The 144,179-nt window shown below is 33.3% G+C and overlaps 15 protein-coding genes, 2 long non-coding RNA genes and 1 pseudogene across 33 annotated transcripts in view; 9 read left to right on the top strand and 9 right to left on the bottom strand.

Annotated features, from left to right (window-relative positions):
• The window catches only part of LOC131604058 (endoglucanase 8-like), a 4,327-nt gene extending 808 nt beyond the window's left edge, over positions 1–3,519 (top strand). The window contains exons 3-7 of the mRNA XM_058876547.1: positions 368–460; positions 594–755; positions 2,135–2,246; positions 2,483–2,646; positions 2,903–3,519. Coding sequence (XP_058732530.1) covers positions 368–460; positions 594–755; positions 2,135–2,246; positions 2,483–2,646; positions 2,903–3,229 — 858 coding nt within the window. The 3' untranslated portion in view covers positions 3,230–3,519. The remainder of the gene's footprint in view (positions 1–367; positions 461–593; positions 756–2,134; positions 2,247–2,482; positions 2,647–2,902) is intronic.
• An 8,752-nt stretch (positions 3,520–12,271) lies between these two features.
• Positions 12,272–15,397, top strand: LOC131608262 (O-fucosyltransferase 30-like). The gene is made up of 2 exons (XM_058880176.1): positions 12,272–12,848; positions 13,005–15,397. The coding sequence occupies exons 1-2, from the start codon at positions 12,445–12,447 to the stop codon at positions 14,056–14,058; spliced, it is 1,458 nt and encodes a 485-aa protein (XP_058736159.1). The 5' UTR covers positions 12,272–12,444; the 3' UTR covers positions 14,059–15,397.
• Positions 15,398–22,917: 7,520 nt separating this feature from the next.
• LOC131604057 (protein PLANT CADMIUM RESISTANCE 3-like) lies at positions 22,918–23,804 on the bottom strand. Its single transcript, XM_058876546.1, has 4 exons — positions 23,686–23,804; positions 23,531–23,602; positions 23,222–23,431; positions 22,918–23,139 (listed from the first exon to the last, which is right to left on the bottom strand). Exons 1-4 carry the CDS (start codon positions 23,735–23,737, stop codon positions 23,063–23,065), a joined length of 411 nt encoding a protein of 136 aa, XP_058732529.1. The 5' UTR covers positions 23,738–23,804; the 3' UTR covers positions 22,918–23,062.
• Positions 23,805–35,489: 11,685 nt separating this feature from the next.
• LOC131604055 (protein PLANT CADMIUM RESISTANCE 3-like) lies at positions 35,490–43,691 on the bottom strand. Its single transcript, XM_058876545.1, has 4 exons — positions 43,534–43,691; positions 43,274–43,342; positions 42,985–43,197; positions 35,490–35,720 (listed from the first exon to the last, which is right to left on the bottom strand). Exons 1-4 carry the CDS (start codon positions 43,616–43,618, stop codon positions 35,644–35,646), a joined length of 444 nt encoding a protein of 147 aa, XP_058732528.1. The 5' UTR covers positions 43,619–43,691; the 3' UTR covers positions 35,490–35,643.
• A 504-nt stretch (positions 43,692–44,195) lies between these two features.
• Positions 44,196–46,273, bottom strand: LOC131604054 (7-deoxyloganetin glucosyltransferase-like). Its single transcript, XM_058876544.1, has 2 exons — positions 45,649–46,273; positions 44,196–45,339 (listed from the first exon to the last, which is right to left on the bottom strand). The coding sequence occupies exons 1-2, from the start codon at positions 46,175–46,177 to the stop codon at positions 44,408–44,410; spliced, it is 1,461 nt and encodes a 486-aa protein (XP_058732527.1). The 5' UTR covers positions 46,178–46,273; the 3' UTR covers positions 44,196–44,407.
• An 8,069-nt stretch (positions 46,274–54,342) lies between these two features.
• Positions 54,343–78,391, top strand: LOC131604052 (exocyst complex component SEC8-like). Its single transcript, XM_058876542.1, has 27 exons — positions 54,343–54,502; positions 56,216–56,329; positions 57,481–57,693; positions 58,894–59,067; positions 60,009–60,110; positions 60,649–60,758; positions 61,115–61,258; positions 61,840–62,011; positions 62,120–62,226; positions 63,100–63,407; positions 65,352–65,512; positions 66,215–66,330; positions 66,725–66,795; positions 67,119–67,249; positions 67,336–67,385; positions 69,276–69,376; positions 70,209–70,321; positions 70,536–70,643; positions 71,678–71,875; positions 72,069–72,154; positions 74,717–74,894; positions 74,996–75,073; positions 76,730–76,831; positions 76,949–77,023; positions 77,611–77,706; positions 77,790–77,839; positions 77,910–78,391. The coding sequence occupies exons 2-27, from the start codon at positions 56,288–56,290 to the stop codon at positions 77,995–77,997; spliced, it is 3,174 nt and encodes a 1,057-aa protein (XP_058732525.1). The 5' UTR covers positions 54,343–54,502; positions 56,216–56,287; the 3' UTR covers positions 77,998–78,391.
• Positions 78,392–78,530: 139 nt separating this feature from the next.
• On the top strand, positions 78,531–79,529 carry LOC131604053 (uncharacterized). The gene is made up of 2 exons (XM_058876543.1): positions 78,531–79,121; positions 79,206–79,529. The coding sequence occupies exons 1-2, from the start codon at positions 78,936–78,938 to the stop codon at positions 79,476–79,478; spliced, it is 459 nt and encodes a 152-aa protein (XP_058732526.1). The 5' UTR covers positions 78,531–78,935; the 3' UTR covers positions 79,479–79,529.
• Positions 79,530–79,824: 295 nt separating this feature from the next.
• On the bottom strand, positions 79,825–81,372 carry LOC131608261 (uncharacterized). The gene is made up of 3 exons (XM_058880175.1): positions 81,177–81,372; positions 80,859–81,094; positions 79,825–80,780 (listed from the first exon to the last, which is right to left on the bottom strand). The coding sequence occupies exons 1-3, from the start codon at positions 81,324–81,326 to the stop codon at positions 79,991–79,993; spliced, it is 1,176 nt and encodes a 391-aa protein (XP_058736158.1). The 5' UTR covers positions 81,327–81,372; the 3' UTR covers positions 79,825–79,990.
• A 117-nt stretch (positions 81,373–81,489) lies between these two features.
• Positions 81,490–83,022, bottom strand: LOC131606064 (uncharacterized). Its single transcript, XM_058878349.1, has one exon. The coding sequence runs from the start codon at positions 83,020–83,022 to the stop codon at positions 81,490–81,492; it is 1,533 nt and encodes a 510-aa protein (XP_058734332.1).
• Positions 83,023–85,521: 2,499 nt separating this feature from the next.
• Positions 85,522–87,057, top strand: LOC131604048 (protein PLANT CADMIUM RESISTANCE 2-like). Its single transcript, XM_058876538.1, has 4 exons — positions 85,522–85,858; positions 86,082–86,153; positions 86,402–86,614; positions 86,744–87,057. The coding sequence occupies exons 1-4, from the start codon at positions 85,654–85,656 to the stop codon at positions 86,842–86,844; spliced, it is 591 nt and encodes a 196-aa protein (XP_058732521.1). The 5' UTR covers positions 85,522–85,653; the 3' UTR covers positions 86,845–87,057.
• Positions 87,058–92,296: 5,239 nt separating this feature from the next.
• On the top strand, positions 92,297–98,445 carry LOC131604049 (protein PLANT CADMIUM RESISTANCE 2-like). Its single transcript, XM_058876539.1, has 4 exons — positions 92,297–92,559; positions 92,783–92,854; positions 97,915–98,127; positions 98,212–98,445. Exons 1-4 carry the CDS (start codon positions 92,409–92,411, stop codon positions 98,298–98,300), a joined length of 525 nt encoding a protein of 174 aa, XP_058732522.1. The 5' UTR covers positions 92,297–92,408; the 3' UTR covers positions 98,301–98,445.
• On the bottom strand, positions 93,232–103,440 carry LOC131604051 (uncharacterized). 5 transcript variants are annotated; one of them, XR_009284610.1, is made up of 5 exons: positions 102,445–103,440; positions 102,204–102,307; positions 94,658–102,007; positions 94,434–94,538; positions 93,232–94,346 (listed from the first exon to the last, which is right to left on the bottom strand). It is a non-coding gene; the product is annotated as an uncharacterized LOC131604051 (long non-coding RNA). The 5 variants fall into 5 exon arrangements; XR_009284611.1 differs by having other exon boundaries at positions 93,232–93,996; positions 94,087–102,007; XR_009284609.1 differs by having other exon boundaries at positions 93,232–94,538.
• A 1,911-nt stretch (positions 103,441–105,351) lies between these two features.
• LOC131604050 (protein PLANT CADMIUM RESISTANCE 3-like) lies at positions 105,352–106,364 on the top strand. The gene is made up of 4 exons (XM_058876541.1): positions 105,352–105,601; positions 105,675–105,746; positions 105,828–106,040; positions 106,136–106,364. Exons 1-4 carry the CDS (start codon positions 105,457–105,459, stop codon positions 106,216–106,218), a joined length of 513 nt encoding a protein of 170 aa, XP_058732524.1. The 5' UTR covers positions 105,352–105,456; the 3' UTR covers positions 106,219–106,364.
• Positions 106,365–110,802: 4,438 nt separating this feature from the next.
• On the top strand, positions 110,803–114,005 carry LOC131604046 (uncharacterized). Of its 13 annotated transcripts, none has more exons than XR_009284608.1 (10): positions 110,803–111,128; positions 111,298–111,432; positions 111,534–111,694; positions 111,829–111,932; positions 112,032–112,225; positions 112,398–112,530; positions 112,621–112,666; positions 112,844–112,993; positions 113,148–113,351; positions 113,468–114,005. It is a non-coding gene; the product is annotated as an uncharacterized LOC131604046 (long non-coding RNA). The 13 variants fall into 13 exon arrangements; XR_009284607.1 differs by having other exon boundaries at positions 111,298–111,449; XR_009284603.1 differs by having other exon boundaries at positions 111,298–111,694; positions 113,495–113,578; positions 113,656–114,005.
• A 5,438-nt stretch (positions 114,006–119,443) lies between these two features.
• On the top strand, positions 119,444–120,677 carry LOC131604045 (F-box protein SKIP28-like). Its single transcript, XM_058876536.1, has 2 exons — positions 119,444–119,882; positions 119,985–120,677. Exons 1-2 carry the CDS (start codon positions 119,556–119,558, stop codon positions 120,570–120,572), a joined length of 915 nt encoding a protein of 304 aa, XP_058732519.1. The 5' UTR covers positions 119,444–119,555; the 3' UTR covers positions 120,573–120,677.
• Positions 120,678–120,765: 88 nt separating this feature from the next.
• LOC131604044 (plant UBX domain-containing protein 2-like) lies at positions 120,766–124,610 on the bottom strand. Its single transcript, XM_058876535.1, has 3 exons — positions 123,521–124,610; positions 121,258–121,536; positions 120,766–121,141 (listed from the first exon to the last, which is right to left on the bottom strand). The coding sequence occupies exons 1-3, from the start codon at positions 124,400–124,402 to the stop codon at positions 120,902–120,904; spliced, it is 1,401 nt and encodes a 466-aa protein (XP_058732518.1). The 5' UTR covers positions 124,403–124,610; the 3' UTR covers positions 120,766–120,901.
• Positions 124,611–129,737: 5,127 nt separating this feature from the next.
• On the bottom strand, positions 129,738–132,086 carry LOC131606063 (DEAD-box ATP-dependent RNA helicase 32-like; annotated as a pseudogene).
• LOC131604043 (KIN17-like protein) lies at positions 132,013–134,778 on the bottom strand. The gene is made up of 2 exons (XM_058876534.1): positions 134,726–134,778; positions 132,013–133,772 (listed from the first exon to the last, which is right to left on the bottom strand). The coding sequence occupies exon 2, from the start codon at positions 133,679–133,681 to the stop codon at positions 132,488–132,490; it is 1,194 nt and encodes a 397-aa protein (XP_058732517.1). The 5' UTR covers positions 133,682–133,772; positions 134,726–134,778; the 3' UTR covers positions 132,013–132,487.
• Positions 134,779–144,179: the final 9,401 nt, after the last annotated feature.

The following is a 144,179-nucleotide window of genomic DNA, read 5'->3' as shown; positions in this document are numbered from 1 at the left end:
CTTAGTTTTTTTATTTGATTATTATTTTTTATTAATAAATGAAAAAATATTTTTGTTTGGCTTTTAGTAATTGATAAGTAGTTAAAATAAGAACGGTGGTAAATACATAAAGAAGAAAAGAAACAACTTTTTTGTGCCCATTCCACCCAACACTTTACCGGGAATTGAATTTACTTTTCACTTTTACTACTACTTTCTTTTCCTTTTTTGTTTCTTTGATTTTCTTTTTCAGTTACGGTTTCGTTACTTTCGTATATCACGGAGTTAGTTAGTTGGTTTCTACAGTTATGCATTTAATAAATTTAAATTTTCCGTTAAAATATCGTGAGAAAACGACCGTTGATTGTGGTGACTGGTGAGGATGCAGGTGTTTGATTTCGCTGACAGACATCGTGGCGCATACAGTAACAGCCTACACCGTGCAGTGTGCCCATTTTACTGTGATGTAAACGGTTATCAGGTACATCACGTGATAGCAATAACACAATGCAGAACCCAGAACTTCTAGTACCATTCCCCTTTCAATACTAACCGTTAGATCTGATTACTTTTTTTCTAGTCTGATTAATTGGAAAATCATTTTTTGTTGTTAGGATGAGTTGCTTTGGGCAGCGGCGTGGTTGCACAAAGCCTCCCGTAGACGGCTTTACAGAGAATACATTATCCGAAACGAGGTCGTTTTGAGAGCTGGTGATACCATTAATGAATTTGGTTGGGATAACAAACATGCAGGAATTAATGTCCTCATTTCAAAGGTAAATAATATCGTTTAATTTTTATTTGGTTGGTATATTACTTTTATTATTCAATTGCAGTATGCTAGTAGTATTTTATTTTATGATTTATAAATTATATTATCGTTTGTAATGTTTTTGTCTTGTTATGTGTTGTTTTTGTTCCTATTGTCTTGCATTCCCCGTTGAGCATGTGGGAGAGTAGTGTGAAAGTACTGTTCAATCATTCAATTTCAATCTAAATGAAATATAGAGATAAAGTTGCATATCACGTGCTCTGTATAACTGTATAACGTGATTCACTTTCTCCACTTAGGACTAGATTATTCCTATTGGTCCATTCTCAATATGTACATACTAGTATATCATATAATTAAACACCAAGGAATGAATGTTGAGTTGTTTGTTTTTACATTGTTTAATTAATTATAGTAGTACTTAGAAGTGTTTAATATGAATTAATTAGGTTAAATTTGATGGATATAAAAGTAATCCACTTGTGGTGGAATGGTTATATGAAGTAAATCAGGATTAAAAATGGACAAGAGAATAAAGTGTAATAAATTTGACTTTATCTAATTTGTGGGTCTTAAAAAGGAATCTATGAAACAATAATGAACTAGGTTGTGTGTATATGAATGGTACAACAAGAAAGGGAATGTGAGTACAGATTGGATTTATTTTTTTATTTTAGAAAGAAAGCTTTATCCATTTATTGATTGATTGGCAAGGAAAGTCAAGATAATAATGAGAAAAGGTGGTGTGAAATGCTGATAATTGAATTTGCACATGATATGAATTATACATTTTTGAGTATCATGTGGGTACCGTTATACAAGCGGGACATTCCGTGATAATTGGAACTTTGAACCAAAATTGGGGGTGTATGCCATTACTATATTTTTATATTTTTATTTATGACATTGGTTTCAAGAGGGCAATTTTGTCTATGGAAGTTGTAGGACTAGAATTAGGGTGAAATGTATTGTCGCTTTAATCTGAACCAATTGAGTTGCCAAACTCTTTGTACTCCATATGGTAAACATTTGGGAACAAAAAGTCTTAGCCTTTAATGATTTTCATCCTTTTAGATCTGGCAAATGGATAGGTCACATCCTTTACTGCACCATACATGTGCCCCTTACCATTATTTTCTGCACAATTACTTCTCTTTCCTTCAGAGATAAGCCTCCATCAACATCACATTTTTTGCATTCTTTTCTTGTTACTGACTATTCTAGTAACTTAATTTTAATCAGTCTATCTATCTAACCTGTGCTGTCACACATCTGTTTGTCATACCTCTGTCATATGCATAATACATTATTGATTGATCTGTAATTTGAAGTTAGGACAATGCAGAAATGAACATTATAGTAACATTATTTTATCATATGCAGGAGGTGTTAATGGGAAGAGCAAACTATTTCTCATCATTCAAACAAAATGCAGATGAATTTATCTGTTCTACATTACCTGGATTTTCACATCCACAAGTTCAATATTCCCCAGGTACTATTATAAACTTTATTTTGAAAAAGGTGATTCTCCGTGATTATAGCATTTTAATTAAATAATGATCATGATTAATTAGAGACCCATGTGTCCGTGACCAAAGCCTTAGATTGAGTGTACTCCATGTGTACAACCACAATCCAATGTAAATTGCACACATTACTATAATGCTTGTTTGTTTGTTTGTTTGTATGCTAACTCAAGTTTCTGTTTTGTTGGTGAATGGAATAAAGGTGGGCTTATCTTCAAGGCTGGTGGAAGTAACATGCAACATGTAACGTCTCTATCCTTCCTCTTGCTAGCATATTCCAACTACCTAAGCCATGCCAACAAGGCCGTGCCATGTGGCGATACAACTGCCACCCCTGCCTTACTCAAACGACTCGCCAAACGCCAGGTCAGCTTCATTTCACCCTTGATTGATTAATAATAATTCATTTGGGACCAGTTTCTAGTTCTCAACTTCAGACAAAACTAACGGCTAGATTCTGTCCTTTATGTAATTGAACTCATTCAAGTAAAAATAAAATGACATCAACACGTGATATACTACTAGTATTTCCAATTTTCCAAAAAGTAGGTAACGTTATTCTAATAACAATAATTCATCCATGTGAATGTGAATGTTAAATGTTGCTTTCATTTATAACTAGGTGGACTACATTCTTGGGGATAACCCTTTGGGAATGTCCTACATGGTTGGATATGGTGCGCACTACCCGCAGAGGGTACACCATAGAGGAAGCTCGATTCCATCTGTTTCGGCCCATCCGGCCCGAATCGGATGCAAAGCTGGATCTCAATATTTCTTCAGCCCAAACCCTAACCCAAATGTCTTGGTTGGAGCTGTGGTTGGTGGGCCTACCAATACTACAGATTCGTTCCCTGATTCAAGGCCTTTCTTTCAGCAGTCTGAGCCCACTACTTATATCAATGCACCACTTGTGGGCCTGCTTGCTTTCTTTTCAGCTCATCCTTGATGTTGCACATGTATAATGTAGTAGTAATAGTATGATATTAATATGTCTATGTGGTGGGCAAAATGGTCACCCTGTAATGTTCTTGAAAAGAAAAAAAATATGGGTAATAGTATGTATCATGATTGGAAGATGTTTCCTAATTTCTATATATTAAGAGAAGCCAAATTGCAATTTGTATACTAAATGGTTATATGGTACGAAGCAAGTCTATAAGAAAGTTTATGAGCTATTGAGCACTACTGTTTCCAATTTTCATCATCTTGGAATGCATGCCATGTTTCATTATCTAATTTATTATTGTGGTATATTCATGTGAGGGCGAGTCGGTGTTAATATATGCCCGTTTTCGTGAATTTTTAGATTTTGTTTTACTTGACTTATTTTGCTATAATATCTGCTTTTTAATTCAAGTAAAAAATAAGTGTAGATTGGGTTGTATAATTGACTTAAAAATTTAGAATTTTTAGTGTAAATCAATTAAATTTTTTTATTTATTTTAAAATAAAAAATAAAATTGAAACATATAATTGTTTTATTGAATGAATTTATTAGTACAAAATTAAATTCAAGAATTTAACAAATATAAGATTTTTAGAGCAAAGATATTGCACACATTAGATGTTAAAAAAAAATCCTAAATGACAAAGTCCTAGCATTTAGGTTTTTTATATGACCCTCTTTTTTTAGGTCCGGTACAAAATAATATTTTTTGGCCCCTTACTTTTAAGTCCCTTCATATATATTTTTTAGGAAGCCTAAGTAAGGGGCTCAAAATCACATTTATTTGAACAGAAATATGTTAGTTATTTTTTAATTACAAATTTAAAAAATATTTAAAAAATTTATCAGCTTCATTTTTCTTAGATCCTTTGATACTTGAAAAAGATAAAATCTACTCAAAGACATCCACGAGAGAGATACTTTTTCAAGTATTTAAGGATCTAGAATTTTGTAGTCGTTAGGTTTTATACAATACCGGGGATCGAAGCATATCAACTTCACTTACAAGTGGGGTTCGACTTCTTACTTAACCTTGGTAAAAGGAGCAAGGAGTTAGGGACTTAAACAGGTTGAATCAACAATCAACTAACCTATTGCCCGAGTGTTGTGTCTCACTTTTGGGACCAACGCCCACAGAGAAGTAATTAAGAGGAAAATAGTATGTGTCTCACTTTTGGGAAAACGTAAGCATTTCTGTATATTGGACAATATATACGAGTCATTATATGTACCTTTGCATTAGGAATCTTAGAATGTACTTAGAACATGTTTGAAAATTGTATCATGCATCAAAAACCAGTTACATAGCATTAGAAATGTACCTTTGCATGGAAATGTACATTATATTGAGTCTGCATTAGAAATATACGAGTCATTATATGTACCTTAGCATTAGAAATGTACCTAAGCTCAAACATGGTGCCATGGAGTCTGCATTTCACGCATGACCTGAAACTTAAAATCACCCAAATCTTTACTTGGGACCACCAGCACATGTGCAAACTAGTTTGTGGATGCAAAATGTGTAGGATAAGGTGCAAAATGACCTTGTTTCATGCTCATTTCACCCTCGCTATCACACGAATTGCAAAATGGAAAAATCCCAACTTGGTTCACACTTTCTAGATTTAATTTCACACGTACCATGACCTCAACTCATTTCCTATAAATATAGGGTCATTTTGCCTTCATTTTTAAGCTTGAATAGCAAAAGAACTTCTGCTATTTTCACTCACGAAAATCTTCAAAAACCAGAAATCAATTTTCGAATTTAAGCTTGTTTTAACTTCATTTCTCTGCCCAGAATCCCTCATTGGCATCATTTGAAGCTAACTGAACCATTACTGAAGTTTGTAACCTTCTTCAACCTTCAACTCGATTCCACCATTGTTTACTTTTGAAGCTCCAACTGAAAAGGTAGTTACGAGTTAAATTTATGAGCAAACAAGTTGCCACACTCTTCATCTTGGTTCATTTATTCAAAGCCCTCTATTAATTGAAATTTATTGTACATATTTTTCATTTAATTATACTTTGAAGAACTATGGTTCCTCATGTTCTTGAGCAAATACTCTCTGCTCAGAAACATGAACGATGACATGAGTATAAGCTCAAACATGTGTTGTTTGAACTTAAAACTCAAAGTTCATGGATTTGCAAAAATTGATTTGAGGTTGAAGATGATGAAGGGAAGCATGCGTTCTGGTGGAAAATTTCAAATTTTAGCCAATGAGAGTGCGCCATGCCTCCTAGCCGTTAGCCTCTTTTATTTCTTTTATTTTAAATTAATTTTACTACATATATTTTCTATCACATATATGTTTTTCAGAATATAAAAATCATTTTTAATATTTTTTGTTATTTTCTTTTTAATTTTCATTTAACAATTAATTTTCACACTTTTTAAAAAAAAGTTCTCTCCAACTTTTGAGATCCAATTACTTGGAATATTTCTGACTTTTTCAAATTTTCTTGGCTATTTATTTGATGTTTTTATGCCTCTTTAAATTTTTGAATTTAATTTATTTTCAAAACCATTTCAAAAATCATTTTAATCTTTTTTATTTAATTTTTTGCCATTTCTGTTTGACTTTTGGTTGACTTGGATCATGACTTGGTTGGTTAAGGCTTCATTAATTTCGATTGGTCTTTGAATGATGCTTTAGTTGTATGAACTTTCACCAATTCAAACTTGTTGATTAAAGGATCATTTAATATTTTTTGGTACTTTGGATTAGCGATAAGTTTATCACATTGCATTGTGAGCTTGAATGATTGAAATTGTGAGTTTATCCCATTGCAACCTTGGAGGTTCCAGACAATAATTTTCACTTCAGGGAGTCAACCGCTTCAAGGATGGCCATCTGTGTGTTAATGGAGACGACATGTTCATAAGGATCACTGCGCCCATCAAACTTGGCTAAAGAGGGAGGTTTGAATCCTCCGGTGACAAATGTTTCCCATATGTCGTCTGAGAGTGGCTAAGGATCTAACACTTCCATCTCTTCTAGGGATTGGATTCTTGTTGGCGTTGTGTGATGTTGTGGAAATTGTCCTCTAGTGTCTGATTTTGACGATGTAATTCGTCCATGGCGACGCGTATCTCGTTTGGACTTTGGCATCTCTGCTACCATTGATATCTTCTAACATAGGGGATGAAGCTCTCTTGTTGACCATGGATGAGAAAGGATAGGTATAGGAGTGGGGGTGATAGTGATTGTGATGATTGTGATAAAGAAGATGTCGTCCAGGTTAGTTTTACCAGGGTCTCGGGGTCCCATGTTGGGCGCCTCTGTACTGGTCAAAAGGTACAAGGGTGCATGGTATCCCCATAAAGGTAAGGATACTTAAAGGCCTTATTATGTATATAAAAACTTAGGATGGTTAAGGCTTTCTAGTGGCGGCGAGAAGCATTGCATGGTAATGCTACGATGGTTTTTAGAGGACTTGCTCACATGAGGTGAGAGACTCTGTATGTTAACATTATGCTTAGGCATCAGTATGCAAGTTATGATTTATCTTTCTCGCGTAAGGAGAGAAATGTATATAGGGGCATTTGGGTCTAGGATTTTGGAAACCCTTAAAGGCAGTAATCGATTCCCCTTGCCTGGGGAGACTGTTGAGTACCTACTTTTTAGGGAGTCGTGGTATGACTCCTTGTTATAAGACTAATGGAAAGATAACGGTACTATACACGTCACCGCTCCCAAGGGTGAGCCCCCACATTTTCTGAGAATGTCATTCGGGCGATATCACACTAGGGGAGGACCTTGGTGGCGCCCCTGTTTGGGGATCTCACAAATATAACACTACAATTTAACTTTTGGAAGAGGAAAAAATAATTCTAGAGGTGTAAAATTTATTCTGGAATGATTTTAAGGTGTTTGGTTATTCTAAAATAGAATTGATTCTACTTGAAGCTAGCATTTGTAGCTTATGAGTTTAAGCGTAATTTTTACATTTAAATTTGTTGCTCACCTCCCTTTTACATGAATGTATCAAAACACAAATCAATTCTATTAAATTCAATTATGTTAAAATCAATTCTACCAAACACAATTCTTTCAAAATTAATTATGTCCACCGCCAATCCAAACACACACTAATCATAACAAACGTAACTAAATAGATGACGATTCTTAAATCTTACTAATAGATTAAGAAGTTTGTTCTTAAATAACTAGTAAGAAACTCGTACCTACGCATAGGACTGGCTGTATGAGGGGATCATGTGATGTAAGATGTATTTTTATTCACATTGAAATAAGTAGAAATTATAGTTCCAATAAAGTTATTTCTATACATAATTATTTTTCTTATTCCATTATTTCTTAAAAAATGATAATTAAAATTTATGACATTATAAAAAAAACATAAAAAATTTTCAAATATGGTTTACAAAGAAAATAAAGTTCATATACATATTTTGAGAAAAAATAAACTATTAAGTTGTATACATATTTATAGTAGTTAACATATATGCAATTTTATATTGCATTGAAATAAATATAAAAGTTAAGAAAATAAGTAATTAGAAATTATAAATATAAAAATTGTTTGAAAAAATAAATTTAATAATGAGAAGGCCAAAAAATTTGGCTCATATTATTGAAGATGATCAAAATTAGGGCACAAAATAGATAAACTAGACAAATATAAAAGTGGTAGGGTTTCACATTACAGGTCATTGAGATCCAACATGAATTCTCAAAATATTATGATAACCTCTCAAAAATCTTGTGCAGCTGGAAAGTTTGAGTTTCTGTCGTATCCTCTGGAATGACTCTATGTGTCTCTGCGCAACCATTGATGGTAGTGGTAGTTCAACAAAGTATATTTTTGTGTTTTCAGTTAAGTTGTGTAATAGGTTAGAGTTTGTGATAGTTTTTTGTACTTATTATTTTGTTCAATTAGCAAGTACTACCCTTTAAGTATGAATAACTTATTTTATATTAAGTATGACATAGTATTTGTATTATGTTTGGAATCACCCTAGTTGAATTTGAAAAAATGTATAGTATAATTTTGGATATATGAGATTTTTGTTTATCAATTTCTTCCATAATAAGAATTTGAGCAGAAAGAACCTTCATCAAATAATTTATTAATTGTGTTTTGATCACGCCTGATAGACATAATACTTGCATTACCCCATCTTGGTTTCCATTTGAATTTGATAGCGTGTTTTTTACCAAGCAATTTATCAAGGACCAATGGGAATTCTAGTGGATCATGAACACCATCCTATATGAAAAGACATGTGTAAATGAAGGCGACGTCTAGGGTGAGGGATGAATTAAGTCCCTCACCGGTGGAACCTAATAAAAGTACCTTTAGATTTAATCAACGGTTAAAAATTATTAATAAAGAAAATGAGTTTATCTATACCTCTCCACACAAAATCTTGGACCATTGTAGTTAAACTCAAATTTTGTTTAAATCAGCTTTCTTCAACCTTTAACTTAAAAATAGTGCTTCAAAAATGCAGCAAGCAATACACATAGAATAGGGAACAAACAACACACTTAACATTGGGGTCCAACAGAAAGAGTTATCCCATAGAGGCGACATTGAACCAGTGCAAGGAACATCAAAACTGGACAGGCAGAGGGGTTGAACGAGCATAGTAGTAGTGGATGCTAACTGACGACAGCCATGGCACGAGCAACGATCTAAAGTAGAAATGTTAGAGTAGCGATCTGAAGTTGGGTTTTAGGATGAATTTATTGAAATGATTAATCGATTATGGCTTTGTTTGGACATACAAAAATGAGTGAGTTTTGGATTCCTTTAAACCAGAAGGAGAAAATGATTTTTTTTAAATTTTCTTTTGAAGTTTGAAAAAAAATATTGTTCCTAAAATTTATGAATTTTGATTAAAATAAATTGTTTAGTATTTTTTTTTTGTAAATGAAACTTATATTTCAACTAATTTTACAGGAGGATAGCAGGAATAGCTAAATATTTCCACATAATTTTGGAATAACTAATTTTGGAAGATACTCAGTTAAGCCTTTAAGATACCGTTTTTCAAATTTTTTGTTGATTCTTTTGATAATAATTATAAATAATCTTAGTGATAAATTTATAAAATCATTTACTTTCCACTATTTCCACTTTTTACCTATACAAGTATGATGATGATTTGAGAGAATTGCAGTTGAGAAGACAAACAAGAGAGAAGAAGAAAGTGAGGAAGAGAGAAGAAAAATTCATACGTATGTAGTATACTGTAAGATATATTACAACTATTTAATCCAACGGTATTTATTAATGTTCCACGGTGAATCACTTACTTGATGGTTCACCCTAGACGCCACCGTAAATGAAAAACAAAAACTCTGATGTTAGGAGAATTTAAATGATAAAAATATATAGGATCAGACCTCAATCATTGTTTGACGGAGTTGAGCAGCAGAAATTTCCAACAGTTCAGAACACTATTTGTCCTAGAACACAAAATGGCCTTATAACCATCATCAACAACTTTAATTTCGAGTTTGTACCTAAACATGTTTCATTAATTTCAGCAGCGCATTACATAACTTAGAGTACAAATGGATGCTTAAATAATACCTATAAATCTCAATTTCAGTTGAATGACCACTTTCGCATACATAAGGTGGACAATTTCCTTTAGCAACCCTCAGACAATTGAAGCATGCAAGATAATACTAATCATTTACAAATGATTTCAATTTATGAGTAGTAGTAACAGTGAAACACCATGTCAACTGCAAAATATACCAGGTTTGATGGTTGAAGACAACCTACGATATATAAACCATTAAAAAAACTTAGAGATACTTACTTCGTGAAGCGTAGTAATATCACTCAGACAAAGAGGTGTAGCACGACACATGAACTTATCATAATTAGTCATTTGAGAACCAAAAGAGTTTTATGACCACATGTTGTAAAATGAATTGATGTGGAAATAACAAATATAACAGGTTTAAAATCAATTATTTTAAAGACCCTGGGCAGCAAATTGTTTAAAATAAATTGTTTAAAATGATTTGTTTTTGAAATAACAAATATAACAGGTTTAAATTATAAACAACATAATTTATACCCAGGAGTGCCTTTTTTAAAATTCAACAATGTCTTTTAGGTCAACATTGATGTACAAATTGGTGATATTGTATGTATTCGACACAAATTGGTTGAATTGTTGTTTCTTGCCTCCAGCATTAAGTTGGGTATAGCCAATATCCTCAACCATTCCAATAACATCTGAAATGAAGAAGGAGTTAGATTTTCTAAATGCAACTTCAAAATAAGTATAAATTATGAATATTAGTGTTGTATTGATAACATATAACCTATTAAGAAGTCTTTCTTCGATTTCCCAGAGATAATGTAAGCAAATAGTTTGAAGTTAAGTTTTTTACAAGGATTTGATGTTTGTTTATATCAATCACAGACGTTTCAATAGTAAACTTGATGATAAACTTATGCTTAGAAGTTTTGAACATGAGATCATTGGGTTGAGGGAGAAAATTAGTAACATTGTATATTTTGTTAATTGCTAAAAGTGAATCAAAAGTTGCCTTTAACACTGGAGCTATTACAATATGAGTATTTGTCCCCTTCAAATAAGTCGCATACATTAGTTAAGGCTGGTTTAGGTAAACAATGAGCATATTCATAAACAATACAACTATTTCAAAGGCATTAGAAACACATAAACCAATACTTACATCATCATCAACAAAAATGAGCTCCAAATGCTCCGTATTGTTGGTTGTCCCAATCCATTTGTGATGAACTCTAACCACAACTTTCCAGAGCTCTTTTCGATCACTAATGTCGACGATTTTTTCAAACGGCCTAGTCATTTACAGTTCCTACGAAAATATATAAATCAAAATCAATATTTCATGACATTCATAGATAACCAAAAAACACAAACTTGATTAGAAACATAAAAAAAAAAACAACAACAAACACAAACTTGATCAGAAAAATCAAAACAAAAATAACAACAAACACAAACTTGATTAGAAAAATCAAAACAAAAACAACCAGAACTAAAACATAAGAACATACTCACACTCATACATAAATATTGAAACTTTGAAGAACAAAGAAGACAATCCAGTTTATTTAAACCCATTTGTGAACTTCTATGTTTTATACCACAAAGTCGAGCTTCATTGAAAAAAAACTTAACAAAAAGAGGATGAAAAGGAAGAACATATAAGACACGAATCAACTTGGTGGGAATGTAGAAAACATCACCTTAAAAAATCGTATGAACAATTGAAGAATATGGAGAAGAATTAGAATGTGAAGATGGAGAAGGAGAGAGAACTAATGTGAGATAAATGACAAATATTGTCTTTTGGATGGATTTTATGAGTACAAATTCAACATTGGTAGAATAGACAGAGTTGAAGAAATTGAAAAACAAAATTTATTTTCCACCAATCAATACAAATCGAGTTACATCATAAGAAAAAGTGAATTAAAATAAAATAAATAGTAACTAAATAAGATAACTATTGTAGTTTGGTTGCAAAAAATAAATTTTTATACAGAATACCCTTAAATCAATAATGTGGCCGAAGAAGAGGTAAGGGCATAGAAGAGTTTCCACACTATCTTATTTTCTTATATAAGAAAGATGATAGATAGATGATAGAATATAGATAAATAACACATTGAAAATTAAACAAGTTGATTCATCACTCTGTAAACTTTTTATTAGATAAACTAGTAAGATACCCGTGCTGATATTGTATAAAATTTAATTAAATACGTATAAATTTAAAATGAATGGTTTAGTTATAAATAAAAAATGATTATATAAATTCAATTATATTAAATAATCATATAAAAAAAGAATCAGTAAGATAAAGAGAAAAAAAATTTAATATTTAAAAATAAAAATTGTCTCTTAATTAATAGAAATTGTTAATTAAAATAAAAAAATATTGTAGTGATAATAACTTATAAAATAAAAAATTTATTTGATGCAATATAAAATATATTTAAATGTAAATGTAAATAAATATATAATATAGCAAGTAATATCGAATCAGCCTGGAACTCCAATATTCTTCTCCGGCATTGCAACCGTCGTTACCAAACCACATCCGCGGTGGCCGGAGGGGGTCAATTAACACAAATCCGTAAAATTCACGACTTTTCACAGATTGAGATTTTCTCAAACCGAATCAACAATTCGAATATCACCAAACGCTAACACAATGTTCCCCAAACGAAAACCTCATTCCCGATTCCCACTCATCCCCGTTTCCCTCCTTATCACGTTCTTTTCCTTTCTCATCCTTTATCACTATTACATGAAACGCAATTCTCGTATCAATGAATTCTCCCAAATTTCACATTCACTTCAATGCTCCTCCCAAGCCTTGACATTAACCGAGAAATTCATGTGGTATGCACCTCACAGTGGATTCAGCAACCAGCTTTTGGAATTTAAACACGCTGTTTTGATTTCAGGGATACTTAATCGAACTTTGGTTGTTCCTCCTGTTTTGGATCACCATGCTGTTGCGCTAGGTAGTTGTCCTAAGTTTCGGGTCGTGGAACCGAATGATATGAGGATTTCTGTTTGGGATCATATCGTTGAACTTATTCGGGATGGAAGGTTAGTTCGTTAGTTAGTTTGTTGAATTCTAGTGAAGTAGGATGCAAAAATTGCTTCAGATGTGTGTTTATTATCATCTTATTATTATAATTTGATTTTGTAACTCGTAAGTGTGCTATTTTCAAATGTAAGTTTTCATCCATTATTTTCTTGCAGGTATATCTCCATTGCTGAGGTTATAGATATCTCATCTTTAGTTTCTTCTAGTCTTGTTCGGGTTATTGATCTTAGGGATTTTGTATCCATATGGTGTGGCATCAGCTTAGATTTGGCTTGTTATAATGATTCAAAGTCGCAGTCCTCCGCTTCTAAAAGCCTTAAGCAATGTGGATCTCTGCTAGCAGGGTTTGGTGGGAATATCGAAAAGTGTATTTATGCGATCAATGAAGATTGCAGAACTACAGTATGGACTTACCATACAGATGGTCGTGAGAACGGCGTGTTAGATTCATTCCAACCTGATGAGCAGCTAAAGAAGAAAAAGAAAATATCATATGTTAGGAGACGGAGGGATGTATTTAGGATGCTTGGACCTGGTTCTGAAGCTGAATCAGCTTCAATGCTAGCTTTTGGAAGCCTTTTCTCTGCTACATACAAAGGTTCCGAGTCATATGTTGATATTCGCGAATCACATCAGGACCAGAGGTTTTTATCTTTGATGGAGAAGGTTAAGTTTCTTCCATTTGTCCCAGAAATTATGAATGCCGGAAAGGAGTTTGCTAAAGCAACCATAAAAGCTCAATTTTTTTGTGCACAACTTAGGTTGCTGGATGGGCAGTTTAAGAATCATCATAAGTCTACGTTTGACGGGTTAAGACAAAAATTAGAGTCTTTGAGGCAGAAAGGCCCTCTGCCCGTACATGTTTTTGTAATGACTGATCTTCCTAGAGATAATTGGACTGGTACCTATTTAGGTGATTTAACCAGTGATGCACATAACTATAAGTTGCATTTCTTAAGAGAAGGTGATCAGGTGGTTATACAAGCAGCTAAAAAACTAACTGCAGCGGGTTACGGAGAGAGATTTATTCCAAATTCAGAGTCTAGAATTGGTAATAAGTATTGTTCGAATCAGAGATTGCCTGATGTACTTCTTTATGTTGAGCAGGCTGTATGCAGTTGTGCATCTCTTGGTTTTATTGGAACTCCTGGATCAACCATTGCTGAAAACATAGAACTGATGAGAAAATTTGGCTCTTGTTCTACGTGAAGTTGACAACTTTGGAAAATAGTTTTTATTGTCAAGTACTAAATCCTATTGGAATGATGGATAGCTAGTCTAATCACGATATACCAGGAAATGAGTGCACAAACCTTGTTTTCCGTCATCTATTCTCTTCCCAAGTTTTGAAAACTAGTCAGCTTTGCCAAGCCATAGTCATTTATTATGAGGCACTGGACGGTCAAGGGATTTAAAAATCTACTATGGCTGTTTTGACCCAGAAAATAAGGCGCTCTTATCTCCTGATTGAAAGACTTTCTTTGTCCAATTGAAAATTATTTTGTTTGCAATAAAGAAGCACTTAGAGAGCGCATAGAAACAAATTCAAGCAAAATGAGAGCAGTTCCTTATTGCTGAAAACATACACGGGCTTTTACACAAAAATAGCTTGTACGGACTGGCACTACCAAAAATAATGAATTAGGGAGGCAAGAGTAGCTCAAACAACATAGACAAACTTTACATTTTGTGTGATGTCTGTTACAAATTCTTCCTGCAAAGTATATGCTAAATCCCTGCTTCTGCAATTCTTTGATTCTACTATTTGTATGTTCTGTGCTAATTTAAATAGTTATTCTTATATGTGCGTCTCCAATTCTCCCTTATATTTTTGTTGGGAACAATATACCTTACATGCATGTTTTAAGTTCTGCGCAGTGTTTGACCAAATGTTGCCTACTACATATTGTTAAGATATTTTAATCCAATTGAAACTATTCTTAGGATTTTTTATGAAACTGTTTTCATTGCATGATTATTGTAGGTATGAAAGGTGGAAACATTTGTTGATTTTTACTTTGGTTTGTTTAGACGTAACCCTTGATAGTTTCAGACGTCCATTCTCGCTAAAAGCCTGCAATGCATTCCTTTCCTTTTATCAGTAGGTTTAATTAGACTTTTACTTTGTCTTTGCATTCCTTTCCTTTTAACTTAGCCTCTACACGAAACTGTTCGTTGTCCTTCCACTACAATGTTTAAAAGTCATTGGTTGATTACTTGGTTAGTTGATGATGCAGAGGGGTGAATGGTCCAAAAATGTACTTTACTTTATCTGATACCCCATAAACTGTTGTTGTCTTAAACACATTACATAATCTGAATTTATAGTTTGTATGTACAATGCTGTGTTATATTAAAAGGAAATTGCTCCATCCATCCTAAGTGGTGGAGAGCCACACTATAGAAACCTAACCTATTTGGAAATATATTTTTGAACGCATTTCATAAATACCATATCCTTTCATATCCTTTCATAAGGTATAGAAATCAGAAAATGTCTCCTAACATTTACAAGAGGGATTATGCACTTTTTGCAAGTCACTTGTGTTTCACCATTTACTCGAGATCTGGTTTAATTAGAAGTTCTCCTCTGTAAATAAATAGAGTAGAAATTTCTTATCAATATTATTTTAAAAGCCACCTCTTTTTTTAACTTTACTGCCGAGTTTCAATAGCGAACGTGTTTCTGAAGCATGGGGAATTTTTTTTCTCTGTTTTAATTTTGTTTTCTTTATTCTATTGTGGCGGACATTGTAAAGATAAAAAGTAAGAGCGAGCATAGTATCATATCATGTTTTGTATTCAAAGTAGAACATTGCATATGGTTTACTAAAATACGTAAATATATTTTTGGATTAATTTAGAAGTATATTTTTTAATTTATTCAGAAATATATTTTTGAACTATTTTTTTTACACATAAATTTGATGCATTTGAAATGTGTTCAAAATTATGGTTCAAAATTATAGTTTTGAATTTTAAGAACATTTTTACTTTTTGATAATGGTAAAAGAGGGCTTCTTTAAGATGTGTTTGGTTCGAGGTAGAGCGAGGGAAAAAAAGGGGATGAGAGGGAATATTTACAATGAAATGTGTTTGATTCAATTTTTAGGAGGGTAGAGAAGGAGAGGGGAGGAATTTTTTGGTTCAAAATCCCTCCAAATAATATTTTTTGCGTTCTCCGAATCGAAGAGATTCGGAGGGGATGAGAGGAAATCTGAGTTTTAATATTAAATAAATTAATATTTTTACTAAATTATCCTAAGTTTTATTTTATTAGTTTAAAATTATTATTTTCTTTCAAGTTCCTGCTTTTCTTTTTGTGATTTTTTCTCTATTGCTTCCATCAACTTATTATAATTGTTCTTCACCTTCAAATTATTTTTTTTATTTTTTATTTAATAAAAATTATAATTACTGTATTTTTTTTTGTTTTTTATTATAATTTTTTTTATCTATTCAAAAATTGGGTGAAGGATAAGATGGTGAACTTAACTTATTTCTTCATTATGGTGAACTACTAAAATTACCAATGATTTAATAATAAATAAATTCAATAGTTATAATTGATTATGGGTGACCTACTCTTCAAGTAATAGATAAAGAAACAAAATTTTGCATTTATACACTAACATATATTTTTAATTAGGCCCCATCGTAAATTATAAATTAAACTCAAATATTTATTACAAATTAAAAACTAGACCCCAAATCTATCACAAATTACAAATTAGATCTAATATTTATCACTAATTATATATATATATATATATATATATATATATATATATATATATATATATATATATATATATGGATTGGCCCAACATGTAGGAACGACCCAATCCACACCCACTCTAGTACCGTCTAGCGATCCAGGCCCAATCACCTACGGGCAGAAAGAGCGCTCTTTCTGTTGCCCGTCTCCGAGCTATTCGCGATCTGAACGATCAGATCAACTTCGACACAACTGGCCGAACGTCAAGCTCCCAGATCTCGTCCCTGTCGACCAGGAACGCTCCTCTGCTCGAATAACAGCTAGAATCGAGTAGTCTCCCTGGATTCCTAGGTTTACTCCTAAAATCCTGGCAGTCACGCGTTTTAGGCATAAATCCGCGATCTAGCCCAAAACACGGACCGTTGGCCACACACTGGGGTATTATATAAACTCTCTCCCTCGAGAGAGTCAGGTAACACATTTTTATAACCCTAAACACTTACTCGTATTTGTGACGGTACTGACTTAATCGTCGGAGTACCTTGGAGGTAAACCCACTCTTCTTCCTCAACACCGTGCAAGACATTCGTGGTCCTTTATGGTTCTGATCGCTAGGTCAGTACAGTGACGTCGTCTATGGGAATTCACTACTACCCCAGTCTTCTTCCTCCTTAAGAACGTAGACCAAAAGCAAATTTCATCAATTACATTATGGCCAATCTCAACGACAAGCACAGTGTCCGCTCCACCATCATTTCTCCCGAGCACCAAACCATTCCTGGTTTCATCAACCCCTTCATTGAGGACATAATCCCTCAAAGAAAGGACGGTGAAACAACACCCCCTTCTCCGAACGACATTCTTGATCTGTCCCTCCAAGATGCAACAATGGACAATTCCAAGAACACTCAAGAAAGCGCTCCGGGAACATCGCAACAACTTTCTGCGCCGAGCAACACATATCCCATCCTGGCAGCCCTCTTCGAGGCCATCAACAAGAACAACGTCCTTATCCTCCAACAGAACAAAAGTATTAGTGATCGAAATTTCTTCACTGAAATTTTTATAAATTAATTTTTTTATATAAATATTTATTTGAAACTGAATAGTCGGTCACATATAGTCGCTAATATGTGAATGATTTAGAGACCATCAATATATTATTCTCATAATATTAAATTTCAGTGGCTATAGTGACCAAAAAAATCCAATCACTAAAAACGAATTTTTTTGTATTGTGTCCCGTTAAAAATATCAACGGCGGTACAAATATATGGAGAAGAAAAGACTTCCACTTGAAAGAGAGCATTGTAGATAGGCTAACACTTGAAAGATAGTGTTAAAAAAAAAAGAATTATAAGTTTGAGTAATGGAGAATAAGTCGCAATTAATTAAAAATATGGAGACTTTAACCCCAAAGTAAAAAAAAGTACTCCACATTTGCCCTCAAATTGGACCAACATTCACTTACTCCTTATTGATAGTATCAAATTGTCACAATATAATGTCATGGTATTTTATATCGCATTATATTTTTTAAAGTATTTGTTTCATTTGTAATGTAACTACTTCAAACATCAATATATTTAGTTTTATATATATATATATATATATATATATATATATATATATATATATATATATATATATATATATATATATATATATATATATATATATATATATATATATATATATATATATATATATATATATATATCGATAAAAGTTGATGTCTTTTGATAGATCAAATATATAATTTTTTTTAGAATTTAATTAGAATGCATTGATAGTGTAAAGAAATTTTACACTGTCAATGAATTATAACCGTTAGATTGAAAATTATGTTTAATTTTTATTTTAATTATTTCTTAAATAACATTTGTAGTAGTTGTGATATACCAATTGTGTAAAAAGTTTTATAGTGAGTATGACAATGCATAGCAATTAATTCTTTTCTTAATCCATGCAACTCTTATAAAAATGATAAAGAGAGTTTTAAACGCTCTAATAGATATAATTGACTCATTTTTATAAATTATAACGTCCGTATTTTTTTTAATAAGTCGTTTTGAAATTTTTACACATATTAAAATATGCAATTAATTTTGTATAAAAATAAAAAAACTAAAAGAGATTTTACAAATATTTATCTTTTATTATTGATGATATTGATAAAATAAACTTAAAAAACTGAAAATAATAATAATAATTATTATTTAAAAACATAATAGAAAAATTTATCTAATGATGTATTATTATTTTAAAATAGCATATATTTAATATAACTTTTAAAAAAAAAATTGACTTATAGTAAAAATAAAAGAAGTTAATATATAGAATGCTTATTGAGGTGGACATCACGAAAGAGCTGAAAGAGAGCATTACAATTCGTGGGCCAACAGGAAACTGCATCACACAAAGGGTGGAGTATGAGTGGAAGCCCCCATTTTGCAAGCAATGCAATACAGTAGGACACCAATGTCTGGAGAAGCAAGCGGTGGTGAAAAAGATTTGGACTGCTAAGGTGAATCCGGTGCCACAGGTTGAAGAACCTACAAAAGAGCCAATAGTGCCGGAAGTACCATGGACTGTAGTAGGGAAAAGTCTGAAAGGCAAGGAGATACTCATTGAAGGTTCCAGCCAGCAACAGGACCTTAATTTTACCTGCCGAAATGAATTTGATGTGTTAGGGATAGAAGGGGAGGGTGGCTACCCTGTTCCATGATCTTAGCCTGGAATGTGCGGGGCTTGAATAAACGAGCGAGGCATATGGAGATTAAAGCCCATCTCCAACAGTTCCAATTGCCTTGCTATGTTCTTCTAGAAACAAGAGTGAAGGAGAATAAGGCTACTAAGATAAGAGATGTGTTTGGGAACAATTGGTCTTGGGTGGACAATTATGCTTCCCACCCGAATGGGAGGATATGGATCATGTGGATGGCTACAAAACTACACCTCTGTGTAGAATTGTGCACAGATCAATTGATTCATTGCAAGATCCAAAGACCTACTGGTGATATCATTTGGCTAACCACTGTTTATGCACAGAATCAACTCAAGCAAAGGTTGACTTTATGGAATGATTTGAGGAAGCTGACCCAAAACATCCAGGATCCGTGGCTTGTGATTGGAGATTTCAACAATGTTCTCACCAACAGTGACAGGGTTGGAGGCAATATTGTCAGAGAGTATGAATTTAAAGACATGGAAGAGATGATGATAGACAGTGGATTACATGCTCATGAGACTGGAGGCAGTCACTTCACATGGTCAAATGGATTGGTGCACTCCAGAATTGATCATGCCTTGTGTAATGTTAATTGGTTCTTGAAGTTCCCCGGAAGTGAAGTGCAGATCCTTAGAGCCCATATTTCAGACCATCATCCTCTGAAAATGGATTTGAAGGATCAGCTAATGACACGGCCTGCAACTCACTTTAAATTCCTGAACCATAGTGCAACTAACCCTTTGTTTTTGCAATGTGTAACAGATGGTTGGAAGACAAGAAGTACAGGTACTCCTATATATAACACATGGTGGAACCTCAAAAGGTTGCAGCCACACATGAGACAGCTTGCTAGACATATGTCTGAAGGAGTGAGGGACTTGCAGAATAAAAGAGAACAATTGAAGCAAGCTGAAGACCTACTAGCTACTAACCTCTCCAATACACAATATGTAGAAGAGGTAAAACGTTGTAAAGAGGAGATTCTGAAAGCTATGGAGGCTGAAGAGCAAATTCTGAGTCAGAGGGCAAAAGTGAACTGGTTGAAACTTGGTGATGGAAATAATTCTTATTTCCATGCCATCATCAAGGGGAAGAACAAAGCTACAGGGATCACTGCTTTGGAAGACCATACAGGGAAGATGCTGACTGAAACCAAAGAACTCGAGGCTGAAGTGTTGAGATTCTATACAGAACTGGTTGGCACTAATAATAATTCCCTTCTCCACATTGACATTGAGGCTATGAGGGAAGGACCACAAATGCAAAACCACCATGCTGAGATGCTGATAGCTCCTGTTGCAGACCTTGAAATACTTCAAGCCTTGAAAAGTATTGGGGAGAACAAAGCTCCAGGTATAGATGGGTACACTTCTAAGTTTTTTAAAACTGCCTGGCCTGTTATTGGTAATGATGTTAGAAGTGTAGTTCATGAATTTTTTGAATGCAATAGAATCTATAGGCCTATGAATTGTGCTTTAGTCACCCTCATCCCCAAATTCCCTGCTGCTAAACATGTGAAAGACTTTAGGCCGATTGCTTGTTGTACTACCTTGTACAAAGTGATCTCCAAGATCCTGACCAATAGGCTTAGTAAGGTGATAGACACTGTGGTAGACTACAGCCAGTCAGCTTTCATACCTGGCAAAGTTATTCAGGATAACATTATCATTGCCCAAGAGCTTATAAGAGGATATACTAGAAAGCACATCTCCCCTAGGTGTACCATTCAACTTGACATTCAGAAAGCCTATGATACATTAGAATGGCAAGCCCTTGAGGATATCATGAGAGAAATGAGTTTTCCCCAACAATTCATTAGATGGATCATGCTCTGTGTCATGACTGTTTCGTACAGATACAATATAAATGGGCACTACAGTGATTACCTCCCAGCAAAGAGGGGCCTTAGACAAGGGGACCCAATTTCTCCCCTTTTATTTGTTCTAGCAATGGAATACCTCCATAGATGCTTAAGGAAAATGCAGAAAAATCCTGCCTTCAAATTTCACCCCAAATGTGGCAAATTGGGTATTGTTAACATTTGTTTTGCAGATGACCTTATGCTATTTACTAGAGGTGATAAGATCTCTGTCACAATACTGATGGAAACAATAAGGAACTTCTCTGAAGCCACTGGTCTGAGAGCTAGTCCCACGAAATGCAAGGTGTATTTTGGAGGGGTGCCTGAGGATGTTCAGAAGCAAATTACTGATGCCACTGGTTTTGCAGTAGGGGCCTTGCCCTTCAAATATCTGGGGATACCTCTAGTGAGTAAAAAACTAACTGTTTCCATGTGCAGACCTGTTATTGATCGTATTGTTTCAAAGATTACTCACTGGACTGCTCGATTATTGAGCTATGCAGGAAAATACCAATTAGTAAGAAGTGTCATCTTTGCCATCACTAACTATTGGCTGCAGGTGTTCCCTATGCCTAAATGTATTCTTAAACACATTGAGGCAATATGCAGAAGCTTTATATGGAGTGGTGGAGCTGAGATCACTAGGAAAGCTCCTGTTGCATGGGACAAAATGTGTGAACCCAAGAACTCAGGAGGCCTGAATATTACTGCATTGAAGGAGTGGAATGTTGCTACACTGGGCAAATTAACATGGAATATTCAGGCAAAAGCAGATAAACTTTGGGTGAAATGGATTAATATTTACTATCTGAAAAACCAGAATTTTATGACTTGGCAGGCAAGAGTAGGAGATTCAAGTTTGATGAAGAGCTTATGCAAATGCAGGGACATGGTATCACATACCAAGCATTGGACTGAGGCAGTGCAGAATGGAAAATACCACACAAATAAGATGTATCAGTGCCTTAGGGGTGAGAGAGGTAGTGTCCCTTGGAGGAAAATTTTGTATAAAAACTTGGCAAGGCCTCGTGCAAAGTTTCATTTGTGGCTAGCAATGATGGGCAGAGTTAGTACCAAGTGCCGTATCCAAAAATTTGGTATTCAGACTGATTTACTTTGTGCTTTCTGTACAGCACATGAAACCATTGATCACCTGTACTTTGGATGCCATTGGACTAGCAAGATCTGGCTGGAGATTCTGTCTTGGCTAGGATATAATCGCAGGCCAGCACCATGGCATCAGGAGAAAAAGTGGCTAGTTTGTGAAGTGTCGAAGAAAGGCTGGCGCAGGAACATATTGAAGGTGGCAGCAGCTGAATGCATATATGCTATTTGGTCTCATAGGAACTCTGTTATTTTCAGCAAAGAGCCTATTGATAATCAACTTATCAGGAGTATTAAATTCATAATCTATACTAGGTGTTCTAGCAATAGAGTACTTAGGTCTCATTTTGATGATAATACTCTTTGCATAGAGTGATTTGGTTTTTTGTTTTCCTGGATCCTAGGATCGGATGTACTTCATTGCTTTTGGGATTAATAAAAGTTAATATTTGTTCCAAAAAAAAAAAAGAAGTTAATACATCATATTAAATTTAATACACATCAAAACATTTAATTTGTTGCATAAAAGTTTACAAAATTATGGTCACTAGAAACAAATACATGTAGGATCTAGTCATAGGCAATAGTATAACAACAAAACATAGCAGATTTTTTAAATTTTTTATGATACCAAATAATGCAACAAACGACACTTTATTTCATTTTCACTCACAAAGGAAAAAAAACAAGTCGAGGCATAAAAAGTTAAACATCCATTATTACAAATTAAGGAAAATCACTCTCTTACGTACATAAACATGTGGTTTTTCATATTGGTCACCACAACAAACCAAGAATACTAACGACTCATGCCACCTTGCACTGCAGGAGCCGCCGTGACACCGCGGGAACCCATTTGCACGTTACCATTCCAACCTATATGTACAAATATTTTCAAATTCACTTAAATTTTTAACAACAATAACAAAGGATGTTATTTGTTTTATTATCAAAGTACCTGCAGACATGTCGAAACCACGAGCTTCAAGCTCGCGATGCTCTTGACAAAGGGAAATTGGGAAGCAGCAACAACTAGCAAGGCAATCGGAAGTTTGACTTCCGTCAATGCCAAAAACGTTCCTTAATTTGGTACGATAAATGCACCCATAGAGTGACCCGAGACCAACACTACCAAGTAGACAGTAAAGCAATCCATGCACACAGCAAGCTGCAATATTATACCAAAACAAAACAAATTATATCGTATTCATCAATTCCTCTAAATAAAAATTAAAGCAAAACAATTGAACCTTAATCACACACTCACAAGTTGTTCCTTTGTCTACAATTTCAGCTACCCTTCCGAATGCAACACATGGACACCATAAAGTGAGGCAACCTACACATGAAAATTACAAAATTATTTCAAGATAGGAACAATTAAACAAGGAAAAAAAATTGCATCAAGGATGTGAGAATTACAAGAGCTCAAGTCAGAAAAGCAGTCACAAAAGCCAGTGGACCACGATGCCATGTAAACCGTTTTAGGAGTATTCACTAATAATATGCGTACTGGAAGTGGCCTTCATGACTCCTATATATAATACATTTAGAAAAACATTTTTTTTAACTATTCAAAGAGTTATTTAAATAATTAAAATTATAGCAGGTAAAAGGACAACATATTGCCCTACTATCCTTTTGTTGAAGGCAAATTATATTTGCATTCAATCAAGAAATAATTTTAAGATACTAATATATATATATATATATATATATATATATATATATATATATATATATATATATATATATATATATATATATATATATATATATATATATATATATATATATATATATATATATATATATATATATATGCTAGTGTTAAGACTTACAGTTCGTATCCGTCTATCCGTTTTTTTATTGCGCTAATGCGTAGATCTATTTTATGAAGTTTTTTTATGTATTTTTTTAAAATAATATTATTTAGACATAATTATTAAAAATAAAATACGATGATAATTATTTAATGAGTTAGCAAATATACCTTGAGAAGATATTTACTTTATTATTTTTAGAAATTTATTTTGTTATATATTTTGAATGTAGACTTATAAATATTTAGATTTTAAGTCAAATTCAAATAGTAAAGAAATGTATTGTTCGCCCACGGACACGTAAACATCTCCCTAATTTTATTTTATTCAACACATACATATATACAGGGTCGGCCCAAACAACGCAGAGGCTCCGTTCTAATTTTAAAAGTTGGCTCAAATATAAAATATAAACACAATTATAATAATTAAAAAACAAACATAAAAATTATTTAATCAATAATATATTCAATTATAATTATTTTGAGTTTTGATCTATATCGATTTTTGTATGTATTGAATTTTTATTATAACATTTTTTTTATTTATTCAATTTTATCATAATATTTTATTTATTTCGATTAATATTTATAAAAAAAATTGGACCTTTTAAAATTTTGGGGCCTCTCAAAATTTGAGGCCCTGTGCTGTAGCACTTCCTGCACATGCATAGGGCCGGCCCTGCATATATACAATTTCAATCTACAATTCAAATGTTTTCTTAATTTTTAAGGTGATATACTAATAAATAAAAAGTATGATAAAAAATAAAAATTTAAACAGAAATAACAAAAATAGTTAAGAACCATACTTTTTAAGTAGAACTAGTAACAAATCCGTGGGTTCGCACGGATTCTGGTACGTGACGCACAGTTATTTCAGATGTATTTTTTTTAATAGAAAAAATGTTTATAAAAAGTAATAAACATTTTAATCAGTAATTTTATGTTACTGTTAACATTCAATATTTTGATAAATATCTTCAGGTTTCCGTTAATATTCAATATTGTAATCAGTAAGTTCAGGTTCCTGTTAATATTCAATATTGTGATAAGTAACTTCATGTTCCCGTTAATATTCAATATTTGAATCACTAACTTCAGGTTCCCCTCAATATTTAATATTGTGTGATTAGTAACTTCATGTTCCTATTACTATTCAATATTTAAATAGTAACTTCAGGATCCCATTAATATTCAATATTGTGATCACTAACTTCATGTTACCGTTAATATTCACTATTTTGATCAGTAACTTCATGTTCCCTTTAATATTCATTATTTTAATCAGTAACTTCAGGTTCCCATTAATATTCAATATTGTGATCAATAACTTTATGTTCCCGTTAATATTCAATACAAATAATCAGTAACTTCATGTTCCCGTTAATATTCACTATTTGATCAATAACTTCATGTTCCCGTTAATATTCAATATTTTAATCAGTAACTTCAAGTTCCCGTTAAAATTCAATATTGTGATCAATAACTTTATGTTCCCGTTAATATTCGATACAAATAATCAGTAACTTTAGGTTCCCGTTAATATGCAATATTGTTATCAGTAATTTCAGGTTCCCGTTAATATGCAATATTGTGATCAGTAACTTCATGTTTCCGTTGATATTCACTATTTTGATCAGTAACTTCATATTTCCGTTAATATTAAATATTTTAATCAGTAATTTCAGGTTCCCTTTAATATTCAATATTGTGATAGTTAATTCATGTTTCCGTTAATATTCAATAACTCCAAATTCCCGCTAATATGCAATATTGTGATCAGTAACTTCAAGTTTCCGTTAATATGCAAAGATAAATGTTTTTAAGTGTGAAAAATTATTTAATATTTGAATCAATAGTAAAGTTGTTACCGCTTATAACAATAATATATTTTTGTATATGAAAATATTTTAATAAACAATATGTTTTTCTCCGTTTATAAATATTATTTTTGTTTTGATAATATTTATAATAATGTTTGAATCAATAATAAAGTTGTTGTCGTATATAAAAATATTTTAAATACAAATGTAATTTTGACCGTATATAAATATTATTTTGTTTTTTTACTACATTATAAATAATGTATCATACATGTTTAATCTTACATTGCCCAATACTTCCTTATCCATCCTCCATTAAAAACATGATAAAATACCTTCTTATCCTAAAATGTTGTAATTAAAAAACTTAATACAAAATATTATGAATAAAAAATAATATTTAAATATTTAATGTTGTAAGAAAAATAATATTTTATATTAATGACTAATCCAGTTCATAATATCTTTCATTATCACAAAAAAATATTATATGATTAATACATAAATTAATTAATTAATTAATATGAATATAATATAATTTTAGAGCCAATAAACAAGATAATAGAAATCTAACTTTATGTTCCAAAATAAAATAAAAGAGGAGATTTACGTAATATACACACTTACAACAAAAAGAAAGAGAAGATTTAACTTTATTTTTAGAAATTTATTTTGTTATATATTTAGAACGTAGACTTATAAATATTTAGATTTTAAGTCAAATTCAAATAGTAAAGAAATGTATCGTTCGCCCACGGACACGTAAACATCTCCCTAATTTTATTTTATTCAACACATACATATATACAATTTTAATCTACAATTCAAATGTTTTCTTAATTTTTAAGGTGATATACTAATAAATAAAAAGTATGATAAAAAAATAATTTTTTTAACAGAAATAACAAAAATAGTTAAGAACCATACTTTTTAAGTAGAATAAAATACATAGTTAAGTAACATCAATAAAATCAAAAGCAACTAATATTAAAAAACACATCATAACATTCTATTCAAGCATTGACTATTGAAATAGACTTAATACACACCACACATGTCATCATCTTCCCCCAATATCCTTCAGTTCTTTTGTTCAAATTCACACCACACATGTCATCATCATCTTCCCTCAATATCCTTCTGTTCTTTTGTTCAAAATCACACCACATATGTCATCATCTTTCCTCAATATCCTTTGATGTGAAGATATATATCTCTTTGAAAAAAAAAAGGCTTTGTTTTTGCTTCATAACGAGGTTTGTGAGTTGTTAAGTTTTGATCAATATTAACACAATTAGAAACACATAATTTATTTCCCTTTCCCATAGTTTTAATCGCGATTGATGTTGAATTATATGGATAAAATTCAGAAAGAAAGTAATTAAAATTAAATTGTCATGGAAAAAAGAGACATGAACTATTGAAAAAATATATGTGAGACAACACGTTAAGTAACGGAATGACATGGCCACTCCAATGCCCGCAAATTTGGATTATCCACCATTTCTCGATATCTACTGCTTGAATAATATTCGCATGAAAACAAATCTAAATTTATATGTTTAGGCATAACCAGTAAGAAGAGAGAAAATTTAAATTTATTTTAAATTTAATTTTATTTTTTATTGGCAACATAGGATGGTTGTGATAATGGAGGAGAGAGACAATTTTATTTTTATTATTTAATTAATAAACAAAATTGTGATTGATTGTACATAAATCCAAGTGTTATAGTTGTGTCTATATATAAGTATTTTTCCTAGTGCTTAATCAAATGAATGAGATAAAATTTAAAAAAAGAACGTTGAAATAAAGTAATATATCTTACCATCACATATACAAATGTAAAATAGAAGTACGTATTAGTTTTAGAAAAACATAAATCTACCTGCATTTTACATCAAATATACTTACTCGTACGATTGTGTTCCCATAACCCCCGGAATTCTCGTCCTCCATTTTCCTTTGTCCGATACACTCTATTAGAGCTGTTAAAATGCTACCCGACTCTAAACGGGCCGGTCTATGCAGGCCTCGGGCTTTTTAGAGTCAGGTCCAAAAAACTCATATTTTAATTGGCTCCATTCTTACTATCCAAGTCCAGTCCTGTCTGGACTGCGGGCTACCCGACCCTAAATGGGCTCCGGTCCTAATCGGACCTATTTCTATAAAAAAATATTCTCCTTATTTTTCTAATAACCATGCAATTGCATGCAATAATACTTTTATATAGCACACAAAATGTAAAACTATATATTAACTTAATTTCAACTATTCAAAATACATCAGAAATCATCTAATATAGCACACAAAATTAAATAATTTGTTCCAACAAATTTTTAGATATAAATATTCATAACAATTATAATTTTATAACAATCATAACAACAAACTGTTATAAAATTTTATAACAATTATAATTAGATTGACGAGATATTATTTTATAGCAAATTTTATATATATATATATATATATATATATATATATATATATATATATATATATATATATATATATATATATATATATATATATATATATATATATATATATATATATATATATATATATATATATATATACACCAGGGCCGTCTCAAATAATTTGGAGGCCCTGTTCCAATTTTAAAAACCGACTTCTAAACAAAAAATTTAAAAATTTAAAAAGAGTAATCTTTTATTAATTTATCATTTACTTATCATTTGTTATTTTAATATAAAATAAAGTTAATGCATTGACATTTTGTAAAATAAAAAAAATGTATTGACTTGAGAATCTATTATAAATTTAAAAGAATGATATAAAACAATCATTTGTTATTAAAAATATAAAATAAAATTGATGCTTTAATGTTTGATATAAAATTAAAATGAAATAAAATAAGTGTTTTAAGATTTTGTTATAAAATCAAAATTTGATGAAAGCTTTAATGTTTGATATAAAATTAAAATGAGAAAGGTTTAAGGTTTTGCTATAAAATTAATATGTGAAAGATTTAAGATTTTGTTAATCAATTTGTGAAAGTTTTAAGGTTTTGTTGTAACATCAAAATAAAAATGCAAAAACATACACCAGCATGTATTAAATAGGTTTTGTACTAAAAGAACGTGAAAAATAATCCTAAGGATCGAACTGGTGGCAATTTCATCAAATGAAAATGCTTTAGCCGCTGGATTATAAGGCTTCAATTGTTAATATAGCTGTTTAATCAGTATTGGATATTAACTATGATGACTTTTAAGGCTTCGATCAATTTCGAGGCCCTCGATTTTTTGAGGCCCTATGCAATGGACCAGGTTGCACAGGCCCATATCCGGCCCTGACACACGTACTAACTCTATCCTACCATAAAAATTACATCATAACTTTTTTAAATCTTATTTCAACTTTATTTTTAATTAGAATACATCATAGAATTTTTTTCTATACTATCTACATAATTATATTATGATGAAACTTTTTAGTTTGAAATTAAGTCAAACCATCAAATTTTGTTTGATATTTATACCTTTATAATACCAAAAAAATTAAAATATATAATACGCAAATTGTTTATAGCATACCTTTATGAATTAGGAAATGATAATTTCTACTTATATTAAAAAAAATTAATTTTTTTCGGGCTGACGGGCGTCCCATGACCCATACGGGCCGGCCCATTTTTTTAGGACTTTTTAGGGCCGGGCTTAAAAAGGCCCTGATGTAAATAGGCTCAAAAAATAAGGCCCATGCCCTAACTATTTTCGGTCCTGATGAGTCGGCCCATGAGTTTCCGCCCATTTTGACAGCTCTACACTCTATCCCTTGTACAAAGTAGTTCTTTTATTCATTTCCATAACAAATTGTTGAAAGAAATGAAACAACTAAAAATATAAGTTAGTGTCATAATAAGCAACTAGTCGAAGACCCGTGCGGACATTCATACCTAAAGTCATTAGTTGAAAATGTATTTTTAAATCAAACTAAAGTTATGTTTATGTTTTATAATATATTTACATGTGTTAACAATAATAGTAATATTACTAAACATAGTGGACCACTCATAGATGTCTAGAGATTAACCTTATTAAAACAATGTTACTTTATCAAAAAATGTTACATTAGACATATATAAACTAATAATTAGTGAACATAAGTCTCAATTTTCAACCTTATTTTCAACCTTATTACATGAACTGATCAAATAAATAGAGCAATCAATGTAACAAATTAAGAATCACGCTACGAATTATTAAGAGGCCGTCCAAATATGCATGTAAAAAACTAAAAGATTAACAAAATTCAAAAAAATTATTTGCAACAATATAAATTGAACAAATATTGTTTATTAAGAAAAAAAAGATATTGTGGTTGGTGGTAGTGACCCGTGAAAATAGTGAGTTTCTGTGATAAAATATTTGATTTCATTGTAGAGTTCTTTATGTATTGAAAATTAATTCATTTACTAATTTCATTTAAATAAAACTATATGTATTGAAATTTGTAATTAAAAATTTATCTGATATCCGTTATAAATATTAATTAATTATAATAAGATATTTTTTTCATCAAAAACAAATAAATAAGTAGTATACTCACTTTCTTTTCTATTAACCTATCTATAGGACATTGAAAACATATGTAATGGCACGGATAAATTTATTTAATATAATATAAATTTTATTTATATATATATATATATATATATATATATATATATATATATATATTTAAATTTGAAATGAATTTTTAATAATAATAATAATAATAATAATAATATAAACTCAATTGTTCTAAATAATCATACCAAAGGAAGAAAGAAAGAGGCTCGTGAGTGGAGAAAGAAAAGAAATAAAACATTTGACATTTGAAAATAACAAATAAAAGTAATTGTTAATTAAAATAAAATATGTATTATACCGATAGTGATCGGTGAAAAAAAAAGAAAATTCAATATTTAAAAATAAGAATTTCGTGTCTCAAATAAAAATAACTTTTAATTAGAAGAAAATAAATATTTTTTTTTTATAGTGATCCGTAAGAAAAAGGAAAATTTTAACATATAAAATAATTGTAATAACTTTAATATTAGATCTGCAATTTAAAATCTATAAAATTATTGTAAGAATTTTAATGTTAGATCTGCAATTTATTTATTTTGAATTCTTATCTAACAGTGACAGTCAAAACAAAAATTTTATGACAATATAAATAAATATAAAAATAAATATTTGTAATTAATTATTGCTTTTATTTTATCTTATTTCTATTATCATATATTCATCTCAATTCTTTTCAATTCCTCTTTCTCATTTACAAAATAGTGTTTTTTTTTATCAATAAAAATATATAACTTAAATAACTATATATTTTTAAATAAAAAACAAATTAAAATTGAAATTAGAAAGTTTATACACTACAACATTTATTACTTTTAGTTTTATTTTATTTTTGCAATTATTCGTAAAGATTGAAAAAAACTTTCTTGCATTCCAGTTTTATTTTATTTTTTTAACTATTCGTGAAGATTTCTTCTATGTTTTTTTCACCGTCACATTTACGATGCTGCAATCTTTATCCCATTTTTTCTTAACCACAATATGTATAATTAATTAAAAAATTAATTTTTGTGAAAACTTAAAAGCCATAATTTAATTCAATTTCTCCTTTTATACTCAAGAGAAAATCATGGGATTAGTGACATAAACTTGTAGGAAGATTTTTTTTACAAAACTACTAATCTTTTATATATTCAAAATTGAAAACAAAAATCTAAAAAAATGAAGCGTCCAGAATTTATTAAGTATTATTATTTTCATATTTTTTAAGTGTATTAATTGTGTATTAATCATATTAGATGTATTTTATTGGTCTAAAAGTCAATAATGATACCACAAATAGCAGATGTACTTTGGAGGCGCGGGTGAATAATGATACCAATAAACAGTCTAAAAGTCAATAATTGTGTATTAATCATATTAGCTGTATTTCACGCTAGAACTCAAGTTTAAGGCCCTCAAAAATAAACGGATTACAATTGAATTTTTTTTTATAGGCCTCCTAACCTGTTTGATTCGGAAAAATGATGATGGGAATGCATTTCTTTAGTCTTTCAACAATTACTTTGCTCACCACTTTATAGATAGTGTTGCACAAAGATATGGGCTGGAACTTTAGCAATTAGGCAAATGTCAGTTTGGTTTACCTCTGCTATACGGCTAGGCTTCTCCCAAACATCCTTAACAAAATCACAGACCCGCGCCTCCACCACCTAAACTGTTTTGGAACTCTAGCGTGAGAACCACCCGTAGGGCAAATAAGCAAAGGATGGTGATCTGAAAAATCTAGTCTAGGCAGAACTTTAACATACCCATCAGGAAAATCAATCCTCCATCTTTCATTACATAGCTATCCAACCTCCCAAGGATTCTCTGTCCACCATGGTAAACCGGCCCTCTCCAAGTATATTTCGCACCAACAAACCCCATGTCTAACAGCTTGCATTCATCCACCCTTTCTTTGAAAAGATTACATCTGTGAGTATTAGCTGGCAACCCTCCTCTCTATTCATTTACGCTCATAATATCGTTGAAATCGCCAACTAACATCCACGCACCCGCCATATGCCGCGCAATATTCCCCAGCTCATTCCACATTCTACGCCTACTCTCCTCATTAGGACTAGCATAAATTGATGTGAAGCACCAATTTAAACCCCTATATATCATATTGCACCAGGAGGTGTAGAAACTGGAAATTTGTGATCTCAACATGTACCTGCATACAGTCCTTCTTCCACCCCCACACAAATTCCTCCCGCAAAGCCTTCATTGTTCGAAGCAAGAAACCCATCATACCCTAACTGAATGAAAGATTTCTTCACTCTATCAGGGTGACATCTTGTTTCCATTATCACAAGCATAGCAGGATTCCAAGTTGTGACATACTGCTTGCAGACTCTAACAAAACCATTACTCGCAGCCCCACGGCAATTCCAAACCATTATTTTATTTTGAATGATCATTAAAATAACAAAATAGAAACATAAGCATTCCTTCCAACAACTCATCATTGGTTTCCCAATAGGGTTTCTTTCACAATCTCCATTTGATCCATAGCTTCTTCAGTGTCCTCAACTTCTACACTTGAAGTTTCCCCACTTTTATTGATACTCACATCCCTGCTAGTCGGTGGAACCTGCAGATCAGGTGGTTTAGTTGTCTTAGTCTCCACATCTAGATTAGCTTCTTTAGTCATGCCACTGTCTTTAATGACACAGTCACCAATCTCATTCATATAGCCTTCATTCCCTCCCATGTTCTTGATATGCTGTTGAAATATGCTTGCTAATTTATTCTCTTCCACTGTATTCTTCCCACTTGTTTTGCTGTTGGACTTCCCTTTAAAATTCCCAGTAATACGTGCCCCCAATTTAATACGTGCCCCCAATTTTTCTCTCTCTTTGTATTTTGTGACACGTCAGCACTTTTTACTCCACTAACTCCAAAATCCTATAACTGCTTGTCATTTCCCCCAACACCTTCTCCAATACCAATGATTACCCCATCATGTTTCTGACAGCCCTGGCCCACACCTTTATGCAATAAATGCTTTTGAACATTTCCATTATTTTTTCCACCCATGTTGTCTCTCCCTTCGTTCATAATACTACCATTTAAAAGCAATTTTACTCCTCCTTCTTTTTCAGAAATAGAAATTATATTTTCCATAATGTCCTCATTAAGTGCAGTAAATTTGGATCCCGATTTACCGCCATCTCCATTAATTCTCACCGGACCTTTGCGCCCTCCTCCCTCCGCCACCATACCATCTCTATCCATCCCTTTCTTAACCATCCTCTGTTTTTGCACTACCATCCAAGGCCCATCGACACCACTTCCCATCAACTCCTTACCTCCTTGATTATCTTTCCCCTTATCACCACCATCCGAACTCCCAATATCGTTAGTTAGGGATTTCTCTGGGCATCCTTCTTTATAATGGCCATATTTTCCACACCTGATACACAACATATGCAGACCTTCATACTCTATATTGTATTTTTTTATCCTTAATCATAAACATTGCAAGCAGCGGTTTAGCTAGGTCCACTTCAACACACATACGTGCATATTTCTCCCTCTCCCGCCGTAATGTATTTTTATCCACCTTCACAGTGCTTCCTATCTTGTTTCCAATGTGTTTCAGGACTTTGGCATCATAATATTCAATTGGCAAACATGAAACTCTTACCTACACAGCAACACGATGGATGATATCACTTTGCGGGTGAAAGTTCGTGCATCACTTCTTCACTGTAAGATAGTGATCGTAAATGAACCATGGTCCATTCGTCAAAGCACTGGCATGATCATCTTCATGGGTGAAAGTGACAAGGAAATAATCGTTACTGAGATCAATGATGTTAATTATTCCTGATCTCACCCACATTTGTTTCAATCTAGTCTCCAAGGCTTTATAACCAATTCTCCTACCCAACAGCTTCACTATAACACCACACTTCCATGGTTTATAGATCCTTCTTTCTTCAGCCTTCAAAAGCACAAAAATAGGGCAATCGTAACTGCCTATTTTGTGATCCTCAACTCGTATTCTTTCCACTCCTTCCATGTCAGCATCACTCTCTCCACTATCTTGGCCTGAGTCCTCCATGTCGTCATCCTCTTCCTCTCTCCCTTCACCCCCTACCACCATCTCCTTATAAGACTTGAATCTTCCGCTCTTCTTTCCCTGAGTATCACTATCTGCCCTAACATCCCCCTTGTTCAAGCTTCCTGCAACATCTATTTCCTGAAATATGTTGTCTTTGAAGTTTTGAGAACTCCTCCCTTTGTTACGGTGGTGATCCGTTGTAAACCCTAGCAGAGGGTTTGCATCCATTTTTTTTCTTTTATATTTGAATTAATATACATATTCTTTTAAAATTGACTTATAGTAAAAAAAAAAAGTTGATACATCATATAAATTTAATACACATCAAAACACTTAATTTTTTCATAAAAGATTATAAAATTTTGGTGGATATAAATACATGTACGATTTACACATAGCCAATAATATAACAACAAGGCATAGCAGAATTTTTTTAATTTTTTATGATAAAATTAAAAGGGTTAATACCTATTTTCACCCCTGTCATATGGGGTTGGTTCGAAAAATCCCCCTGCCAAAACAAAAGTTGCAATAATTCCCCTAACATTTGAAGATTCGTTATAAACCTTATAAAATTTTATTTTTGAAACCAACTTTGCCACTTGAAGGACTCTATCATTTTGAACCCTATAAATTATTATTTTTAGTAAAACCAACTTTGCACGTCCTATTCCAGATGGTTTAAAATGACATAATCTACACGATTATAGGTTCAAAATGACCGAATCTTCAAATGGCAAGGTTGATTTTAAAAACAAATATTTTACAAGGTTTAAAACGAGAGGATCTTCAAATGTTAGGGGAATTTTTGCAATTTTTTTTTGCAGGAGGATTTTTCAAACCAACCCCATATAGCGGGGTGAAAATAGGTATTAACCAATGCTGAGCCCCAAATAAGGCAACAGACGACACTTTATTTCATTTTCACTCACTAAGGAGAAAACAACTCAAGCCATAAAAGGTTAAACATTCATCATTTGAAATTAAGGAAAATCACACTATCTCAAGTACATAAACACCTGGTTTTTCATTATGGTTATCATAACAAACAAAGAAACAACACAAACGTAATATATTGGGCTAACGACTCATGCCACCTTGCACCGCAGGAGCCGCCGTGACACCGTGGGAACCCATTTTCACGTTACCCTTCCAACCTATATGTAGAACCAAAAACACAAACATTTTTAAATTAAAAAAAAAAGACTACTCATAATGTAGGGTTAATTATTCTTAAATTTTTTAAAAATTCATAGATAAACAAATTTGACTTAATACTTTATAAAATATTTATTAATTTATCTAATAGTTAATAACAATTATTTCTATTTTAACTAATTAACATACAAATATCTTTTTGGAACTAATTGGTTAATGTATCCATTCCATCTACAATTTGTAACGGAAAAACTGAAAGAAAAAATATGAGTTACAATCAATCTATTTTTCAATTAAGAGAAACATTTTTTACTCAACACAGATTTTTTCAATTAAATTATTAATGGGACGATGAAGATTGTTGAGTTGATATTGGTTTGATGAATACGAGTTATTGGTCGGACATTTCTTTGTATTTTTTTATAATGCACTAATGTAAATAAATTGTTGATATTTTTAAACCAACAACTTAAAAAAATGATCATATCTTCACATAGGTGTTTAGTCCTATACTATGTATCAACGCTCCCTGGTGAAAAACTCTCCTAACATGCTCAATCTTAGTCTTGTTTAGCTCCACCAAATCCTTCTTCTTAACTCAAATATTCACAACTTATAATATTCAACCTACTAATAATGTGATCAGAAAATCTTCTTTTGCGCAAGCCCTAAAAAATTCGGTATCTGCCATTCCAATGAATCAACTGCCTAAACTTACGATCAAGGAAATTAAATAGTGATTGCTATTCTTGAGGAGGAATATATTGTTGGTTTTGAAGTCTTCACTAAAAGCGGATATAGAGATTGGAAGCATGCATCTAAAAGCTTGAAAGATCACGTTGGTAGTCATAATAGTTTACATAGCTCATGTGTCAAGCATTACGATGATTATAATAATCAAAGACAAAGTGTGGCAAGTAAGTTTGCTAAAGCAACCAAGGAATCAGAAGAATTGTATAAGATTCGTTTGACTTGTTCTGTAGATTGTTCAAGATATTTCATGGCACAAGGTATGGCTTTCCGTGGTCAATCCTCTACTTCTCTAAATAAGGGCAATTTTAGAGAGATGGTAGATTGGTAGATTGGGTAAAATCTCCGAATGAACAAGTGAGGGATGCTTATGATCGTGGTGGAAAAAATTACATAATGACTTCCGGTGACATTCAAAAGGAGCTTGCGACGTGTTGTGCACATGAAGTTACCAAGGTGATTATGGAAGAGCTTGGTGATAGACAATTCTCTGTGCTTACTGATGAGTCACGTGATATATCCGTCAAAGAGCAAATGACGGTGATGTTGAGGTTAGTAGTTGTATTTTCCAATTTCTAATTTTCATTACCGATTATTCTCTATGCCGCTGAGTAAAATTGTTGAATTTGTTTTAGGTTTTTGAACGACAAAGGGAGTGTTGTGGAACGATTTATTGATCTACATCATGTTAAAGGTACTTGTCATACCCCAAATTTGTCCTACCCTATTCATCTGGCTTGCAACTCATAAACATACATCCGTTTAGGTCATATCATTGCATGCATCTGTATCATTGGTCCTTGGTCAGAAGGAGAGACTTGAAGCCTAATGTGGGGTGTCATCAGCTTGCCCAAGACCTCTTGAGATCAGGGTTTTCATCCAGTTCATAGCATTGGCAAGAATGTACAAGTCTAGAAGTCATCTGATCCTCTTAATCAGGGTTTCCTTGACCAAAGTCAACCAGTTGACTTTCTGGTCAACATTTAATCAGGAATGGATTTTATGAGTGAGAAGCTTTCATATTAACTATGTGGATGTATTCATTTGACTGGATTTGACTGGAGGAGATTTAATCAAGAATTCCATCAATAATCAGAAAAATCAGAACAGTTGACTTTTGGGTCAAAATCAGAAGAATTATTCAAATATTGACTTTTGGTGGAAATTCAACCAAGAAAAGTCAAAGAATGGATAAAATCAGGAGTTTGACAAAAAGTTGCCAAAAATAGAAAAATGACAAAAGTGGAAAGTTTTGACACTTAGAAAATTTCTGAAGGCTTTAAATCTTGATGAGCAGTCCACTTCAGCCCTGATTTACACGTGGCAAATGGCATTTTTTGGAGAAATTTCCAACATCAAAGTTGTTCCTCTCATGGAGGAGAACAACTTTGTAGTTGGACACTTTTTCATTTGAAGCTTGGTTAGAGAGTTATTGAGGTTTGAAGTTGCTGAAAACTCATTTCACCTAAGTCACAATCCAAGTCATGGGCCAACTCATGACCAGACATTTCATCAAGCATGTGGCATGCCAAATTGCAAGCTAATTTCAGAGATGTACAAATGTGATAAAGATCCAAACTTGGTCTCATTCTATTCCTCTCCATGTGCTATATCCAACAAAACAAGAATCATGGCAATTGAACAAATATTGAGCCAAATACAAGCCTTCAAAGTCATGCCCTCACACTGACCAAGTCAAGCATCTGGCTGAACCAAGTTCTAGGCCACGCGCGTGTCATTTGCACAAGCACATGGTGGGCCAAATTCAAGTGCAATTTTCTCCTTCCATAGGTCCTCATTTTGAACAAACTTGGTCTTGAATTACTCTTTGCCATGTCCCCTGCCTACTGAATCCAATATCACTAATTTTGGACACATATTGATCTAGTTAGAGACACCCAAAGTCATGCTAATGAGAAGTGCGTACAGGCAGAGGTATCAGGCATAAAACTTCAGGTCACGCGCGCAAGCCTTATATTGAGTGCACACAACCATGTTCCAATTCATTTTGAAGGAAGTATAGGCATCGTTACTTGATCATAGCAACATGAAACATGCTCTATCATGTGGTACCTACACCATGAGTCCAAGAACAAGTCATTTGAGCAATTGGTTAGGGGATTAGAAAGCTGCAAAGAGCGCCACTCGAACTAGAAGGAGATGCATCCATTTTGCAGCATGCACCAAGGTATGTTGCCACCACCACTTGCCATTAAAGCCCATGCACATGCTGATTTCCAAAAGATGACATAAAGCCTACTACAATTGCCAATGCTTGTTCACTAAGTGTTAGCAAAAAAGAGTGAAAAGCTGCTAGTCCCACTCCAGAGATTCCCTCTTGAATCACAAGTACTTCACCCTATATAAACACCTAGCCCCACACTTTCACACCACGATTCACTCTCCTTGTTTTCTCCCCCACTCCATACTCTCTTCTCTCTTCCTCCCTTTTGCATTCACTCCTCTCCACACTCTCCCTCACTCAGTTCACTCTCCTCCTCCATCTGAGTTTGTTACAAACTGTAACAAACTCCGGCCATCGTAACCATAACAACCACCTTCATCCCTCAACCTTCTAACCATCTTCCTCATCTTTCAACCTCCATCATCAAGCACCTCAAGATCCCTAACTACCTTTCATCATCGATTACCTTCATCATCATCATCAGTCTTTCTCTTGGTTCAGCTCCTTGACCACACTTCAATAATCATCATCAAGAATCGTTTAACGAGTTCTCCTCCTCGAAGAAGCAGATGTGTGAATCATGTGCAAGCTTCAGCTTTGGTTTCCTCCATTGGAGCAAGAATTCTACTCTTCATCTTCGTGACCTCATGCTGAATACTGAGTTTATTTCTCAGTCCATTTAAATCGTTTGAAGCGTCCATCGCACATGTCCAGATCCATGGACGAAGAGCAGAAATTTTCCGAAGATCCACGTCCAAGATCGGCCACCAGGTAAGTAACTCAACCTTTCTGAGCATGCTAGGAATATGAATTAGAATACTATATGCATTTGTTTTGAATTCTTGAAGTTTGGTTTCGGTTAGCCTGAAATAACGATTTCTTAGACGCTTAGATCATGTACTTGAGTTCTGTAGAGGCTTATGATCGCATTGATGTGCTCAGAGCAAGTTTTGGAGGAGATTATTCATGTTAGGGTTTGAGGAAGGCGTTCAGTTTGAATGATAGAGTGAAGATTAGAAAAATCTAAGGCCGGATTCATAATCAGCGTGAAAATTCGAGTCGAAAGGCATTGGCTTTTTGAGTTTCTGGGAAAAATGCTCAGTCTCCGCCGTGAGGACCGTCGGGGAAGATGACCGGAGGAGTCTCCGGCGTCTGCGTGTGTTTGTAACGTTTTTCTCCAGGCGAGCCTGCGTGTCGCCACCTAATTGGCCCATGCATTTAACGTTTTTTTTTTGACTCAGTTGGAATATTGTGTGTTGGCTGCTGATTGGCCTATGGCTTGTTTTTTGTCTTTTGTGACTTAAGTCATTGATGATCAATTGATACTAGTTCATATTACGTTACATACATATTTTCACATGCAATAATAAAAAGAAAATAAAATGGAAATAATGAATAATAAAATGGTGAGATTCGGTATTGGGCCCCAATTGATTTGTTGCTGCCTGGGCCTATTTCCTTATACTGATCTCACACCCCTTTTGCTTGTGCTATCACGTGTTCGGTTGTTTGGGCTTTAGCGCCACTGCTACTCGCACTCTCTGATTTTAGGCCCAGTTTTTGTTCTAACTAATTTTAGTTCATATAGAAAACACTTTTGCACCCCCCTGCTGTTAAGAAAACAAATAAAAATAGCTTTCCTTTTTATTCCTTTTTGCTTAAGTGAAATCAATAAAAAATGCAAATTGCTTGTGAATAATTTTCATGATTAGTTTAGATCTTATCTCTTTTACTTTTGTGAATATTTTCTTATATTGTGAAATACCAAAAATACCCCTAGTTATTAAAGTTGATTTTAATCAACTTAAATAACTTCTTCCTCATTTCTATTAGAAGTAATCAACAATTAGGCTTATAGATTAGGCTAGTCCCCCACTTTTTCATTCTTTTTCTTTTACAACATTAAAACACCTAACAAATATTCAAATAAAATCCCCTTTAAAAAAATACCAAGAAAACACAATAAAACATTAATAAAAAAGTGAAAATCATTAAAAAGGGAATGGAAGCTTGAATCTCCCTTGCTTTAGGGAATCATTCGAGTGCTTGGATCTCCCTTGCTTTAGGGAACCATTCGGGCGTAAGTTCCCAAATTCTAAAAGACACAAACCAAAGAGTAACTCGAGTTTCCCTTGCCTTAGGGATTTCCTCGAAACACTCAAACTCTCTCTCTTCTCTCCTTTCTTAAGGGCATTGTTATCTCCGCTCTATTGCATCCTAGGTTGTCCCCTTATGCAAGAGCGCGAGCGTTAACTCCGCCCAACTAAAAAACACAAAAACAAACAAAAACATATGAGCCAAGCTACGGTAACTCTGATTCCTGAAAAGGATACGTAGGCAGCGGGGTAGGGCCCGTGCGAGTACAATTCTTTCTTTTCCCTACATTTTGCATTCATTTTGCATTTAGACATAGACATAGATACACACCCTTTAGATAGAAACAAACATAGGTGGATACCATCGAGTACGATGGGCGCGAGGGGTGCTAATACCTTCCCCTCGCGTAACCGACTCCCGTACCTTGATTCTCTGGTCGCGAGACCCTGTTCCTTCCTTTGCTAGGTTTTCTGATATTCCTTTCCCTTATGGGATAAATATATTGGTGGCGACTCTGTTCCTTTTTTCGCGAGCGTGCGACAGTACTACATCTGAGTCATTAAAGGATGCTCTTTATGGTATTCTTGATAAGTATACGTTATCTATTTCAAGGATACGAGGGCAAGGATATGATGGAGCTTCAAATATGAGAGGTGAATTTAATTGTTTGCGAAGAAAGATTCTAGATGAAAACCCTAATGCTTTCTATGTCCATTGTTATGCTCACCATTTGCAATTGGTTGTTGTGTCTGTTGCTAGTAGTTACTCATTTATTCATGATTTATTTGAGTACATCTCTTTGATTGTGACCACAAAAAATGCATCTTGTAAGAGTAGGGATGCTTTGACGGAGGCACAACACCGAGATATTTTAAATAAACTTGAGAGCGGTGAGATATCTAGAGGAAGGGGATTGCACCAATCATATAGTCTCACTGTACCCGGGGATACTAGATGGGGTTCACATCATACTACATTGATTCGTTTAGATCAAATGTGGTCCTCCGTGTTAAAGGTGCTTAGTATGGTTGATGAAGATGGATGTGGACCATCTCAAGCAACGAGTTTGATAGAAAAAACAAAGAGCTTTAAATTTGCTTTTATTTTGAAGTTAATGTTAAAGTTGTTTGGTATCACAAACGAGCTTTCAAATGTCTTGTAAAGAAAAGATCTTAATATTGTGATTGTCATGGAATTAGTAGATGATGTCAAAGCTTGGTTGGCCATAATGAGAGAGAGTGGTTGGGATAATTTATTTTCCGATGTCCAAGAATTTTGTGTTGCTAGAGGTCTTCCGATACTAAATATGGATGACGAAATACCGGTTCGGGATCGTTCAAGGGTAGAAGGGAGGACTATCACGAATCTTCATCATTACCGTGCAGAGATTTTTTATGTTGCTATTGACAAAATATGTGTGGAGATGGATCACCGCTTTAGTGAAGGAAGTAACATTATCCTTGATTGTTTCTCATGTCTTGACCCCAAGAACTCTTTCTCCAAGTTTAATGTTGATAAGCTTGCTCGTCTTACTGATATTTATCATGAAAACTTTTCTAATGATGATCGCGAAACAATAAGGGATCAACTTGACACTTATGTTCTTCAAAATTTGGCTATGAAGATGGTTCAAACTTCAAACTGAGAAACATTTGGTATTTCCATTGGTTTACAAATTTATTGAGTTAGCTTTGATATTGCCGGTGTCTACAACATTGGTTGAAAGAGCTTTTTCAGCAATGAAGATTATCAAATCTAAATTGCGCAATAAGATCAATGATGTGTGATTCAATGACTTGATGGTATGTTACACCGAGCGGGAGATATTCAAGTCACTTGATGATATTGATATTATTCGAACTTTCACCGCAAAATAGTCTCGGAAAGAACATTTGTCTCATGATTTTATTTAACCCGCTATTGTAAGGTTATGTTTCATCTCTTTTATTTTAAACTATATTTTTGTTGACAAAATGACGAGTCTCTTTTATTTTGATTCATGACTATTTATATATTATATACAATGTGAATTTGCAATCTTAAAATTTTGCCCAGATTTTATAATTTTTTTAACTCCGGCACTGATTTAATGAAGACAGAAAAATTGGTCTGATTTAGACTCAGCTCAAATTGTAACAAAATATTAATATTTTTTCTTGTTCTTAATCATAAAATCCATTTAAAATATTAACTCATTGCAAACTATAAAACTCTATAAATTGGTGAATTACCTGCAGAGACATCGAATCCACGTGCTTGGAGTTCACGATACTCTTGACAAATGGAAAAGCGAGGGCATAGACAACTAGCAATACAATCTTTACATCTATTTCCTTCAATCCCATATTGCTCTCTCAATTTAGTACGATAAATGCAGGAATAGAGTGACACAAATGGACTAAAACCACCAAGTAGACAGAATATTGTTCCTTGGACACAACAAGCTGCATGCATGTACAAATGTTACCATACTAGTTTTTCATAAAACATTATTTGAAGGTATATCACATACACACTCACAATTTGTTCTGTCGACTATGTCAGCTACTCTTCCAAAACTAACACAAGGGCACCACATTGTGAGACAACCTGCAAGTCATAACTATTAAACAGGGACACCAGAAACATGACACCGAAAACACTGAAACTGACATATTAATATCAGTGATAATTTGAAAAAATATAAAAATTAAGTGTAATCATAATTGTCGGTGTTACATAACTCTGAAAAGTGTCGGTGCTACAGAGGTACGGCCTACAAAGAGGTTGTATGAACTTACAGGAGCTGCAATCAGAGAAGCAGTCACAGAAACCGGTGGACCATGATCCAAGACCACCTTTCTCTCCCATTTTTTCAAGGTTCATCTTCTTGTGTTTATGTGATGTGTGTGAAGTAAAGATGAGGGCTCAATATATTAGTGCAAGAAGTGCCAAATCAGAAAAAGTTACACTATGCATGGTTCAGAATTTAATTGAGGGGGTCCACGAATAATATCATACACCATATTTAATATGAAATGATTCATGTACTAAGATGCAATTGATAGCACCAATTCTAGCTGTCATGATTTCATGTAATCTTCAACATGGGTTTTGTTTCTGCTTGCTTCGGTTCCTTTTGTGTCATTATATTCCTGCAAACACATTGAACCTCTAGAAAATACAAAATAAAATCAGACTCGTCTCTTTTTGATCTCCTTGAAAATACGAAAAAATAAAACGGAAGAAAAACAAGTTCAAATACGTCAAAGATCTACCGCTCATTTGTTTTGTAACCGATTTCATTTCAACACAATTGTAATTTTCATATTTGGAATATTCTACCGCTCATTTGTTTTGAGTAGTAGGAGTTTTCCGGTTGTTTTCGGGTGGAGTATCCCTTATACTCCCTTGTTAGTATCATTGTGTATTAAATAAAAAATATATATAATTATAGTTTATTGGCTACACTTGTTTTTGGGCTTCTGCGAGTTCACCTTTACTGTACAACTCTAGTGATGGATGTGTTATCAGTATCATCAACATTGCATTGAATATAACTAGTACTTGTAAAAGATGCATAATTTTTCTTGAAAATGAAATACATACTAAATAGAAGAAAATCAATGAATTAGTACAATGCTGCATAGCAGAATATAATTTCATTCTATATATCTAATTCTGTTTAAGCAACACTTCCTTAATCACTTTGTCTAAGTTCATGTATGAACAACCTCCTGGATTTGTGTTCTCATTTGCCTTCTTCTTCAATTCCATGACCTTATGTCTCATCTTCTTTCCTTTCTCTCCCACCATCAATTCATTGACAAGCTCCTCCACTTCCTCTCTCTTCACATTTGTATCGATTTCGATTGCAACCTCCAACTCATTGCAAATTAATCTACTGTTTGTTAGTTGGTCACCAATAAAAGGCCAACACAACATTGGCACTCCTGCACAAACACTTTCGGTGATTGAGTTCCATCCGCAATGAGTCAAGAATCCACCAATTGAACGGTGGTTCAACACTTTCTCTTGTGGACACCAGCTTGCTATTAGGCCTCTATCAGAAATTTCACTCACATATTCAGTTGACAAAACCTCTAAGCCACCAATGACTAGATCAGGCCTAATGATCCATAAAAATGGTCTCTTACTATTGGCCAAACCCCAAGCAAACTCTAACAGCTGTTCTATAGTCAGAACTGTAACGCTACCGAAATTCACATAAACAACAGATCCTAGTTCCTTGCATTCAAGCCATTGGAGACACTTGGTATCTTCTTTCAAAAGATTGGAATCTATAGATGCTAGTTGATGATTATGTGGAGTTTGATTTAACAATAAAGGTAACAGACCAATGGGGTAAAGAGAAGGAAACATAGAGAATAGAGCATTAATTGCATCACTCTCAAGTTCATCAAACGTATTCAAAATAATAATAGAGTCTTTATGAACTTTATCTGCCATATCAATGAAGAATTCAAACATGATATTAGTTGGATCCATTTTTCTGATATCATCGATGTCCTTTAACCGAAAGTGTTTTAAACCTGGTATCCGGTCTACTTCTGTTTCCAAATATCCATTTGCAAGGTAACTCTCATCTGCATATCATAAATATCAAAGTTAACAGCTTGACACACATACCGACTACGGCATATATATACATAGCAGTCTCTAGTTTTTTGAGGTCTTATGTAAGTTAGTCATAATTTAACTCGAGAAAAATAAATAGGGACCCTTTTAGCCACAATTTAACCATGACAAATCAGTTATGAAGCCATATTTATTACGGTTCAACTGTGACAAATATTGGATCTTGTGTTAACTCATTTTGTGCGCCATAAAAAACGGCTCTTATTGTATATACACGCATACGATAAATTGAAGAGAAAATTATAATTGAGTAGTACCTTTGAGTGGCACGAGACCTTTTTCTACAAAGGAAGGAGAGTGCAAAATACTCAATAAGGAACATGCACTTGCCGGATAAAAGAGAACATTTGGTAGTGCAAATTCTTTAGCAGCTTGATTAGTAAAGCTCATAAACAAGTCAGAAACTAAGCAAGTAACATGTGGAATACGACCGACATTTGCAGATTCATCAAGTCTAGCAAGAAGCTCACAAAAGGGCTTGAGGAAATTCTTTCTTATGGATTCAAAAAGAGAAGGCAGATGTTGATTAACATCACCATCACCATCACCTTCCATTGGAGTTAAACTGTCAGGAATTGATTCAAAGCAGAAATGAGTGAAACCATCAAGAGCATTAGAACCTCTTGATTTGAGCAAGCGTTTGTGGTTGTACTCAGTGTTGACAAAGGTTATGTGAAATCCTCTTAGGTGAAGAAGTTTTGCTAGTTTCAAAAATGGATTGATATGGCCTTGACCTGGACCTGGAACCAAGACAGCATGTGGTTTTCTCTCTGCAAAACTCTCCATCTTTGATAATGTTCTATGTTAGTATGTTATGTGCTCAAGATATGAGGTTGAGAAACAGTTGATAAACATGTGTTTTAATAGAGAGAAAAAAGATTAAACTCTTTAGTCTTTTGTTGAACCAACCAATATGGCATTATCAAGTGTAGGGACATAGACATTTCTGCATGCTTTATGGTGGAGGTGGACCACAGCCATAATTCCCATTTTTCGTACGTCCACATGCAACTGTCACACGAGACTTTATTCCACTTTTTGGAGGTGAAAATATATTAGTAAAAAATATAATGATAAGAGTAAAACTTCACATTGGTACATGATGAGTTTGTAAAAGTGTGTTAACTTACATTATAGAAATGTCAATCTTGTATTTTATTTCATATATAACAAGTTTGTGTTCGGGAAAAATGTGTGAGAACACACTCCCTGTTTCCTCCTGGCACTAGACTGAATGAGCAAACATGGTCCAATACCACGATCTCTATAGATGGATTTGGCAAAGCATTGTTCGGTTGCAATGTTAGGAGATTGGTGGTGATTTTTTTAGTTCTCTTTTGATGGGATCTTATATGTTGAATTGTTGATGGTAGTTTTGATTGGTTTGAGATCTAACATGTGAGTATTGAGGTGAAGTTTTTAGTAGCTACTATCTCTTTCGAGTGACTATTTATATTAGTAATTCTTTGTTGTTTTTCTGTTTTTTTTTTTATAAGCAAAGTATATTAAATCAAAGCACCAATAGTGCTATCACAACATTACAAAGTTCCTATATACATTACACAGCCTTCCAAACTAAACATAACATCATTACATAACATTACCATTATAGATTCATAGATAATATGGGAGAATTATACCATTCATAGAAAGAACACCCTACTCTCTTTTTACTCCCTATAGCCATCCACCACCAAGAGTACATCTTTACTTTATGCACAATTTCTTCTAAAACAAATTATTGTGTTATGCGTATATTTTTATTGTACTTTAAAACAAATTTTCTCCATTATTAATATGTTTTATTTGTCATTAAAAATATACTTATATATGGATAGGATCAAATAACACCAATGTGTCAAAGTTTAATTTAACATCAAATCTTAACCGTTAAAAGAATTGATCAAGCGATCATATTAAATAAAATAAAATATATATATATATATATATATATATATATATATATATATATATATATATATATATATATATATATATATATACAATCTATTTTTTCCTAAAAAATAGACTATTTATTTGACTACTTTATCGAGTACTATTAACCGTTGAAATTTGGTGTCAACTTAAACGTAATAAGGAAGTGAAAAGGCTATTAATTGTTTGTTTTAATAGCACTATTTTGTTATATAAAAATCATTATTAATCAGATTTTGGTTATAGTGAAAAAGCTCTTCCGTGACAAGGGGACTGAACTACTCTCGTTATAAAGGAACCAGGATAATTGTTGTGTGTGATTTATTTATTTTTATGCACTTTAAATTATTTCACTGTTGCGTACTCAAGCTTAGAATCTAAACTTGGTCAGATTCAGAAGCTGCTGTTTAAAAAGACAATATTTATCAAACACACAATTCAACCTCCTTCTTGTGTATTTTTCTCACCTTAAGTTGGCATCAGAGTCTAGTTTGTGCTTAATACTTAACAGTGGTACAAATAAAGATTTTGAAAAGAAAAAGTATACTAGATAAGAGATACTAGTGATAGTCATGTTACTAGCACTAGTATTTCACATGTTTATAGTGCTAAAATAAGTGTCACTATTCTGCTAAACTATTTGTATTTAATGGTGATTCTAATCACTTTGAATGGTGAAAGAGTAAAATGTACACTTATATCATTGGTCTTGATGATGAATTATGGGACATCTTTGAGGAAGACATTGAAATTGAAGTGAATGGTGAGGGAATGGTTGCTGATAGAAAAATTCCCACACCAGCTCAAAAGAAAGTGTATAGGAAACACCACAGAGTAAAAGGTATTATTGTTAATGCTTTACCTCACTTTGAGTACATGAAAATCATAGATAAGTCAACTACAAAGACTATCTTCGATTCTTTATGAGTTACCTATGAAGGTAACCAACAAGTGAAAGAGACTAAGGTCAACCTTCTGGATCACCAGTACGAACTCTTCAAAATGAAGGATGATGAAGACATTGAAACCATGTTCTATAGATTTTAAGTTATTGTATCAGGCCTTTAAGTTTTGAACATGAGTTATACCTCAGCAGATCATGTCAAGAAGATTCTAAGGAGTCTTCCTGCAAGATTCAAACCTAAAGTAATATCTATTCAAGAGGTTAAAGATTTAAATACTTTAAGTCTTGAAAGTATGATAAGCAACCTTCAGAGCCATGAAATGGAACTGAATGGAGATGAGCCTGTGAAGATGCACAATTCACTGGCTCTTAAATCTACTGTTGAGAAGTGTGGCGATAAAACTCACATATCTTTAAAAGTTAGTAAATTAGAAGAAGCTTCTAATGAAGGAACTTCTGATGATAACTCTCATAATGAAGAAATATCCTTTATCATTAAAAAATTCAACAACTGGTCAGAAGGAATAAGAGATTCTTTAGTAGAACTAGTGGCTCCAGAGGCTCGAGTTCTAGAGATAAAGAAGATGGCCAAAGAAATTGCAACAACTTCAATAAGTCTGGTCACTTCATATCTGATTGTCCTGATCTGCTAAAGGACAAGTCAAAGAAAATAAGCTTTCAGAATGACAACTTCATAAACAAATTCAAGAAGAGTCTCATGGCAACATGGAATGAACTAGATAATGAAGAAAGTTCTGACAAAGAAGAAGGAGAAGCAAATCAGGCGTTTATGGCTCTCACATCATCTGATGCAGAATCTGAATCTTGCTCTGGTTAAGAATCAGACTAAGAAAATGAGGTATTTTCTAACTTATCTCATTCTGATCTTATTTCCTTCAGTCAATACCTCATGTGACGTTGCAAAGACAAATCAAGGCACATGAAAATCTTAAAGAGAGATCATGATCTTTTAAAAGAAGAATTGAAAATGTCTCAAGACAAATTTGAATCCCTTGAAAAAGATCATACGACTCTCTTAGGCAAGTTTATGATAAAACTCTATATGAGCATGAGGTAGATCTTCAAAGCTTTATCACAACGGGTCTTGAGATAACTAAGCTTGCTTCCATGATTTGTGGAGTAAGTAAGAGAAAAAGAGAAGGTTTGGGTTATAATGGAGATTGCTCCAATAAACAACTTCTAAAGAAACACTCACATCCTTCTTTTTCAAGCAATGCTTAAACAGTGCTAAAATCTTATTTCGTGCCTGCTTCTGATAAGGGTAAGAATCTAACCCTGTCAGAAACTAAGATTACTGATTTAAAATATCTGAATAAGTCTGCACCTAAGACCTCACGGTCAAAGGCTCTAGAGAAGTCAATTCTCACAAATCAGCAATCAAAGGTTCATAACATATTAGAACTTAAAGTTCAAAAGTCAAGAGTTCTGAGGAATTCAATACCTATGATATTAAGTCAAAAATTCTGAAGAAACCCGAACAAAGGATCTTTAAACCAAAAAATCTGAAAGGTTCAAATGTCAATGTCAAAACTCATCCAAGACAAAATATGTATAAACCAATAATCTAGATTGAGCCTAAAGATTACTATAAGGTAAAAGCACAAAACAAGAAAAGCATGTTATAACTAACAAATGACCCATAAGAGTATGGGTATCAAGATCTCAAATTGTATTTGATGCAGATATGCCAAAAGGAAGGGACAAAGCTACAATTCTAATTCCAGGATAATGGCTCGCTATTAGATATAAGAAAAAGAATGCATACATTCCAAATCCCAACACTGAAAGAGGAAGCAAATCTGGATTTTGGAAAAAGCCATAATGGACAAATTATGGCTATGGATTTTATTGATTCTTTGGTATCTTTAGTTTATCCATAAAACATTGTTGGAACAAAGAGATATTTGTAAATTAAGTTGGATAAGCATAAAAGACAATCAATGAAAATAAAATTTATGTGTGTCAGTCCGAGCAGTCAATGGAAACTTCTGAAGAAGTTCATTTCTAAAGATTGATTATCTTTGAAGCAACTCATGCTAACTTCATACTATTAGAACATTCAAGGAGATTTGAATAAAGAAGGATAAAATGCTCCTTCAAGGGGTATGTTCTATTTTAGCCTATCAATTGTTAAAATTTGCTATATTATGTCGTATATGTTCTCTCTGCAAATTTTCCATCTTTGATAATATTCTCTTGGTATGTTATGTGTTCAAGATGTGAGGTTGAAAAACAAGTGATAAACATTTGTTTTAATAGAGAGAAAAAAATAAACTCTAGGTCTTTGGTTGAGCCAAAGGTTTTAAAAACCGGTCCACAACCGTGACAAACGATATTGATAAAAGTCGTATTATTATTTACCGTTTTTAAACTAAAGAACAAAATTTGAAATGGTCTTTAATTCATATTGTGACGGCCACAAATCGGTTTGAACCTACTAATATGGCATTATATGTTATGTTATCCAAGAGAAAAATTGAAAAATAAAAACTAGTAAATTGATGGGTCACAACAATAAGAATTGTGTAAGAGTATATTGACACATGATAGTTTATGGTGGTGGATCACAAGTCACAACAATAATTGCCGATTTTCATAAGTCCACATGCAACTGACACATGAGAGTATATTGCCCCTTTTAGTATAAAATATATTATCAAATTGGTAAATGATGGATGTGTAAAAGTGTCAACTTACATTATAGAAATGTCAAGCTAGTCTCCCAAAGTTGACAATGTTTTTCCTTTCAATTCAGTATGCCTTGTTTTCTTCAAGAGAATCAATCAATTAGATATTTTATTTCATGTATAGAAATTCATTTGAAACATTCTAGCAAATTTATTTTTGATAAGAGTGTGTAAAAATATACTGAGTTTCCTCATGGCACCAGAAAGAATCAACAACCATCATTTGTTACCATACTATTTTACAGATGGATTTGGCAAAGAATTGTTAGGAGAGATTAATAGACAGTACATCTCTTTTAAGGTTGTACAATTATAAATCAAACTAGTTTTTGTAAAATAAAAAAATATTATTACAATGTTAATTTTGACATTATGATCTAGTTTGCACTAGTTTTAACAACTCTAGTTATTTCATTTTTAGTAATTTTTTCGATGAGAATATTTTTTACCTTCTTAATAAGCTATAATTTAGTTTTTTTTTCTTTTATTTTTCATATTCATTTTTTTTTACAAGAACTTGGTGAAACGAGAATTTCATTTTGGACAACATGTTTTGGTGTTCAATTCAAGGTTGAAGGTTTTTTTTTTTTTTTGGAAAATTGAAGTCTAAATGGCCAGGTTCATTTTTATTCAAAGAAGTCTCACGGTAAGGAGAAGTGGGAATTCAAGAGCCTGGATCTTTAACTACTTCAAAGTGAATTGACAAAGGCTCAAATCATATGTAGGAGGAGAGATTCTGTCGAAAAGGGTCTTTCTAGTATTAACAAAGCTTTAACCCGCCAATAATCAAGCAAGCGACGTTAAGAAATGTGCTTTATTTTAAGTTACTAATTTATTTTTAGTTTGTTTTTATGATCCATGAGGAGTAGGAAAGTAAAGTTCAACACAAAATCAACAAGATGTTGAGGTTGACTTTAGTATAGGAATGCAGCGTGCAAAGAAGACAACATGCAATAAACTGCCTTGTTGATAAAGAATGGGAGCCGATATTGCAAGATTTTGGTCGCCCTGGAGCAGCATGGTACCAAAAGTCAGACAAAACCCCACCCGACTAACAATTGAAAATCTGAAACCTTAACTAAAGGCGTGGACATATTTTTGTTTGTCTACCTTAGAGAGTGCTACAAATTCTTTAAAGTTCATCATGCGGAGAGTGTCTGGGTTGTTAGAAATCATAAGAGGTCTTCAACTACAAGTAGGGTGTGAAAATCTAGTTTAATAAAGAGAGCATGGTTATACAAAAGGCCAGACAAAAGTGACTAGTTAAAGAGGATTCCTATTATAATTTTTCCACAAAGCTAAGAAATAGAGGTTTAGCCGAAATAGCTTATTGATGTTTACTTCAGTTATTGGTTGGGTGGAAAAGGTGGATAATATAAAGAAGGAGGTTAAGAGTCACTTTGAAGCGAGATTCCAATAGTCAATTTTTAGAAGGCCTTCCTTGTCTGGTCTTCCTTTCCAAATGTTAGAAGAGGTTGATAGGGTTTTGTTTGAGGGGTCGTTTCTTTTAGAGGATATGAGGCAGTTGTTTTGGAGAGTTCTAGGGATAAAATTTCAGGGCCAGATGACGTTAAATTGGATTTTTTTAAAGCTTGTTGGGACGTTGTGAAGGTTGATCTGTTGAGAGCGGTAGATGAGCCTTATCGATCTTTTAGTGTTCATAAAGCAATTACTGTGTCTTTTATTGCCTTGATCCATAAAGTTGATAATCATCTACCTCTTGATGAGTTTATGCCTATTTGCTTAGTGGGAAATGCGTATAAGATTTTTGCTAAGCTTCTTGTGGATAGATTGACATTAGATTCATAAGCTTATTTCTAAGTGTCAAACAAATTTTATTGCGAATAGGCAATTGTTGAATGGTGTCCTGGTTTTGAAATGAAGTGGCAGATTTTTCTAAGAGGGCTAGAAGAAAGTGTATGTTGGTAAAAGTGGACTTTTAAAAAACTTATGATTGCATCTCTTGGGATTTTCTTAGTAGTATGTTGAGAATAACGAGATTTGGTGAAAAGTGGTGTGGGTGGATGAAAGTGTTGGTGTTTAATAGCTCAATGTCCGTTCTTGTGAATGAAAGTCCCATGATGGATTTCATTGTTACTAGAGGTTTAAGTCAAGGAAATCTTCTTTCTCCCATTCTTTTCTTTTGGCGGTGGAAGGTTTTGCTGGTTTATTGTTCCAAGCGGTATCTTTAGGGGAATTTAAGGCTTTTCACTTGAATGATTCTAAACATGTTGAAATGTTACAATTCACGGATGATACTATCCTAATCGGAGAGGGTTCTTGGAAGAATTTATGGTATATCAAAGCTTTGCTTAGAGGCTTTGAGTTGGCGTCGGGTCTTCATACAAATTTATCCAACAGTAAATTATTTGGTTGGAACACTCTATCATGCCTTAATCATTTTTGGTTTTTAGCCATGTTGCATATAATTAAACCAGACAAAGTAGAAAAAAAAATCAAACACATATAAGAGGCATTCAAAATCAAACCAAACAAAGAAGACAGACAAAATACAGAAGTGCACTTCTGTATTCTTGAAAAATTAAATTTTGATACAATACGAAAGTGCACTTCCGTAGTTTCCTACAACTCAAAAAAAAAATACAATGGCAAAAACGTTATGAAACAAAAATGGGAAAAACACATTGACAGTAAACTACCTAAAACTGAGTGTAACTATCTACATATGGATGTATATTACAGAAATTAATTCCTATTTCATAATGCATGTAGAGAAAATCAAATGTATTAACAATTGGATTGGAAAACTTACCAAATGTATAGTTGATGTTGAAACATTTGGATTAATTGAATGTTGAGAAGTAATTGGCAAACCTTAAAGAAGAGACTTAAGAAGAATTTTGGTGTGTTTTATTAAAAATGAGGAAGGGAGAATGTTTGAGGCGTATTCGATTAATAATTTGTTCGGAGATATACTTTCAAATCTTTTCCGTACATGCATTTTCATTTTAGTTTTTAACAGAAATTATGGTGTAACTATTTATAAAGAAGAATAAATTACAGTTTTGGTCTCCCTATTTTGGTGTTTTCACGATTTTAATTCTCCTATTTAATTTTTAAACACTTTTGGTCCCTCATCTCCATTTTGGCTACAAAAAACACTTATGTGTCACTTTTTAAAGTACGTGGCTCATCCTCAAGTGAGGATGGAAAACCCAAAAAACATATTTTAAAATGTAACACATAAGGGTTTTTTTGTAGATAGTGGGAATGAGAGACCAAAAATATTTAAAAACAAAATAGAAAGACCAAAATCGTGAAAACACAACAATAGAAGGACAATAACGTAATTTAGTGTTTATAAAGAATGTGGTGTGTCTGAAAATACATTTTCTAATTCTAAAAATATTTTTGGTTTTTCAATTTTTTTCTCTGAAAAAATAAGACTCCATTATTATTTTTTGTCTGAAAAGAAAAGTCCATTATTTTTAGTCTTCTCTCTAACATTGCCAATTGGTACTTTCCCGCAGCACAAAAAAAAAAAAAAAAAAACAACAACGAGAGTGAACGCTGCAAGGGAATAACGACAAGGTCAAGCAAGAGGTATGATTATTCATCTCCGATTCACTTTCTATGATTCTCTGATCTAAGTTTAATTTCTTCATTAGGCTTTTTTCTATTTCACTTTTGGAGTTAGAGTTGATTTTGGAGGTGCAAATCTGAGAACTTAGTATGCGTCACTCTGATCTTTCGTTTACGAATAGCTTTTTTGTATAATCGATTTTGACCATACACGAAGAAGAACTTGCTTTCGTTGGAATCGATTTGAAGAGGAACAATCAGTTGTAGCGGAGATCCAAACACAGTTCTGATTATTCTGAATTGCGCTAACCTAGCAGAATTTGACTTCTTCCATTTCGATTAAAATCCGTTTTGTGATTTTTCATTTCTTCTTCGCCATTCCTCATCCTTCTACTGCGGTTCTTTGTCAAAAAAATCTCCACTGAGCGGGGTGAAACTCTGCTGCGGGAGCTACTTGCGCAATTACGCCGCTATTGGCCGCAATTAACTACCTAGGTTTCAACTTGTTATATTTGTTAAACAGTTTATAAATTGGTAGTGCTATTCTTGTTTTTCTTCTTCTTTCATATGTATAATAGTGCTAGCTGTGCAGACCTATTAGACTAGATAGATATGATTTGGAGTTTCATGAGATAGATTTTTCTTTCATTTGTATAATTGTGTTAGTTGTGTGCACCGACACCTCTGAAAAAAAGTGTGTCCGTGATAGTGTCTGAAATTGACACCGATACTTGTGATTACGTTTAATTTAATTTTTTTAGTTATTACATGTATTGACGTGTCAGTGTCGACGATGTGATTAGAAATTATATGAGAGAGAGAGAGAGAGAGTTGGGTAGCACATATTGAAGAAAAGATGATTGAATCTCACTTAGGTGGTTTGGGCATGTATGGAGTAGACTTGTAGATTATGCGGTAAGAGAATAGTAGATCAGATGGAGGATGGCCTAATTACTAAGGCAATAGAAGACCAAGAAAAATTATAGAAGAAACTATCATGAAAAACTAAGAGGTCAATGATTTGGATGAAGATATATTCTATGATAGAGTATTATGGTGTTACTTGATTCATGTAGCGGGCTCCACCTAGTGAGATAAGACTTGGATGTTGTTGTGTGTACAATCTGTTGGTTGGGGGAATGGTAGTGTTCTGTTTGAGTTATTATTTTGGTTTCAGTCTCAACTGTATGAGTTGAGTAGAATGGTGATTATTATATTTAGAGATGGATAGGTGGATATATTTCATATCGATGTCATCTTCTCCTGAATTTAACTAACTAAAACCATTTGAATTAAATTTATTTTAGCTATTTAAAAAAAAATTAAAATGGGTTTTTTTGGTTAGTTTAATTTATGAGAAGCTGACATAGATATCCATCCATATATCTTATTCATATACCACATAAGCATCCCACTTTCCACAACGTCAAAATTCTTTCCAAATTTTACAGGTGAGCAAAATGCCACATTTAAAAAAAGTTAGGGACCAAAATCACGGATGAGGCAGAATATGAGGAACAAAAGTGTGATTAAGCTTATTAATATTTTGTTTTAAACTCTATTATTGCCTATCGCTTAATGCATATAATGACACCTTATTATTTTTCTATGTCTTGCAATTTTTCTTAAAGAACTTGGATGATTCATTTCCAGTTACATTCAAGCGAGTCCTTTACATTCATTTATATGCAATTGGGTTTTAATCTATCTTTTATCTGTATTTATGCATTGCAGTTATAGTCGCCGGTTTGCTAATACAAGTTAATCTTATATCTTCATGGTGTGTGGATAAATTGAAGGCTCAATATGGGAGTTTTTGACGAGTTACCTTTGCCCCCTGAAAAAGCGGTAAGTTATGTTAGATTAGTAATTTTGTTTTTTGAGGATAGATTAATAAACTTGTTGGATGTAGGGTTCTTTACAATTGTTTCATGCTCTTTTTATTGTCTTTTGGGCTTTACTTCTGTAGTGGTGCTCGTAAAAGGTTGAAATATGTGTACAACTCGTGGGAAATTTTTACATGAGTGTTAACTACTAACCTAGCCTGAACATAATCTGGTAGTTATCGGGTCAGTGCTGACACAGCTGAAGCTCCATAACCAAACAAGTGAAACAAAACAAGAAAATAGGGAATGGACCCAAGAGGCAAGAGATATGGTAGTTGAATATTTTAGAGTGAATGACTTTCATTGCATAGCAAAATTATACAAACTTATATACAAATGAAATTCTGTCAAAATAATTAAAAAATAGAAAACTAGAAAAACTATAGCAACAATAATAATTAGAGAGAATGATCCTATTTGTGATTACAAGTTTATGTTAATTGTGTGTCGTATTTTAAGTTTTTTTGGATGAGGTATAGATGATTAATTGTTATTTTTACTCAAAATATTTTACCACACATTTAAAGATCAAAAGTTAATATCTTTAACCCAATTTCTGAGAGGCTAGAGATGGATGCATCACCTGCATTTTGAAAGTGTAATCATTACATTGGAAGGAGTCTAATTGTGCAGTTGTGCGTGTATTAATTGTGTGTCTTATTTAAGCATTCCTTGGATTGCTTCTTATAAAGCACATATGATTTTTTGTGTCAGTTAGAAAGATTTCTTTATAAGACATGGATGATTTATTGTTTTAGTTATAAAGATGTCTTTGCCACAGGCTTAAAGATTAGAAGCTAATTATTTTGCAAAGAGCTTGAGTTAGGCTTGTTCCAGGTCCAAAAGGTTAATCAGGATACATAACTTGCAAATTGAGAGTGGAATCATTATGTTGACAGTGGTTTGGTTATATATATCTGTACATGTGCTAATTGTGTTTCTTATTTTAAGCATTCTAGGTATGATTCTTTTTTGGTAAGGCATATATGTTTCTTATTGTGTTTCTTATACATTTTTTTGCTCTGGAACTTCCACTATAACTGCATTTCTACATGTGTTGCACTGACTACTCATTCATGACAATTTGAGTCTTTATTCTCCATTTGAATGCAGTATCTGAGAGAAGAAATATCTAGGATAGATGAGACTTGGACTGCTGCTCGTTTTGATTCTTTACCTCATGTTGTTCATATTTTGACCTCAAAAGACCGGGAAGCTGCTGCCCAATTTTTGAAGGAGCAGAGTGATGTTATTGAGGAGGTTGTTGATGAAGTTGTACAATCTTATCATAGTGGCTTCAACAGAGCTATCCAAAACTATTCCCAGGTTGCTTAAAATTTCATTTTATGTGATTAATTAATCAGTATGCATTGGACCAGGGGCAATTGGGTCATTTTCTATTGTAAATTTGTAACACGGGGTCTTTGATTTCGTGTTCACGTGTATATTTACCGTTACATTTTAGATATTTTTTTCTCTCCTTTGCATTATTGTGCTATCGAGATTAGATCTTTGTCATAGAAGCTGCCTACTTTGTCCCATATTTTTACACTTTTTCAGCATCTCTTTTTTTCTTCGATTATATTGCTATAATAAAAGGAAAAAAAAAGTTCTTTTCTTGTTCATAATAGTAAATTACTAGGCTAGCATATAGGAAACACCGGGCCTTGGTTCTGTTTCAGGCCTTTGTGGTTATGCTTATGCAATCTTAGTTCTGCTGCTCATGTCTGTTCCCCCAATTGGAGAGATCCCAAATCCCACATTGGTTAGAGATAAAGCTTGAAAATACTTATATATAGTGACACCCCTCACCTTACAAGCCGGTTTTGTAAGGATGAGTTAGGTCAAACTCTAATATGGTATCAAAGCCTAGATTGGACCATGGGCCACCCACGGTTTATATCCACGCACCAAGCCCAATAGGGTGCTGAGCGCGAGAGGGGTGCATTGGGAAGATCCCAAGTCCCCTATTGGTTAGAAATAGAGCTTGAAAAGACTTTATATAGAGTAACACCCCTCACCTTACAAGCCAGATTTGTAAGGATGAATTGGACCAAACTCTATTATCCTCCCAAATCTATTATATCCTGTAATACCATTACATTTTTCTTTTACTGCCTTTTTTTTGACTATTTGATCTATTTTTTTTTTTTTTTGATTTTGTGTAATCTTTCATTATTACAATATAAAGGTGCTTTCTGTTATGATGTCTTATGTGATGAAATACATGGCTAGCATATAGGAAACAAACAAACATTGTTAGTTTGGTGTCCTTGCCTTTTATAAAATTAAAGTTGTGATGGATATTTTATGTCGATATTTAATTTAACAGAATCTAATTAAACTATAATCAAAGCTGTTTTTGGTTTCTGTTATAACTTTAGTTGGTTCAAATTACAATGATAAGCTGGATTTCAGAAGCCACTTTCCCCTTTCATCTTGTTTAATTCTTGGGCGTTGCTGAACTAGAACTGTCCCTACTTTATAAGTTGCAGTTTTCTAAATATCTTGTTTAATTATCTCCAGATCTTGAGGCTTTTTAGTGAATCCACTGAAAGTATAGGCGTCTTAAAGGTAGATTTAGCAGAGGCCAAGAAGCATCTTAGTGCCCGCAATAAGCAGTTGCATCAATTATGGTATCGATCAGTCACATTGCGACACATAATCTCCTTATTGGATCAAATCGAAGACATTGCTAAGGTCTGTTTTTTTAGTTTAGACATTGCTTTATCTAATTGTATGCGACTTCAGTCAGTTGATTGGAGTAAAGGAGTCTCTCAACCAGCATTTAAAATCATGCTAGTTGGTCTGGCTTTATATGCCCCTAAGTTGGATTTTGTTTAGGCTACTTAGGCATTTTGTATTCTAGATTAAACAGTTATATGGATTTACACGATTGCATTTGCAGTTTCATCATGCAGAATGTTCCTTCAATTACAAAAGCAGATGTAGTCATGTAGACTTTGCCATCTATGTGATTTTTGTGGTTTTCTACTGTCACAGAATCACTTGATCTTAAATCTTACTCCCTCCGTCTCATAATAAGTGTCCTATTTGAGTTTTGCGCGGTTGTTAAGAAAATGATTGGATGTGTTGGTTTTAATGATAAAGTTAATATCATTTACTAAAGTGCCCTTATTTCTTATAGGTAGTAGAATAGTTGAAAAACGTGAAAGTTAATAAATAGGGGTATAGTAGTGGAAAAAATTAATAAATGTTGCATTGATTTTCTAAAGAGACATTTATTTTGAGACATGAAAAAAGTGCAAATGAGACACTTATTATGAGACGGAGGGAGTAATTTGTTCTGTCAAAGAACAAAAGTTGTTTGCTATAAACATGACAACTTGTGTAAAAGCACATTGGGATTGGAGTGTAGGTAAAATAAAGGCCAATTGTTATCTGCTTCTGAATCCAAGTATAATTTGAAATTCTAATTTTAAGACTGGTGAATGATGACCTGAATACTCGAGCACTGTAATAAGACCCTACAATACGGGTAAAAAAATACTTTTGAGAACATATTATCTGCATAAATGCATACATTTGTGTGTACCGTTGTTTATGTTGGAACATTTTTACTCTGTTTAAAACTATTACTATTTTATAGAGGGTTTTGATTCTGATCATCTAAGTTACAGGTTCCAGCTCGTATTGAGAAACTCATTGCAGAGAAGCAATATTATGCTGCAGTTCAATTGCATGTGCAATCCATCATGATGCTTGAGCGAGGTCTCCAAACTGTAGGTTTTCAACTACTATATATATATTCAGCGTGTTTTGCATGGAAGTTTTTTTTGGTTATATTTTGTATTTTTGTGTTTATTCTTTGGTATGCACAGTTTTTTGTACAAAGAAAATGGGAATGTGCATGTAAGGGGTGGATAAGAATGCTGTATCTTGAATCCAAAGAAAAGAGTCCAAAAGGCTAATATTCACAAGTGTAGAACAAAACTTTTGCATCTGTCTGCATATTAGAAATGTGTTTTCCCTTAAAATTACCATGAATTTGAGAGCAATGAAACGCTATGAGAGTCAGTAATCTTAACCATACTCTAGCATATGGAAGTGGAAATAGACTTATAAAATTTCCGCTTGTTTAGTTTGTATTTAACTTGTATAGTATGTGACTAATCTACATCCCTTCTCTAGGTTATTATTGCTTGAAAACAGACTCTCTCTCCATCTTTTTTCATATTTTTCCATTTATTTAATCATCTCTATGAACATTTCTGTGTTTGGTTTTTTGTATGTTATAATTATGTTTGATGTGTGGCCCAGGTTGGGGCACTTCAAGATGTTCGTTCTGAGTTAACGAAGTTGCGTGGAGTCCTCTTTTATAAGATTTTGGAGGATTTACATGCACATTTATACAACAAAGGTGAATATAGGTATTTGTTTTTACATTCCTATCTCTTACTTAGAGCATCATACTGTAATATATTGGGGTATGTTCTGTTTTTGCAAAGGCATTTAGAGTATATGCTTCTGAAATGCAATTTTAACTGTGGCTTATCTGTGCTTCATATATTTCCCTTGACATCCTATTCTCATGCAAACTTTGAAGCTCTGCTTTGCTTTTTTGTTAATTTTTCTTCTATTCTGTTTGCATTTGTTTCTACGTGATTTAATATCACGGCACTTAAATGTACAGCAAACTTTTGATCTGTCTGCCAGTTTCATGAAGTTGCGAAGTTTATTTATTTTGTGAACTGATGAATATGTATTTGAGCTGTCATGTGTGCAGCATTGCAGGCTCAACGATGCTGGAGAATGATGACGATGTTCTCACCACCACTTATGTTGCACTTACTGCACATAGTTCTCAATCTCGGTCTCGAAGAACAAAGTCACTCAAAGGTGACAATCAAACTAGCCTCCAGATTGATGGGTAATACTGGTCAAATGAACTTTTGACTGTTTCTGCTATTTTCCTCCTAGTTCTAAACTGCATAAATCATTTCTTATCTCCTATTGAAGTTTCATACAGTTATACTGTTACACATTGTTTCATTGATGGCTGAGGGAGGATTATTTTCATAGAAGATAACTAGATATTCTTAATTAGCAAATTCCTCTCATTGTTTTCTTTGTAAAGAATGGACCATGGACTGTGTTGTTGGTAGTGTGATGATGAGAATATTTGATAGTATGATTTTATCAATTGTTATTTTCCGTGCTAGCTTTGTTATGTTTTTTTCCTAGATCGTTGCTTTCTTAGGTTGGTGTGATGTAGCTTTCCATTTTCCTAATGTGTATTTTGGGTTGTGCCTCTTCACTGGTATTGATTAATCTTAAAATATAACAGATTTAAAAAAGCAATCTCCAATTTTTTCCAACAGTCATATTAGTGTGTCGTTTGATCCACCCCTACGTGTGATAAAGCTTGATTGTTTCTGTACACATTTGCGTGTAGTTTGGATTGTGCTTGCGGAATATAGTATATTAAATACCATCAAATGTGTGTTTCAGTTCTTTTGATGGCCATGATGAGGAAGGCACTCTGGATTCAAGTGAAGAAGCCACTTTAGATGGGAATATGGCAAACACGAGAGTCAATGGCAGTGATGTCACAAAGGATGCAAGTGGTGCTCTTCGTCAAATGCCAACATGGCTTTCGAATTCGACACCTGATGAATTTCTTGTATGAGCCACTTAGTTGTATAGTTTATCTTAAATTTATATTCATAATCCTTCTCGTACTTTTGTCGACTTTCAGTCTTCCAACTGAAGTTCCGAGTTTCTTGTGCAGGAAATAATTAGAAAGAGTGATGCTCCACTTCATGTGAAGTATCTTCAGACCATGGTTGAGTGTCTTTGTATGCTCGGAAAAGTGTCGGCTGCTGGTGCTATGATTTGGTCAGTTATCTTAAAATTTTTTTATTCTTTTTGATAAAACTCTATGCTTCTTTATCTCTTTGAAGGTTTTGATATTCTTTTTCTCATTAAGCTTTTTTCTCTTTACACTAATTTTCACACCAGGGTTACTAGCTTGATCTTGACTCTTGATAATATAATTGAGAATTTTTTCTAATTATGATGTTGATAATTTTGTATAAAATAAATACAGTTTAAAATTATACTAATTGGGATCAATTTGACACACAAGAAATGATTTTAAAGTATTTAGATGAAAAATTGAATGAAAATATTGGCAATTGAAGCTCAAAAAATGAAATTATGGGATAAAATAGTGTAAAACTTCGGTGATTAAAATTGAATATATATTTTAAATGATCAAATAATTTATTATGGACAGTTTTATAAAAACAAATGGTAAGTTTTGACCAGAAACATTGCTTCAGCATGTAATGGTACTCCAGCTTGGAATACTCCAATAGTAAACTGACCAGAATTTCAGTCTGCCGCCTGAAAATCTGCCCATGAGCCTCCTGTTGGAGGTGGCCTTATTTTTCTGCAGTGCAGTGAACTCTGAATGCCTGGAAGCAAGTGAATCCTCCTGAACAAGAAAACCATGTTGTAGTGACAACATGAACTAACTATTAGTGATATATTCTAAATATTGTTGTGATTATCATGTTGCCGAAATGAATCATGATATTTGAGATCATGTGATATTTTTTTCTTCTATAATTTCTTTCTCGTTATTATCATTTGTGGTTTCTAGGCATGGTTGTTGTGTAGGTCTTGCCACATTTCATTATTATTGATTTTTCATATATTTGACTGTGATGATAATTTTTAAGTTATATTGGCTTTATTGTTTACCAGCCAAAGATTACGGCCAACAATTCATGAAACCATTACTTCCAAGATTAAAGCCCATGCAGACCTTTTGAATTCATCAAGGTCAAGCATTGGTCTGGGTTCCCGAACTGGAACAGGTGATCTACACTTCATTAAAGGTCAACTGGAAAGCTACCAGTTGCCAAAACAGAAACGTAAGAATGGAATATCTATTGCTGGGACTCTGTTGGCTGTGAGCCCTGTTTCCCCTCTCATGGCTCCTGGTGGGAAAGCACAAGTTGCTGCAAAGGAGCTTCTTGATTCAATTTTGGATGCTGTTGTTCGAATATTTGGTGAGTCACAATAATTTTATTACGTATTCTTCTTTCTAGGTTAATGGGACGCTTAACGTTACAGTGAAGAGAATGTTCATATAAATAAATGGTCGCACAAAAGTAAGATTGGATTATGAATAAAAGATTTAGGGAGAAAGTTGGGTAAGCACCTATTGTAGACAAGAGAGTTGAGTTAGAGTCTTGTGTTGGTGGTTTGACAATGTGTGATAGAGAAGAGCCGTAGTATTAGAGATATAGGGTTACATCTTCAGTATTTAGTGTGGGCTGCTTTCCCAATCGTACTTGGGCTTCAAGCCCATTAGTTTCTGTTGTAACATAATTGCTACAAGTTAAAACTAACTCTATTCCTGTGGATCAGTGCACAAGTTAAAACTAACAGATTCTAGAACAATCTACAATCCTCAACTGACACTAATCCTGTGCTCAGGTGCACCGGATAGGCCTAATTGAAAACTAGCTGTTATGGACAGCTGGCAGCGCAAGAACTAATCAGTTACTATTTGATATACTCTTTTTTTGTGCTTTCTATTTGATATACTCTAATACACCTCAATCAGATTAACTCTTTCTTTCCCTCATGCACTTTCTATATTTTTGAACGCATAAAAGCAAGGGTGAGGAGGTTAATACTAATAAACCAGATAGAGGACAGTCAAATAATTGAAGGTAAAGAGAGACTGTTGTGCAAAATGGGGTGCAGGTTTACACAGTCAAAAACAAGTTATAGAGTGGTAAATAGAGAATGTTCTCATGAGGATTGGCTTAGCAATTTCTATAAATGTTACAATCAATCATTTTAGTTAGTGAGAAGAAACAAGTAACAAATATATCGTGTAACAAAGAAAAATAAGATTTAACAAGTTTAAGTAAAAAAGTTGAGTTCTGATTTGAGAAGAGGTTGAACTATGCTTCCTTTAAAACTTCTTAGTTATTTAGTGATGCTTATTGGTGCTGCAATACTAAAGTGCAAAAACAACCCATTATGCTTTTCAGCAACATTAGTAAATAGACTGGTATTAAATCTCTGTTATTCGTATAATCCATTTACTATTGCTAAAATAAGTTCATTCACTTTATGGTTCCAAATCTTAAGTCTGAGCATTTAAGTTTGTTCAATGTGTCAATTAACTAAACTATCATATTAGCAGCATGAGTTCCATCCATTAAATATAAACGGTTCCACTACTTCATGAATTGGGAATTGGGATATATTCTAAGTTTATCAAACTCAATAAATATATAGCAATAAACATGCAAGTGCTAAAAATGCATAAACACCACTAGACAATCACATTCACATCGGCACATAACTAGGTCATATTAAAACTCCACATAATCCGACACATGATTTAGCTCATAGCGAGCAGGATATGATACACAAGCAATGAACTTAGCTACACACGCACTACAATAATGAGTGAAAGATAAACAACCTAAGTGAAAATAACCAATAGAAAAAGTGATCTCTCAACCACCCGTGTTTCAAGGCGATGCACCACTTTGCTTAGTCTTCATGGGGATAGAAATGAAAAAATCTAACAAATGAGAGCACATAGTGTGCTTGACCCGAACTAGCCTTAAGACCACTATTACTTCTTCAAACTAAGACTAATCACCCAATTATCACCCAACAATTGAAGCTAGGGAGACTAGATAACTCTCACTTCTAACTTCTAAGTTATGTTATAAGAGGCCAAGGAAAATTGTAGACCAAACCTTACCAGAGATTTGATTTAAACTGTGTATCATCAGGCATGGTTCATTATAAGATAATATTGCGTTGTTTAATCCATGTAGTCAACCCCACCTAGTGACAAGATGTTTTTTGTTGTTGTTGTTGTTGTTGTTGTTGTTGTTGTTGTTGTTGTTGTTGTTGTTGTCTGCTTTCGATGTTGGTCATTCTTCTTCCTAGTAAATTTGTCATCTTATGTGTCACTATAGAGAACCATGTTGTTGTTGGGGAGCTGTTGGAAGCAAAAGCCAGTCAGCATGTTGACATGAACACACCAAAATCAGTTCCAGTAGATGTGAGTTATCCTGATTCAGAAACATCTCAAGTCACAGGAGGTTACAGCATAGGTTTCTCCTTGACAGTGTTACAGGTAATCTATATCCAAGGGTCATTCCGTTGCAAGATATTTAATAATAGAATTTGAGGGCATATCTTTGGTCTAGGATACGAACCTAATGTTGACATGCATAAAGTTTTCGTTATTGAATAATAAATCGACGTTGTATTGTAGTACACTTATATTTTCTCTATTCTTCAAATAAATCAAATGCTGTCAATTGCCAACTTTTCTCAAATAAATTTGTTAATAGAATTTAAAGACATACCTTACTTATTTTAATATGTTAAGACATGGTAAGTGTATCGGTCTAGGATACACACCCTGTGTTGATGTGCCTGAATTTTTGGTTATTGGATATAGATAGAAGTGCACTTATATTTTCTCTTTACTTTAAATAAATCAAATACGTTCAATCTTTCAGTTATGTTTAATTTGATTATATTAAAGGATGATTTTGTTATTGACTGGAATATAATGTTTGTAGCATCCTGTATTGTCGTGTTTCACTTGCCCATTTTTGATACGCAGTTTATTTTAAGTTAATGGCAAAGAATCTAGTTTATATGAAACTGATTGGGCCTGGTTTATATTGTTTAATCTGTGTAAACATGGAGAAACTGTGTTATGGAGGAAAGTTATCCTAAATTATGTACTCAGAATGTGCTTGTTGGTTGTAATCCCTTTTGTTTTTTCTTTCAGCTTATAATTTCTTTTCACCCTTTATTTTTATAGAGTGAATGCCAACAACTTATATGTGAAATTCTGCGGGCTACTCCAGAAGCTGCATCTGCTGATGCTGCTGTGCAAACTGCTAGACTTGCAAACAAAACCCCTTCGAAAGAGAAAAGGCAAGTGAGTTGTATTTGTTTTGCTCTTTAATACAACATTCTAAGTTGCATGGATATGGGTGCGGGATACGTAACTTTAAGAAAAAACAAAGGTACAAGTACATTAAAAATGTATAATGAAATGTCTTTCTTAACTATAATATTTAACAAACAAAAATACATGAAAGCGTCTTTCATAATTTACTGTATGACAAATCAAAACAGAATTTAATATTAAAAATTAGGGTAAAAAGATGATATTTACATGATAGATACAGATAAAAAGATGAGTCAGGTTCACAACTGTCGGTTGAAAATAATTTAGAAATTTTATTTTCTATGCCAATACAATATTTATCTCTTAAGTCAAAATTGTATCATTTAATTGATGATAAATGTTTCTTATTGATTGCAGGGATGGATCAGAAAATGGTCTCACCTTTGCATTTCGCTTTACTGATGCTACAATATCTCTTCCTAATCAAGGTATGATAAATTCTATTAAGGCATGGGTCAGAAAATGGTCTCACCTTTGCATTTCTGCTTATACATTTTAAAATCATGTTGCTGTTGGAATACGTGGGACGCTGTTAAGATATGCTTATGAAATTTTGATGAACCTTGCATAACTCGTGAAAATTGCGCTCATAAGAATTTCTAATAAAGGAGTAAAGGTAAACTTACATGCGTTTGAATTTCAACCAATAGGAGAGCGTGTAATGGGAAGAGCGTTTAAATTTCAACCAATATCAAGCTTCTAATTTCTTTTCCCAATTACAACATTTATTGCTGGTTGTGTTAATATTCAGGAGTTGATATTGTTCGCCAAGGATGGAATAGGAAGGGTCCCAATGTGCTGCAGGAAGGTTATGGTTCTGCGGCGGTTTTACCTGAGGAGGGCATATATTTAGCAGCATCAATATATCGACCTGTGCTACAGGTGTTGCTTCTCGGACTACTATATACCTCCTGTAAAGTTTTGATCATGTTCATTGTGTTTTGTTCCTGAGCTGATTCTTTGTGCAGTTCACAGATAAAGTTGCTTCAATGCTACCAACAAAGTATTCTCAACTTAGGTAAACATTGCACAGTTTTTCTTTGTTCAATATTTTTTAAAATGATTCTTTGATTTCTTACATGTAAAATAAAACTCTACATTATTGTTCACTTTTTTTATGGAAAAAATGTGAATAAAAACGTGGCTTTCAGTATTTAGTGCTGAGTTAGCACATATGATCCTTTTACTTAAACTTACATATTGATATCAGGACACATTGTCATTCTGCATTGAATATTAAGTGCTAATATGTTAAGTATTTACTACTAAATATGCTTGAAAAACCAGATTCTAGGAGTAGTATGAATCGAGTATTTGTTGAGGTAAAGTTTTGGAAGAAACTTATTTTTTTAGAATAGCTTTTAATGATGAAGTGTGTAGGTAGATGTGGGGCAGAGATGTTAATGTTAACCAAACTGTCAATTTATTAAATGGTCTGGTTCCCAGCTAATCGGTTTAATTGGCTACTCTATTTTTCTGAACATTACTTTTTTGCAAGTGACGTAGAACAAGAACCGATAATGTGTTAAAATGTAACAAGTTGTTTTTCTTGTCACCGTCAGAGTAAGACAAATTATTCAAGTATGTTGATTATTGAACTCAGCATAAATAGGGCTATTAGGTTAGGTTCTATTGATTATATACTGAATGCATTGTTAGTTGTGTTTGTTCAATCTCATTTCTTACTCTAAACATTATATTTCCAACAAAAATCTTTAGAGGGACTAGGACATGAAATGTCCTTTAAATCTCAAACGTAATTTCCATCCTATTGTTTGTGTTTGTGAAGCTTTAGAGGGACTAGGGCATGAAATGTCCTCTAAATCTCAAACGTAATTTCCATCCTATTGTTTGTGTTTGTGAAGTGTACGAAAGGGAATGGGTTATTCATTTTTTATTCCCCTTTTACTTAGTTTAAAAAATATTTTATTTTTATACAATCTAGAAATTAAATACTGTTTAAAATTGTAACTATCGGATGCTAGATTTACATTTTGTGAAACACATGAAATGTAAAAATAATAATATTAACAAAAATACAGTAAGTCACAAGATAAAAGTACAAAAAGTATGTATGTTAATAAAATCCCAATATCGATGTAAAGTAAAATACAAAATAAGTTAAAAACATTACTAGTTTGGTAGTCGGTTTTTCTGTAATCTCATGATTTCAATAACAAAATAAAAATGAAAGAGAAGCGTGCTCAATCCCCAATCTCCAATTTAATAGCATTAATCCTATACCCAGTGATCAGCCACTGACAAGGATAAAATTATGCATCTTTCAGCTCTGTAGTTGTTTGCCAGCACTGGCCAAAGAAAGTCATCGGTCCCAGCTGTACAACAAGCACAACTTTCTTGTGCTACATGACACTCCATTTCATTTTACTTTGATGAAACAGTGTTTTAAATTATAAAAGTATGTCCAGATGTGATTATATCCCAAATAGTGGTAAGTAATGAAATTGAATGGAATAGATATCCTTAGATTTCATTCAACCCATCCTTATTTTAAAAACCAAAACAATGGACATAACTAATATCCAATCCTTTCGACTCTAGTCTATCCCATATCATTAATTGAAACATACTCTTTAGATCGGAGCTGTGAATAATGTGACATGGGACTTATCTAATGTGTGTAAAATACAAAGCACTTACGTCTATGCTAATACAAGGAAACATAATGAAAATGTAAGCTATAAGTTAGATTGCTTGTCACTTTTGTCAGCAAGTTTCTGTTCAATTTTATATGGTTTTGACTAATCATAATTGTATAATATATATTTTTGATACAATCTCTTATTGATTCCTAAAAGATAGCAGAGCTTCTTCTCACGCTCAATTTCTGTGGCTTTTCTAACTCATTAATATTAGTTTATGGTGTTGTCAACTTTGTTATTTGCAGCAATGACGGGTTGCTAGCTTTTGTGGAGAATTTTGTAAAGGATCATTTTTTACCAACTATGTTTGTGGACTACCGAAAAGGCGTACAACAAGCCATATCAAGCAAGTCTCTTAAACTGTTATGGCTATTTCTTTTATTATCTCTTATTTTAAAATCCCTGCTTGGCGCTCAGTCTGATCTTTTGTGAACCTTAATTTGTTTTGAAACATCTGAGTAACGAATTTTGAAGTTAGCTTTGTCTGAAATGTTCGATGCAAAGTCCCATTCTTAATCGTTGGTTTTACTGACAAGTTCTTGAGTGATAATTACCGCTCACCCCAAAAGACAATGGTCGGAAGTAAATTTGATTTCCATGAAAATTGATATATCATAGTTTAGAGTAGTTGGTACTATGGTAACTTTGAAGTTGTACTGGCCGTAGTTCTGGGAGTCAGTAACCCAAGACTCATTCCCTCACTAAGGTATCTTTTCCTTAGTGAGGGAATTCAAAAGCCATAGAAAACAGAGTATGCATTTCTGTGTTTTTGGAGTGTTTCAATTGTTGGAGTTGTTCATAGTGTTCATATTCTTGAAAGTGTACCTGCTCATACATGTTTACGCATTGGGATTTTAAATAAAGGATGTATTTGTAAATTTCTTTACAAAATAGGAATGGATAAACCTGTTGCAGCGTAAGTAATCAAGTGTACTTAGATCCCTTCTTTTGCAAAGTAAAATGAAAGAAGTTGCACCAATTGTGCATGACATTTACAGAACATTTCAATCTGCAATGTATAAGCTAAAGAAGTTGCACCAACATGACGCTAAAGCATAGCTTATTAGGCTTATGCGCATATAATGCACGGGAAAAATATTATAATTTTGATTCAATAATTATCCTATTGTATTGAAAATGGAAGTGAATGTTGTTGTTCTCTTCATACAAATTTTTAGGTCCAGCTGCATTTCGTCCAAGAGCACATGTGGTCACTACTTATACCCCGTCAATTGAGAAGGGTCGACCTGTATTACAAGGATTGTTGGCTATTGATTACTTGACTAAGGAGGTAAATTTTAGCTTCAATAATAATCTCAATACAATACATAAGGTTCTATTTTATTTTTTACTTTTCTATATTGAACACAAGATGATAAAGTACCTGGACTAGTAATTATTGGAGTTTAGACATTATTCCATTCACTATACTTGACATTTAGTTTTGTTTGATAGTTAAGAACATAGTTGTTTTCCCTGAGACTTTTGCAACAAATTTACTGCAGGTTCTTGGCTGGGCACAAGCAATGCCAAAATTCGCTAATGATCTTGTGAAGTATGTGCAAACTTTTCTGGAGAGGACATATGAAAGATGCCGGACTTCGTACATGGAGGTAGTTTTTTTTTTTTTGGATAAATAAGTTCCAATAAATAAAAACACAGGAAATATAGACTGCCAAATCCATAAGGTGCCTGAAAAAGTCATTTATTTGAAACAACCCCTGGTTAAGCACCATCACTACTATGCATGGACGCAATATGAGTATCGGATACAATACGGTGATACAACATTTAAAAAAAATAGGATATGATATCTTTAATATACATGTATATAAAAAGATGTATACAAAAAATAGAAATATATTATTTTAATTCAAAATTTCCAAGGTAAAAATGGGTAAAGACAGAAAATTGAATTGGTGAAGGATATTGTGCACAGGAAGGGTTCAATTTAATAGGTGGGTGAGAAATTATTAGAAGATTTACTGAGTGGGTAAGTTTGAAGGATTCTATCAATTAGAGAGTGTGGGCATGATACATGTATCTGAGATGAATGGGTTATGCCAGAACTGTTGTGGTGGTTATTGAGACTCAATTAAGAAAGGTCGAGCCATATATGCATCTCAACTGGGGACATGTAAATTCATGATGAAGCATAGGTGTATCGCAGTCATGTTGCTTCCATACCGGTGGCCATTTATGCAAATCGGTGCATCATAGACCATAAAGAAAAACATAATGCACAAGAATTGGATTCTTACTGCTTCTTCAGTCCTTTTATTTATTAATTCAATCAAGTTTCAGCAAAAAGTATATAGACCACATGTGCTATTGCTGCTTATGGACCTGTTGTTTACTCCATGGGCCGTTTAGATGGGTAAGGATCCTCTCCATTTCCTAAAAGAAATTGAAAACTCCATTACTATAGTTTAATGTGTATAAAGTCAAATAAATATTAATTATGTGTCACATGTCTTAAATATGCGCGTTTTTTACACACAACTTTAGTAATGGAGAAAATGGAGAGACCAAGAAATGGAGAGGATCTTAACTCCGTTTAGATGCGTTGGTGGTTGACCTTTTGCTTCCTTGAATAGTATCCTTCCAGTGTTACTGTTTTTTGATATTTTTGTTAATTATATTTCAGGCTGTTCTTGAAAAGCAGAGTTACATGCTTATTGGGAGGCATGATATTGAGAAATTGATGAGACTTGACCCCTCAAGTGCATATTTACCAAATCTGCAAGATCCTTTTAATTTAGAAAGCAATTCCTATGACGCTGAAACAGTTGAGGCTGAACTAGAACTAAGCGAATTATTGCTAAACTTGCGACCTATTAAACAGGTTTTCATATCTCTTTATGCCTATGAGTTACTATGCTTCATTATTGATATATTTTTCTTATTTTTGAGGGTTAAATAGTGTACTGACCTATAATATTTAAGTTTTCGATTTTATGCATTTTTGCTAAAATCCCCGTCTCTCAACTTATTTATTATGCTTCTCCTGTGACTTTATTGTACTCTTTTCTTTTCAGGAAAACCTAATCCACGATGAAAATAAACTTATTTTGTTGGCATCCCTTAGTGACTCATTGGAGTATGTTGCAGACTCTATTGAAAGGTGTGTTTCCTATATGCCCATGCTTTGCAGTCTAGTTATGTTGCATTACATACGTACTGTATATAAAGCAAGTAAAAACGTGAGACTGCCAGAATTGCAATTCAGATTGTAGAGTTCATGACTCTTTTAAGTTGCAGATTGTGGAACAACTGCATCCCCATTCCCCTGAAAGAAACTTGTTTTGATGGGATCTCGTAAGATCGGTAGACTGTGTGCAAGACTACCAATCGTTCACAAACCATGATTTCTGGGTATTGAGAATCTGATGGTGTGAGGGAAAAAAAGTGTGAATCTATTTGCACGAGATTCCCTTGGGTGAAACTTGTTTTGTGCTCGTCTTCTTAGGTCTATGTTTCCCTTGGGTAAGATTGGTCCATGCATTTCTGCGTGCTGCGAGTCTAAAACCCATGTCAGTGGCCTCTGTGTCGACTGGTTTAGTTTGACAGTGACTGAGTTGTTTGTGAGGGTTGGGTGATAGACTTGGATTAGAGCTAGGACGCTGAGCTGTTTCTTTTATTCGGTTACCCTGCTTTGAATTTATTGGGACCTTTTAAGGTTTTATCACACCCTTATGATGTGAGCTCTGATACCAAATTGACATTGAGATCAAGATTGATTTGAATTGCTTAATAGATTAACCCTTTATAGATTACCAAAGTAAGTATCTATCTATCTATCTAAATAGATTACTATAGGGTTACAAACAACATCCCTTGATTATAGCTATAAGAACAAAATCCCGTATCTATCTAATTATGATTATAATCGGGAAGATATATAAATCAGGGAAGAGAACTCCACATTATTAATATTATTACGTTAATTTGTTTTATTTAATGTTTGTGTGTATTATGCGTGTATTCTTCAGTACAGTTTATATTATAGGCAAAATCTCGTGTTACAATCTCTCCCTCAGATTTTACATATGTGTATCTCCCTTATTGGGTGGCAGAATCAATAACTTTAACAACAAACCTTGTATGGTTTTTGAGGGATATAGCAGAGCAGAGTGCTTATGATGTAGGGCAAATATCCAAGAGTGCTCCTCTTTGTAGGGTACTCTCCTGATAAACCTCGAGTACTCTTACGACCCTATAAATGAGGTTATTGTATATCTTAAAATCATCTGAAAGTTTTTGGTGAAGGCCTATAAATGAGGTTATTGTATATCTTAAAATCATCTGAAAGTTTTTGGTGAAGGCCTATAAATGAGGTTATTGTATATCTTAAAATCATCTGAAAGTTTTTGGTGAAGGTCTTCTAGTTAAAGGTCTATTGTCCGGAAAACAAATGCTCAATAAAATTTTATTGATATATTTATTTGAATAATATGCTGGCTGATATGATGTTACAAAAATCACAATATCAACAAAGACATGAATTAGAATTGGTATTTGTTAAATATGTTTGAATCTCAACCCCAAAAGCTAGCTCAAGAGGTGAGGTTGCCCTCACATATTTATACACCCAACAGTCCGGAAACCTAAGCAATGTGGGACTTCAAACAAACTTTAACAATCACAAATACCAGCTTCAACACCCACCCTCACGCCTAGCGTGTGCCTGGGTCAAATGCCCACATTGCAGTCCTTAATCCGGCTCTGATACCATTTGTTGGGGGGAGTTTTATAGTAGGGAGCATTGATACAAAGTTGATGATTATACACCTTTGTGAGAGACACCACTTGACCATCGAAAAACTTAAAGTGATTGAGTTCTCCCACTTATAATGTGGGACTCTAACTCACTTGAATTATTCTCAACACTCCCCCTCAACTTCAACAGTATTTATGGTGTAAGTCAAGTAAAATGAGTAGTGTTCTGTTACAATGTGAAAATGAAGGAAACTATTATATGAGCTAGAAAAATGGCTGGAGCAAGGCTCTTACAATCTGTGATGGTAGTATATTTGAAAGAAACAAAAAAGAAAGTTCTCCTTTCTGAGTTAGGACCAGCTCCTATTCCCAGCACCCCATAATTCTCATTTCACACGCCTGATGCCTTTCCTAATCCTCATGCCCCCCCCACTAGATACCTCTTCCCCCCCCCCCCCCCACACACACACACACACCGTGATTACCTCATCCGCTATCTCTTTCCTTCCCTCCTGGCCCCACTTGCTTCCTTCTCCTGCCTTGCACTTGAGGCTTATTACTCCCTTTTCCTTATTGTTAAGAGTCCCACATCGGATAATATATGGCCTGAACATGTCCTTATAAGTGGGGGCAATCCTCACCCTTCAAGCCGGTTTTGTAGGGTTGAGTTAGGCCCAACCACATTTCTTAACACTTACTCTCCATCTCTCCATCTCCCTTTCCTTTCTTCCCTCTCCTTTTATACACCTTCATGATGAGCCTATCATAAGTTTAATTAAAGTGGAAACAAACTTTGATACATAAGGAAATATTGAAACCATCCCTAATAGATGATCGAAATTACCCTAAGATTTAATGAGATATTTTCATATCTTCTAACATGGTACTGGAGTCTCAATGATGTTGGTGAGCAGTAGTGTTGGGTTTGGGTTTTTGGTTCATAAAAAATTCTTGTGAAAATTGGCAGGCTTGGACAGACTACTCAAAGAGCATCAAATCATATTGGAGGAAAGCATCATAGTCATTCAGACAGTGCACCTACAAGGAGTCTAGCATCATTTTCTCAAGATTATAGAAAATTAGCAATCGATTGCCTGAAGGTTTTACGCATAGAAATGCAGTTGGAGACAATATTTCACATGCAGGTTTGTCTAGTGTGGTATTATTTTTATCAGGTTGTTGAAGGAATAAGAATCTGATAATTTAATTATCGCCAAACTTATCTGAGCAACTCTATTTTGTGCAGGAAATGACAAATACAGAATACATAGATGACCAAGATGCTGAAGAACCAGATGACTTCGTCATTTCTCTCACCGCACAGGTGTGTCTTTCATTCTTTGTATGTTATCTTTGTAAAGATTCCTAGTTGGAACCTTCGTAAAGATTATACTCTGCACGTACGCAGAACTTGTGATATCCCTTTCTATATTAGAGAGCTTAGGATGGGTTATATTATTAATGGATGCTTAAAATACACACTTTGGTTAGAGGCATAGATCACCTAATTTGGCTGCAAAAACTTCCATAATTTAACCTAGTTCATTAACTGGTGCTTTCAATTTCAGCCTCTATCCAGGTCCAATTCGTAGATTTGGGTTTCATAATCGGCAGTTTTACTTACATGACCAGCTTGTCTGAAAATCGACTTATAAGTAGTTTGCATGTGAATGAGGATCAGCTAACATCCTCTCCAAGACAGAACAATGACACAACACTAGACCGTTGGCCTTGCAGGTGGTTGTTCATACTCTAGATGTCTAGCTGATTTTGTGAGATTGAGTTAGGACAAAACCATAGGTTGTATTAGAGCTTGGCTTTAGGTGTGTTCAGAACTCTGTTATTCCATCCACACAAGTCCTGCTTCAGATGTCCAGTTTTGAGCATGAAGCAAAGTGTCAAGAACTCCACATTGACTAAAAATTTGGTCTAACTAATGCACACATGACTGTGGCAGTCATCAACTTACAAGCTAAGTGTAAGTATTTGCATTCGCATCGAGACCTGTTCAGCCCCTCTTTCAATCTATGAATTGGTAACCAAATATTATACTATTTGATTTAGAAGAAGCTAAGTCTATTTGGATTATTGATTAATTTATATCGGTGTATGATGATCAAAAGATAATTAGATCAACATAATTTTTAAAATAACTTTCTGAATTTATTGACGATTTGATGTTTTATTGATATTGATGTGGTGGTTGAAATAGCTTTTTTAAGATCCATATTTGGAATTAGATTGTGGTCGGGTGGAGCTATTAATTAAAACTTAAAAGGCAATACTATTTTGGGGGCATTTATAAGATCTTATTTGTATGTGTATTTAGAAGCTATTTTAGAATTTCCCTAGAATAGTACTTATAGCGCCTATGCACAGTTCCGTAATTTTTTTTTTATGGCAGACATAGCTTATTCTTAAATATGTACTATATGACCATTGTTTAATTATGCTATTTATTCGAATGCTCTCTTATAAATTTTGGATTATGGAGATAAAACTAGCCAAAGGAATCATGCTCAGGAGGATTTGATTGTACATGTGATAAAGACAATTGTATTTTTGGTGAATGAATTTATAAATGTATTATTGAAAAAGCTTTACAATATGCAGACTTTACGAAATTGTCCTGTGAAGTTTTCATTATGAGATTCTATTGGATTAGACTTCTAATACTAAACTAAAAAGCACCATACACTCGTCAAGATAAGACCATAATACTAATATGAATGTTAAAGTCAAACTAAATTAAATTGTAAATTGTAATGGCATCTTAGTAAACTTACCCGTCAAACGATTCCAAGTTATCTGATTTGATAAAAACAATGTAATGCTTCTATCAACCCCGATATTGAAAGTAAACAGCCAATGGCCAAAATGATGAATTTCAAAAAGGTGGACCTTCCTGTTTAGTGACTCATGTATGATAAGCTTATGTAAATCAGACTATTTATGTTTACTATTTTAATGAAATCTCCAGATAACTCGAAGAGATGAGGAAATGGCCCCTTTTATTTCAAATGCAAAGCGGAATTACATATTTGGTGGAATTTGTGGGGTTGCAGCAATTGTGTCTGTGAAGGTGCGAATGTATACTCTTTACAGTTTTGTTTTTATAGAAAGACTTTTAATTGTTTATGTTTGAAGGTGTACTTTCCTTTTCTTCACTGCTAACGAGAAGGGGTCCTTTTGCTTACAGGCTTTGGCGGATATGAAGTCTATCAATCTTTTTGGTGTTCAGCAAATATGTCGAAACTCTATTGCATTGGAACAGGTAATTAATATTGTGTATGTGTGTAGGAGATGTATCGAGTGAAAGGGCCATTTATATGTTCCACATCGAATGAGATATGACCTGGACATATGTTTATAAGTGGGACAACCCTCACTTAACAAGCCGGTTTTGTAAGTTTGAGTTAGATTCAACCTAAATTCTAAGATGGTATCAGAGCCTTTCCATAATCCACCTGACCACCCATTATTAAGTTTCCACTATCAGACCACCCACCACTTATATCCATGAATCAGTCCAATAGTGTTGGGCGTGAGAGTGTGTGCTAAGATTCCCACATCGAATGATATAATGTCCTGAACATATGTTTATAAGTGGAGGAAATCCTTACCTTACTAGCTTACAAGTTGGTTTCGTAAGATTGAGTTATGTCCGATCCAAATTGTAATAGTATGTTTATTATTTGTTCTTTTGTATTTTCATTGAAAAGCTAATCTAACTAGACACATCCCATGTGTGTGCGGATATTGCCTGTTGCATATAATTTTGAAAATTAGACGGTATTATGAATAAAGTGGAGAGTGCTTGCTAAAATTTTAGAGGCATAACAATTTTGGATTGTGTTACAGGCATTGGCTGCTATTCCATCCATAAACAGCGAAATAGTGCAACAAAGATTGGATCGAGTCCGCACCTACTATGAACTCTTAAACATGCCATTTGAGGTAAGTCAACTGACCTAACTACTTTGTGTTTTATGTAATGTTTCTCAAGTCATCTTATCTTGGTATTCCTATTCTTGTCACAGGCCTTGCTTGCCTTCATTACAGAACATGTACACTTGTTTACTGCTGCAGAGTGAGTTAATACACAAATTTTAGTTATTAATACCCTTTTATGGAATGATATTGACATTATATTCCCACAGGTACACCAACCTTCTGAATGTTCTCGTCCCTGGTAGGGATATTCCTCCCGATGCACATGAACGAGTGTCTGAAATACTATCCTTGTAGTGTGTTTCCATGTTAACATGCCAGAGTTTGTTTTGGACAATTGGGGTGCTCGCGATAATTAGATTTCTGATTCTTGTTTCTGAAAAGCGATGATGCAACAAGCCGGTGCAGATGCTCAATTTTACCACAACTTTCAACTGATTAGACTGCTACCAGTTGAAGTATGGCTAGATTCTGCCCATGATGACGGCAATAACATTCACACTCCCACCCCTCCATTTGTTTGTAAAGTAATTATAATGTGATGACAATTTTGGTTGTTGCTGTTTTTGTTTTGTGATCTGTGGTTTTGATCACTGGTGTGTTGAAAAAGTTCATTCAAGTATATATCATGAAAAATCTGAAGATCAACTGTATGTTTTTCGTGCTAGATATAATTTCCTTTCTACAAAAATGTGGCCCACTACTATCATTGAAAGTGAAATTTGGTGTGCACTCGTCATTGTTGATCTGATTTGGAAATTCTTTGCTAATTTTTTTTTTTTTAAATCTTAACTTTTTAATCTTCTTTCACCTCAGGCATTTATACCAATTAGTGTTTTCATATTACAATCGTCACCTTAATCCCCAGTGCGGCTTGAAATGGAGATGATTTTGAATGCAAACTTTTATCTAGTCCTGACAAATAAAGGCAAAATACCCTTTTTCGTCCCTTAACTTTCACTCGGGGTCCATTTTGGTCCCACAATTTTTAAAAAGTTCACATAACTCCCTTATCTTTTAAAATTGTGTCAGGTTTATCCTTTCCGTCTATTTAATTGAAACGTCCGTTTAGAGTTGCCAGCGTGGCGTATGACCTGGATCTTCTTCTCCTTCATTAAAAGGAATGTTACTTCTGGAAAACGAATTCTTATCAATTTGGGGGCTAGGGTTTGTTGAATAAACACCATCGTGAGAATAATTTACGGGCTGCTAGGGTTTTCCAGAAATCCAGAACAATGAAATCGTCCACTTCTTCGTCAACTATGTTACAAGGAAGCCATGAAAGTTTCATCTCTCAGCTTGGTACGAAGTCGAAACTGCCCTGGAAACAAGTTTGCTACTGTGGAGATAAGGCCATTCTAAGAAGGGCGAAGACCACTAAGAGTTTTGGAAGACAATTTTGGGGGTGTCCTCATTTTAAGGTACGTTATTTTTCACAGAGTGTTAGTTTATAGTGTTGGTTTATTAGATTTATGAAATTGAACATGAGGGTGTGTGACATGTAGGGGCCTGATCATCCCGGGTGTGGGTTTTTCGAGTGGTTCTGCGAAGAATCTGAAAAAAACAATGGGCAAATCATGATGGTTAGGTTGGAGAAGCTTGGAAAGAATATTGAACACATACAAGAGGAGTTTGCCAAAATTAGATTGTCAACTGAAGAAATAAAGAAAGAGACTGATCACATACAGAGTCAATTGAAGAAGATGATGAAATATGGAAAATGTTGTAGCTTGATGATTATCATAATTTTGTTTGTAACCTGTTTTATTAAGGATTAGGTTTTATGTTAGTGAAATAGTATTGTGTACCAGTTTTATGAACCAGTTATGTACCAGGTTTAATCTTCAAATTGAAAGCATTATGTTGTGTTCAATTATGTATCAATTGTGTATCAATTATGCACCAGTCTTATGAACCAATTATAACCAGTTATGTACCAGTTTTATGAACAAATTGAAAGCATTATGTTGTGTTCAGTTATGTATCAATTATGTACAATTATGTACCAGTTCAGAATTATGTACCAATTCAGTTTAATGTTGTAATTTTGAAAACAGAGTATCACAACAAAATGCTTACAATGCAACCAGAACAGAGCATCACATTAAACAAAAGTGCCATAGAGGTTCAAAAGATACATTAGACTTGCAGAGTACTTATAATACACCAGTTAGGATTCCAAACATTACAAAAGTGCATAAAACCAGACAAATTACCAGACAAATTACATAAAACCATAATTGTTAATAAGTTCCAAAAGTGCTAAATAACTAATATAAAATCTAAAGTGCTAGACATTCTTCTTGAATGAGGCTCTCTTTGTTGGTGTTGTCCTCCTAGTTGTTGGCCCAATTTTTGATGCACCTAGTCTTGTGGTTGGTCCTGGTGGTACCCAAGGAGTCTGTGGCCTTCTCACACCCAGCTTTTTTGCCTTGCTTGTTGTTGCCTTTTTTGCAGGACTTTGTCTTGTTCTGGATGTCTGAGAAGCTGGTTGACTTTGTTGAGTAGCTGGCTGTGCACTAACTTGTTGAGTAGCTGGCTGTGAAGTTGTTACTTGTGATGTTTGTTGAGTAGTTGGCTGTGCAGGCCCTTGAGGAATTTGTTGTGATGTTTGTTGAGTAGTTGGCTGTGCAGGCCCTGTCACCTTACATGTAGCTTTGTTGTGCCCTGACTTTTTGCATCTACTGCATTTCACAATCAGTCCTGTCCTCCTAAGTTTTCTGTCAGTACCATCAAGCTCTCCTTGTTCAAGATTCCTCTTCTTCTTTGGTCTGCCAGGCATTTTTCTGAACTTAGGAGGATGCACATCTGGGTATTGTGTCCTTGCCCATAGGTTAGAACCATTCACAGGATATATAACTGGTTTGTAGACAGCAATGTACCTACTCTTCCTATAGTACTCTGGAATGAAATCTTCAAATCTAAAGTTCCTACTCTTCATACATGACAATGCATGAACACATGGCAAACCAGACAACTCCCACCTCCTACATGAACATATGTGGTCCTTCAAGTTCACAGTGAACATGTCAGCTGGATCTTGCACATGCTTAACCTCAAAAATATGTTCATCAGACATCCTACACAATAGAATAACCAAGAATCACATTACAGCTCATGCATAATTAATTAAATACAAGAGATCACACTTTTTATACCTTACAATCCATGAGTTGGTGTAGGTACTTGTTTTCTCCACTTGTTTTCTAATGTTTGGCAGCACTGCATCATCAGGTAAATTCTCAAACCGCATCCTATTCTTAGCCCATCTCTCCATAAAATAGGTCCTGATCTCTTCCAGCATTGTTACTAAAGGCTTGGTCCTTGACTCAAGGATCACACTATTGAATGCCTCAGACATGTTATTGAGTAGAGTATCACATTTGTTAGTTACCTAAACACAGCACATGAACAGGTTCTTATTATCAAACATATACATCTTATCAAACAAGTAATAGCAAGTAACAACAAGTTACCTTAAAGTGTGATTTACTCCAGAATCTTGGAGATGTCTTCATCATATGTAAATATGCCTCATCACTAATAAGTCTCATAGACCTCATTTCTCTCTCCCAAGCTTGTACATAGGTTGACCTTGCAGCTTTCCAGATAGCATCTTTCAACATTTTACCAGGATACTTCTTCCTGAAGTTATTATAAAGGTGCCTCACACAAAATCTTTGTTCAACACCTGGCAAAAGTTCATCCATTGCTGGTAGTAGACCCTGAAAATTCACATAAGAATATAATGCATCAATGAAAAAGTGTAATGTGATACTAAAGACATAATTATGCACAAACAAAATAAACTATGACCTTTTGCTGGTCTGAGATGAATGTGTATGTCAAACACTCTTCTTGACCACCTAGGTCATCAATCAGCAACTGCAAAAACCAGGTCCAGCTATCCCTGTTTTCTCCTTCCACAACTGCAAATGCAACTGGAAGCATCTGGTCATTTGGATCTCTCCCTATTGCAGCCAGAATTTGTCCACCACACAACCCCTTTAAGAAGCAACCATCTAGACCAATGATGTGCCTAGATAACTTAAAGCTTTCCTTACATGCTGCAAAGCAAACATACAACCTTTTGAAATATGGTCTTTGGTCCTCACTACCATCTGGGACTGGATCAACATTAATCTTGATAGTAGACCCTGGGTTAGCTCTTAGCAACTCATGGCAATAATCATAAATCCTTGTATAATCCCCTAAGAAATATCCATCCACCATGTCTCTAGCCTTAAATCTTGCCCTTATAGCCTTAGTCTTGTTAACACCCACATTCCACTTCCTTTGAGTCTTTGCCTTTATGTCCTTAATCTTCATCCTTGGATTGGTTTTCAGAGAGTTTTGAATTCTCTTGCTCAGCCATTTAGTGGTCAACATTTTCACATTATACTCTCTACTGCACTCATGCTTTTCAACCAATTTCCTTAGTTGCCATGTTTCTTCATTTGGCAATTTAGCACAATATGCTTCCCATTGACACCCATCCTTGCATTTAACCCTCACCCTCACTTTGTCATTCTTTGTAAACCTCATATTTCTTCCACTTTGCACAGCATATGATGTTATAGCTTCCTTGAAGTCATCCTTTGACCTAAAGTACACTCCTACTTCCCACTTATAATCTGCCATGTCCTTCTTCACATTAAACATTGGGTAACTCTTATGTTTAACATCACCTTCTTCACTATCACAGCCACTTTCAAGTTCCTCACTATCATTTGCTATTTCCTCTTCCAAACCATCTTTATCCAACTGTTGTTTGCTTTGTCCCCCCTCTAGATCTTCAAGAAGATCATCCAAATCTTCTTCCTCTAATTCTTCAAAGCCATCAGATGAATCATCAAATCCCACTTCCATAGCACTCTCATAATTTTCATCAGCACTATCATCTCCACTATCAGTAGTAGACCCATCATTCACCTCACCCACATTGTCCTCATCCCTCACAGTATGTACCTCTTCCCTCACAATAGTCTCTTCATCCCTCACAGTAGTGCAATCTTCCCTCACAGTAGTGCAATCTTCCCTCACAGTATGTACCTCTTCCCTCACAATAGTCTCTTCATCCCTCACAGTAGTGCAATCTTCCCTCACAGTAGTGCAATCTTCCCTCACAATATTCTCTCCATCCCTCACAGCAGTGCAGTCTTCACTCACAATAGTCTCTTCATCCCTCACAACATTGTCATCATCCATCAAAACATTATCTTCTGCCCTCACAACATTATCTTCTGCCATCACAACATTATCTTCTGCCCTCACAACATTATCTTCTTCCAGACCAGCAAATTCCTCATTAATTTTTGACATTAACTCTTCTGCATCAATAGGAATATCAGAAAATTCTGGCTGAGCTACTGTGTGTTGAATATATATGTCAACCTTTAAGTGCACCCTATAAAGATCAGCTATATCTAAGGCTCCTTTATCATCAACTAATTCAAGCATGCCTTCAGTAGGATCTCTGTACCAAATTCTCTCAAACTCTCTATAACCTAATTCCTTAAGAACACCAACAAATTCAAAATAACCCCACGTATCTGCATCTATTCTCAACTTTGCAACGTCTCCTCCTTCATACAGACCATTGTTAATATCAACGAATCCACCACTATGGTGAATGGTTAAATTCAGAAACTCGTCCATTACACCTGAAGCAAAGCAAACCCTAAATAAAATTCGTGCTTTAATAACCCTAAATCAGAACAAACAAACCCTAAATTAACAATCCCTGATTTACGAACCCTAAAAGCGGACCCTAAACACGAACCCTAAAAGAGAACCCTAAAAACGAAACCTAGATACGAAACATAAATACGAACCCTAAATGACATACCTGTTGTGATTCAGTGGTGTCAATCCTCGCTATTCCTTCAGATTGCAATGCACAGACGAGAAGGGTACTCAGAGTTTCTTCGAGCTTTTCGTCTTCTATGGACAAGAGAAATGAAGTATTCTGGAAAATGGTACTTAGTGGAAATGAGAAAATAACCCTATAATACTGTATTTGACACATCAGCACTCTTAAAATGCCACGTAATGCCACGTTTATGATAAAATAATGAGACAACTAACGGAACCAAACGGAAGGATAAACGTGGCACCATTTTAAAAGATAAGGGAGTTATGTGAACTTTTTAAAAATTGTGGGACCAAAATGGACCCCGAGTGAAAGTTAAGGGACGAAAAAGGGTATTTTGCCTGCCACAAATAAATGGTTATGCTAGTTATTTTGCAGATGCATCATACATAGCAACAGAACTCTATCTTGTAAGTCCTGTCAAAATGACTCAATTTTGATGGGGAAGATCTGCTTTAAATGAGTGGTGGTGCAAGCTAGAGTGTTTCCATTATTCAGAGTTATTCATAGTTTACGATTGTGGTTAATTGATAGTGTATAAACTCCCTTATGCAAATAGTGTAAATCTAGATTTTCATTTAAATAAATATTAGTTTTGATTATTTTAAAAGTCTTTTGTTTGTTTTATATGTCCTGCCAAGTCCCTACTACCAAAAGTCAAGCAAGAATGCAAGATAAAGTAAACCTTTAATTTTGTTAATTCCACACGCGCGCGTATGTAAGTTATTGTTCTCATCACGCAAGAGTCGTGCGGTCAATACAACTATCCTTATCAACACTTGTATTCAAATCAAATCATAGTGGAATGTGTAGAAAGTAAAGCAGTCTGTATATATTTTCTAATTATAATAATAATGTGTCAACTTGTATTAAATAAAAATATACAAAATGTTAATACTCCAAAAAACTATGCAGCATTAAAGCTATAAGTGAAAAACTAAATCTCTTTCTATGAAAAAAGTTTTTTATTTTCACATTTTCTATGTTTTACTGTCTTACTAATTTTATGAAACTTTTGCAATGAATAATTGTATTCATTTTTTTCCAGAACAATAAAAATAGCAAAATATAATTATTATTTTTTTAATTTTTAAAAAATACATTGTTTCTAACTAACATTACATCATCTTATCATTTTAAAGGTTCATTTTAAAAGTTCCTATGTTTTATTAAAAAGTTGAAATAAATACATATATTGAAAAATGAAAATAAAAAATGTTTTTACAAAAATAGTGTAATCGGCTAACAAGTTAAGGTATTTTTTTAAAAAGTTCGATAAAGAAAAATAAACTAAATAGCTAATGTCTACATTTTAGCAACTTAATCAAATAGCTATGGAACATGATTTATAATTATATTATTGAAGTCATAACCTACGACTACTATATAAGAGAAATAAGTTCTTCAAATATGAAATAATATATATAATTAAATATATTTTTTAATTTGTGAAGTATTCACCGAATTTATCAATAACTAATTTACATCAAAAGACTTAGCTACCTTTGTCTTTAATGAGATACCACACCAATGTGAGGTTGGTTCAGAGAATGTATATGCAATTATGATATTTTATTTCAATCCAGAGTGTCATGGTACAATATAAATACCCTACTCACTTTATTGAAAAGAAACAATTTTATTTTGGATACTTTTTTTTTGACAAGCTTTATTTTGGATACTAATATTGTATTCAACTTAGTTGTACATATACATGAATACATGCTTAATCATGTGTAATAATGTAATTAAGTTAAATGATTAAACAATTAACTCAATTTACACTTAAATTCTAGTAAATAATTTATTTGTAAATTAGTAACTAAATTAATTATTATTGTATGTGATTAATCAAATATCATGAAGGTGTATAAGAAACATTTTCTGTTTATTTTGTTTAATAATAATTATAGTGGAAGTAACGAACAAGTTGCATAAGAAGAAGACGCGCTTATACAATCCCCCAACGTTGAACCATTCCACACTCACACAAATTTTCCACAGTTATAAACGCGAGGAAAATTCATTCATTCACATCTTGACAATACATCAACTCAAAACAACAACCTCACTTTCCAAAAATGTATCAACCACAGGAAGGAAAGCCATCTTACAATCAGCCACAACCAGGCGCTGCCACAGGTTTTCCGGTCAGCTACAACAGTAATACATCCACATATTCCGGCACCACGTCCTCTGACTACCAGCCAGTTCCTCCTCCTCCGCCTAAACCTATAGTTGAATGGTCCTCCGGTCTTTGTGATTGCTGCTCTGATCCTACAAAAAGTATGTCTCCCATCTTATTATCTCTGAAACACGGACACTTCTGAAAGAAAAAAGTGTCCATATCCTAGCGTGATTTGTAGTTGTGATTAAGTTTAATTTATTTATTTTAATAAATTATTATCGATGTCAACATATTCGTGTCTGTATTTTGTCTGTGATTCATAGTTTACCGGTGTTGACTTGTTGATTGCCTATTTCATATATTATGTTTAATTTGTTTCAGGTTGCATAACATTTTGGTGTCCTTGTATTACTTTTGGTCAAGTTGCAGAAATCATTGACAAGGGATCAACTTGTAAGCCAACCTTTAATTTCTTATAACAAATTCAATTATATACATTTATTTTACTAAGAAAATATATGATAATTTATTAAGTTGACTAAATTGAGAATCTAAAATAAATTATTCATTTTAGAGAAGTTGGATCTAGTAAAGGATTAATTTGACTTCTTTAAACTATATAGTGACGGTTACATTAAAAATTAAATAAAATTGGGGTTGTGATTCAACTTGATGATTTTTACTTCTTTTTGGTTTTGCAGCATGTGGTGCTAGTGGGGCATTGTACACGTTGATTTGTTGTGTGATTGGGTGTGGTTGTTTGTATTCTTGCTTCTACCGTTCAAAGATGAGACAACAGTATGGTTTGAAAGGAAATGATTGCACAGATTGTCTGATTCATTGCTGCTGCGAGGCTTGCGCCTTGTGTCAAGAATATCGTGAGCTCGAACACCGTGGATTTAACATGGTCATTGGTATGTCACGAAATATCAAATGAAAAAAATGTTACATTCGAAACATGAATCTTTGTGGTTATATAGAACCTTTTTTATGTGTTTTCGATTTCTTATGTTTATATGTTTGATTGATGTTGGAATGGTTAGGGTGGCATGGAAATGTGGAGCAACGGACTCGAGGAATTGTGATGGCTTCGGCTGCTGCTACAACTACTGCTCCAACTGTCGAATTAGGCATGAGTCGTTGAAGTGAGTGAAGATCCATATGATATGTAGTTGTGATTTAGACAAGCATGTTGATAAACTTCGTGTTCATCTCAAATATAAGTAGTATCCAAAATAAGTGTGTGATATGTTACTGTATTTTCAAAAAGATATTGTGTGAAAATTTGTAGCGTGTTCAGTATCAACACAAATAAAAATATGGCTAATGTTTATTATGTACTAACATAGTTTATTTTTTTGTTATTTATCTTTGATTTATTTATTTTTTTATCTTTAGTTCAATTCTGTACTCCTCTTGGATGTTTTTTCAATTCCTATTCTCTTCATATTTCTCGTTGGTTTTAGAACAGTTTTTCTGATTCTAACGATTTGGTGTCCTAATCAAAATTACCAACAGAACGTGTTTGATCGATATTTTATGCATTCTAGTGAATATTCTAGAATTGTTTTTTATTAATCCTCCAATTTTATAACATGACAATGTTCTGACTAAATAATTCATCTAACAAGTTACTCTTAATGTCCTTTTATTTAGAATCCTTAACTGAGATTTAGCCTAAGTTGCAAGACCATTAAGGAGATATTTTGAGTGTATCATATCTTGAAGAAGAATTTTTTGTAATCAATGTGATTCTACTCAGAAGTGGTAAATGAGTTTGCCAGTCAAAAAATAGGACGAGTCGATCAAAGTAGAGGGCAGACGTTTGAAATCTAGGTCATTCCAACAGTGCATTGTGAAGTTTAGGGGTATGGTCGCCCCATTTAGGCTCAACCCCACGAAATCCTGGCAAAAACAGAGCATGATGGTCAAAGTAAAGATACGATAATATAAGCTTAGTCCGCCAAACATACTGTGTTAAAAGGACGGGTCTTACCCATTTAGCCAATCCTAATTCTATTATCACAAGTTATTTGGGGATTACTAATCCCACCATAAGAGATGAAAAATTAGCTTAAGAAAATCCAAAATTATCCCTCAGATTCTGGAGATGCATATTCGGATGCACACTGCGCTTCATTCAAAACGTCAAAATTGAGACACACTTAAAGATCAGGTGTGTTCGGAGATGTATCTCCGAAATCAGAGAATATTTTAAGTTTTTCACAAGGGCGTGATAGTAATCATTAGGGTGCCTTAAGTAATCCCCAATTATTTTACTAACTTGAAAAAACCTATGGCAAGAGTTTAATAGTTTTTACCCGTTACCTTGGTGAACATGCTAGGATAAATGTTTTTGCAAGTTTATCCCCAAGATTAAGAAGTATATGAAAATGACTGTATCATTTATTTTCTCAAGGGGCTTAATGAGATACACTCTCTTCTTAAATCTCAAATCATGCTTATGAGCAGGGGTGTTTATGGGTACAGGTCAACCCGCAAACCCACTCACCCGACCAACCTAACTCATATTTTTATCCAACCCAATCATATACAGGTCCAATCCAAACCAATCCATTCAAACCCATTAGTATTTAGTCGGGTAACGGGTTTGAAGTTTTAAACTCACGAACCCGCGAACCCAGCCCATTAACATGTCACTCTATTTTTATTTATAAATTATCTAACAGAAATCTTAGTATGCATATATATTTTAAAATATAATTATAGTTTTTGTTAATCGTAAAAGTCTAAGTTTAAATCAAATTTGAGAGATCAAATTTATTTATTCGAAGAGAGATATATCTTATCTTTTAAATTATACATTACACAATTTGTATATTTTTTTTGACTTGATCTGAATCGTAAAAGAATTTTTAGGTATTAAATGATAAATTTTATTCAAATTAAATATAAAATTTTATGATTTTTTAAAATGTTTTTTAAAATAAATGTGTTAATTAAATTAATATTTTATTTAGAATTTAAAAATTATATTTAGTGGGTAATCCACGAACACAACCCAACCAATTGATGAGCGAGTTGCTTTGGTTCGAATTTAATCTTAGAAGTAAGAGTTTAACACTCAACCCAAACTAAAAACTAATGATTGGGTCGGGTATTAAATTTAATTAAATAAAACCCAACACAACCCGCGGACACCCCTATTTATGGGTCCTCTTCCAAATATGAGTAAAGTGTTTTCAATATTGATTCAATAAAAAACTCAATTTTTAAATAAATGTAAAGAATCCAAAATTGTGATTTTTTTTTAAAAATAACCATGTATTAAAAAAAAATTACGCAAATAAGCACATTTCGAAAAAAATTACGCAAATAACGAGGTTTCTTAAACCCTTAACACCAAGGCGCCATCTCACATGGCTTATTCTCTTTTTTTTAGTCCTAGGCGCCATCTGACATGGCACACTCAGTCCCAATAAGCCATGTCAAATGGCGCCTCCCTTCAACTTTTAGGAGGAGGAGCCATCTCATATGGCGCCTCCTTGTATATTTTTGTTCAATTTTCCATTTGAAAATGCACCAAGGCGCCATCTGAGATGGCTTATTGCAGAAAAGTTGTACATAGGAATCATCCCAAATGGCGCCTCCCTTCATCTGATACAATGGTGGCGCCATCTCACATGGCGCCTTGGTGTCAATGTTTTCTGAAACTTGGTTATTTGCGTAATTTTTTCCGAAGTATGATTATTTGCGTAATTTTTTTCTAATACATGGTTATTTAAAAAAAAAATTCCAAAATTGTTGCTTCCATATTCAATATTGGTTTTGGATCAGATAATGGAAGAGGTGAAAGTTGTGGTCTTTGTTCTGCGGGAAAAGGTAGAAAAAAAATTGAAATTTGTACCAACTGAAAAACATCCGGGTCACACAATTGACATGTGCTTCAAAGAGTCCATTTATCCATCAAATTATTTCAATAATTATAATGTGCTACAATACAGTTATGCTATTGCACAATCTGAAAATGATGATAACAACAAATCAGGTTCATGAGCACAAAGAAATAGATGGTACACCTTAGTGATTTTACAACAAATCAACAAAAGAGTTTGCTTTTTCTATTGCAAAGTTCACAAGCTTCACCTTCACACACAATGTCAATAATCTTCATCCAAAATGGGCAACAATTTAATTCCTTCTATTTGTAAGGCTTTTAATTATAAATTTGGGCTCTTAGATACAAGATCAACTGATCATGTTTTTTAATTTCATCTATATTTCAATTTAAAAAGTTTCAGAAGTTAACTAATCGGTCTACCTTTGTTGCTAAGTATGTTTTTTAAATTTTCTTAGATAGTTCTGAGCAATGTATCAGACGTAATACACATACATACACTAATGGTAGTTGTAGCCATCCCTTTTGTGGTTGCTTCTAGGAACTTTTTATTGATTGATGCCTATTATAAATCAATCATTTTTATCATCATCAACATCACCATTTTTGTTGGCAGAGTCCACAAATTTATTATTTGGGGTGATAAACATGTAAAATTTTAGATAATTGATAACCTTGAAAAGGATTATACATTTCAAATGGTTTAAAGTCTCGAGAAGGATAATATAGCTTATTTTGGGAAAGATAATATGTTTCAAATGGTTGGAAGTCTTGAGAAAGATATTATAGTTTGTTTGGGGTTGAAGTTTTGGGAAAGATTGGATAGTTCACTTTCTTGTTTTTCTTTTTTTTGGTTAAGTAGTTTAGTGACTTAAAATCACTTTTTAAAGGTGAACAAGTGGATGTTGCGGATTTGAACCCGCGCTCCTGCATCTTATGTTTCTGCACAACTATCAACTGAACTAATTTAACGAGATTAATTTTCTGTTTACTCTTGTAAAAGAAAAATGGTAAATTGGTTAAACTCTTGTGTGCGGTTTAGGTCAAAAGAGAGGAAGTCGAATGTTTGATTTAAATCAGTTGTATATTAAGGTTGGTGTTGAAGTGGTTGCTTTGTGAATGTTGAGGCATGATAAAGATTTAATATCACTGACATAAAACTAGAACGATTAAATGTGTTTGGGTGCAAGAGAAAAAAAAAAGAGATGAGTGAATAACATTTTGTTGGAGTGGCATGTGTTCATATTTTACAAGGTTGTACAGTGTTGGACAAAGAGGGGAGTTAAATAAGTTAAATATTTTCCTCACATTCTTGTATAGAAAAAGAAGTGAATTAAAGTATATCTAATGTTATTCACATGTCATTGTGCAACAAAAAAGAGTCGAGTAAAATAAAGTTAACATTGATCATCCGTTTTTATGAAGAAAAAAAATAGTAAAATTGATCTTTTCACTCGTCCTTGTAAAAAAAAAACAAATAATGTATATTCATCCTTGTGTAGAAAATCCAATGAATTAAAATGAATCTAACAATTAAATAATATTGTAATTAACTTAATTAATATTAAAATAGTAAAATGTATTCTTAAAAATAAAAATTAGTTTAAAATATATATTAAAAGGAAGGTATTCGTGTATAAATATGTATATAATTATTCTTAGAAGCATATGTGAAATAAAATTTCTTATTTTTTTTCTTTCTTTCTTTCATTTTCTTTATTATATATTTCTTTCATCAATCAAACAAAATAATTTAAATAGAGACAAAGATTTCCAAATTTTTATTTTAAAAACTAAAAATTATTATTATTTAAGATGATTTAAATAATATATATAAAATAAAGATTATATAGAAAAAGGTTGTCAAAGCTACACGACTGCTTCTTTTTTGGATGTCAAAACCAATCCTTTTAAAAATATATTATTGTCCTATGAGACACGACATTTCTATGCATGGACCTTTGCACTTCTGTAAAATATGCCTTGCTCCAAGGGTTAGAAAACCAAAAGTCTCAAAGGCGAATAGTATGAAAACATATTGATTGTCGGAACAAGCTTTCTCATGCTTGTCAACTTTACTTGAAGCGACTTTGAGAGCTACATGTCTCATAGGAAATTAAACCTCTAGTTTTCATTCCCACTAACGGAGATATCTCAGTCAAGTTTACACATGCATGTTTCCATCCTATCCAATCATACACCAAAACATCTATTCGCCTAAGTGTCGATCTCCCTTCATGTGAGTCTGCCAAGAAATTCACATGTGTCTCTTTTTTACAGTTACCTGACACTCCTAAATATATCTAATAAGACGTCCTAATCAAAGTCATGTCAGTATTTGAAACTTGAAAGCTCCTTACAATAAACGACGTATTTTTCAAATGTATCAAAGCATGTCTTATGACAAGTAAGATAAACTTCATAAAAAAAAAAAAATCATAAACGAATATTTAAGGATAACAAAATACACTACTGTATGTTGACCACAATAAAGTTTAATTATTTTTCTCCGAAACTACAATGAAATTTCACAATTATTAAAAAATATTTATCACTAGTAACTAATATGTTAGTTAGTTGAATTGAATTAATAAATAAATTTTATTAATAAAAAGTGAACAAACAATATATTAAAATTATAAAAACTAATTAAAATATAAAAATATTAGAAAAGAGATAAAGTGACTAGTTGTGGACAAGTTGAAGAAGCATACACGCTTATAAAACTTTTCCAAAAATTGACTTGTAGTTTGAACCATTCCACACTCACAATTGATTCACATGATGACAATATATCAACAAAGTATAACACACCTTGGTTTGACTCATTCTTTTTCTTTCTTCCACAAATGTCTCTACCAGAGGAAGAAAAACTAACAAACACCTCTGAAGGTTCTCCGTCACGGAGGAACATTAACAGTACACATCCTCCTCCTCCGCGTAAACCTCTAGTTGAATGGTCTACCGGTCTTTTCGACTGCTGCTCCGATCCCGAAAAATGTAAGTAGTATTATCTCAACCTTTTCTCAACTAACTATATATTTTCTCTATAAAATTTTATATTTTAGTTTTATTGAATAATTAATGTATCTGATTTATATATAAATTATATACATTAATTATTTAATAAATTTAAAAATTTAAATTTATTTGTGATGGAGAACTTATGTATAAGTGTTAAATAAATATCTATTATTTGATTCTTATGTTTAATTTGTTTCAGGTTGCAAAACGTTTTGGTGTCCATGTATTACCTTTGGCCAACTTGCTGAAATCAGTGACCAGGGATCCACTTGTACGACACTTATCTCATCAATTATACTATTGTCTAATTTTCATTCACTTCATTGCAAAAATATATATTTTTTCTTAAATAAATGAGAGTTTCAATATTTACGGGCATACTAGGTATATTTCTTTGAAGGGTCGTGCTAAGATATGTCCTTATGACACATGTTAAAAATATTATAATTAAAAAAATAAGTGCAATAAATGACTACAAGGATTCTCAATCCATTAATATTGTTCTCTCTTTAGGTTTTTTTAAGATTGACTAATAAAAATATATTAAAAAGAGACATTTATAATGTAAATTTTTTAAAAAGCACGGGTGAAAAAACACCCTATAAAAATTCTAAAATGTCTTTGATTTTAGAAATGTATTTTCAACGTATTCTGAGTCTCACTAAATTAAGTCCCACTTGAGTCTTACTCCTTTTTTTTTTAAAATTTATTTTAGAGATGCATCTTCGGAACTACTCCATGTACACCTCATGCATTCTTCACTGAAACTTTTTTTTTACATATGTTGATAAGGAGATGCATCTCCGTATTCACACCAGACAAAATACAAATTTTCATTTCCGGATTCACACTAGACAGTACGGATATTTATTTTCGTATTCACACCATATATTTCTTGATGAGCTGACCTAGGTTGATCTCCTGAAGCATCCAATGTCATATAAGAATGTGACACTCTAAAATACCACTGGATGTAATTGTGTGCAACACTCCAATCGCTAGGAGCTATGATACTTTGTGCCTCATCTGATACCAGATGATTAAGGTAATCATCTTACATGGCACACATATCTCTACGTGTCATAACGGGAGCAGGAGCAGTCTCAGAAGGATATCTAGAAACAAACTGCTTGTAGCCCAATTGTCGTATGACGCACTCAGGCTGATGAGAGTACATCAGACGTGAACCACAAGCCAACCATCAAGAGTAGAATGCAATGTCGTCTCACAATGATCGACGTATGTATGAAAGTGTATATCCTCTGCTATTATGCGGTCAAGATATTTTATGTATGGATCCATCACCCGATTCCCTTTGAGCAGGATGAATGCAGAAGTATGTGGCATATCCTTAGTGTAGATCAGAGCACATGACAAGCTGGATATGCGTGGGAAGTGCTGGAGGATCCAAGCCTAAAAATGGTACATATGAATAATTAATAATGGTGTTCCATAAGTGTGATGAAAATGACACACAAACACTCAAAGATGCAGAAATATAACCGTCAACGGTGTGATGTTGTTTGTCATCTATTTGGTCTTCCACATACAACTTTCAGTTAACTTGGAGTACATGTAGACCAAACAAGCGACCCCTAGTTGTACTCATGGACCCGCTACAAGTCAGCGAAGTATCTCAAGTAGATTACATCCATATAAGTGACACTCTTGTCCACAAAAATGGACGTGGCAAACAAGTACAACATGTATACTCTTAATGCATATGCACTATGTTGCGTAACCTGCTCATAATCACCAACGACCTGCTCGACAACATGCAGTTTCTGTGTAAACAACTTCTCCAAGAATAGAAACCTAGCATGAGCTTCTCAAGTGACTTTTACACATACCATGGTTAATCGTAACATAACCGATCCTACAAAAATTTCTCAGTCCAGATAGATGATCGCATCATGAAACCACTACTCATTAGGCCGCGACAGACCAATAATCTTCTGGTCATGGTTGATACATTTTAAAGCATCATGGTCATGCATAAATATAAACCATCGTCAGAAACTTCGAATATTATAACAAACATGTTTTTTCAAAGAATTATACAATTGAATTTTACCCCTCCGTCCAAGACATGTCGATCAACATGGTGCGGGTGTAAAGGCGACAACGATAAGTCAGACGAGCCTCCTCCAAATCCCCCGGGTACCTGCTGTAACACCTAAAATCCCAACATTTAATAATACTAAATCATTCAAATATATACAAATATTCACATTTAAGGTGTAACACATCACATCATAAACCTGTTCTGTAACACTTTTTAAACAAAACTTATAATTCAAAACACATGTCATCACATGCTCGACTTTACATAGGCTCATCGCAGCAGAATTAATCAACAACTCACAGATCATCAATTAAATAAGTCTCATGATAATCTTTATTTGAAATTTAACGCAGTTATGACAAATTCCTTCAACATCAACACAACTCAAAAATATCAAGAGTTATAACATCTACTATCTCAACAACAACTCATAGTAAAATAAATCATACACGCTCGCTCGCCCGGTGTTACAGATCAGAGGAAGGAATCTAAAATGCATAAAACAAATAAAAGAAGAATAGCCTCAACGATATTCTTCAGCTCTAAAATAGCTACTCATCTACCTGCTTGTCTATACCCCATGAAGGTGCACAGAACACCACAAACAATAGAGGGGTGAGAATACACTCAAAATATATAATGGTGCAAAAGAAATGCAAGGATAGCCTCAAACAAATATATCATATCTCATAAATTTCAAATTACATCAATTAGCATAACTCATATGTGTAAGCCAAAACAACTCAATTGCACAATACCATTAAAACATTCATTTTCACAACCTTTATGTAATGCAATGCAGTCAACGAATCACGTATGATTTGTACCTGTGATTTTATATCACGTACATCTTATTGTAATCCTAAACATTTTGTTTAGAATTGGTAAAAGTCTTAGACTGAGTGTTTGAGCAATGAAGTCCTAAACTGTGAGTTTAGGCAAGGAAGAGTCTTTCAGGTGTGATTGAGAAAGGAAGTCCTGAAGTGTGAGTTTAGGCAAGGAAGTCTCTTTCAAGTGTGATTGAACAAGGAAGTCTTGAACTCTGAGTTTAGGAAATACAGTATCTTTCAGGTGTGATTGAGCAAGGAAGTCCTAAATTGTGAGTTTAGGCAAGGAAGTCTCTTTTAGAGTGATTGAGCAGGAAGTCTTTGACTGGTGTATCTAAGAAAGTTATAATCAGGTTTTGATAATAGTGAAAAGCTCTTGTGTGATAAGGGGACTGGACTACTCTCATTATAGAGGAACTAGGATAATTGTTGTGTGTGATTTACTTATTGCTTCTGCATTTTAAATTATGTTGCTACTGCTTACTCTAGCTTAGAATCTGGAATTGATTAGATTCAGAAGCCGTTGTTTCTAGAAAAGCAAAAGTTATCAGATATGTTATTCAACCCCCCATTGTTGTGTATTTTTCTCACCTTCAAAGGCAACCTATAAAATTATTGCCATGGATGAGTTATAGAGTTTACTAAAGATAAAATATTTCTTGGTAATCCAACATTCATAGGCAAGGTGGGAAGGAGACACAAATAAAAGTTATTATTTATATCTGTGTGAAAGCTAAGGAGTAAGAGGAAATATATGTGGTTTTGAGAGCATGTGATTGATGGGTGAAAATGGCTTATGTGGCTATGTATAATGTCAATCGATACTTTTCCATTCATTTATTTAGACTATGGTAGATTTGGCTAAGCTAAATGGTATCTCATCTAACTTCTTCTTTGAAGTTTAAAGAGATACACAATCAATCTCATTCTCATCATTAAAGGTTGATGATGTTGTGGCTCCCTGTAATTGTAATAAAATTCCAAGTTAATATGGTTTTTGTTTCTTTATTAAGTCTTTGTGTATCTTAATTTGTATATTTTCTTCCTACTTTATCTCGTTTGTTCCTAAGATACATTCTCTTCTCTAGTGCCTTTTTCATATTTTGGTTTATTGAATATGGAAAGTGTGCTAAACTCATGTACATGAGATCCTTTACTTAGGACTCTGAAGGTGACACTTGGTTTTTGTTTTAATAGATATTACAATCTAGTTGTAAGGTGGCTATTTTAAATCGGTCCTTAACCATATCTTTATCTTTTATTTCTCTTTTGCGACGTTTCCAATTAAATTTGTAAGAACTTTAAATATACTCAAAGAGGAATTATTTGGGGGGGGGGGGGGGGGTCAAGGGTAAAAGGTTGGAGGAAGATTTCCTGGGTCAGATGTCTATATTTATGCAGCTGAAAGAAAGTTTATGTCTTAGGTGTTGAGAATTTGCATGTTTATAACATGATATTTATTGGGAAATGCATATGGACGATTCTTACCGTGCACCTTTTTTGTGGAGAGATTTCCTTGTTGTAAGATATGGTAGCCAAATATTTTATTCCCCAATTGGTTACCGCCACAAAAGTTATTCCTTGTTCCCGTCATAATGAAAAAGGTCTCTTTGTTTGTTGAACCACTAGAATATAAATATGAGTGATTCTCATGGACCATGGTGAGGTATGAAGTTTTTTTTACGATAAGGTTGTGGAAGTATATTTCATGTCACAATTTTATAGGAGTAGGTGTTTTTCAGTGTCAAACTAGTAGGATAATCTTATGTGTAATATTGGGAACTTGGGAAAGGAATTTATGAGTTTGAGACCTTATTTAAAGGAGTATTTGTTTTGTGAACAACGCCTAGTTGATGATCTAGTTTTCATTTTAAGGACTAGGAATATGTCCCAGTTGGAGGATATTTTATCTTGGTTGCACAATACTAGTGTCTAGTTCATTGTTAGCTGTGCGTATTTTTCTTTGGTGACGAGTTCCTTGGAGTGGGAAGAAGCAATATCAAGGATACCTAAATCCTAGCAGATGTTTAGAGAAATACAAATACTTTTAAGATCATTGTTTTCTCATTGAAAATTTTTTTAAGTAGGTTTCTCAGTCACTTAAATCTCCTTCGAAAAAAGATTTTTGAGTTTCTCAAGGTGGGACGAATTATTTTGTTTTTTTATTGTTGGTGTTTGTTACACTTTTTTTTATTTTCTTTTTTTAAAACGTTGCCATTTTGTTTGCCTTTTGTCTTTGTTGTATTGAGTAAAATTATCATTAATGTTTTCTATGTTATTTCTCTCTTATATATAACACATAATATGGTATTTATAAGAATTAGTTTTTACTTTTATAAACTTTAAATTGACGAATACATTTTAAGATTAAATTAAACATATTTATTAATGGAAAAGCTAATTATTGTGAGTAATTTAATATTTTTTATGGTTTTCCAGCTTGCTGTGGGAATGGTTCTGTGTATATGTTATTTTGTTGTATGTGTGGGCATGGTGGCTTGTATTCTTGCTTTTACCGCTCAGAGATAAGACAACAATACAATTTGAAAGGAAGTGATTGTTTAGATTTCTTGATTCATTGCTGCTGCGAGGCTTGCGCTTTGTCTCAAGAATACCGTGAGCTTGAAAATCATGGATTTAACTTAGTCACTGGTATGTATATATTAATCAGTTAACCATATTATATGATTTAAACCATTAGTATAATATTATTTTGATTGAACTTGGCATGGTTAGGGTGGCATGGAAATGTTGAGCAACAGACTAAAGGAATAACCATGGCTACAACAACAGCGCCAACAGTCGAATCGAGTATGGATCGTTGAAGTGTGTGAAAATCTATATGTATTTCCATATGATGTAGTTATGTGGTTGACTAAGACTTATGTGTTTAAAATATTTGGATTAATATCAAGTCTAATATTGTCAGAAATAAGTGTGATTATTGTTTTTTTTTTGGTTCATTAATTAGAATCCATTTTATGTTATGATATTTTCTAGAAGATATGTATTGCAAATTATACCTTCATTTTGTGGTGAAAATATCCAATACGTATACTTAGTATGTACTAGTTTTAAATGTATTAAGTGTCACCAATCACTTTTATAAAATATTGCTAATGTTTAGTATGTAACACTTTTTATAGCTTTTTATTTAATGTTAACAAATATCTAACAAATGTTAAACACTGAAACCAATTTTCATGTGCAATCTTTTGGTTTCTCCTTTGTGTTTTCATATCATAGAATCTTCACCCCCTCAACATAATATTGTTGCAAAATCAATGAGAGGAAATATCCATACAATATGGAAAAAGAAACAGTTAGAATTAGATCGAACTCTATTAGGTTGAAGAGTAGTTTCTGGTTTGTTAGAGAATATGCATGAGGTTGAAACTTGTTCGCATGCTGTTGTCGAAGACTTATATACTGTAGTCGAAGTGTGTTCAAGTATGTGCGTGTCGAAATGTTAGGGTTGTTAGTAGGGCTGGAAATAAGTCGAGTCGAACTCGCCTCAGCTCGGCTCGACTCGTTAAGAATTAGTTCAGTTCAAATATCGGTTCGAGTTCGTCATAAACTTTTTTTCCAACTCAAACTTGACTCGTTAGAAGTTCACGAACAACTCAGTTCAACTTGTTAGGTTCAACTCGTTTGTTTCACGGGCTTAAAAGTCATTTTTTTAAAGTCTATTCTTTTTATATATTTGACATTTTAAATTAATATTTTTTTAAAATATAAAATATAAAAATAAAATATAAGTTATAAGATTGAAATTTATACGACGTTTATTTTATTTGTATAATTATTTTTAGAAATATTTTGCTCAATTGAGAATATAAATTATCAATTAAAATTTTTTGATTAAAAGAAAATATAGGACTAAGATTTGGAGCAAATCTTTAAACTTACTCTTAAAAACAATATAATCCATCTCATAAACAATATATTTGACTCATAAGCCTAACGAGTCGAACTATGTATAGTTCAAATTCAGCTCATTTAGTTAACGAACTTAGTTTTTAGCTCATATTCAACTCATTTGATTTATGAACCTAGTTCAACGATTTAATTGTTGAACCGAATTTCGAACTATTTTCGAGTTGGTTCGGTTCAATGACAGCCCTAGTTTTAGTATTTCGAACTAAGCCTATTTGTAACATCCAATTGTTTAAGTTAGCTTGTAATGAGTATTTGTGAAAAAGCCCATTAGATTAGTATGTTAGATTTATTATAAATAGCATACTAGTCTCTCATTATTGCACACTGCAAATCCTAATTTTGAGTGAGAAGGTTATTTATTACTCTTGTAACACTTGTAGTCTTCATTGATAGAGAAAGTAAAGAATACCAATCCTTTAGTTTCTCTTTGAAACAAGATTACAAGTGTTACAAGAATAACAAATAACTAGAGGTGGCAAACAGGTATGCCCGTCCCGCAAAAGCCCGCAAAAAATGGAGTGGGACGAGGCGGGCATAGTGGTGGATGCGAGCCTAAAATCTAGGCCCACCGTACAAAAAAGTAAGGGCGAGGCAAGAAAAGCCCGCGGGCACTGCACCTTTTAAGCCTAAAAACATAAAAGTTTATATAAATGACCATGTCCGCGAAGAAAATTGGATAGGGTGATGCAGACACACTAGAGGATGAGGGCCTAAATCCTTGGCCCGCCTCACACTAAAGTGCAGGCAAAACGGGCATGCCCAACGGGCCAGGCCTGTTTTGCCACCCCTACAAATAACCCTCTCACCCTAAATTAGGATTTGTAGTGTACAATGATGAGAGACTAGTATGCTATTTGTAATAAACCTAACATACTGAACTAATGGGCTTTTTCACAAATACTCATTACAAGCTAACTTAGGGTACAATCTAACTTAAACAATTGGATATAACAAACAATCTCAATTCAAAATACTAACAACCCTAGCATTTCAACACCCACATACTAGAACACATTTTGACTACAGTATGTAAGTCTTCGACACCAGCATGCGAACAAGCTTCGACCTCATTCATATTCTCTGTCAAATCAGAAACTACCCTTCGACATAATAGAGTTCGATCCAATTCTGACAAGTATTAATTAAAAAAAATGACAATGACTACACTCAAATATAAAATGTAAAATAAACGTACACGTTTCCCTCAAGGGTAATGATTCATCTTCTATTTGCACTCCTCAAATATTCATCTTCCAGCGTAGCCACACTCTCCCGCTTCTTATGATTTATTAGGGAAGTATGACATCAAATGTGCAGAATGATGAGATAGACAATGCAATGAATAATGGTTAAAGCTTCAAGCAAAGTTGTTTGATGCACTTAATAATTAATCAATTAAAGAAATTATAATTACAATTCTTGTAGAATATTCAATAACGAGATTTTTAGAAAGCCAATTCTAATCAAACTTAAGATTATGGAAATTAATCTTCACAATAATTCCATAAATTTAAAAAAATCTTATGCTATTCAATCATTTTGAATAAACATGGATCCTAACTTACACGAGTCATGTATTCAACTCCTAAAAACATTGGTGTCATGGCTAGTCCTCTGCTTCCTTGTGCAACATTTTCATGCCACCCTAATTACCAATTTCAAATGAATTATAATGTCCATGCAGGGTCGGCCATTAACAAGTGTTGCACTGACCCCGTAATTTGGGGTCCCACTTGTTTTTTTAATCAATAAAGTAATACATTTTACACCTATTTCTTAAACAGGTGTAAAATCAATATGTTTTCAAAATCTATTTCACACTTATTTATTAAAAATAGATGTAAATTTAGTTTGTTTTCAAGATCTATTTTACACCAATTTTTTAAAAATAAGTGTAAAATCATGATTTGTTTTCAAAATCTGTAATTTTATACCGACTTTTTTAAAAATTCAGTATAAATTCATATTCTTTAAGCCTATTTTAAAATTAGAACAAGACTCCCTGATTGATTAGGTGGATCTTGTGTCCATGTCAATCTAATTACCAATTTCAAATTAATTTTAATTAGATACATCCAAGAAGAAGAAAAATAGACAGGAGTAGACCAAGTGGTTAGGCTGAACCTTTAGAAATATGGTGCATCTTTTCTATCTCTTATCTCTATTGTTTATGTTATTTCTGTTGTCTATCTCTTCATCTTAATATTCTTTCTTTATTTCTACTGTCTTATTTATGTGTGATTACCAAAATCAAAATAGTTATTTTAAATAATAAATTTTTACAAATTGGTTTCGATTTTTAATCAACATAATTCACTCCTCCTCTAGTGTGTTTGCAGATTAAATGGTTAGTAAAATAAGCGAGAAACTATATAAGTGGTCCTGCACAATCACACAATAATGTGAAGAAAAGTGATGAATTTTGGTAAATAATGTGAATATAGAATGTTATCAACTTACCATACACTAAGCCTGATGTTTGCATCGATGAGAAAGTCCAATATTTTTGCTGTAATTTTTTAGAATCAAGAGATTAAATCCATTTTCATCGCCAATTTAGCCCCATTCCTCCATTCTCAAACGTCCATGACAACTGCAATAACATTCACACAAACATTAATAGCCAAAACTGAAAGGAACAACTTTATGACTAACAAATATTTCAAAATCAAATGTGAACAAAAAAACAAACACTTGGTAGGCTATATTCTCCCTTTTATGTCCACATCTTAAAATAAGATAGAAACTTAGACATTAACCTGGCATCTTAAAATAAGATAGAAACTCACAGATTCATTTACAAGACCAATATTTCGTCAATTTTCCCAATCTGAGTCATGTTTTGGCGGAAGACATTTGTTTCGTGCTCGGAACCATCTGTATTCTTCTCATTCTCCCAATGTCAACCACAACACAAAAATGAAACATCTCAATAGTGAAGCAAAAAAAAACCTAAATTTCAAAATTCAAGATGAAAAAGCAAAAAACTCAAAAATAGGGTTTGATTCGAAAGTATCAAACACAATGTACCTTTGATTCTGAAGATCTTTGCAAGGATTTAAAATCAGACCAAATTGGATGATAATGGAACGATATCGATTGATGAAGAATAAAAGAGGAATAGAAAAATAAGAAGATGTTTATATAATCAGTTATGCAATTTAAATTGATTTAGCTATCCAAAGATTGGCAAAAAAAGTAATGAAATTGAAAATTGAAAGCACATTTCCTGTGAAATATCGATTTGTGTAGTCATAATAAATAACATTGAGCCATGGAATATTGATGAGGAAGGGCGATGAAATGTGGAAGGGCGATGAAATGGGTTGTTAATATAGAGGTTGCCATAAATTCAATACATTGAATGAGTTTTGCACGCCTCATGAACTTGAATGATTACATAGCCGCCCTTCTGCTTTGGAGTTGGGAGATTTGAAATATATATTTTTGTGAGTGTTTCAAACTTCCTAATTATTGACTATTATTGTTGTTATTGGCCTCATTAAATGTGATGTTTCAAACTTCCTAATTATTGACTATTATTGTATTTTATTATTTTGATTAATTTAGTTTAAATATTTAAAACACCTAATGACCATTATGTCCTTAAAATCTGGTTAATCTATTGATTTGATTAAGATTAGAATGTAATTATATGAGGTATTACTTTTCTTATATTTTTAGTAGATGAATGGTGAAGAGTTAAGAGAGAAATGCAACTAACGCTAACATGTTTAATGTCAGATCCAATCAAATTAAATTTCAAAACAAATAAATTATGTGAGGGAGGTAACACCTTGCAACACACAGTGATTCCAAACTTTTGAGGAAACCCCTCGAAAGTTTGACAAAAGGAATATTTGTTTTTCCAATGCAAATTTTTATTCGCGCCATTAAATGATGCAAGGGAAAACTCCTTGTCTACTCCAATTTCAAATTTTAAGTTCAATTGTATGAGAATTTATCTTTTGCAAAGGATATTTTTAAATTTTTAAATTTCTACTTTCAGCGTTTTGAGTGGTTACCTCTAATATAGTTGATATTGACTATTATAATTTTTAGTTTTTAAAATTGACGATGAATCAATATAAATATATTGTGTTAATTTTTTCATTTGGTTTACCCTTTCAATTAAACCTTGCATTTTTGTTTTTTAGAAGAGTTTTCTAATTTTATATTATTTTCACACAAAGGATTTTGTAACTCTTTGATTACAAAAAGATCATAAAAATTCATTTAAAATCCATATTTCTTGTAGTTATCATTTCATTCCTCATAGTGAAAGTGATATTTATTTTGATGGGAGACTGCCGAATTTGGGCTGTTTCATGCAATTCAGCTGCCGAATTACACGTATGCAAGCAGCCTCTCAAGACGATGAAAGTTCAAACCAACCTACCTTGTTACTTCCGTAACTATTATTTTATTACATCATTCTTCATTAATTCATAAGTTACTAGTCTCAATTCTCAACAACTTGCACACGTAAATTGACCAATTAACCAATCAATCTCAGACATTGACATGTTCTTATTCAAGAACTATTCTATATTTATTCCAAGCCTCCTCAAACATTTTGCTTATAAATATACCTAGTAAATTATTATGCCATAGCATAACACAAACTCAACCATATCATATCATCTATCTCTCATTGCCAGTGCTTATTGCATAAAATTGTTCACTTTTGATATCACAAGATTATGTTTGTAAATTTAGTTAGTATCAACTTACTTGCATTTCTAATATCCAATTGATTAAAATTTAATAATTATTAAAAGATATTAACCTATAATAAAATACAAAATTTGATAATTAATTAAATTGATTGTTACAGTCAAGATTGTATGTTCAAAATCATCACAAAAAGACAAAATTAAAATTTATTAATGTAATGTAAATTTATTTAAAACATTATTATTTGCTAAATAATTTTATTTGTGAAAAAAATTCTTATTTGTGTTTATTTAAAAAATTTCTTTTATTTTTACTTAAAGGAACGTCAATTCGAAATTTTTTATAAAATTTTTTCAAACAAAAAGCAATATTTTAATTAAAAAATAAAACTACTGAATATTAACGGGAACATGAAGTTATTGATCAAACTATTAAATATTAACGGGAACACGAAGTTATTGATCAAACTATATTAAATATTAATGAGAACATGAAGTTATTAATCAAAATATTGAATATTAACGAGAACGTAACGTTCATAATCAAAATATTGAATATTAACGTGAACAAATTTGGAATATTAACGGGAATATGAAATTACTGATCAAAATAATGAATATTAACGGGAACATGAAGTTATTGATCAAAATATTGAATATTAACGGGAATATGAAGTTACTGAATAAAATATTGGATTAACGGAACAAATTTTGAATATTAACTGGAACACGAAGTTACTGATCAAAATAAATATTAACAGGAATACGAAGTTATTGACAAAATATTAAATATTAACAGGAACACGAAGTTACTTTTTTTTAATATTTACTTTTTTTAATATTAGTATTTTTATAACTTTTTCCATTTAAATTCAAATTTAATCTTTTAGTAATACCTTTTATTTTCTTCAATCCAAATCCGCGAAAACGACGGGTACCCGTGCGAATGCACGGGTATCACACTAGTTTATTTTGATGGGAGACTGCCGAATTTGGGCTGTTTCATGCAATTCAGCTGCCGAATTACACGTATGCAAGCAGCCTCTCAAGACGATGAAAGTTCAAACCAACCTACCTTGTTACTTCCGTAACTATTATTTTATTACATCATTCTTCATTAATTCATAAGTTACTAGTCTCAATTCTCAACAACTTGCACACGTAAATTGACCAATTAACCAATCAATCTCAGACATTGACATGTTCTTATTCAAGAACTATTCTATATTTATTCCAAGCCTCCTCAAACATTTTGCTTATAAATATACCTAGTAAATTATTATGCCATAGCATAACACAAACTCAACCATATCATATCATCTATCTCTCTATTTTCCCAACTCTTAAACTCAACCAATAAATAGTTATGAATCCTCCAACTTCACAATTACATTATGCACAGCCACCTTATCCACCACCAGCCACCGGTATCCCCGTGGGCCACCACCATAAAATCGACCCCCAAGAATGGTCTACTGGTCTATGTGACTGCTTCTCCGACCTCCAAACATGTATGTAATTAAATTTTTCTGATTACAACTTCATTATTTAATTATTATTCTAATAATTGTTACTAATTTTTAGGTTGCATAACGTATTGGTGTCCGTGCATCACCTTTGGTCGAATTGCTGAGATTGTTGACAAAGGAACAACTTGTAAGATATACATTAATTAATTAATAATATTATACATATATTAATTAATAACATTGTTTTTAAATGATTGTATTAATGCAGCATGTCTTGTGAGTGGATCACTGTACACACTGATATGTTGTTTAACTGGTTGTGGATGTTTATACTCATGTATCTATCGTAACAAGATGAGACAACAATACATGCTCAAAGACAAACCTTGTTGTGATTGCTTACTTCATTGGTGTTGTGAATCATGTGCATTGTGTCAAGAATATCGTGAGCTTCAAAACCGTGGATTTGACATGCAACTTGGTATAAATATATACAAAATTATTTTTAATTATCTTAATTTTTTTTCTTTTTACTTGAATTTATCTAATTATAATTAATTTGAAATTGGTAATTAGGGTGGGATGGAAATGTTGCGCAAGGAAGTAGAGGAGTGGTCATGGCACCAACAGCTCCAAGAGTTGAATTCATGACTCGTTGAAGTTATACGATGCATGTTTATTCACATACTTGAGTACCATAAGATTTTTTAATTTCTGGAATTATTGTGATGGTTAATTTGAATAATTGTCTTTTAGCTTTGTGTAATTGGCTATTAAATTAATAAAGAAATTATTGTTTGGTTTATTCGTCTAGAAGTAGTCAAATATTTAGTTAATTCTTCTTACACGTCTATTTTCCCCCTTATTTTATATCCATAATTTAGCATAGTTTTTAATAGGTGCATGCTTGAAAATGTAAAGCCTTCTGCAAACATAAAAGGTCAATATTTGATGATACATAATATATTGAGTTAAATGTGTGAAAACTAGTGCGTTAGGATTCAAACCTTTGTCAATAATTTATTTATATTTATATGTTAATATAAAAGGAGTTGTTAATATTTATATAAATTAATAATTCTTTTAAAAAGAATTTTAAAAACTTCAGTTAAATATTTATTTTTTAAAATATTTTATTGAAAGAAACTTTTTCTTCTTTATATTCTCTTTTTCATGAAGTTTCTCTATTGAATGTTGAATCTTTCGAAGATCGTTCGTTCATCGAAATTGTTCTTTTAAAGAAAATTAATGGAATTGATTCTTCTTCTCCTTCTTTAAAAGAGTTCTTTAATTTGATGAAGTTGCTAGAGATTCTTCTAGGTTTAAGCTCATCCTTTCATCTTTTAACAGTTAAGTCAACTCATTAATTTTCTCAATGATTTCTTTTTTCTTGGATTTTTTATGAAAATTACATATACTTCCATCTTTTGATATAAGAACGGAATCTTGTTTTTTATTTTAATTATTAGCTCTTAGATATTTGTTTGCGACAAAGGTTTTAACATGGCTTTTAAGATTTCTAAAGCTTGAACATTATATTTGAACATTATATGTGAAAGTAACATTCACATTCGTTCATGTGGTGTTTCAACTTCTTTGCATCATATGCTAATTCCCTCTTATTTGATGCTTGGAAATACTCCAAAAGTCATTTCATGGTACCCTATATTTCTTTGGCGGAGTTAAAATACATAAAGAAATTTATTTTCACTTAAATATATATCTAAAAGTTTTTTTTATTTTAAAACTAATTTCAAACTTTCTCTTGTTTGTTACTGTCCAAAGAAAATTAGGTTTATCTACTATTTCACCATTAACATAGTGAGTAGCGATAAACATACAATTTATTATCGTTTTCCACAATTCAAGATTAATACTTTGAATAAAAATTTTAATTCTAGCTTTCCACAATTAAACCTATTACCATTAAATAGTGGAGGTGTATTTAAGAAAGTCCTCTTGTTAAAAAAAGTGCTAGAAGTCATCTTCCTCATGAGACGAATAGTCATTAAACAAGATTTAGTCTATAATGCCACTTGTTGGACATATGAGTCAATATACAAGAAAGGGGGGGGGGGGGGGGGGGGGGGGGGGGGGGGGGGGGGGGGGGTTGAAATGTGGAGGCTTGAAAAACTTTGGATGAAACCAAAATCATTTACAAAATCAGAGTTTGAAAATATTTTGTAAAATAAATGAATAAATAGATAGTAGAAAACCAAAGAAAAGAAATTACTGAAAAGTAAAAGAGTTAAGGGAAATACAAGAACACCAGAGAATTATACAGGTTTGTCCTTGAATGACCTACTAATATCCTCAAGAATTATTCTTTAGAGTAAAAGGATGTGCCCACGAACCTTCTAAAACAAGGAAATGAAGTTTTCAGACTAACTTGTAACAAAATAGAGAACAAGGCTTTGAGGGGTTATTCTTCATACCTAAATAAATTTTTCATGGGATAATCTTGAACTAAAGTGGAGTTTTTAGTTGGCTATCCTCTGAACCGAGTCAGAGTTTTATATAGATTGACCACCAACCAAGTTGAGATTTTCACCGAACTAATCGCAAACCTACTAAGCTTTTATATCAGTCTGAACTCTGAAACCAAGTGGATTTTTTACCTGGATGATCTCAAACCAATAGGGCTTTTTACAGGGTTGAGCTTAAGAGTCAAGTGAGATTTTAATCGAATTGATCTCAAACCATTGTGGAGATTTTATTGGGTAACGTTCATGAACCAAAAGAGGGATTTTTTTCTTCAAGGTGAAACTCACGAGCCAAACTGAGATTTCCAACGACAATCTCCTAATACAAACAAGAGCATTTATTGGTTTAACAACCAAACAATAACTTCCCACGGAAAAAATGTTTACAAGTTCGGCCTTGAATGACCTACTGATGTTTCCAAGAATTATTCTTGATAATATCTACTAAACTTGAGCGTTTTTAAAAGGATGTGCCCACGAACCTCCTTGTACAAGAAAATGAAAATTTAAGGCTAACTTGTAACAAAACAGTGACCAAGGTTAGAGAGGTTAATCTCCATATCAAAAGAGATTTTCCATGGGATGATCTCGAACTAAAATGGAGTCACTACTACTAATAATACATTTCATGACAAAATTTTCATCTCGGCCAAAATAAATCCTAGGTATAATGTCAAGATGCGCTATGTTTTATTTTATTTATAAAAGAACCTTATATTCTCACAGTTTTTAAATATAACCGAGGGGGAACAATTCTTGACATGCTTCAAATCTCAGCTATTGCAATTTATGTTTTTATTTGTTCATAAGTGGATACTAAATGTTTTATTCTTTCAGTTTATGTAATAATCGAGGATAAAATAATCAAATTTTACTATAAAAATACTCGTTAAACATATTTTACCCTAATTCTAACTTATATGTAGCCCCCTCAAACTCGTGCGCATTATTCTTTGGGATGAATTACAAGACAGAAAAAATATTCAATGTTCTTCTATCCTCGAACAAAATATTTTTTCTGCCCTTGCAATCTATCTCACATAATGGTGTTGATATTGTTATTTTTGTATTTTTGAAACAACGCTCAGTTAAAGAAGGTTGAAAAAGTTCGTTATGATATATTGCAAGTGCATAAAATCATTATTGCTTCAAATTAAATAAATAAGGGAGCTCAACCTTTGAAAAGATTAGAAGTTGGATGAATACAAGATATGCAACAAAATATTGAATTGCAGCGACGATGACGAATTTGGATTTGTTTAATATTATGTGTAAATAATGTTATGTTTAAAAAAATATTATTTACCTTTTTTTAAATCGAGGGGTATACATATTTTACCTCGGTTTTTAACAAAACCAATGGAATCATTTTGACGTGATTATTGAGGATATTCATCATCGTCCTTAAATAAATCTTTGTCGTCCATTTCATGAGTATCAGTGCTCAAGACACTACAATTAGTGATTCACGTGAAACATAAAAATCCATTATAAAAGCATCCTGAATATAAATAAAATATAAAAAAACATCATGAAGCGCTTGGAACTTTCTACATTCAACACTTTAAAGTTTGTAGGAGCATTTGCCATAAAAAAATCTCTAGGATGAATTGCAAAAGTAGAAAATTATTTGAGTTTAGGGTTTGTGTTCTTGTATATTTATTTGAGCAGAAAATCATTTATTTATCTAACCATTTTTTGTTTTATTTTAGAAACAAATGTATACAAAAGCAATTGAAAATATCCCACGTCCAATATTTTCTCTTCACCAAAATTCTATGATTTAAAGATCTAAAATTTAGATTTTTTTTTTTTGACAAGAAAATCTAGATCTTTAGGAAAAATTAATTTTTACTTTAATATTATGTGTAAACAATAAAATAATCTAGGTAAAGAATATAGTTTGTAAACAAATTAATTTATTAATATTTTGTGGAAACAATGTAAAGAGTTAAAAAAAAGCAATTTATCTTACCTCTCGGTTTTATTGATAAATCGAGAGGAATGATGCACTAATTTTGAAAATAATTAAAATGTAGATGTTGGGGTTCAAACCCCATGAGCTTTTGTTTCAAGCTGAACTAAAAAACCAAGTGAATTTTTAACCCGGCTGATCTCAATCCAATAAGATTTTTTACCAAGCTGAGTTCAAGAATCAAGTGAGATTTTAATCGGAATGATCTTGAACCATTATGGAGATTTTATTGGCTAACCTTCATAAACCAAAAGATAATTTTTTTTCTTCAAGGTGAAACTCATGAACCAAACAGAGATTTCCAAAGACAAACCCCAATACAAACAAGAGTTTTTACCGATTTAGTTCACAACCAACAATAACTTTCCACCGAAGAAATGTTTACTCATAAGATAATTACACTCTTGGTAAATTACAATTTATCCTTTACTTAAAATTATAAACTTCCCTTAGACTCAAGAATACACTCAAAGCACTATGGATAAATATATGTGAGAAAGAATGAGAGATTTACAGAAGTGATGAGGGAAATGATAATGAGATTCAAACTTGTTTTTTTTATGTGAAAAAGTAATAAAGAAGATATCAATCAACTATCAACTATCTAGCTATTAATGGAAGATGCCACCATTCTACCCAAAATGCCCTTCACTCTTTTAAAATTTACAAAGCAAAAAGGGTATAAGAGTATCTATCATATAAGAAAAGTCTACCATTTGGGACTTTCTTAGGCTATCCACATCAGCATCTGTTCCATGGTTAATCCACATCAGCTTTGGCGGTTACACTTCTCAAAATTCTCACGCTCTCCTCTTTCTCTTCCAAAACGGTTTCTCCTCTTCTTTCAAAACCGACACATTCTCTTCACTCACCATTCTCTTCAATGCACGGTTACATTACATTGACTGTTTGTCTTCCCATTTTCAAAACGATTCAATCTATCTTCAATTACCATTCTCTTCATCTCCATTCAACTTTCACAACCGCCCACATCCACCTCTGCCTACTCCGCTCTAGATCGAAACCAGCGTCGCCTGCAACTGCTGATTTTGCCGTCGTATCCCCAACACCGACGACTACACCACCGCCGCGCATCTACGGTTGAAACATGGTATGTCGATATTGGCTTTTGGTTCCTGATGGAAATAGATAGAAAGATGTGATAAAGGTTTGAAATTTAAACATTATAAGGTCTTGATATTTCGTCTTGATGGATGAATCTAAATCAAGGTATGGAAATCATAAATTCGAATCCCTAAATTTTTTCAGGGCTTTTTCAGGGCTTAATTAGAGGCTAAAATCAGAAACAAATGGAGGATAGCAACAAACCGAATTCCCATCACAAGGGTCTCCGACCAAAATCACCTAAGGGTCTTCGAACCGGTTAAATCGGCACTGCTGATAAAAAGATAAGTGTATTTACTTACAACTGGTACCATTACATCAATTCTATTATGTAATTGTTAAAACTGTTCTTTCATAAACTTAATGAATCTCTGTCTTGATGTAAATTCAGTGGTAAATCAAAGAATGTTAATCTGATTGCCCCACTCCGAAGCCAACGTTCAATTCATCCAATAGAAGAATCAACATAATTCAGCAGTGAAGTCACAATTGATGTTGCAATTGAATACAAATTTTGATTTGGCAATGTTTAATGGAGAAATCCTATGTCAGGTATATCGAATTCCTTTTCAACCGGTGTTCAGATTGATTTCAAATTTTAATACTTGATTTCTATGGATTTGTTGGTTGGTTATCATTTGTGTGGTTAGCATCAAATTCAATCTTCCTTCTTCTATAACAAAAAGAACATGTATTGCTCAATCAGCGGGAACTGACGCTGGTGTTTCAGAGGATGATTCTTCTTTTGATGACTTTTTTTAATGTTGGCAAATAGTTTATGTTACTTCAGGTGATGACATTGCTTCCGCAAGGAAATCATATTAGAACTACGAAACCAATTCTCTCTTCAAATTCAGTTTTATACTTGACATGATTTGATTTGTTGTAGGCTCACAGTCTCCAACTTGAGGCCTTTTCAGTTTCCAATAAGAGATTAGATCCCGGCTTGCCGAAACCTAAGCTCCAATTTGTCAGCAGCTGTAGAAATAAATCAGATGAAGATAGACTACAAATCTTAAAAGAGAAATCAATTGAGCTGAATGTGAATGAACAAGTGGAATTCCACAAGAATGTAACATACAGGTTAGTCCAATTGGCTTTTTTTCTTCCATATTTTAATCACTTCCAAATAGTAAATGATTCAAATATACAGAGGATTGTTGGAAATTGGATTATAATATAAGAAGAAAATATTTAATCATCAAATCTGAATTATGTTTTCATGTAAACATATATTGTTGTCATCATGTGGCAGGAATGAGGAGTTCTTTTATTCCTGACTGTCGTGTTAATCTATTTCTGAATGTGAAAGCAGTTTATTTTATGATCCCTTTGCCAATAAAATTTATGATTATGCCAATGGAATTGCTGCTTTGAGGTCCTTAAAGGTAATTCTTTTTGGATTTGTCAAAGTATTTTTGGCCTTCATGATTGAAAGTATGCTGATATATGTGTTCTGCTTGGTCATATGTATTCAGCTAGAAACCATGATCCCAGCTCAGCTGTCATTTAAAGATTATCCTGGTAGGTAGGATCATACTTTAATCAGAAGTTTGAATGTTTAATCTCTTTTTAGGTGGTTTAAGACAAACTAAGGTTACATTTCTATATATCTCTTTTGATATCTTTAAATTTAAAGAATTTTGTTTAACCATGTGTGATAATGATGAAAATATTAAACCATGTGTGATAATGATGCAGGGCGGAACTGAGTCATACAACTGTTGTACCGAATGATCTCGGGGCTGAACATAGTCATACAAATGTTGTACCGAATGATGCAGGGGCAAAACTGAATCCTACAGCTGATATACCGAATATTGTAGGTGCTGGCTGAAAGCATATTAAGGGGTGAGAACTCTAATGTCGATAATTTCTTATGATTTTCAAGAAATTCTAAGTTGAATGAAATTTGTTTATGGATATTGTTTTATGATTTCACAGTTTTTGTTGATTTGATGTTTTGAAAATATTGATGTTGGTTTTGAATGGTTTACCATTGCAGCGTGTGTGGATCAACCGTAAGATCGTAAACACCATCGTGGATTGATGAAATGATGCAAGCTTGGCTTAGACTGCATCTCTGCTGTTTTGATGCTGCATGTTTTGATGCAAGCTTGGAAAAGGTTGTTGATTTCGGTCTTTCGAGGTCAGGTCCATGTTTCATGGAAATCAAACAACAATGCCCACACAAATCAGTACCTCTAAGGTAGCGAATTTACGTTAACGTTACAAATTATAATTAGCTTTACTATTTGAGTTAGGATTCTCTATCGTCGCAGTTTTGCATTTACAAATTACAATTAACCTACTCTGACATTGTAGCAAGTGCTAACATGTTCTGGTGGCCAGTTTCGGTTATAACGGTTCGAACTTTCTTGTGCGTGCAAATCCGAGGAAGGTTCCATGCAGTCGTCGCGAAATATAGCCCGGGAGGTAAAATTCTACAGATATTAGAGGATAGCAAATCCGAGGAAGGTTCCATGCAGTCGTCGCGAAATATAGCCCGGGAGGTAAAATTCTACAGATATTAGAGGATAACGAGGGAAAGGTTGTTAAAGAAGTGAGTTAAGTGGAGGAGAAGGATGGTAAACTCTGGATGGGGAGTGTTTTGATGCCTGTCATTGCAGTTTACCATTTGACACGAAGCATGTTGAAGAAATTACAAGTTGGTTTTCCTCTATTTGATTATGATGTCATGAAAAACAGACTACAAAAGTAGCACTATCATGAAAAATAACAGCAAAAAAAGATTGTAAACTTCGGTCTATCATTACTGGAAAACTCTTTTTAGAATAGATTAATGAAAGATAGATATATAGACTCTCCTTAAAAATATAAGCTGGTGCGATTTGTTGTTGTTGCTCTCTGCGAGATTTGCCCTTTGTGGGTTTGGGGGTTATTTGGTTTGAACGTGCTATCTATATTAGAGGATTTTTCAGTACTATTATTGAATTGGGTGTGAATGTGATTGGGCGATATTTATAGATGAAAATTATCCAATTGCCGTCAATAATGGCCTTTTGAGAAGAAGACGATTAGTGGGTTTCGACCTTATATACACATATCCATTATTATTATTATTATAAATTTTAGGATTCAAAATATTAACGGTCCCAAAATAATTCTATAGTATTTTTTTAGTTATTTCAATGCAAAAAAAAATCCAAAATTGATTTATTAGTTTTTTTATCTATAAATCAACTGGAATTTATTCGTTATTATTAGCTATAAATGATGCAATAAATTTTAGGATTAGTCATGTTAAACAACATAAAAGAAATGATTTCCAAGCTAGAGATGTTGTATTACAACAAAGAATCATTTCGTTATTGTATTTCCACTTCTTTGGGAAAATCACTTCTTACATGTGGACATTTATATACACCTCTTATTTTAATTAACCTCTTTCATAAAAAAGATGTAGGTTTTTTTAATTAACCTCTTTGAGATTTTTCTATTATTTGTTGTAGAATTGAATTCTTAAATTTTCAAATTATTATTAATTTTAAATTTTCCAAATTGCAAGAATTAAATTATTTTTAATTTTATTGAGGTTAATGTTGTTAGATAAATATATTTATAATTGATTATTAATTGACTAAATATATTTAGAAATAAGATATTTTTTAATGTAGAGATATCCCAATTAATAATCAACATTAAAAAATCGCTCATTTATAAAAATAATCAATATTATTATTATTATTATTATTATCATAAAACTATTATTATTATTATTAGCTAGATATTATATTATTATTAATTATTAATAGTGATGGTTTAATAATAATATTATTATTATTATATTATTATTTATTTTAATATAGTGTTTATAATTAAAATTGTTAGAATTTTTGAACGTTAAAAAATGATTGGCCTATATTACATTAGAACGTTAAAACATAATTGACTTCAGAATGTTAAAACATTATTCCAAATTTTGGTTACAATTAGAACCTTAATTGGCATCAAAACATTCCAAATATATACATATATTATGTTTGATTTACTTTGAATGAAAGTAAATTAATATTAAAAGAAATTAAAATCATTTATTCCTTTGATTGTAAAGATTCCAAAATATTATAAATGATTGATCAAATCAAATATCCCACATTAAATTTGAAAAGATTTATTATCTTCATTTATCATTAACATTAATATTATTCATCACAATTATCAGTGTACAATAATGTATCTATTCTCCCTTTATGTGATTACAAAAATTGCACTTTATTACAAAAATTGTACCTAATTTGCTCCACATGTCTAACCATATTTGAGTATTTTGTAAAACACATATGAAGGATTAAATGGAGAAGGAATGTTTGGGGAATAAAGGAAAGAGGTGTTGTAAAACATTAATTAAGTAAATTATTTTTATTTTTATATTTTATAAAAATTGTAGTGCAATAGTTAAGTTATTTTTTTATAAATATAAGTCATTTTTTATTTTTTTTATTTTTATATATTATCAAAATTGTAGTGTATTAGTTACACTTTTAGTGACAATTAAATTAAAATTCTTTATTAATTTTTTAATAGGAATACATTTTTTGGATTTTAAAATAAATAGAATATAAAAATGTTATATATTAAATTTTCAAGAAGTCATGTATTTAATTATTGAGTTCTAATACTATAAAATCAAAAAATAATTTAACTATTTATTTCAAAATATCTAACATATAAGAAAGGAAATGTTTTTTCCTAACCCACATGCTGCCACATCAGCAGGTCTCCCCACTATATTCCACATCAGCATCCGACAATTACAGTTTTTACTTCTTCCATCTTCCAATGAGAGTTACTTCTATTTTTTACTTTAAAAATTGTTGCAAACATTAAAAAGTAAAAAATTGTAGGAGTATATTTAGTTTAAGAAATCGAGTCTTTTCATAAATTTTAAAAATAATAAAATTGTTTGTTTTTTTAAAATGAATTCTAATTTTGTATCTATTTTTTTTCATATTTGTCATTGCATAAATATTGTATGAATTTTTTTTATTAATCATATAATTTGTTCTTATTTATAAAATTTAAACTTTTAATTGGACAAATTCATTAATGATCAATATATATTTATCTCTCTATATATATATATATATAAAAGATAATTGAAATATTAAAATTAAAAGTTTTCGTCCAAATACAAAATAATATAGTACGGATACACACGGGTACTTATATGGTACGCGTCATTTAATTAAATATTGAATAATAACAACAATAAATTTACTATTGATTTGACAGTTTTTATAGATAATTCCAAAATAAAATTATTTATATATAGGAATAATTATAGAATTGATTCAAATAGTTATATATATGAAATAATATATTTAATTTGAAGATTGATTTTAATCAATTAATATTAAACGGGAATTTGAAATTAGTGATCAAAAAATTGAATATTAGCGGGAACATGAAATTACTCATCAAAACATTGAATAACAACGGGAACATGAAGTTACAAATCAAAATATCGAATATTAACGAAAACATGAAGTTACTGATCAAAATATTGAATATTAACGAAAACATTAAGTTACTGATCAAACAATTGAATATTAACGGGAACATGGAGTTATTAATTAAAATATTCAATATTAATGGGAAGCGATGTTAGTATGTTGAAAGTAAATGTGACTAAGTTTATTGCATTGGACAATAAACTTTGTGGACAATAGACAATATTGTCCAATGTCTATTGTCCAATACCCGTCGTTTTCTTAATTACTTTTTATTTTTAATATTCAATTTTTTAATATCAGTATTTTTATAACTTTTCCAATTTTAACCCAAATTTAATCTTTTACTAATACCTTTTATTTTCCTCAATCCAAATGCGCGAAAACGACGGGTATTATTTTAAAACTTTTTCTTCATTATAATTTGTCAAATAAAATATTACTATTTTTATAACCTTTTCAATTTTACCCAAAACTTAATTTTTTACTAATATCTTTTATTTTTCTCAATCACAATGCGCGAAAACGACGGGTACCCGTGCGAACGCACGGGTAAGACACTAGTTTATATAAAGATCAATATAATCACACTCTCTATTCATTAAAGTGTTGACACTTGGCATTACAAAATCACTTTCTCATTTCAAATTATATTTTCCCACCTTTTTCAAATTAAATTAATTATATCTTCCACTCTCTCTATTAAACACTCTACACACTTCATAATTTTCATTTTAATTTTTTTCTCCCTCAATTTTCTTTTTTCTTTTTTCTTTTTCTAACCATAAATAAATTAATAAATTAAATCTTTTTTAATAGAACGAAGAGGAACACGCAAAAATTTACTCAACCGAAAACATAATTATTTTATGATTATTAAAAAAAATATTTATAATTATTTAAAAAGTTATTTTCAAATGTCTATTTACTGACGGACCACTATCAACAAAATACTTTTTTTATTTTAATTAACAATTGTCTTTATTTGAGACACAAAATTCTTATTTTCAAATGTCAAAATTTTATTTTTTTACGGAACATTATCAACAAAATACCTATCAAATCTACTATCAAGCCATTAAAAAAGAAGTCTACCATTCTACCCAAACTATTCTTTTTGTTTCAACAATTTACAAAGCAAAAAGGACTAAATTGTCTTTTCTTTTCTTTTTTATTTTTTAAACATAAATTAATTAATAAATTGAATTAACATAATTATTAAAAATATTATTTTCAAATGTCAAAATTATTCATAATTATTAAAAAAATATTTTCAAATGTCAATATTTTTATTTTCTCACTGAAAACTAACACCAAAATATATTTTTTATTTAGCAATTGTTTTTACTTGAGACACAAATTTCTTATTTTCAAATGTCAAAAAATTTTATTTTTCTCACGGGACACTATCAATAAAATATCTACATATTTATTTAAATAAAATATATATCATAATATATAAATTTATAACGGGACACGATTAGTTAAATTCATGCAACTTTTTTTTTATAAATATTGCTTTTAATATACATTTGAGTATAAAACCATCATACAAAATTATTCTAACCTATGCAAATACATGAATATCATCCTTCTTTATACAATTATATTTATCATTTAATACTATAAATATATAAACAAATTATATATATAATATCAAATAAATATACTCGTGCGGCAGCACGGGTGATTTACTAGTTTATTTATAGGATGATAAATGGTACAAATTTGAAAATAATATAAGGGTCAAATCAATGTTTATAATCGATTAGATTAATCAATTATATGCCTTTAATAATTAATTGTTAAGACCACAAATGGGAGATTTTGATATACAGCCATTATCGATCATTAAAAGACTATCCCAGTCATTTTAGACTCAACTAATAAACATATAATCAATTAGATTAATAGTCTAACCGATTATTTAGTTAAAAAAGTCTCCCAATCAATCAAATTGGAGGCAAACCGCACAACTCGGAAAATATCCCTATTTATCTCAAGGGCAAACACTAAATAAAAGTAAAGAGCAAACACTTTCTCAATAATTATAGCCAAAGGTCATGGTAAGTAGAAGTCATGAAAAAAACATAAGTTTCTTGGGATACAAAAAATTTCTCCCCATCCTCATTAAATAAATTAAATTTCCGTGAAGCATCACCAACTATAATGTCAATCTTGATAAACACCTTAGCAAAAACAACTTAGAAAGATAAGACACCAACAAAATGTCTTTGGATAATACTATAAGAGTCCATGTATGCATAAAACCATAGCCAAGCAAAGAAATGAGTTCACTTTTCACCCTAGAATTTTCTATGATTAATGAGTTCACTTTTCACCCTAGAATTTTCTATGTTTTTACAATATTAAAAAAATTATGCAATATTATTATTGAGTTCAAAAACAAATAAACATTTTTATTCAAATGTATAGTAGTTTATAACAATATATTTTTTTAAATTAATAAATATGTAATTTTTATATAATAATGTAAATGATATTATATAAATATGTAGTGCGGGTATAGGGTGAAGTGGGTAGTAAGACATCTGTATCCGCACTCCTACTCTTTTATTTTAATAGATAATTATCCGTGCACATATCCGTATTTCTTTTGCAGATTTTTACCCACCCGTTATGACTATTTTTTTTTACCCACCCATTATGGCTATTTTTTGCGGGTACCCAAAAGATTGGGTACCCAAAAGATTATGATTCAAATTGTAATCCCTAAACTTGGGCTTACATCATTACACATGAGATCTACACCCATTGTTATTACATATGTCATACATACGTGCATTATTCTCAACCATATGTTTACTATCTAAATGTCTAACGTGTGACTCATGTGTCCATCCTTTTCTCAACTCACATCCCTTACATTGTTATCTTCAAAACAATCATGATATGATCAAATAACTTCCTTCTCTAACATGGCCACCATAGCTCAGGCAGTAGAACAAGACCATGCTCCTCCTCACCATGCCATGTTTCTGGTCATACCATACCTTCGAGTGTACGAGGTTTTAACCATGTCTCTTGTTTGCACATCACTAAGGGATGCAGTCAACAATGATGTATTGCCATGGCTTTGTATTATTATAGAAACGCCTCTCAATTTTCGACTCACCGATGAGACTCTGTTGAAAATCACATCCAAAGCCAATGGTAGGCTTCAAAAACTTGCTCTCATGAACTGTATCAACATCACTGATCAAGGACTACAAAGGGTCATAAAACAAAACCCTTTCATTAAAGAGGTAACAATAACCAAAACCCATGTTTTATTATGTAGGATTGCTATATAGGATGTTAGAATATTCAAGTGTTGTCTCATATTTGTGGTTTAATTTTATGTGTAGCTTCATATACCAGCATGCACTAGCATAACCCCAGAAGGCGTTCTAAAAGCTGTGGAAACATTGTGCCAAAGAAACAATTGCTTAACCACCTTGAGTATAAACGGCATCTACAATCTACAGAAGGAGCATCTTGACATCCTTACTTCAAAACTTAGAAAAAATTCATTAGAAAACATGCCAATGCAGCAGCCTATCTATTATCATAAACGCGACAGTGTTTCCGCATTCGAGTGTCAAGAAAATCATCGGATTGTCGATTTGGAGATATGTCCCAAGTGCTCTGAAGTGAAGATGGTATATGACTGCCCAAAAGTGGACTGCAAGATGAAGGAATGTAGGGGGTGCATATTTTGTATTCCAAGGTGTGAAAACTGCGGTGAATGTGTTGGATCAGAAGAACCTGAAGAGTGTGCTTGTGGAGATATCATGTGCCTTGAATGTTGGTTAAAGGTTCCTAAATGCAGTTGCTGTAACAAACCATATTGTAAGCAGCACACAAACTGGTGGTGTACTTCTTCAGACTCTTCATTAATGTGTAGAGTTTGTGATGAAAATTCTCATGGATATACATACACTGATGAGCTATAATGAAAAACTGATTCATGATGATGAACCTTACAATATCTTTATGCCTAGTTATTTTCAGTTAATGTAATTTGTTTCAAGTTTATAGCTAAAGAAAATTATTGATCATTGTGTTAGCATTCATGAATTTACTTAATCATTGACTGAGGTATATATGAAAGCTTTCCTGTAAATTTTTAATGGCTAAAGATGTCTCTGGCTATAATATTGTTTGTCACAAAATTATGAATGAAAGTGAGTACAACAGAATTGTATCTATATGTCCCCACCATTAAAGGAGAAAAAAGATGATAACTAAAGAAATCAATATGGTTTATACAGAAGAGAATTGCTTAACCATTTACAAGTGGTTCACTGATTTCAAGCAATTCATTTTTGAGACTAGTGAAAACAACAGAATCTGTTTCTAGGGGCTTGAACTTAATTAGAGCAGAAGGCACCAAGTCTTCTTCCTCTATTGTTTTGGCTTTTTGTCCTGCTTTTGGAAAACATGGGATAACTCGCCGTTGAACAACTACTGGATGCATTAGCTCGAATTCCAAACCTTGTTCTTTTAATGCAGAGCTGACAAACTGCATTACCAGCATGGAAAACAAGAACTTTTATCAAAGATCTATTACATGATTTGAAAAACTCATCTCAACTTTTTTTCGAAAAGTTTCTTAAAACCAAATAGCAAAGGCCATACCTCATACAAAGCAGTAGTTGGTTCCCATGGAGCAAATACACCTTGAAGTACAATTCCATCTGGGAACTGAATCCTAATAATAGTTCTTGTGTATCGCCTCTTCGCAGCTTTAGCTTGTTTTTCTTTAAGGGACTTGGGGATTAAAAGCTGAGACTCTTCAAACTTTTTTCTCCTCAATTCAGCATCTCTTCTCACCTCATCAACTGATCGTTTGTAGAAGGAATCTGGTAGCTCAATTTTAGCAGCAACGCTTTCGGAAACAGCAAAGAAGACCTTAACCTGTAAGTGGTATTTTTAAATCAGAAGATATACATATTCAATCTAAAGAATGAATTAACTTCTCATTTGAAATGTCAGTTTTTCTCAATTGCAGATCGTAGAAATAGCAACTGGATCAAATAGCACTACACAATAGTGTTATACCGCTACTATTTGACAACATTCTGTCCTAAATAGCGCATCAAATATAGTGACAATTTGTTCATATTCTGCTATGCTATAGCATCTATTAACAACAATGCAAAAAGTACCTAAAGTAATCAAACTAATGAGAAAGCCAATGACATGCATGCTCTGCTCTGCAATATATTAACTAGAGTCTAGAGCTTCTTTCATAAAGTCATATGATCACAAACTGCTCCGGCAGCGGATTGTCAGAAAGCCAAAACTGACTTTGGTCAGTTTTGTGGCAGTTATGTTTTTATGTGGAAGTTGTGTTTTTTATTAATTAATTACTTTTGTGATAGAAACTGGCATCAAGAATGTATTTACTAAATAATAATAGAAGATTTTTTTGAATACTCTCTTGAGAAAAGATTTCAACCAGAGACAGAGTAAGACTTAGACACTGATTACAGAATTGAAATGCGGTTCCTACCAAGGATTTCGAGAGCCTTGAGCTCTCTCCAGACATAAATAATTACGTAAGTAATTGATGTTCACAGCAGCAACACCCCATAACTAGCAGTCACTATCCCATAAAGTAATAATCAGTTTTGCCCTTTCATCTTATACACATTTAAATAAGAGATCTAACAGTTTGTCAACTGTGTGTGTTGATAGTAAGAGTAAATAGGCAAAGGGCAGAGCATAGTTGGTTTTAAAGAAGTTAGTGTAGTTATTTGGGTGGGAAAGAACCAAGCTCTCGAGGCTTGGTAGGAAGTGTCCTATGCAACTTTCCTGTGTAACATTTCAATTTTGTCCCGTGAATAATTGTATGATTGAGAACCTTCTGAGATTATTCAGCAATTTATTTTATTGATACCAGTTTCAAACACTGGTATCAAAGCACTAGGATCCCAAGAAGTTGATGGTTTTAACAAGGAGAATGCAATCACGAATTGATGTTTTAGAGTGCGGTTCTGAAGGGTTGCTTCCTATGCAGCAAATTATGTAAAAGAATATTGAATAAGGGCGAAGGGAACGCTTCTAAACACGAAGACAGTTACAAGCCATGGTTGAAACGGCGCACAAATCTGAAGAACAACATAAAGCAAGTGTATCACGAAGGGCATGCAGCAGTTATTATGTTATTAGGCAGTAGCCAGCAGCTATTATGTTTTAAGCAGCAGCTATGTTATTAGCATAGCATTGATTGGGAGAGATCAAACTCTCATATTCTTGGAAGCGAGAGACTCAAGGCTCTCGAATATCTAGGGAACCATTCTAATATTACTATTAATTTGTGTTTTGATACCAGTTTCTATCACGGACTTATATGTCATCTATTAACAAAGTATACCCTAGTTTGAATATAGGTTTTACTGTCTTTCTTTTCTACTTTTATGCGATATTTTATTGTTGTATTAGGATGAGTTTCTCTTAGGATGTAAGTATAAATACTTGGGTACCACCGCCATAACTTCTTCAACTTGGTATATATTTTAAGGTCTCACTCAAAATAACGACAAAATTACAATTACACGCTAAACCAAATAGGATTAGATTAACTAATTATGTTGCAATCTCAATCATTTTCATAGCTCCACTGTTCAGGTAGTACACGGAGTTCAGGTAGTACACATAGTGCATCATTTTGTTATCCATTGCATCCTACTGAAATTAAGACTAGACAATGTCATTCTAGATATTCAACAATTTAGTCACATCTATACAAGTAGGGTTTTTCGAGCTAGAATATCAATTCCAAAGACACATAAGTTTCCTACAAGACCAAACAAAACACAGTAGAATACTCGAATACATACAAAACACACACATTGCTACAAGCAAATACCAGAAGTATTATGAATATGACTTTTACCTGTCTGTCGATCTTCTTCGGTTCGGCATCGGCTACTTTCTCAACCGAAGCTACAGAGACCAGACTCTCTTTCTTTAGAGGATCCTTTACCAATTGTGGTTCCAACAACACAACTGCTTTCTTAATCACCCCTATCTTCTCCTCGTTCGGAACCTCCATCACCGCCCACGTCTCTCCATTCTCCTCCTTGAGCTCAAACCCCAAAAACCCCAACAACTCAACCCCGCCATTAACCTCAGCAACAGCTTCCTTAATCTTGGGATTACTCAACCTAATCTTCCTAAACTTAACATTCTCCGGCTCCCTAACAATATTCCTCAACAACTTCAAAACAATATCAACCGATCCTTCACTCGGATTCCCCGAAACATAACTCCCAACACAAATCTCCAATTCAGTATTAGTCTCAACAACACCTTCAGTCTCAGTCTCCACCAATTTTCCATCATCAATATTTTCAACTCTATTACTCAAACAACTTTCAACATGCTCAGAAACCTCATCTTCCGATCTAAACGGTGTTTTGCAAATCGGACATTCATATACATTTACCGAATAACCATTTCGAGATCTCTGAGATGAAGTAACCAAAGAATCAAACGGATCAAATCCATCTCCAGGTTTACGAGCTTTTTCGATTCTGCTATCATCCGAAGCTGAAACAATCGGTGGAGTAGGTTCGGGTTTGGGTTTGGGTTTAGGGTTAGAAATGGGATTGGAATTGTGAGGAGAAGGGCGAGGGGTAGAAATGGAATTTGGCGTTGTAGTTGATGAAGAGCCTAGGACTCTACCTTGGCCTTTGAATTTGCCAGAGGATGAAGAAGAGAAAGGGTTATTGACTTTCTTCATGAAGCCTTTCATTTTGTCTTTTACGTCGTCCATTTTTGTTGTATGATGTAAAAACCCTAATTCTCTGGAGAAAGAGAAATGGATCTGAAATGATCAATAGGTGAAACGAATGTAGTGATTATGTTTGTGATTGGTGTAAGCAACTTAGTGGGTAAGGAAGATGAAAGAGAGGAAAATGGAGAATGTTCAGAAGCTGAGAAAAGATGAGATTGACTTTGTAAAATTTAGCTTTTTGTGAAGAAAATGGTGTCATCCAATAAGATTTTGCCACGCTGTCCGAAAACTGGAAAATGGGATCTGAATTTCCTACTAAGTCTTTATGAAATTCTGATTGTTTGATTAAAATTGAAGAGTTATGCTTTCAAAATCAATTTTGATTTTTTTTTTTTAAAAAAAATTAATTTTGATTTAATCTATAACTATATATCTATAACAATACAATGAGTTGTTTCAAAAGGCCATAACGAATGGCTTAATTTGGCATTACCGTTGGGTAATGTCCAATACACGTGCATTCTTCAAGACCATGTGGTCGACTGTCTTCCATTTCCTTCGAAGACGTTCTGTCTTCCATAAGGAGCGAGTCTTCTGCCATTTGAAGATCACGGGACAGTTGGATCAGAATTAGACCACGTGCTGGTCTTCCCAACCCACGTAGGATCGTGGATGTTTCCATTATTGGGTTAGATTTTGAGGCCCAATATGTAGACATTGGCTTAATGTTGGGGCTCTATAAATACTCTCTTTTACTAGAGGGTCGTGTATTTTATTCATTCTTACTTTCATATTTGCACATTTTTTGCTCTGAACCTCATTTTGGCATCAAAGTGTCTTGCAGGGACCCCCCCACATCTTCTCCATAAATCGTCGAAGCTCAACTGTTACAGACCACTAAAGATCCTTCTGATCCAGGTACGATAAGTGGCGCCGTCTGTAGGAATCCATTACTTCCTCGTCTTTTCATAAACTCAAAAACCAAAGCAAATCCATTTTCTTAACCTACCAATTATCATGGCCAGCCAACAGAACAACGGTAACATCAATGAAAACTCTTCCACGCCATCAACAAAGGAAACAACAACGACATGATTGCTCCCCGGCATGGAGATCAGAGAGATGGGCAGACCGCCTCCTCCTCGACAAATGAGGCGGCCTTCACCCCAATCAACAACTCGAGGCTCTTGGAGTGTATCAGGAGGTCCTTATGCCACCCAACGATGCCCCAACCATGGTGGCTTTATTCTCCGTCATCAACTAGGTCAACCTCGTGATTTTCCAAGAGCCTGACACCTGGACAACGTGACAACCGCTCGCGCTCTCCCCTGCGGAAAACCCGACGCGATGACTCGCGGAGTCCCACTCCCCGACGACGTAGACGTCACCCAGAGTTGGAGAGGCCCCACCAGGATGCCCTCAAAAAGTGTGACTATTCTCCTCCCCGCAAGGAGCGAAGATCCCCCGACCCAAAGAGAAACAAAACTGGTGGCAGCCTACCAAGTTGAAGAGTCGGCCAAAGAGTCCACCTCACAGCCGCAGAGGCCCTCGGGTCGATTCCTCCCCGTCGCGTTCACCTGTCAGAAGCGATGAGGAAAGCCTTTGATGGACTTTGTCTCGGGAAATACATGATAACCCTCTCCCCGTAAGGATGGGAAAACCACCACCTTTGGCAACTTATGATGGCACGACGGATCCTGATGACCACATAGAGAGCATCGATGCGATGCTCGACTACTATAACGTTAACGGCGCCATCAAGTGCATGATGTTCCCCACCACCCTGAGGAAAGGGCCATGGCATGGTACAAAGCTTACCCCCGCGATTCGTCTCCTCCCAGAGGGATATGCATACCCAGTTCACCTGGAACTTCACCGCTTCGCGACGAAATCGCAAGACTGAAGTCTCGATCGAAGAGGTCATCCAAGGGAATGATGAACTCCTCTGGGCATATATTGAGTGGTTAAACCGGGAGGTCATCCAAGTCCACACGATCGACTGCGTGAAGCGGTACTTGCTCGAGAAGGGATTGCGCTCGAGCAGCGACTTCAGAACTTGTTACAAGAGATTATAAAAGAGTTACCGAAGTTTCCAAGAATAAATTATATTGTCTACCAAGTGTTTCTCTATATATCTAATTTTCTATATATGAATCAAAGTTTCCCAAGTTTTTTAGAAGTTTTGCTTAATCCTTTTAGTTATCTTTTGAGGTTTCTCGAATTTCAAGAACTATAAGAAGTTTCTACCATTGATTCTCTATGTTTTTCTACTAGGATTTTCACATATTTCCTCTGCCTTTTAGACTAAATTTTGAAGGTTGTAAAGACAAGAATGATAGAGATATATATTTATAAATGTTGAAATCCAACAGGTCCTTAATGGGCCAGAAACATAACTCGTTAACGAACCCGAAGTTTTATGAACCCAAAGTGATTGAATCATACCTAATGTTCAATTGACCATAATTTCTCGACAAACTCAACCCCTCAATGCCACCTAGACCACATAGAGTTGATGCTCATACCATTGTCACAGCGGTGGACAAGAATTTGGAACTCTGTAGGACCTATGTCGCTGTCAGCCACCACCTGCCCGACAACCTCGTAGCTCTAGTGTTTTTTGTTGACATTCTTGCTGCTTTTTGAATTTCTAATTTTTTGACAATCTTGAAACATGTTTTCTTTTTCTTCATCTCTCAAGGAATTAAGGCATAATTTTACTTTCGTCCACCTTGACTTTAAACCATGGCGATGTCAATTTTCTCATCAACCATTGTGTCGCCCTCTTCACGTTGAAATCACTCTTAAACAACTTTGATCAAGTTCAAGCCATGCTTAAATTTTGATCTTGCCACTTGCTTCCAATCACCTTTGATCATATCTGACTCCATCTATTTTCAAATGTTTCCCTAAAGGTCTTTGTTTATGAGTTTTGGCAACCCTTTAGCCGCATTTAAAGCATTACACCCAAGGTCAACATAACTGTGTCTTTGAGATGGTACAACCTCACTTCTTACATTATCACGAATTAAATGATAATCATAGAAATTTTTAATTATTCCCTCACTACTGCTAGTACCCATGGCAGAAACCTCCACCTCAAACTGAGTCTTCTCTGTCATAGCTTCTAAAGCCTTCATCTCCAGATATTTATTCTTCCTTCTTTGACGAGGCTCACTGAAAGTAATACATTTACGAATGATGAAACTTAATTCTCCAGATTCCATTTTCCACGGCTCATAACATTTCATACCTTCTAGATAACAATTGAAGACACAATTCACAATTTCACCATCGAGCTTGATAAGCTTGATTTGCGCAATAGGAAAAGCTTTAATGATCTTCAAAATGGAGTATTTTACCATTTTCTTATTGAATCATCATTTTTATCTTCTCGAGACAACCCCTAATGAAGTGATTGGTTTTTTGACAAGTGAATCATTTTAACCTTGACTTGTAGAACCTATTTGACTTAAACATCCCTCCACGCTCACTCTCTCCTCTTGAGACACTTAAGCTTTCACCGCTATTGTCAATCGTTAAATATTTCACCTTTGAAAATTCCTTGGATCTTACAATGTTTGGACTTCATCCAAAGTAATAGTACATTCCTTTCCAGAAAGAAGAACATTCTTGAAGTGCTTTAAGGATCTTATTAATGGGCTTAACAAGAGCAAAGCATTATCCTCATCATCATCTTCACCTCAATATTCTCCAGATCATCAATGGTCTTGTGAAATTTCGTCAACTGCTCTACTATGAATTTGTTCTCTACCAGTCAGAATGAATAAAGTTGTTGTTTTAGGCATGCAAGCATCAATGTCTCACCTTTTATGATTCAATATATTTTTCTTGAGTTAAGATTTCTTGCATTTTCACTTTCCACATCCCAAAATCGTTGTCTTCAAAAAATATCTTGATTAGCCATGTAAAACTCATGGTGCTCACTTGTAAACAAAATAAGTTGCCCCTCAATCGACGCCACTTGTTAAGAAAACTCTAACAAATATAGTGAATTTATTGATTGCTTCAAACATACTAATAAATTTGATGTGTGAGAGAAAGAACAATGGCAACTAAAATAAATTTCCGCAAGCAACGCAATAACCATGTAACTTTTCAAGAGTGGAGGAAAATTCTCAACAAGCGAGAAAAAAATAAAATACAAGAAAACAAAGAAACTTATTTCCCAGTTTCGATCAAACGGATTTTCTCTAAGGGAGAGAGCGGTTCTTCAATTCATTATAGTTCTAAAAATTGTTGCAAGAGATTACGAAATAGTTACAAGAAAATAGTCACCCAAATTTCCAACAACAAACTATATTTTCTATCTCGAGTGTTTCTCAGCCTCTTTTACTCTCTACATAAGAATCACACAAATCCAACGATTTTCAATCCTCTTAAATTCCTCCAAAGGTTTTTCAAATTTCAAATATTTCAAGAAATTTCTACCATTCTCTCTAAATTTTTCTGCTATATTTCTCAACTATGATTGTCACATCTTCCCTATATATTTAAGACTACATTCTGAAATTTGTAAAAACAACGATGATAGTGATACATATTTATAATTGTTGAAATTCAACGAATCTTTAACGGACCCAAAACACAATACATTAACGAACAAATTTACAAATCAAAACGACTAGGCATAATACACACAAACCGACTAAATTGGACATGATGCTCGATGGATCCGAATTATCCACCAGCGCCATCTAACAGCCGCTTCCAACCACCACCCACGCGACTTGCTGCTTTTAGAGATTTCTATTTCTAACCATCTCAAAACATATTCTTTCTCTTCGTCGCTAAAAAATTTTAAAGCATACTTACACACATCTCTTTGTAAATGTCATTAGATGGAACTTTTTGTATGGATTAACATTTTCATAAGTAATGTCGTTTTTAATCTTTGTAAATGTTATTAAATGGACTTTTTGTATGTTTAACATATTTCATAAGTAATGTCATTTTTAATCTTCATCCACCTCGTGCCCTGGGACACGTGTGATATCAACTATCCATCAACTTGTTTGCTTAGCGATTTCATCTCACTTTCTGCATGGTTAGGGGGCGTATTCATTATGTTAAATAACCATTCCCTTAATTTTTCCGTTCTTTAGTGCAGCAGTTGCATGAGATAAAATTAAGGCTAATTTAACATCTTGAATTGTGTGCAATTGGAAAACTCTCAAGTGGGTGTATCTGCTATTTTATAAGTTCTAACTTTAATCAAGGTTGTGGAGTATAAGTCTGGGTTAGATTAAAATCTACAACCTATTAAGTTGGAAGAAAAGAAGCTAGTATAACTCATCCATAAAAAATCAAAACTGTAACCAGACAAAAGTAGCTGGTAGTAACTCATCTAGGCCATTGGCTTTGCTAATAGTAAATTTAATGATTAACAATTTGTTGTCCATGCTATAATTTGTTTACCATTGAATGCAGCAGCAAAATTCATTGTTCTTTAAACTTCTCTAATGCGTACAAAATTTCCTCCCTTTTTCACATTTTTATCAGCCTTCCATTTCATTTTCTGCTTGATTCTTTTTTCTCTAAGTCGCTGACGCTCTACAAGTTTGTCTTCCTTGTCTGCCTTCTTCAAATCCTCTCGCATCCTTTTATAGTATTCAGCTTTTTGTTCTGCGTGAAGATGAGATACTGAGATGCCAGAATAAATAATATATTGCATGCTTTAGTAATGATCACATTGTGAAAAGATGGGGTCTAGCCATGATTAGGTTGAACTCAACAATGATCACATACAATGTAACAGAAAATACCAAGGGGATAAGGGGTACCACACTACCACACACAGAAATTGTACTAGGTCACAGAATCTATTGGGAATTAACGGGCATTTAATAGTTTTAAAACAATGAATCCTTGCCACTTTGTGTGCCAGCAATCCTGGCTAGTGGAGGAAGTGTGTTGCCTTCATCATCGAATACAACCCGACTCCCCAATGGATATGCACGTTAATCTTGAGATTTTTTTTCTTTAATAAACGAGTTGCTGGTCTGCATACGAAAGATCTAAATCAGTAAAAGAAAAAGTAAAAGCTCATAAGCAATGTGAAACCAGAAGACTTTTATGCCCCAATTGAAAATATAAAAATAACAAAGCAACATTGTCAGAAAAGTAGTCTAAACCACTTTCACTATACTACTGAACACATATATAGGGACATACATTAATTCTCCAATATCAGCTGACTTTGTGTCGTCTTCATTTGAGGTATCAACTGGTTGAAGAATATCGTTGTGTCTGGTATCAACTGGTTTTCAATTTCCCCGTCTCCGAAAACACCTGTGTCTAGCTTTTCTCTAGAATCTTCTATGACATTTTCCTGGTTTGGATCCTCTGGTTCAGCTAAAATTGATTTCCTTGACACAGGTTTAGATTTAATTTTCTGGTTTATAAAACGGATTTTGGGGGTCATCGGTAGACCTAATGATGCTGAATATTCATCAATAGGAAGTTTCAAAATATCAAAGATCTCTTTATCCTTTTGGAGATGGATGGATCTCAAGTAGGTGACAAATGCCCTTTGGGCTCGCTGCTGAAGTTCTGGGTACTTGACTAGTAAAGATGCCAGCAAGCTGGATACTGGTTGCAGTTTTTCTTTCTTTGGCTGAATAGTCAGCAAATAAAGCACTGTAAGCAAATATGTTAGAGAAAACATGACAGACAAATAGTCAGAGCAAATAAAGCATTGTAAGCAAATATGTTAGAGAAAACATGACAGACACCAAGACATATAAGAAAATGACATCCATAAATCTGACACATCGATGTTAAATGCATTTCCAGAGCAAATGTACCTTGACTAAATGCACTGGAACCTTTGCTGCTTCTAACTTTTCAAGCATTTGAGTTTCTGAAGGCAATAGAAATAAAACTGACTTTCCATCAGATTTATAACGAGCAGTACGGCCAACTCTATGTATGTAAGATGCTACATTCTCAGGACAATCTACCTACATAAATGCAAGAGAAAAGTTAGTTTGTAACCATAATAAGATACTTTTACCTTTCAATACCCCCACATGAAAGCCTTTACTTGCATTGAGACAAGAAGCATGAATCAAAACACTCACCTGAACAACCCCGTCAACTGCTTAATTAAAATCAAGGCCTCTAGCAGCCACTTCAGTTGAGAAGAGAGCTGAGCGATTCTCACAGAACTCAGAATATATTGCCATTCTTTTTTCCTGTTTCATCCTCCCATGGAGGCACTTCAACGGTATATGCCGGGGTGAAGTTTTCGAAAAGCCTCATAGACATAATTTACCTATTAAGTTGGAACATCATTTTTTGTATTTAACAAAATTGTTAATTAGAAAGGATTGCGTATTTAATTTTGTAATTGCATCATATGTTCTACATTATCATTCACATCATTTACATAATTAATATTGATTTACTAAATGATTTAGAATTGAATGCGAGTAAAAAAGTTTTAAAATACTTTATGCATGAAAAAAAATTGCATCCATCTTTTGTAAAATGTTAAGGATTTAGATAAAGATAAGTAAGACTAGAGCTTACTCACAAGCCTAACAATTAACATTCTGAATCACAATACAGACTAGAAGAACAATAGTTTGCAACTCATTCTCATAATTATTTTCCTGCATACATTGAGAAAAAAAAGTTGAGAATCAAGCTAAATATCAATTCAAATTCCACATGCTACAATAGTACAAACAGTCACCATCCTTTTATGCACTTTTCTAGTCTAACTATAGTCAGAAATCAGAATTCTAATTATCAAACAAGAATTCTATCCAATACAGGAAAAGATAACCACCATGATTTAATTTAGGAAAATGCTAACCAGTGTCCTCAGGGCAATGGTTAAGACTTTAGAAATAGTAAATTTGTCTCGATAATTTGTATTTTTAATGCCTCGAAAATTGAAATATTAAATTTCCTATAAAATAGTTTACTTTTTTAGAATGCTTAACCATTGCCCTGAGGGCACTGGTTAGCAAGACCCTTTAATTTATGCAACAAAGATGACACTGGAGTTTAGAGCTTCTGCATAATACATAGCAACAAACTTTACAACTCCTGCAACTTACAGAATCGCAAAAAATAATAATTCCATTAAGCGCACTAGGCTAATTTACAAATGTCCTCATATTCCACGGCTTTAAGCACTCTACCATCATAAGCACCTTTCTCTATCTGCACCTTGGCGCAAAAATGATCTGTATCCACCCCGAGCAGTCTAGCAAGTGATCCACGATAAGCCCCATTTACTATTTTTACACGTCCCCCGACCTGAGGTATCACCGTTTCAAGCTCTTCCTGATCAACTCTGAGCACATGCTTGCTTTCTAGCATTTCTACTTCCCCTACATACTTGTCAATCACTTTTCTCACAACACCTTTTTGCTTGTAGTACCCCTTTTCTGCCAAGACTTTGCTCATAACCTTAACAACAATTCCCTCATGCAACCAATAATCCCTCCTGTTGATTTTTTCCTTTTTCCTCTCTTCCTCCCTGATCATTTCATCCAAAGTTGATTTTCCACCACCACTTTCTTTTCTCTTCAAGTTGTTTACAGGATTCCTTTCCTCATATTTCTCTGTATCAACCTCATCAAACGCCATTATTGATGCCTCACCTTTTTCCTTGGTCAGAGGTTTCGCAGACGATCCAAGAGAAAATCCTATCTTAATTCCGTCCTCTGCATTTAGTTCCCTTGTAGTCTCTACCTGAGAAGGCTGGTCGGACTCCGGATTAGACAGCTGCAACAATTGCTCGGCCCTTTCAATCTGTTTTTGGATTTCTTTCTCTTGCTTTTCTTCATCTACCAAATCTGCCTTGATTCTCTTGTTCTTCATCTTCTCTTTGAAAAGAGTTTCTGAATCTCTATCTATATATGTAATGAACCATCCCTTCGGTGTTTCCTCAACCTTACACTTTCCAGTTCGACCCAAGTACTTAACAAACTCAGTAAGTGTAGCCCACTCCGTGGAGTTCATATGAACATGATTTCTATCATTTATGTATTCATTATAAACCACGGTGGCAGCCACACGGCTGAATCGATGGCTGCGCTTCATGTGCTCAAGAAAAGTTGTTTCAAACTCTTCGGTATAGCCCTCAATTATGCGGGTTGGGTTTTGTCCAAAAATTTGCATTTGACGCTGGTGCCCTTCACTCATGCAGTGGCATTTGAAACCATTCTCATCACGACATTGCTTCTGACACATCTGGCAATACCACCGAAGCTTCTGCAGTCCTTTTGCTTTAATTCGATTGGCAATTGCCTTAGGTGTGAGAAAGTCATTTTTCCCCATTGGCAATTTGGATGAACAGTTTTAGATCAAACAAAATGATGTTAGTAATCCTGCCCGATGCTTCCTTCCTCTTAGACAACTGAAATTATGTCTGAAAAAAACAAAGACAACATTGTCAATAAATATAACTTTGCAACAGGTGAAATTCTTAATAGAATATGAGCTTTAAAAAACAATGATGTCAATTAAACAACATACTTGAGCATGAAAACTGATAAGATAAGGTATAATGAGTGGCAGGACAGTCTAAGCAATACACTGATTTCAGGGAAACAAATCTATTTAGGTGGAATAGGGAAAAAAAAGTGTTCTTAATGCTCAAGAGCTTTAAGAAAAACATGCCACTTGATGTCAGTTGGAACTATGAAGGAGCAAAATACACAGCAGAATTGAGAACATGCAATATTTTCAACTCAGGATACTTAATTCTTAAAGCATGGCCTATGTTTATCAACAATAATAAGGTCCTGTTACATTACATGCAACTGAGAGACGCTGTTAATCCAAGAGAAACCATCAATCCTAATAGATTCTTTTAGGGAAGCTTGCATCCACAGTCCCACACTATCACCTTAGATCTTAAGGAGGTGATTGACACTTAATTAACTTTTAAGCCCTCCTCCCCCTCCCAAAATAAAACCAAATAAGAAACAAAATGTGATGAATTAAAATGCAACATGGCAACTAAATCCATGCAATGTCACTTAGAATGACTTAAAAGAAAATGACTTGACATACCATATGTCTCGATGCTGTCATAAAGCTTTACTATACTGATAGAAGTGTCAATATAAAGGTACTTTTGGCAAGATATATTTAAAAGCCAGATAAGTATGTCTAGCAAAGGGTAAAATAGATATTCAACTACATGCAGCAACAACAGCAGTGAGTTTAACTTTAGATTCACATTTCACAATATAGCCCATAACATACAGCATATAATAGAATTCTGTACACGAATTTCTAGACGGGGTATTGAATAATTATTCAACTATAGGAGCTTTATAAGAGCAAAGCAACCAGTAGAAAGTTTCAGAACTTTACCTTATTCTGATCAATTTCAGAAGATGCAAGTGGTTCAAGAGCTAATCCTGTGAAATACAATAGATAATTATAATATCAGGATTCAGGACAGAGATATGATATGTTAATTTTAATCAATTCATTTTGTTAGTAAGATATGATATGTCAGAGTATTTGATTAAGTTTATTTATAATACACTCATGATCTAATGTTCAAAATACACTGGCTAATGTTTCAGGGCTTGGATATGTTATGGTGTTCGGGTCTACTGATAACCAGTGAAAAAGAAGTATGGCAATTAACGGTCGTGTTGCAGGTGGTGCATTTGCTAGTGTTGCTGACTACAAAGATCCCAATTAGAGAAACAAATGCATCATAAAAACAAATACTAACAGATAATGTCTACGAGGCATTTAATCAAACAGATAACATTCATATCAATTAAAGTATGTCTATTCTACAAAATATCAATTACAACATGTAAGAAAACAAACGAGATATGGCAGAAAATTGTGCTCGCCTTGAAAACGGTTTCGTAGTGATTCCGGTGACAATGATCTTGAAGTCGAACAACGATCAGAGGGTAGAATTTAGGGTTTAATGGAGGTGATACATCAAATTTAGAGTTTGATGGGAATGAAATTGGAGGTGAAATAAGAAAATCAAAGGAATGAACTTGGTATTTTGAGTTGTGTAAATTTAATCTACCTGGTTTGAATTTGGGGGTGAGGAAGGGAATTTGGATTGACGATGGTCTTCCCTTTGCATAAATAATAGAAAAGGTTTATTATATTTTTATTTTGAATCAAAATACAATAATATTGAACAACTTATCAAAACAATTACATTATTTAAGGGTTAAATATACAACACTCTGGTAATTATTGTTTTTTTTAAAACATCCTGGATTTTAATTTTGAGTGATTTGGCAATTTAGCTAAATTTTTTTTTATTTTTGATTAAGTTTTTTTAAAGCTATGTGGAATTAATTTAATTTTTTTAATTTTTTACTTTTTAGAAATTATTTTATTAGAGCCACGTGGAATTATTTTTTAATATTTTAATTTTATTAATATTTTTTAGAAATTATATTTTTATTAGACCCATTTTTGTTGTATTTCAGATCTATGCAGTGTCTATCACTATCTGTATAAGATGCGCTGAAAGCATTACTGCTACTGAATTGGGTGAAGAGGAGAAGAAGGTGTGTATGGCATTTTAAAATAATATTTGCAGTGAAATTTGGCAGTTTATAATGATTTCATCTTATTTCAGGCAAAAGTGAGGGCTAGGTTATCAAGGCCAGTCCAAAGAGACCGTGGAAAACATGTTGGTCGTGGATCTGCTATATTGTCAAGACCTTCTAAGAGCTGAACTGCACCCTTAAGTTTTTCTTCGCGCGTGGTAAGAGGAATTGCAAGTCGTGCACTTTCAATTAGTGGACCTATTGTCAAAGTGCTCAACTGTAAAATTGAGTTGCAACCTCAAAGTTTTTCATGTCATGTCTTTGTGACGATGATTAAGGGCGTGCTTGGTTACAATTCTCTACAGTATCAAGAATTGTGACATGACCATGAGCGTAATTTAAAATCTCTGCTAACCGAATACAAATAGAAAGAATAGGAATAATCCCAACTTGGAATATCTAAAAACCTACAATTCCATAAGGCAAAATATAAAAAAGATAGTGACATAGAAATGCACCTGAGACCAACACTATGAGCAACTCTATCAATAAAAGAGTAGTTTGAATCATCCTTCTCAACTGAATCAACAAAATGGTCAATCCCATGTTATCAATAGAAAAGGCAGAAACCTCTTTTACATGGTTTGGCCATACAAACTTCTTAATGATCATACATGCCATGGCAGAACAATGATATAGAAGATACCTTAGTAGAAGTGGATGGTGGTGCTTGTTGCATTGAGGAACTACTACTGTAAGCAAGTATATAAGGTGTTTGTTTCCTGCCGGCTGCTATACATCCCATGTGATTCTTGACCAAAAATAGAAATTCGACTGCCACTGCCATATCCAAGACTTGATCTTCCAACTCTACAAATGAAAATGTAAGAACGAATTACAAGACAACAAATGTAAGTATCAGATATGCCTAAGAGGGGGGGTGAATTAGGTTTTCAAAAATTAATCGGTTTTATGAGAATGTCTTTTCTAACTTTTTGGTTAAGTGTTTGAAGGCTTTTGATGGTTTTTATCTTTTTCTTGGTAATGATGATGAAAGCGGTAAAAGCGGAAAGATAAAGAACACAACGATGTATACTGGTTCCCCTCACAATCCGAGAGTACTCCAGTCCCCTTTCAAACACGAAAGAGATTTCACTATAGTTAGAATGATTGTACAAGCCTATGCCTACTATCTAACATATAGGGTGATCAAAGGTTCTTAACACCTTTAAAATCAATTAACACTAATGTGGATGAAGAACAATCCTCTTCAAACACACCACTTACTTCCAACAATCCTGGATAGTAAGGAAATAACTTTCTTTGAATTTTTACAAGAGTTTTTAGATGAAGTTTCTAGAGCACTATCAATCTTGGATTGATCTTCTTCTTCAAATAAACAATTCTCAAAATGAATATAAGTGTTCACAATGTATGCATGAAACTTTGAATAAATTTCTCAATGAAAATGTGTATAGAAAGTTTCACTTGAAAGTAAGGATTTGATGAACACTTGGAAATATTGAAAGATGAAGATTTATGAAAGTTATGAATTGTTAATGAAGAAGGTAATTTTTGAATATGAAAGATGTAGAATATATAATGTGTTAAACACCTCTTTGAAAGGCTATTTTTCCATGAAACAATGCAATGATCAAGTGACACTAAAACAATTTCGTTTGAATGAGATCATGCAATGAAAAAACACACTGGTTCAGTAGGAACCGGTTCCTGCCTGGGACAACCCGGTTCCTGCTGAACGTTACAGCAGAAAATTTGAATTTTGAACTGAGGAACCGGTTCCCACCTAGGGACAACCCGGTTCCTAGTAGTAAAACACAGAATGCTGAAAATGTAGAATGCTGGGAACCGGTTCCCCCATAGGGACAACCCGGTTCCTAAAACCTTTATTTTGGATTTTAACTTTGAAAAAGGTTTCAAATGAAATTTTAAGGATGACACTTTGTAGTATGTTTATGATATGCATGGAAATGAATTTGTGAACAATTATATGTCAAAGTGAGTATTGTTTGTACCTTTGACGTTTTTAGCTCGATTCTTGAATCTTTATTATTTCTTCAAGACTTTGAAATTATGTGTTCTTGCTTAAGACTTGAAATACTATTTGCACATCCTTTATGAAAGCTTGATGTCCATATTGTCTTCATCAAAACAAACTATGCTTGAGAAGCTTGCAATTACATTCTCCCCCTTTTTGATGATGACAACCAAGTCTTGAAATGTTTTTTGAAAAAGTTGTTTTGTGCTTTTGAAATTATGTTGAACAATGCAAGGCTCCCCCTATGTTAGAGACTCCCCCTAAATCCATGATTCCTTCTTTGATTTATGGTGATGAGTTTCATTTGATAATTTTAACAATGGCCTGCATTTTTCCTTTGAAACAAAACAACAACAAAACACATGCATATTCTTCTCCCCCTTTGTTATTATCAAAAAGGATGGGGAAAAAGATAAAATATATATGAAACATAAACATAACACAATTTGAAATACCACAAACATAACACACTTAAGCGATACGAAACGTAGTTTTTCACGATTACAACATAAAAACACAAATAAACGATCCTAAACATCACAAGGCATAAATGTAACAATGTCTAGAAGGCATAAATATAAAAGCTAATAATAGGAAAAACATAACATAGAAATTAAACACATAATTAATCACTTTCATTCATTTCTTCATCATCTTGTTCATCGTCCTCTTCACTTCCTTCTTCTTCCTCATAATGGGCCAAGATGCGCCGTTGAGTGTGTTGAATTTCCCGCATTTGTCTCCTCATTAGATTATGCTCATAGTTGTTCTCTCGCTTGTTGTTAGCAATAGATGTTTGAATGGAGCAAAGCTTGTCAAACATCATCTCCATTGTGTATCCACCTTCGGGAGGTTGAGGGATTTGTGGCACTGTTGGCTCAAAGTCAATTTTGTAGAAAAATCTACCTTGATCGTCCGTAACAATTCCGGTATTCTTTAGAGCGGATGTTGTGGAGATGGCACACTCTTGTTCATCCATATTCTTCTTTGGTTCCCTTTGGAGAAGAACGCCGGCATTCCGAACAATGTGAGAAATTGCTCTTGCATATGGTAGGCCTCCTTTAAGAGAAGCCATAAGTTGCATGTGGCGCATAATGGAAAGAGCCCAATTTACTTCATTGCCACGTCTTAGAGCAAGCAAGACCATTAATTCAAACTCATTTATCCTGGAATGGTTAGAATTCTTTGGAAACAAAACATAAGCAATGATAAGATGGTGCATCCTATCACTTACCGATAAACTTGAACCAAACATGTTGAACTTGGTAGCAAGTTGTTGGCGAACTGTGTCGCGTTGAGTCGGTCGGCACATATCCACAAAAACATCAATCTTACTATACGGTTGCCAATCTTCCGGAATGTTACCTTGAAGAAGCACTAAACCCTCATATGGAATTCCTAATATTTTTCCAAAATCCTCAACATCTAAGCAAATCTCTTTTCTTGAAACTTCGGATACCAAAGTGAACTCATCAAAATCATTGGTCACTATCTTAAGGTTATGGTAAAATTCCCTAACCAAATCCGGGTAATAGTCTCCATGATCACTCACAAAATTTGCAACACCGGCATTAGCTAAGCTAGCATTTAAATTAAAGCTATGAGGTGGGAAATCATGAAGTTTACCGTACTTAGCCGGAAGAAGATTCCGATTCCGAATGTTGAAAGTGATTCTTCGGCTTTTGACTGTTTGACGAAGCTCTTGAGGTTCTTCACTAGATTCTCCAATTTTATTCTTTCCTTTTGCACTTCTTGAAACTTTGGGTGCCATGGTTGAAAAGAGTTGAGAGTTAGGGTTTGATTTGGGATTTTTGGATTTGGAGAGTGGAAGATGATTTGAGTGAAAAGTGTGAAAGAGTGGAGGATTATATAGTGTTTTGAGGTAGTGGGTAATTTAATTTGGAGAGTTATGGTGAGATAATAGGGTTTTAATTTGGTTTGACAATGGAGGTGGAAGGGTTTGGAGAAGATGAAGATGAATGTTGAATGAGGTTGAATGTGAGTAAATGAGAATAAATGTGTGGTGTGAAGTGGTATAACATATATTGAATAAAAATAAGATAAAGAAAAGAAAATAACAAAGCAATGCTAGCCACACATCTTGTTTTCGTAACAGCCAAAAACTAAAAGAAAATCTGAGAAAATCTACGTGGGAACCGGTTCGTCCCTACATGGGAACTGGTTCCTGAGAGACGCAAAAAACCTGCCTCTGGATTTTACTATGGGGAACCGGTTCGCCCCACATGGGAACAGGTTCCTGGACAGAAAAAGTCCAAAAACTTTAATTTTATGAAATATAAAGCATATATATCATACATAAACATCAAGACATAATTTATGAACATTCATAAAGCACTTTTTATCACATAAAATATTAGAAACGTGTACCTTTGATTTATGATAATGATGAACGAATTTAAACATCACCTTCATCTAAAATTCCAAGCTCTCGTCGAATTTTGTAAAATGATTCTTTTGGGAGAGGCTTGGTGAAGATATCCGCAAGTTGATTATGAGTATCTACAAAAGTGACTTCAACATCTCCTTTAAGCACATGATCGCGAAGAAAATGATGTCGAATGTCTATGTGTTTGGTTCTTGAATGCATGACTGGATTCTTTGTGATATTTATAGCACTTGTATTGTCGCATCGAAGAGGAATGCATCCGAGATCCAGTCCGTAGTCACGAAGTTGTTGCTTAAGCCGAAGAATTTGTGCACAACAACTACCTGCTGCTATGTATTCCGCTTCGGCCGTACTAAGAGCAACACATGCTTGTTTTTTACAAGCCCATGATACTTATGCATTTCCAAGAATGTGACAAGTACCACTTGTGATTTTACGATCAGTTTTACATCCTGCATAATCCGCGTCAGAATAACCAATTAAATTGCAAACACTACCTTTAGGATACCATAAGCCAACATTGGTCGTTCCTTTGAGATACTTCATGATCCTTTTAACCGCCATAAGATGTGATTCCTTTGGGTTTGCTTGAAAGCGAGCACAAAGACAAACACTAAACATTATGTCAGGACGGCTTGCCGTCAAATACAATAAAGAACCAATCATACCTCGATACTTAGTAATATCAATTGGAGTACCGGATTCATCTTCGTCAACATATGTACCGGAGCCCATTGGAGTATTCATTGCTTTACAATTGTCCATATCAAACTTCTTTAATAGTTCTTTACAATATTTGGATTGATTGATAAAGATTCCATCTTTGAGTTGCTTAATTTGTAGTCCAAGAAAGTAGTTCATCTTTCTCATCATAGACATCTTGAATTCTCCTTGCATCATCAATGAGAATTCCTCACACATTTCTTTGTTAGTCGATCCAAAAATGATATCATCAATATAGACTTGAACCAATAAAGTGTTACTTTTGATTTTCTTAATGAACAAAGTTTTATCAACCTTACCCTTTTCGAAACCTTTTTCACACAAAAAATTGCTAAGTCTATCATACCATGCTCTAGGTGCTTGCTTTAATCCATAAAGAGCCTTTCTCAACTTAAAGACATGTGAAGGATTCTTGAAGTCTTCAAATCCCGGGGGTTGTTTGACATAGACTTCTTCATTGATGTAGCCATTCAAAAATGCGCTCTTGACGTCCATTTGATAAAGCTGAAAATTTAATGAACATGCATAAGCAAGTAAGAGACGAATTGCTTCTAACCCTGCAACCGGAGCAAATGTTTCTTCAAAGTCGATTCCTTCTTCTTGATTGTAACCTTGGGCCACCAATCTTGCTTTGTTTCGAACAATTATACCATTCTCATCAAGTTTGTTCTTAAACACCCATTGAGTACCTATGATGTGTTTATTACTTGGTCTAGGAACAAGTTCCCAAACTTGATTTCTCTCGAATTGATTTAATTCTTCTTGCATTGCAATTATCCATTGATCATCTCCTAAGGCTTCATCAACTTTGGAAGGTTCAATTTGAGAAACAAAAGCCATGTGTAAGCAAGCATCTTTGAGATTTAATCTTGTTGCAACTCCTTGGCTAATATCACCAATAACTTTATCAATAGGATGATCTCTATGAGTTCTCCATTCTTTTGGTAGATCATTGGTGTTTGATTCTTGTTGTACACTTTCTTGTTGAACACTTTCTTGTTGGACACTTTCTTGTTGAACTTCCGGTGCCTTCACAATTGTATCATTTGAAAGTTCTTCCGAGGGTAAATCTAAAGGATCATCATCATCATAAACAACTATTTCCTCCTTAGAGGTGTTAGTCTCATCAAAAGATAAATGCATAGATCCTTCAATAGTTAAAGTTCTTTTATTATAAATTCTATATGCTTTACTAGAGAGAGAGTAACCAAGAAATATACCTTCGTCGGATTTCTCATCAAACTTACCAAGATTGTCTTTGTCATTGTTGAGAACAAAGCACTTGCATCCAAAAATGTGAAAGTGAGCAATGTTTGGCTTTCTTCCTTTGAAGATTTCATATGGAGTCTTCTTTAAGATAGGTCTAATGATTACTCGATTTCCAACATAACATGCCGAACTAACCGCATCCGCCCAAAAGTATTTAGGAAGATTTGCATCACTAAACATTGTTCTTGCAAGTTCCACTAGAAACCTATTTTTCCTTTCAACTACTCCATTTTGTTGTGGAGTTCTTGGTGCTGAAAAATTATGAGAGATACCATGTTCTTCACAAAATTCTTCAAATGATGCATTTTGAAATTCTCCACCATGATCACTTCTTATGGATACAATCTTTAATGACTTCTCATTTTGGATTTGTTTTGCATACTTCTTAAAGGCTTTAAAAGCATCACTTTTCTGCACAAGAAACAAAGTCCAAGAATATCTAGAATAATCATCAACAATAACTAAAGCGTATACATTACCTCCGAAGCTTCTTGTCCTTGATGGACCAAATAAATCCATATGCAATAGTTGAAGTGGTCTTGTTAAAGTCACCACATTCTTTGGCTTGAAAGATGATTTGGTTTGCTTTCCCTTTTGACAAGCATCACATAATTTATCTTTGACAAACTTTATCTTAGGTAAGCCAATAACAAGATCATGTTTGGTTAACTTATTTAAATGATCCATATGAATATGGGTTGCTCTTTTATGCCATAGCCATGAATCATTATTATTGTTTACCAAAAGACATTTTACTTTCAAAGATAAATCATTTAAAGAAATCATAAAAATGTTATTAATTCTTGTACCTTTAAGTTTTACCTTATTGGTGACTTCATCGATGATCAAGCATTCCTCCTTGGTGAATTTGATCTTGAAGCCTTTTTCACAAAGTTGGCTAATGCTTAGAAGATTATGCTTTAGTCCTTCAACATAAAGAACATCTTCAATGGATGGGAAAGGTGGTGCACCAACTTTGCCTTTGCCAAGAATTCTTCCCTTATTGTTGTCTCCATAAGTGACAAAACCCTTGGCCTTTAACCTTAGATCTGAAAATTGGTTTAGGTCTCCCGTCATATGCTTTGAACAACCACTATCTAGATACCATAGGTTTGAAGTGGTCTTCAAGCATGCTTGCAAAACAAATTAAGTTTTGTTAGGTACCCAAGTGGCTTTGGGTCCATCATAGTTAGTTCCTTTCTTCACCCATACATAATGCCCACTAGGTACACTAAAGTTTCTTACATAACAAGCATTGGGTGTGTGACCAATAATACCACAATAAAAACAAGTAGGTTCAAAGTTACTTCTATATCTAGGAGGATAAGATTTCTTCTTAACAAAGTTCTTCCTTTTAGGATAATGTTGAATTATTTTAGGCTTGTTCACTTTCTCTTGAATTGGTTGGTCACTAGCCTTGACAAATATAGTTTTATTGGAACTTGGTTGATCAAATTTTGAAAAGCCAAGTCCACTTTTATCTTTTGAGTATCTTTGTGTTCTAAGAACATTTTCCAATCCAATTTGTCCCTTTTCATATCTTTCTAAAACTCTTTTTAATTGAACAATTTGGAAGGAAAGTGATTCACAATTCTTACATGCAACATTCTCTTCTTGAACACTAATCATTTTTTCTTTGTCATCTTTATGTTCTTCTTCAATTATCTTAACTTTCTCCTCTAAAGATGATATTATTTTCTTTTGAGATGAGATAGTTTTATAGAGAATTTTTCATTCTTTTAATAATTCATCTATTGCACCTTGTGCACCATTATCAAAAAGAGAATCATCATAACTAACCTCGCCTTCTTCATCATCAGAGTGGTGTGA

This window comes from Vicia villosa, linkage group LG5, assembly GCF_029867415.1.
Source record: "Vicia villosa cultivar HV-30 ecotype Madison, WI linkage group LG5, Vvil1.0, whole genome shotgun sequence".
In the NCBI taxonomy this organism is placed as follows: domain Eukaryota; kingdom Viridiplantae; phylum Streptophyta; class Magnoliopsida; order Fabales; family Fabaceae; genus Vicia; species Vicia villosa.
Note: the sequence above shows the minus strand (reverse complement) of the source record. Positions and strands in the feature narration are given on the sequence as shown.

Coding starts and splice junctions, on each gene's coding strand:
- LOC131608262 (XM_058880176.1), top strand. CDS start 12,445: ATGTTCCCCAAACGAAAACCTCATTCCCGATTCCCACTCATCCCCGTT. Junction 12,849..13,004: donor GAACTTATTCGGGATGGAAG/GTTAGTTCGTTA, acceptor ATTTTCTTGCAG/GTATATCTCCATTGCTGAGG.
- LOC131604057 (XM_058876546.1), bottom strand. CDS start 23,737: ATGGCATCGTGGTCCACTGGCTTTTGTGACTGCTTTTCTGACTTGAGC. Junction 23,603..23,685: donor CTTTTCTGACTTGAGCTCTT/GTAATTCTCACA, acceptor TTTCATGTGTAG/GTTGCCTCACTTTATGGTGT. Junction 23,140..23,221: donor TGGTTTCGACATGTCTGCAG/GTACTTTGATAA, acceptor TTGTACATATAG/GTTGGAATGGTAACGTGCAA.
- LOC131604055 (XM_058876545.1), bottom strand. CDS start 43,618: ATGAACCTTGAAAAAATGGGAGAGAAAGGTGGTCTTGGATCATGGTCC. Junction 43,343..43,533: donor CTTCTCTGATTGCAGCTCCT/GTAAGTTCATAC, acceptor TATGACTTGCAG/GTTGTCTCACAATGTGGTGC. Junction 35,721..42,984: donor TGGATTCGATGTCTCTGCAG/GTAATTCACCAA, acceptor TTCTACATATAG/GTTGGAAGGGTAACGTGAAA.
- LOC131604054 (XM_058876544.1), bottom strand. CDS start 46,177: ATGGAGAGTTTTGCAGAGAGAAAACCACATGCTGTCTTGGTTCCAGGT. Junction 45,340..45,648: donor AGGTCTCGTGCCACTCAAAG/GTACTACTCAAT, acceptor TATGATATGCAG/ATGAGAGTTACCTTGCAAAT.
- LOC131604052 (XM_058876542.1), top strand. CDS start 56,288: ATGGGAGTTTTTGACGAGTTACCTTTGCCCCCTGAAAAAGCG. Junction 59,068..60,008: donor AAATCGAAGACATTGCTAAG/GTCTGTTTTTTT, acceptor TCTAAGTTACAG/GTTCCAGCTCGTATTGAGAA. Junction 60,759..61,114: donor TACAACAAAGGTGAATATAG/GTATTTGTTTTT, acceptor TCATGTGTGCAG/CATTGCAGGCTCAACGATGC.
- LOC131604053 (XM_058876543.1), top strand. CDS start 78,936: ATGAAATCGTCCACTTCTTCGTCAACTATGTTACAAGGAAGCCATGAA. Junction 79,122..79,205: donor GGGGGTGTCCTCATTTTAAG/GTACGTTATTTT, acceptor TGTGACATGTAG/GGGCCTGATCATCCCGGGTG.
- LOC131608261 (XM_058880175.1), bottom strand. CDS start 81,326: ATGTTGAAAGATGCTATCTGGAAAGCTGCAAGGTCAACCTATGTACAA. Junction 81,095..81,176: donor GGAGTAAATCACACTTTAAG/GTAACTTGTTGT, acceptor TGCTGTGTTTAG/GTAACTAACAAATGTGATAC. Junction 80,781..80,858: donor ACCAACTCATGGATTGTAAG/GTATAAAAAGTG, acceptor TCTATTGTGTAG/GATGTCTGATGAACATATTT.
- LOC131606064 (XM_058878349.1), bottom strand. CDS start 83,022: ATGTCAAAAATTAATGAGGAATTTGCTGGTCTGGAAGAAGATAATGTT.
- LOC131604048 (XM_058876538.1), top strand. CDS start 85,654: ATGTATCAACCACAGGAAGGAAAGCCATCTTACAATCAGCCACAACCA. Junction 85,859..86,081: donor CTGCTCTGATCCTACAAAAA/GTATGTCTCCCA, acceptor AATTTGTTTCAG/GTTGCATAACATTTTGGTGT. Junction 86,615..86,743: donor TGGATTTAACATGGTCATTG/GTATGTCACGAA, acceptor TGGAATGGTTAG/GGTGGCATGGAAATGTGGAG.
- LOC131604049 (XM_058876539.1), top strand. CDS start 92,409: ATGTCTCTACCAGAGGAAGAAAAACTAACAAACACCTCTGAAGGTTCT. Junction 92,560..92,782: donor CTGCTCCGATCCCGAAAAAT/GTAAGTAGTATT, acceptor AATTTGTTTCAG/GTTGCAAAACGTTTTGGTGT. Junction 92,855..97,914: donor CAGTGACCAGGGATCCACTT/GTACGACACTTA, acceptor ATGGTTTTCCAG/CTTGCTGTGGGAATGGTTCT.
- LOC131604050 (XM_058876541.1), top strand. CDS start 105,457: ATGAATCCTCCAACTTCACAATTACATTATGCACAGCCACCTTATCCA. Junction 105,747..105,827: donor TGTTGACAAAGGAACAACTT/GTAAGATATACA, acceptor GTATTAATGCAG/CATGTCTTGTGAGTGGATCA. Junction 106,041..106,135: donor TGGATTTGACATGCAACTTG/GTATAAATATAT, acceptor ATTGGTAATTAG/GGTGGGATGGAAATGTTGCG.
- LOC131604045 (XM_058876536.1), top strand. CDS start 119,556: ATGGCCACCATAGCTCAGGCAGTAGAACAAGACCATGCTCCTCCTCAC. Junction 119,883..119,984: donor AAAACCCTTTCATTAAAGAG/GTAACAATAACC, acceptor TTTTATGTGTAG/CTTCATATACCAGCATGCAC.
- LOC131604044 (XM_058876535.1), bottom strand. CDS start 124,402: ATGGACGACGTAAAAGACAAAATGAAAGGCTTCATGAAGAAAGTCAAT. Junction 121,537..123,520: donor CGAAGAAGATCGACAGACAG/GTAAAAGTCATA, acceptor TACCACTTACAG/GTTAAGGTCTTCTTTGCTGT. Junction 121,142..121,257: donor CAACTACTGCTTTGTATGAG/GTATGGCCTTTG, acceptor CTGGTAATGCAG/TTTGTCAGCTCTGCATTAAA.
- LOC131604043 (XM_058876534.1), bottom strand. CDS start 133,681: ATGGGGAAAAATGACTTTCTCACACCTAAGGCAATTGCCAATCGAATT.